The sequence below is a fragment of the Pistacia vera genome, unplaced genomic scaffold (assembly GCF_008641045.1).
Source record: "Pistacia vera cultivar Batoury unplaced genomic scaffold, PisVer_v2 Contig17, whole genome shotgun sequence".
NCBI lineage: Eukaryota > Viridiplantae > Streptophyta > Magnoliopsida > Sapindales > Anacardiaceae > Pistacia > Pistacia vera.
Window position 1 is genome coordinate 170,100 of NW_022195789.1, and position 126,143 is coordinate 296,242.

The following is a 126,143-nucleotide window of genomic DNA, read 5'->3' on the forward strand; positions in this document are numbered from 1 at the left end:
AATATCAGCTTCTTCAACAATCTCCTCACCACTCTCGGATTCTTCCTCTTCACTCTCTTCTTCTTGGACAACCTCTTCAATCTCTTGTATCTCTTTGAGGGACATTACCCTCTTGTTGGGACAATTGGCTTGGAAGTGTCCGTAGCCATGACACTTAAAACATTTCTTGTCCTTCAAATCCCCTTGAGTGCCTCCTTGAGCCACAAATTTTGGTTTCTCCTTAGGTGCTTCATTCACTCTTTCCTTGCCCTTATCTTTGTTGTTGTTGACATAGGATTTGGAATAAGATGGGGATCCTTTGTAGGAGTTGTTGCCCTTGAAATACGGTTTTGGTGCTGAAAGTTTTAGACTTTGGAGTTGCTTCTCAACCTTGTTGGCTAACTTGCATACATCCCCCAAGGAATGATAAGGTTGCAATTCCACTTTGTGAGCTATTTCCCTTTGTAAACCTCCCAAAAACCAAGTGATGGTTTGCTCCTTTTCCTCCGGAACATCACTCCTCATCATAAAGCCCTCAAACTCCCTTATATACTCCTCTACTTTCCTATCCCCTGGCTTAAGATTATCCAAGCTCATGTAGAGATCTTGCTTGTAATTTTCGGGCAAGAACCTCTTTCTCAACATTCTCTTCAATTTATCCCATGACCTTACTCTAGTCTTTCCCTCTTTCTCTCTTTTTTTTCTAGTGTTTTCCCACCATAAGGAAGCATATCCCTTGAACTTCAGAATAGCTACGTATACCTTACATTTCTTCTCATCCGTATACCCCTTCAACTCAAACACTCTCTCAATATCACTTAGCCAATCTAGGAAAGCATTAGGGTCTAGGCTACCTTCAAATTCAGGCAAGTCTATTTTGATACGCCTATTGTCATCAATTCTTCTCCTCTTAGGAGCCTCGGATCCACTAGAGGATGCACTACTATCTCTTAAATCTTCCATATACAGGGGAGTCTTAATTATGATTCTTTGACGGTAATGCGGTCGACCTTCCCGTTGGGGCGGTTGTGGGGATTCCTCAAAGGTGGGTTTTGGTTGGGATAGATTAGCAATGTCCTCAGACATACTAACCATCAACTCCATCATACTGGACATGTTCTTTTTAACATCATCAAGTTCTTCTTGTGTAACGCCCCACTTGAGGTACGTTGTTATTGTTTCCTCTTTCGCCCTTAATCGAGTTGGTTGTTGTTATATTTGTTTGTTTGAGTGTTATTTGATTGTTGCCCTGAATTTTGGTTGAAAATAGAAGAATTTGAGTGTACCAAGCTTCGCCNATCAATTCTTCTCCTCCTAGGAGCCTCGGATCCACTAGAGGATGCACTACTATCTCTTAAATCTTCCATATACAGTGGAGTCTGAATTATGGTTCTTTGACGGTAATGTGGTCGACCTTCTCGTTTGACCGTTGTAAGGATTCCTCAAAGGTGGTTTTTGGTTGGGATAGATTAACAATGTCCTCAGACATGCTAACCATCAACTCCATCATACTGGACATGTTCTTCTTAACATCATCAAGTTCTTCTTGTATTTTCAGGTTGGCACACTTCCATGGGGGTTGGGGTGAAGTTGGGGAGGAAATGCTCTTGTTTGCCATGAAAATTGGGTGAAATTTAGCTACTGTGAACAGTATCTTCGGATAAACAGCGTCACTGTGGAATAGTGGGAAATGTTATTTAAGATGTGAAGGATGAGAGGATGAAATTTGTACAAATTGGTTTTAGGAAAAATGGTATTCTGTGAATAGTAACATGTGAATAGTAAACTATGAATAGTGATGTGGGATTAGGCTAGGAAATGGTGTTTAAATATATGGTTAGTGTTTAGGGTTTTTGGTTGAAATGGGATTGGTTTTAGTTGAATTTGGATGGGATTGGTTAGGTTTGGATGAGTGGGTGGTTAGGGTTGGTGTTTAGAATAGTGTTCAATGAAAGAGAAAAAAAAATATGCACAATGGATGACAATTGTTTGGCTTGGCCGAACTACACACACACTCAACACTTCCTTAATTATTTATTTATTTATTTTTTGTTGATCAATCAATACCCCAATCTTCACAAATTCAATCCTCAACCTTAGCTTTGACACCAAATGATATGAATTCTTACAACCAGAATACATACACTACCTTATTTCAACCAATTCTAACTCCACTTAGGCTAGGATTTCTTCCAACTCTTTATGACCATTCGGCTAACACTCTCCATACATACACACAACCATTCAGACAACTTAGAACAACTCCTTATATCAAACTCCAATCAACACAAAGGTACTCATGTTCAAATGCACCACAAACGGATTCATACACACCATGCAAAACAAAATCCGGAAATGAGTTAAATTGAAGCAAAAGGAAAACAACTTACAAAAAAGATGACCAAGGAATCAATCAAGCCTAAAGGAAACTCCACCAGCTTGATAGACACTCCACCACCAAGTTTGGCCGAACTTGGGTAAAGGAAAACAAGAGAAAACAATTCTCAAGGCAAAGTACTATTCACTTCAATATTCAATCTCTTTTACAAAAATGATCAAGTGACCTTTAAATAGGCTTTACAAAAATTAAGGGATTTACCCTAGCAAATATTACATGATGGAAACATTAAAATATTATATGAAAATTAATAACAATAAGTCTCCACCATACAAGTCAAAAGCAAGCCATACCCATTTAATGTCATGGACAACCTTTTCCTAATTTAAGGACCTATGTCCTTAATAACAATTTTAGGGATTTTCCTCCAAAATTTGAATCAAATGACATCCAAAACTTGGGCTTGGGCCAAGGTAACTTGTTCCCACTTGTTGTTCACATTTTTGGCCACATAATAGGGCTTGAGCTATGCCTTGGAACCTTAAGACCTCTTGGACAATTTTGTGAGCTTCCTTGAGTGTTTGGGTTGCTTGGGCTGAATGTTGTTCTTCATGTTATCCTTGAGTCTTCATTGAAATCCGTAGCATTTGTGATGAGCATGATGGGCTTGGATTCTCATTAGGTTTTCAAGATGTTACTTTGTAGATTTCAGCTCTAAACAACAAGTTTGATCAAACCTGACAACAAAACCAACATTCCGGTAAATCATCTTCAGATTTGACTGGGCAACGAGGATCGACTTCTGAGAGTTTTTTTCCCAAGTCTTTTCGTTTAGAAGTTCTTCATTTTGATGGCACGGATCCGCATGCCTGGAGGTTTAAAGCCGAGCAATCCTTTAATTACCATAATATCCCTATCGAACGCATGACGATCTCTTCCTTCCACATGGAGGGGCCAGCTCTCTCCTGGTATCGCTGGATGCATTCCATTGGGCAGATTCGGTCTTGGCATTCTTTCTTATAGGATTCAGATGTTCGTTTTGGGCCTTCGAAATTTGTGGATTACCAAGCGCAGTTGGCGAAACTTACTCAAGAGGTTCTGTAGTGGCTTATCAAACAGAATTTGAGGAACTCTCTAATCAAGTTTTTGGCCTTCCAAGTACGTTCCTTCTAAGTTGCTTTGTATTAGGGGTTAAACCAAAAATCTGAAGAAGGGTGCAATCCTTCCGGCCTTACACCCTCAACCATGCCATAAGTCTTGCACGCTTGCAAGAGGACAAGCTATAGGATTCAAACCTATACTTGCAATCTGTCGGGCCACAATCTTGCTATCCTAGTAAATCAACTCCTAATGTTCCTTCAGCGCAGCAAGCCCTTTTGCCAATTCCAAACCAATTGGATTCCTTGCCTGTTAAGCGACCCACGGCAGCACAGATGCAAGAGCGGCGTAACAAAGGTTTGTGCTATAATTGCGATGAGCGCTTTCAACTTGGGCATCGCTACAGGGCCAAGTTCTTTCTCGTGCTAATGGAGGAGGATGATGAGCACGAGGATGAGTTGGGATAACTACTGTTGATGGTGTCATACCTTGCAACCTTGAGGACAAGGTGGAGTCGAAGGGGGAGGCAATGTTAGGATTATTTTAGAATTAGGATAATTATGTTAAGTCTTTTATAATTATGCTATTATTTTATTGGGATAGAATTAGGATTATCTTATTATCCTTATATAATTATGATAGAATATCTTATTAGATTTGAATTAGACAATTAGAGTCATTTTGTGAGTCATTTGGAATCAAGTGTAAGGCTATTTAATAGCCTAAATCTCAATTGTAATTATCAATGAAGAATTTTGTCAATCAATCTCTCTATCTTTTTTTCTTAGAGGTATTTGTTCCTCATATAAACATATCATATCCCAAACCCTATCAAGTACATACATTCAATGTCATGGAAGATTGAGGATTTCGAGAACAATAGACTAAATTTTCTATATAACTACAAAACGAATCTTAATGAATGAGTATATAACACAGGAAGATGATATACTTGTCTTACCCAAGACGCCATCACCACCTTCTTATCAGCTTCTCCGAAGAATGACAAGGGCAAGAGAAAGTTTTTCCGGGGACCTGAACAACCATATTTGGACTTCATCACTTTCTTTAAGCTCATTCCGAACTTTAACATTATTCCATTCTGTTATCAACACATACGAACTATTCCATTTCGCCATAACTATTACACAAACTTCAAGTGAAGGGTTAGTAAAAAACACTTTCAACCTGCCTTCTTTCTCAATAATCTCCTTTCTTCTAGAGTCAAGAACTCTTGCTCTACTTGATTCACAGGAATGGACAACCTGTTTTTAACATCCCAAGAGTACAAAAATTTATGTATTAGCCGCTTAATTTCAGTACCATTCCGCTTCTTTTCGATATATTCCTTCAAACTTTTCAGGATATCAATCAAGTTGACTTCTCCTTTCAACTCTTCTTCTGCTGATAAATTCCATGCTCTTCATTGTCGAAAACTCTCCAGCTTTTCATGGCATCACCAAGAAGTTTCCCAACCTTTTGAGGTGAAAGCCCAACACTGGACAAATTCCTGAAGCATTCTTGTTTTTTTTCCTTCATCAAGTTTCAAGAACCCATTACTCTTGACAAGCGATTGCTTCTTCTGCTTCTTCTTCTTCTTCATCAAGTGATCTTCTTTCAATTTCAAAGAAGTCAAACCTGCAACCACCAATAAAACTTGAAAATTGGTCCAATTTGGATCAATGTTGATGCCTCTTTCCTCGAAATCTTTTGTACTAGGCAATGATTTATCTTCTACCTTCCCTCCCATCTTCTGTAGGTTTCTTTCTTTTTCTTTTTCTTTTTTCTATTCAAGAGATGGAATAAAGATGAACAAAAGTTGGTTTATATTTTGGAAGGCTAGGTCATCTCTTATTTCAAGCAAATTATACTTAATTATAAAACGAATTTGTATCCTTTTCAACTGCCAAATTCAGCAGTCTGATTGGTTGAGTTTAACCTGCCCATATCCATGGATGAAAGAAATCCACCATAATTTCATGAACACGATATACAAGAGTACACAACACCATAAACCCGGTACATAAAATAGAAAGGAAACATCCTAGTTTCTAACCACGCTCAACCCAGAACCTAGAGCTAAAACAACCATAGTTTCTAAGACACTTTACCCATGGTGTTTAATAATCCTTACATCAAATACCCAATATTCTCACATTCTCTCATAACCTTGAATTGGTTATCACCCCTATATTTATAGGTAGTATATGAGATATTTTGTTCTTAATAGGATTCATATTTCAATTCCTAATTGGACTCTCATAATTCTATTCCTATTTAGAATTGTATTCTTTACTAAAGAGTTTTCCTAACAAGATACAATTTTATATGGGAACAAATAGGAAAACGAGCTACAATATCCCAACTATCTATGGATTAAAAGAGCTTATTTAACTGAAAGTCATTATATATATAAAAAAAATAAAAAAATAAAAATTGTTGGAATGTTGTTTAGTTTTCATTCAGAGAGAGTTTGGTCTGAAAAGATAATTCAATATTTTGACATTGTTTTGCATTACGTCGACAGTAAGACATTTTCTTAACTAGATAACCAACAATTTTTTTCTATAAAAAAAAATTAATTAGAAACTTTTTTTTTTTTTTATCAAGAAATTAGTACAGTATAATCTCTTTAAAAGTTTAAAAAAAGAATGCATTATTGTAACTCCGGATAATAAAGTATCATGGTTGAAAAAGGGCAAAATAATAAAACAATCATTAGGTGAATAAGAATGGTGTTAAGAATTCAATTTTCAAAACTCAGGGGTGATAAAGGAAATATTCTCCATTCAAAAAGCCTTCGTTTCAAGTTAAATAACTCCAGGATTCAATATAAATACAATCCTTATGTTGTCTGGATATATATTGTCTTCAAACTCCCCAAAACTAAATATATATTACTTCACCTGAGAAAATTGCTTAGATTTTAGTTCTTAAACATCCTTCACTCGTTGCTATTCATGGGTTTCTTGAGAAAGTTTAGAAATCTCTTCTTCTAGAAAGATTTCACTATGGAGGCTGCGGATTCTATAAAGGCTTCAAAGCTTGGGCAGCGTCAGCAAATTCCTGGGTTTGTTCTCCTATGAGCTTTTCTTAAGTAAAGAAAAATTAGTTTCGTGTTGTTACTTGTTCTAAAAGTAACCATGAAGAGGTACAATTTCATCAAAGAAATTGGCAGTGGAGCTTTTAGAAGCGTATGGAAAGCTATCAATAAGCAATCTGGAGAAGTTTTGGTGATCAAATCATTGAAGAAAAGGTATCATTCCTGGGAGGAATGCAAGAATTTGAGGGAAGTGAAGTCACTGCAGAAACTTAATCATCTTAACATTGTGAAGCTCAAAGAACTTGTGAAGGAAAACCATGTTGTATATTTTGTGTTTGAGTTCATGGATTGCAACTGTTATGCCAAAAATCTGAAAACAAACTATAACAAACACACAAGAATTAAATAAACAAGAACACAAACACCAAGATTTACCGTGTTTCACTTGCTCAAGATTTGAGCAAGCTACATCCACATTGAGCTCCGGAAGTGGGAGTTCGCTGTACTACTATTAATATTGAATCAACAATTACAACCCTATTCAAGAAAACGCCCAAGATCTCCCTCTGTCAACCTGAAAACAACCCGTAACCTGACCCTAGAGAGACTCTACATGGAATCCCTAGAAGAAGAGTTATCATGCCCTTCACCGAATGATTAACACCCAATCACTCAAGAGTCACTAAAGTTACAACACAATTTCATATCAATTTTTCAAACCCTAATCAGAGAACACAACAACTACAAAGAATGCTTCGAAAGAGAGAATTAGGGTGAACTGAAATTTTTTCTTCCCTTTTGTATTGTTGACCCATAAAGTGATCTCCAACCATTCGATTGAAGTTGGATCTATGGTCGGGATCCAACTCAAAATTGACCCAAACGACAACGTTCCACTAATCTCCCATACGGTGGCGTTTCGAGAATTACTTCAACAATCTCCACCTTGAATGCTTGAAACTCCTCTAGTGCAGTAAGCCCAAACCAGATCCCTCATAGCTCCTGCCCCCCACTACTTACTTCACGAACAATAAGTCTAAGCAGTGCTTGAACTTGGCAGGGGAGATAATCTTTGTTCCCATATTAGCAGGATTATCTTCAGTGGAAACTTTCCTCAAGTCAATCACTCCTTGAATGACTAAGTCCCTTACAAAATGAAAGCAAACATCTACTTGCTTTGTCTTTTCATAATAAATTGGATTCTTGCTTAAGCGTATTGCACTTTGGCTATCAGAGTATATGATTACCTTCCCTTCTGTCAAATTTGATTCAGCTAATAAACCTTACAGCCAAAGGGCTTCTTTGAACACATCGGCAATGGCAATATACTCAGCTTCAGTCAATGAGAGTGCCACTATACACTAAAGCTGAGACTTCCAACTTATATAATTTCCACCAAGAGTGAAGTAATACGAAGTAGTTGACTTTCAGTATCCTTGTCATCTAAAAAATCCGAATCTACAAAGCCAACCAAGTCAAGTGAAGCATGCCTTTCACAAAACTCTAACCTGACATTCAAAGAACTGTTAATATACCTTAACACCCACTTTAGGGCAGCCTAGTATTCACTGCCAGGGTTAGCCATAAATCAACTCGACAGGGAAATGGAAAAAGATAGATACGGTCCAGTGTTTATCATCTCATACATCAGAGATCCAACTACATTAGCATATGGGACATATTCCATTTTTATTAATTCTGCTTCAGTTTTTGGGCATTGACCCTTATTTAGCACAAAATGGTTTGCAAGAGGCATAAAAACCAGTTTGGAATCTGCCATTCCAAACTTTGATACCAATTTACTAAGGTATGATTGTTGACTAACTTTCAGCTCATATTTGCTCCTGTTTCTAGTTATAACCATTCCTAGAATCTTCTTGGCGTTTCCTAAGTCTTTTTAATGTCAAATTCAGCCTTGAGTATGCCCTTTAGTTCAAGTATCTTTGACTTAGACTTACTAACTAGCAACATATCATCCACATACAATAGTAGATATATAGGCATGTTCTCATTCAAAGTAAAGTGAAAACAACTATCATATCTACTCCTAGTAAACCCTATGCTTAGAATGAAAACAACTATCATATCTACTCCTAGTAAACCCTATGTTTAGAATGAAAGTGTCAAACCTTTTGTACCACAACCTAGGAGACTTTTTCAGCGCATATAAGGACTTTTGCAAGAGGCAAACATGGTCAGGTACTCTATAGTCTACAAAGTCTATTGGTTAGCACATGTAAATTTTCTCTTCTAAATTTCCATGCAAGAAGGTAGTGGTCAAATCCATTTGTTCTAACTCTAGGTTATGATGGGCTACTATGGAAAACATTAGTCTAATGGTCTTGTACTTTACTACGAGGAAAAAGACTTCATTGAAGTATATCCCCTCACGTTGGGTGTACCTCTCAGCCACTAACCTAGCTTTGCACCTAGGCAGGTCAGTAGCTAAAACACCATATTTTATCTTAAACAACCATTTACACTGGATCAACTTCTGGTCCTTTGGTTTAGGAACCAAGGACCAGGTTCTGTTTACCTCAAGTGAGCCCATTTCCTATTCCATTGCTTCTTTCAACTTTGTCCTTCTCCTAGAACTCATAGCTTCCTCATATGAGTCAGGTTCTGTCCTTTGCACCTCGATCCTTACAAGTAAGGCTATAAAAATTAGTTCAACATATGAAAATCTGGCAGGGGGCCTTACCTCTCTCCTTATTATGTCCCTTGCAAGTTGATAATGCCCCAGTTCATCATGTTGTGGTTCATGTGCATCTACTATAGCTTCTTCATCTTCTAATTCAGGACCCTTGGGTCTTGGTTGAGTTTCAAGGACATGTTCACCTTCAAGTTGGTGTGGTTCAACCTGCTGTACCATAGGCTCCACCTCAATTTTGTGTAGCCTCAATGGAGTGGTTTGAATTTTCAGAAGTATTGTGGCTGCCTTCATCATGGTTAATAAACTTCATTAAACACCACATCCCTACTTATGATGATTTTTACCCGTGGTGACTCTTTATCCCAAAGTTTATATCCTTTAATCCCTTCTTGATTGTGGACTTAGGCTCTAACTTCCCTCCTTCTGTGTGTGCATAGGCTGTACACCCAAACACTCTTATGTGACTAAGATCAGGCCTTCTCCCAACCCACACCTCTTCGAGGCATTTGAAACCTATAGCTGTGGATGGACTTCTGTTTATCAGGTAGGTTGCAGTGGCCAAGGTGTAATAGCCACTACTACTCAAAAGCTTATAATGAAATATATAAAAAATATAACATAAAGAAATTGGGCCCAAATTTTTCTTTTATTAAACATATATACATACTCTTTACAAACATACACATTTTTACACAAAATGTATAACGTGTACAAAAGTCATCAAAAACATAAGGGACAGTGTAACCACTCCTTCTCGAATGCTGGTGTCCATCCGACTGTGTCCTCACCTAGGTCCTGCAAAACATAGGAAAACAACGGGGTGAGCACTAAAATATGCTAAGTAAGTAAATCCTCTACTCATGCTAGCCCCGTAACTCTCTCTCTCTAATTCTTTCCTTACAACTCCTCGTTCAGTTTCCCTTCGTACTTCTCTTTCTCTTCCCTTAGGACTCTTTCTCATAACTCTTCATAAATCACACCCCATCTTACCGGGGGCACGGCGGGACTCACTCCCACTCTACGTGACCTCTACTCTTCTAGCCGATCGACTCGGTTATGCATGGATTCGGAACCCTTGGCCATGTGCGTCTATAATCTCTCTCTCGGGTACTCGGTATAGCCCTCATCCACATGCACTCTCACGGGCTACACCACTTCTCTATCTGAGACTCATGCCGCTCTCTCAATGCGGCGTACATGCGGGAATACTCTACCCATTACTCACGGGTTCCCCATCGCACAACCTACTCTATTCTCTTTCTCTTAACTCTTAAAGTAGCTTATACTCACATTCTCTACTATATCCAAGCTACATCTTACTGCTTAAGTGCATAAACAATGTGTGTAGAACTAGCTCATGCTCACTAATGCACCAATGAAATGCCAACTACAAGATTTCCTCAACCGTTATTCTGCACAGGTCCACTGAAAAGACCTAACTTTCGTTATACACCTCTGATTGCTACGGTTCTGTGCCTCGGTTCAAAGCTTAGAAACAGGGCTACAACTTCTATGTTTTGATCTCAGCCCAGTTCAAACCGTAGTATTTCAAAAATCACTTAAAAACTACGGCAGTGACAGGGCAGATTTCACTTAGGCATTTCTTCAAACAACTTATGTGCATATAAACACTCTACTAAAATTACTACTAAACTTCATTCTCTAGCCATCCAAAATGGGGAAAAACTCCCTCAAATACACATAATCTCTATCAAGCAAGCACTTCTAAAAGATTACACACATCTCCCAAACTTCATCTCAAACTTCCATTTCTCATCACACATCAACAACACTTCTCATACATGGAATCTATCCAACACTACAAAAATAGCTACTCATCAATTCAATTTCTCATTGTTATACTACATACTGATCATGCATACATCTCTACACAAAAAGCTTGTTTAAAACTCAAGTTGGTTGGATTTACTTACCTTGTCAAGATGACTTCTTTAGCACCTTTCCTTCCCTTTGTGGTCTTGTCTCTTCTCTACAACTCAAAACAACCACAAGAACAGCAATAACCCAATAGAACTTCACTATATTTATAAGAAAACTCACATCTAAAGCATGAATCCTTACTTTAGGATCTTTAGATGAAATCTCTACCAAAACCCCTCTTAATCCCTTAGAAATCTTGGAAGATTGGATGGAGAAATTGAGAGAAAATGCAAATGGAAGAGGCGGTGGAGTGAAGAAAATAAGGGTTTTCTCTACACTTTACTCTTTTTATTTCATAATATAGCTTCATTTCCCATTTTGCCCTTGCTCTTCCTGAAAATTCCATCTATATCCTTTGATCTTTACCAATACACCCCCATCAACACAATCTCTACTAATTTCCTTTCATTTTACTCCCCACTTTTCCTACTAATTAGGGGTAGAATGGTCATTGTGCCCTAAAAGAAGAATTCTCTAGAAAACTCAAGAAACTTTGTCTTAGACTCGTCGCCGCGGCGAAGCATTTTTCCGCCTCGGAGAAACAGGGCAGAACCTACCCGTAGTCAACCCCTCCTCCTCCCGCGGCGAAGCTTAGTCTTCGCCCCGGCGAAGATTGGATTTCCAACTTCCCCAAAACTCAACCAATTTCAAGGCAACAATTCAACCACTCAACATACAAACTCAATTAAAGTTGAAACAATAAACTTTTAACTAATACATCAAAAACTTAAATACGATACCTCAAGTGGATATATACAATTCTCCCCCCCTTAAAGAATTTCTGTCCCCGAAATTCACACGAATAACTTCGGGTATCTCTCCTGCATTCTTGTTCCGTCTCCCATGTGGCTTCCTCTACTTTGTATTCCTCCAAAGGACCTTCACTAATGGAATACTCTTGTTCCGAAGCTCTTTAATCTTCCATCTAAACCTGTACAGGGCGCTCCTCATACACAAGATTCTCTACAAGATCGCCTTCTTCTACTCAAGATGTAGAGGTTCGCTTACATACTTTTGCAGCATTGACCATGGAAGACATCATGCACCTTGTCCATATGAGGTGGTAGTGCTAACCTGTAGCAACTTTCCCAATTCGTTGCAATACTTCAAATGGACCAATATACTTGGTGCTAACTTCCCTTTGTTCCCGAAGCGCATTACTCGCTTATAAGGGGAAACTTTCAAAAATACCTTGTCACCCACTTGGAACTCCACTTCTTTCTCTTTAAGTCGACATAACTCTTCTGTCTATCTTGGGCTTGCTTCATTCTGTTTCGGATTAATCTTACATCCTCTATCATTTTCTGCGTCATTTCTGGCCCAAGAGCTGTACTCAACTCACTCCTTTCGCCAATCTCATCCCAATGTAGTGGAGATACATCGTCTACCATACAAAGCCTCGTAAGGCGCCATCTTTATTGTAGACTGATAACTATTGTTGTAGGCAAACTCCACTAAAGGTAACATTTCATGCCATACATTCTGTAATCCATCCAGCAAGCTTCAACTGTCCTCAAGCACCTGATTCATTCTCTCTGTTTGGCCATCTGTCTGAGGATGATAGGCTGTACTGAATGCCAAACGGGTACCCAAATTTCTCTGCAAACTAGTCCAAAAAGCTGAAACAAATCTCGAATCTCTGTCTACTATTGTCTTGGGCACACCGTGTATCTGACATCTCTTTGACGTAGATCGGAGCCACTGTCTGAGTGGTACTTTCCTTTACTGGAAGGAAATGGCAGACTTAGTTAATCTATCCACAATCACCTAATAGCATTATACCTCTCTGAACTCTAGGGAGACCTGTGATAAAATCCATCGAAATACTTTCCCATTTCCATTCTGGAATACTAAGTGGATGAAGCAACCCTGATGGCCTTTGTTGTTCGCTTTAACCTGTTGACAATCAAACATTTGCTACAAACCCTGCAATGTCCTTCTTCAACCTGGCCACCAGTAACCCTTCTTTACATCTTGATACACTTGGTTGCTCCGATGAGCAGTGTATGGTGTCTCATGAGCCTCGGTAAGTATTTCTCTTCAACTCATCATTTTGAGGAATACACAACCGATTCCTGAAATAAGAACACCATCCTTTAAGTGGAACTCCATTACCTTGCCCTCATGCACTTGTGAACTATTCTCTGACACCACTCATCGGCGCCACTTGTTTATCTCTAATTTCCTCCGTAAAGTAGACTGAACCTCTAATCTGGCAATCCTTCCCGGTATCACTTCAATCTGCTCCTTACACAACTCTTCTATCAATTCTTTCTGCATAGTAAGCCGGGACAAATAAGCTTTCCTGCTCAAGGCATCGGCTACTACGTTGGCTTTCCCCAGTTGATACTTAATTCACACTCATAATCCTTAACCAGCTCTAACCCCCTTCTCTTTCTCATATTCAACTCCTTTTGAGTGAAGAAGTACTTTAAACTCTGTTGATCGTAGATATTACTCTTGGCACCATAAAGATAATGCCTCCAAATCTTTAAAGCGAAGACCACGGCTGCCAACTCTAAATCATGCGTAGGGTATCTCGTCTCATACTTTTTCAATTGCCGAGAGGCATATGCTATTACCCTACCTAACTGCATCAACCACGCACCAAGTCCTTGCAAAGAGGCATCCGTATAAATATCATAATCCACACCCTCCTAAGGCAACACTAACACTTGACTGTTGTTAACCTCTTCTTTAACTCTTGAAACAGTCCTCCAACTTCTGACCATAAAAAAGGGTCTTCTGTTTGGTAAGAGCTGTCAATGGTTAGCACCTGGGCAAACCCTTCAACAAAATCGTCTGTAGTAACCTGCCAGGCCTAAAAACTTCGGACCTCTTTTACTGTCTTCGGCCTCTACCATTCAAGGATTGCTTTTATCTTACTCGGTCTACTGAATCCCATCCTTCGACACAGTATGGCCCAGAAATACCACTTGATCGGCCAAAACTCACACTTCGAAATTTAGCATCACAACTGCCTTCTCTCAACCGTTGCAACACTATTCTCAAATGTTCCTCATGCTCTTCTCTCGACTTAGAATAAACCAGGATATCATCTATGAAAACCACTATAAATTGATCCAAACAATCATGAAATACCCGGTTCATCAAGTCCATAACGCTGGGGCATTAGTCAAACCAAATGGCATCACTACAAACTCATAATGCCCATACGTGTACGAAAAGCAGTCTAGCTACATCCTGCTCAGCCACTCTTACTTGATGGTACCCTGACCTCAAATCAATCTTGGAGAACACTGCCGCTCCCTCACCTGATCAAATAAATCATCTATTCGTAGCGGGTACTTATTCTTCACTGTCACCTTATTCATTCTCTGTAATCAATACCCACCGCATGATCCATCTTTCCTTCACAAACAATGGGGGCTCCCAGGGAGAATGACTCGGTCGGATAAAACCTTTGTCTAAAAGTTCCTGGAGTTGTTTTCTTTTAACTTGAAGCTCTGCTGGGGCCATTCGATAAGGGCTTTAGATATAGGTGCTGTTCCTGGTGCAAGTTCAATGCTAAACTCAACCTCCCTTTCCGCGGCAAACTTGGTAAGTCTTCCGAAACACATCTAAAAATTCTTGAACTATCGGCACCCTCTGAATTTCTGACTGTGGAACATCACCACTCTGTACTACATGAGCAATGTATCCAAACACCCCTTTCTCAACATCTTTCTCCTGCCTTACATACTAATCAACATACTCAACCGATGGCCCTCTCCAAAACTAAACTTATCTCCATTATCGAGATTAAATCTCGCTTTCTTTTTTCCGACAATCAATTCTACTCCATTCCTCCCTAGGAAATCCATACCCAAAATTACATCAAAGTCGGGCATATCGAAGACTATTAGTCAACTACCAACCTCGACCATGGATCACTACAGACTCTCCTATCAACATCTCTTGAGTCAACACACTAATCCATCAGGCAACTATATCTTAATGGGCTGACTCACTTTAACAGGTTTCAAGTTTAATCTCTCTATCATTCCATGAAAATAAAAGAATGATGGCCTCCAGAATCAATCAAAGCATATAAGAAACAGCATGAAATAACAACTGACCAGTTACGCTGATTGACTGGCCTCGGCCTCACCCTGTGCCACTGTAAAAACCCTGGCATTTGTACCTCTAGGTCTGAGCCTCGGGGGAGGGGAGCTTTACAATCTCTCCACATATGCCCTGGCTGTCGGCACTTGTACACCACATTCTGATCCCTCAAACACTCCCCTGGATGGTTCCTCCCACACTTAGCACAAGGGGGAAACCCTTCTGTTCTGGGCCTCTTAAACTGCCGATCTCTCATATTCTTCCTTGGCTGAACTCTTCTTGGCCCTTACCTCTCTGTTCTTTGTGACATCTACTCTCTCCCTCTGTAAGGTGGTGGATGCTCACTAGGTACTGTCAGAGCCAACCCTTCTGCGATATACTTGTTCACATAGATCTCTCCCTAAAGCCCGTGCTAGGCTTCACGTAGGTATGAGGGGCTCACTCCTGTCATTACATCTCGGGCAATATCTGACCTCAACCCTTGCACAAACTTGTCTCTCCTTAATCCGGTGTATACACTATCCGGGTGCAAAGCGAGCAAGGAGTTGAATCTTACATAATACTCCTTCACCGTACTAGTCCCCTGCCTCAAGTGAATAAACTCTTGAACTTTCTCATGTCCTCGATCCTCTGTTCGATACTCAGCCTCAAACAACCTTCTAAATTCCTCCCAGGTCATCGAGCTATGTCATGGTCTCCTCCATTAATTCCCACCATATCCGGGCATCTCCCTTAAACAAAAAACTAGCATATCTGATCCTCTCTCTATCATTCAGGGGAAACAATGCCGCCGTCCGCTCTAACCTTAAACCATTCCTCTGCCTCTAGCGGTCCCTTGTACCCTTAAATGCTGGCGGCTGGTGCTGATTTACAACCCCTAAATCGGATCACCCCGATCTGACTGGCTGAGGTACCGGTCCTTCTCGCTCTTGTCTCAGAGACGGTACTCTATTGGAATCTCGGTTCTCTCCTGAACTACTCTCCCCTGACTCTCGCTCTAAAACCTGTTGTACAATGGCTCGAATCCTCGTCTCATACAGGTAGGGGGAGTCAATTCTGGTGGGTTGGAGGATTCTCCCTCATGCATCACACTCTTACCCTTCCTTCTGTTACTACGCCTCATCTACAAAACAACCATACTTGATCAATTCAAAAGAACACTTAAAGTAAGGAAAGAATTAACTCACACAGTCGGCTATCGGACGTCGTAGCGAGAAGAATGGCACACTGTCAAATCCCAAAATCTCGGCTCTGATACCAAAATGTAATAGCCACTACTACTCAAAGCTTATAATGAATATATAAAAAAATATAACATAAATTGGGCCCAAATTTTTCTTTTATTAACATATAACATACTCTTTACAACATACACATTTTTACACAAAATGTATAACGTGTACAAAAGTCATCAAAAACATAAGGGACAGTGTAACCACTCCTTCTCGAACGCTGCGTCCATCCGACTGTGTCCTCACCTAGGTCCTGCAAAACATAGGAAAACAACGGTGAGCACTAAAATAATGCTCAGTAAGTAATCCTCTACTCATGCTAGCCCCGTAACTCTCTCTCTCTAATTCTTTCCTTACACTCCTCGTTCAGTTTCTCCTTCGTACTTCTCTTTCTCTTCCTCTTAGGACTCTTTCTCATAACTCTTTCATAAATCACGACCCCATCTTACCGGGGGCACGGCGGGGGACTCACTCCCACTCTACGTGACCTCTACTCATTCTAGCCGATCGGACTCGGTTATGCATGGATCGGAACCCTTGGCCATGTGGTCTATAATCTCTCTCTCGTACTCGGTATAGCCCTCATCCACATGCACTCTCACGGGCTACACCACTTCTCTATCTGAGACTCATCCGCTCTCTCAAGCGGCGTACATCGGGAATACTCTACCCATTACTCACGGTTCCCCATCGCACAACCTACTCTATTCTCTTTCTCTTAACTCTTAAAGTAGCTTATACTCACATCTCATACTATCTCAGCTACATCTTACTGCTTAAGTGCATAAACATTGTGTAGAACTAGCTCATGCTCACTAACTCACCAATGAAATGCCAACTACAAGATTTCCTCAACCGTTATTCTGCACAGGTCACACTGAAAAGCATAACTTTCGTTATAACCCTCTGATTGCTACGGTTCTATCTCGGTTCAAAGCTTAGACCAGGGCTACAACTTCTATGTTTTGATCTCAGCCCAGTTCAAACCGTAAGATGTCCAAAAATCACTTAGAAGCTACGGCAGTGACAGGCAGATTTCACTTAGGCATTTCTTCAAACAACTTATTGCATATAAACACTCTACTAAAATTACTACTAACTTCATTCCTAGCCATCCAAAATGGGGAAAAACTCCCTCAAATACACATAATCTCTATCAAGCAGCACTTCTAAAAAGATTACACAACATCTCTCAAACTTCATCTCAAACTTCCATTTCTCATCACACATCAACAACACTTCTCATACATGGAATCTGTCCAACACACTACAAAATAGCTACTCATCTCAATTCAATTTCTCATTGATTATACTACATACTGATCATGCATACATCTCTACACAAAAAGCTTGTTTAAAACTCAAGTTGGTTGGATTTACTTACCTTGTGCAAAGATGACTTCTTTAGCACCTTTCCTTCCCTTGTGGTCTTGTCTCTTCCTACAACTCAAAACAACCACAAGAACAGCAATAACCCAATAAGACTTCACTATATTTTAAGAAAGCTCCATCTTAAAGCATGAATCCTTACCTTGATGCTTTAGATGAAATCTCTACTCAAAACCCCTCTAAATCCCTTAGAAATCTTGGAAGATTGATAGAAATTGAGAGAAAATGGGCAAATGGAAGAGCGGTGGAGTGAAGAAATAGGGTTTTCTCTACACTTACTCTTTTTAGTTCATATTATAAGCTTCATTTCCCATTTTGCCCTTGCTCTTCCTTGAAAATTCCATCTATATCCTTGGATTCTTTACCAATACACCCCCATCTAAACACAATCTCTACAATTTCCTTTCATTTAACTCCCCACTTTTCCTACTAATTAGGGTAGAATGGTCATTGTGCCCCAAAAGAAGAATTCTCTAGAAAACTCAAGAAACTTGTCTTAGACTCGTCGCCCGCGGCGAAGCATTTTCGTCGCCTCGGCGAAACAGGGTAGCAACCTACCCGTAGTGCAACCCCTCCTCCTCGCCGCGGCGAAGCTTAGTCTTCGCCCCGGCGAAGATTGGATTTCCAACTTCACCAAAACTCAACCAATTTCAAGGCAACAATTCAACCAACTCAACATACAAACTCAATTAAAGTTGAAACAATAAACTTTTAACTAATACATCAAAAACTTAAATACGTACCTCAAGTGGGATATTACACAAGGCCTCTCCCCAAAAGGTATTTGGCAACCCTAATGTGAATAATAAGCATCTTACCTTTTCTAGGAGGGTCCTATTCATCCTCTTAGCAACCCTACTTTACTGAAGTGTTTTTCTTATTGTTCTATGCCTTAGAATGCCTTGCTCACTGCAAAATCTATCAAATTCACAATTGCAGAACTCTAGGCCATTGTTAGTTCTTAAGGCTTTCACTCTCTTTTCTAACTAATTATCTACAAGTAACTTCCACTCCCTAAACTTGGACAGGGCTTGATCCTTAGTTCTTAGAAGGTAGACCCACACCTTTCTATTGTAATCATCCACAATAGACATAAAATAGTTGTTCCCCCCATGGAACCTGACCTTTTCAGGCCCCCACTATTAGTGTATGCCCTAGGAACCAATCATGTTGTCGGTTTCAGGGCATTATATCTTGTAAATGCTCTTTTGAGAATGGAAGAAAGAGTTTTGTTTTCACATGTTGTTTACTGCTCCATTTATACTATTTATAATGCATGTGAAATGTATGGATGATACGGATCTTTAGAAGATCAAATCATCGAAGCATTCCTTATGTAAGTAATGTTAATTGGGAAATAACATTTCGTAGTAGACATGTTGAATGCCTCAATTGAATATTATGTGATGGTATTAGTGTAGGTGATTATAAGAGGTATATCACTAAGGCATTAGCATGGATAAAAGGTTGGTGAATTGTTTATCGAATATGACCGATTACTATGAATCACATGGACATTTAGAATGTGGTCAATGATACATCGTAGGATCGTACTAGTGTACCACTAATCATTAGACCTGAGACATCATGGTTGGACTTGACATAGGATGCATATGATTCATATGGTGTATATACATGAGACTAGTCATGTCTTGTGTAAGAATCCGGTTTGATCATATATTATTCATGTGCGAGGACAAGTGATGGTCAAGATGGGATCCATTGACTCGAAATAGTTTGGTCCTGAGTTCCCAGACGAATGTCAATAAACATTGGGAAAAGGAAATCTCTGGCCAGAGTAAAAAATAGTCATATGAAAAGGAGTTTCATGATAACACATTCTATTGTATTGATTGACAATTTGGATAAACATTAAGTTAAGGGTTTTGACATACCATGAACCTATACTTAATCGAGATTAGATGACGAAGGGATTTTACTACATAAAACGTACGATCGGGAAAAAAGGTTTATTGGAGTTTAACTTCATTGTGGCTTAGTGCCTATGGAGCATTGCTAGATACCTACCATGATCGGAGGGAGTTTTATCATAAAGAGTTATCACGAAACATATCAGATTGTGATATTGGGCCCATGGCTAGGTTACATTGAATCTAAGTGGTCACACCTAAAAAACAAGTATGAGAAGAGAGAGTAATACATATCATTAAAGGTTAACGATACTCAGATGTAAACGTGTGTATCCGAATTTATGTATTGGCGAGAAATGATCACTCATGGAAGCTAGTACTTTCCAAGCGTAATAAGTTAATTTGTTCATTATTGGATTAGCTTCAATTATGGACTAAAATATATTATTGAATTGAATTCAGTAATGAGTCAAATATTAAATGGGATTATTTTATATGCCTTGATTATAAATTTGTTTAAATCAAGGATTTAATATTAAGAAGTTAATATTAAATTGAAATTATTTCAAGGACCTAGGATCAATAACAATTTAATATTAAGAGTTAACATTTAATTGAAATTAGTTCAAAGACTTGAAAACAATATTAAATCTGTATTAAGTGTTAATAGAGGATTCATATTAATTCAAGGACTTGAGAAAAATTTCAAATTATTGCAAAATCGTCCTTATATATATAAATAAGTGATATTCCCAAATTTAATCTAATTTTTCATTTTGATTGAAAATCTCTGTCTTGAGCTCTCATGGCCGGCTTTCTCTTCGTCATCTTGGGGTGGACTTTACTTTGAGGATTCTTATTAAATTTGTTGAAGATCTTGAACTCCTTTTCAAGTTACAAAAGTTGTAAAGCATAAAAGGTAACAATTTCACCCCTTTAGTTTCAATAACATGTCATATGACCTTATACCATGTTTTACACCAATTTTACCCTTTCTAAGCATGAATTCTTTCACCTACATATCAGAATGGAGACACTCAAGGCAACTAGTGGCTAGGTGAGTTCTCTTTGGGAAGCCCACCTTATGTTGCTTACCTAAAACACAATTCTCGCAGAATTCTAGGGTGGAAACAAACTCTTTACCAAACATTCCCTAGTTACTTAGAATATTTAACCCTTTTTGGCCCATATGGCCCATTCTAAGGTACCATTTTTTAGTAATTGATAGGTTTCAGCAGACTAAGGCAGTATGAAACAATCTGAATAGAAATCACCACATAGGATATATAACCCATTTCTTTTCCCCCTTTCAGAATCAGGTTTTGGTTTCTATACACATTCAGCCACCCATTTTCAACCCTATAGCAAAACCTACTTCATCTAAGGTTCCTAATGAGATAATGTTCCCCTTGAGTTCAGGGATGAACCTAACTTTAGTCAGTTTTATCAATTTCCCCCCACTAAGCTTGAGTGTTATACTACCTATACCTTTTACTCTACAAGCATTGTTATTCCCCATAAACACAATCTCATTTTCATAGTCTTCAAAATCCTGAAACCATTATCTATTTGGGCTCATATGGAATGATCACCCTAAGTCTAATACCCACTCTCTAGCACTGTCTGATATAGACACAGTAAGGACCTCTGGTTCTTCTACTAGGCTTTTAGTGGAGGAAAGATTACTCTCTATATTGCTCTACTTTTGTTTCTTAAGCTACTCAAAATAGTTCTTTTTTAGGTGACCAGTTTTGTTATAGAAGAAACATTTTCTAGATTCAGACTTTTGTTAATTATTCCCTTTACCCTTTTTCTTGTTTTTGGACCCCTAACTAAATTGGTTTCCCTTTGCTAGTTGGCTAGTTTTAGGTTTACCCCTAAAAAATTGGTTGTTACCATTTCATTTATGCACTTTGAATTCTAGTTCCCTAGCTTTAAGTCCTACTACTATTAAGTCAAAACTAGGGACAATACCGGAATACTGTAGAGCATTCTTGACTACTTGGTAGTCTTCTATTAATGAATTTAGTAATATCATGGCAAGACTAGTTTCCCTTAATTCTTGATCGGTTCCCTTTAGAATGACAATCATTTTCAAAAATTCGTCTAGGTTTTCCTCTATGGTCTTATTGTTGTCTATCTTATAAGAAAATAGGGCACATTTAAGGAAAGCTAAGTTGGGAGCAGATTGAAGAGCTTACCCCACAACCCTAGAGAGGTTTCGATTCCATCAACCTTCCTCAGTACACTATCTGAGAGATTCATCACGATCAAATTATAAGCTTCTTCGTCAATCTCCTCCTTCTTCTTTAGTTTCTCTTCAAACCACTTCTTGGGATCCTTTTCCAGCGTGAGGCTGTCTTTATTATGGGAAAGAAGGGCCTTCATCTTCTTCTTCCAGCTCCCGAAGTCAATCTTCCATCATATTGGGTGATCTCCATTCGAGTGGTAGCATTTGTCATAGTGTACTGTTTAGGTTTGGTGTAGTGAATTGACAAACTCAAGAACATAGGATTGTTCTTGAATTTCAAGATTCGAACATAACCTTAAATTTCTCCCCTTCGTCTAATCGACACTAATTCACTCAGATTTAGACTCCTAATTAGATCAAGAAACCCTAGAATTGAGAAGCCCCAAATTTTGACAACCCTGAAAACACTAGAATTTTTCAGATCCAATTTCCAGAACCTGATTTCCCCAAAAAATTTGTTACCAATCACTCTGATTCCACTGTTATTCCAAAATTCAGAAAACAAACTATAACAAACACACAAGAATCAAAGAAACAATCACACAAACACCAAGATTTACCGTAGTTCACTTACTCAAGATTTGAGCGAACTACGTCCACGTTGAGCTCTGGAAATGGGGAGCTCGTTGCATGACAATTAATATTGAATCAACAATTGCAGCCCTATTCAAGAGCACGCTCAAGATCTCCCTCTCTCAACTTGAAAACAACCTGTAACCTGACCTTAGAGAGACTTCACCTGGAATCCCTAGAAGAAGAATTATCACGCCCTTCACCGAATGATTAACACTGAATCACTCAAGAATCACTGAATTTACAACACAATTTCAGATCAATTTTTCAAACCCTAATCAGAGAACACAACAACTACAGAGAAGGCTTTGAAAGAGAGAATTGGGGTGAACTAAAAGTTTTTCTCCCCTTTTATATCGTTGACCCGTTGAGTGATCTCCAGGCGTTGGATTGAAGTTGGATCTATGGTCTGGATCCAACTCAAAACTGACCCAAACAACAACGTTCCATTAATCTCCAATACGGTGACGTTTCGAGCATTCACTTCAACAGTAACCTTTATGAACTAATGAAAGACAGAAAGAATCTCTTCTCTGAAGCTGAAGTTCGAAGGTTGTGTTTTCAAGTTTTCCAAGGTCTGCATTACTTACACCAAAATGGATATTTCCACCGGGACCTGAAGCCTGAGAACTTGCTTGTTCTAAAAGATGTGATCAAGATTGCTGATTTTGGTCTTGTAAGGGAGATTGATTCATGTCCACCGTACACGATTATTTCTCGACACGCTGGTATCAGCCCTAGAGTTGTGGCTTCACTCACAGTTTTATAGCTCTAAAGTTGATATGTGGTGCAGGTGGGCTATAGGTTCACGATTCACACTTAGTCCTCCTTTCCGGGGCTAATGAGGAGATAATTACCAAATATCAGTGTGATAGGGAGTTCTATGAGATTCTTTGGCGATGGACTTTATCCAGTGAGGACTATTAACTACCGATTTCCAGAGTTAACTGTTTTGAATCTCACTGTGTGCTACCTTCGGTGAGTAAAGAAGCTGTCAGCCTTATCGAATCACTTTGTTCCTGGATCCTTGCACGAGGCCAACTGCTGCAGGGCCTTGCGCATCCTTCTTCCAGAGATGCTTTTATGTTCCCGCCGCCTCTTGTTGGAGAGCGTTGATTGGAGAATGTATTATTTGCCTTCGGAAGAGCTGGATGATCCTTTCACTAGTGGTGTGCAACACAGTTGAAAAGACTAATCAGATTCAAGATGCTGATAAGAATGATAACTTCGTGGACAGATGTGCCAGACAGAAATACTCATTAACAATTAAGAACAACCTTAAGAGTTCCGGATATGGTTGATGAAGTGCAAACATGGCTACTGCTTCTCCCTGGTCGTTCGGCCAGCTGAATTTGCCTGAGTTGAGGACTGGAAACTTGTTTCTCTGCGGCCACAGTGGCAGAACTTGATACCGAAAAGTTGTAGATGAAAAGAGATGCCTCTTTTGGAAGGCAAGCATTTCATATTACTTTTATAATGATATACAAGTAAAAAATGTCAACCTCTTTAAACAAACATTTTTTTTTTTTTTTTTTCCCATTGGAATACTTTAGGGTAATTACAATAAAATTTGGTATAATCTAAACACACAAAGGTTCCATTAAAAGCGCATAGCTTTGTTTAATTGCCCGCACAAGTCACTATCTAGTTAAAACAATCCCATTTCAAATATTAATGGGCAACTACTGAATTAGAAAGAATAAAGTAACCTTTTTTTTTTGGGGGGGGGGGTGGGTGGGGGAGGGGGATGGAGGGGATTTCTTTGTACAGCTTTCTTGTGAAGAAGATACCTATTTTCAAAACATAAAAATTCTGATTGGTTTAGGGTTTATACTTGAGTAGCAACAGAACCCACATTATCTTTTTTTATAATTTTGGCCAAACAAAAACAATTCTAAAGAAGCTGCAACAGATATACTATACGTATACATTGCAATGTTGCTAATTCAACACAAGAAAAACAGCTCTTCCATCTAATGTTTGGAGTCTGTCATCGAAAAAACCCTCTCTCCAATATTGCATTCTCACTCTAATACAATAATAAATCTGTAAATTCTCACCAGAAAAAGCTCATGAATACTGGAAAAGTATAATCTCTCTGATTTCAGGAATAACTCTCCTCCAACTCGAACCAATAAGGCTCAGGCTCATGCTCATGCCCATTCTCATTCTCTGACTGTGATATCAGAATTTGCTTTTCAGGAAAGGTAAAGTAATCACCATCTGTTATATCGCAGTAAACCTCTTCCGCAAGCAATTCAAATGAGCCTCTGCTTCTTCCTCTGCCTCATCCCTCAGACTGTGGTATGAGAATAAGATTTTCAAAAAAGGTGGAGTAATCGTCATCTGTAACTTCTTCTCCAAGTAATTGCGGTGGTGTGGTGCTTCACATTCAGACTGAGCCTACCTTCATTCTCATTAACACATTGCATGGGAATGTACTGGGTTCTCTCACCCTTGAGCGTTTGGAGAGCTGCTTCTCAACCTTTCCTTCTTTGGAGTTGCACATTCTCTTTTTATTATCTTCACAACCGCGTCTTCATCGTTTTCGTTCTTCCGAATTCTACAGACAACAAACTCATCATGCCCAATTAGTTTTTTATTACATTATCCAACCCGCATGGTGTTCCGAGTCTTTATTCTCATATCGCCCCTTTTCCTGGACCCAATTTTCATGTGTGTTTCTTCATCTTTATTTCTGTTGCTCCATCTTCCCCTTGCCATGTTTCCGAGACCCCCCCTCCTGCATTTTTGAACCCTTCTTGGATTTTTTCTTTAATGGGGTGAAAAAGTAGAGGATCTTGAGTACGCAATTTGGGTCCTCCCATACATTTCCCAAATTTGCCAGGGTTCTAGAGTGCCATAGAGGTCACATTCTGGAACGATATCACAGGGAAAATAAATTATGTACCTTGTTGTAGGTATAGAAGCCATCATTCGGCATCCGAAGGAACGACCTATAGCCAGGGGAGAGTTTACGACATGATTGCAGAGGAGGTAACGTTAGTGAATCACAAAGCTTAGAAACTCTTGGAGAGAAATTAAGAGATTGGGGGAGTGGAAATAAGGGAATGGGCGGGACAGAGGCAGAGGCGTTTATACTATTTTGAGTAGGCTCCTACAGAGCCGTTGGAGGAATATATTTTCTTTATTTTTCGGATTTATTTTTGAATTTAAAATCTATAATTAGCACCAAAAATAGAGGGTATTTTGGGTATATTCCGTACTAGGGACGGGCAGCCAGTTGGAAGGATTAAATTAATTATTTTTATTTGTTTGAATTTTAAATCAATAAATAAAGTATGAGGGATTTTGGGTATCTGTGGGTGTTGCTTCTTCTGCATTAGTGGTTAGAATCCTGCATTTAACTCTGGGCTTTGTTCTAATTTGATTTTTTATTAAATTATACTGCTTGTTTTCTGGTTGAAATTTCTTTCCTGTCAATTATTTTCCAACTTTAAAGGATGAGAGGTTCTGATGAATGTGGCAATTTCTGGAATAAATATTGATATTGGTGTTTATTTGCAGGAAAGCAACAGCAGATAAACCTACAAAGTGGAGCGATGTGCATCAAGAATGATGGTAATATTCCCTGTTAAACTTAAATGAGTGGATTTTGTTCAGAGCGTAATCAATTAAGGACGGCAGAATTCTTGTTACTGGTGCAGGGAATCTCTGGTTTGTTGATTGCTCACCTACCATTGAGTGTCACATATAATGCATATTTTGGATGATATATTACATTGTTATTACTCTAAAAGACAGAATTTTGATGGGCATTGTTTTTATATTTTTCCTATTTCTATTTGTACAAGTCAACTGTTGCTTTAGCATAATATAAATTGGACTGCTATGGACCTAAAAATTAGGGGAAGGCCTAAAGGTACATTCACTACTCAGCGTCCTACACATTTAAAAATGAAACAATACATTGAAGCTATGTCAAGTGCTGCCATAACAGATGGGAGCTCTACGGTTTTCTGTACTGATTATATTGGTTTCATTTGCGGGTTATGCTGTGATCTTTTATGGAAGATTTTTCCTATTCATGATATTTCTGCCATGTTCATAAACATTTTTTACAAGTTAAATGATGCCATTTTAACCATCATTTATTGAGCTAGTATTGTATTTTGAGAGCAAAAAGGTGGAGAGGCATATTGTTCTGGTATTTTGATTTCCTCCATTGATTGAGTTTTCTTTCTGGGTTTTAGATGTTAAGCAAACACACATTTTTCTGAAAATAAGGTCTCTACAAATTTCTGTATCTGAATTTCACTCAGTCATGTTTCTAGGGATTTTTTGAATGGATGGATGAAGGCAGAATGGGGGAGAAAAGAAAAGTGATTAATTTTGACTTGGTTCACCGTTTTTTTAGCTTTACTATTTGCTCTTTGGCTGCCATAATTATGGGGGTGAATAAGCAGACTAAGGTTGTTTCAATCAGGCTCTTCACCAATAAGCCTCCTGCAAATTTTTCTGATTGCTAAGTGGCAGTTCCAGTTTGCCTTCCCATGAGTTCATTAATTTGCAGAGTTATTGGACTGATTGGAAATCATTTAAACTTTGTTTTTTCGAGTAGAGTTATTGGACTGATTTTGTCTTAAAAGCTATGGATCTCTCTCCTTTTAAGTGGCACATTGATAATTTTGGAGACGGTGTGTGTTCTCTTTTTATTTATCTTTATCTATTTTCTACGCTTTTTAATACCTTTTTCCCTTTTTTATTTTTTTTATTTTAACACTTGTGGAGTTTTGGTCATTTGCAGGGTGAATTGACAACTTTGGATAATATTGAAGAAAGTATGGATTTCTAGAAAGTTCATGTCAATTTATGAAGCTAGATCTTCTACCAATTTGTTCTTCTTTTTGCAATCACCGTATGCCAATACAATTCTTAAGCTTTGAGAATTGAGATATTTGATTCATTTTATTTGCTTATATATATGTTAACGCAAAAATGTTGAAGTTTATGTTTCTCCTACTGAGTTTAGTTTCATAATTTGGTGAAAAGGATGCTGGAAAAGAACATATTTTTGTGTGGATCTTACAGAATACCTGTATTGAATTTGCATATGAGCAGTATGTTTTTGCTTTTATACATTCGTCATGATTTCACAGTATCACCTTCTTATGATTTTTCTGCCTTACTTTTTAATTAACAGATTATTTGCTAGCACTAGAATTCATCACCTTTCTCCACATGGACTTGGTAAGTTAAATAGTTTATTATAACGTAACATACTATTTAATTAACAGATTATTATGTTGCCGTTGGGAAAAACAATTATATGGAGTCATTAAGCGGGCTATATCTCATCTGTTTGTGTTGTTTCTTATTTGGGTATGGAAACTAATGAGGATGTGCTGACGAAGGTGCATTAACATAAAATATAGAGTGATTTATGTCATTCAACTCGATCTATTATTCCCTATTTGAAGTTTTGTCAATCTTGTAACATTTTTTCTATTTGTGTGTCTCAATTTCATATCCTGTTAAAGAGGCCAACAAGGCGATAGATGTTGAAAACATAGAGCATGTTACTGAGTGATCGAAAGGTGTTAGTTGAGAAGATGAGTGAGAAGTGGAATGTCCAAAGCTCTAAACATCAAGTAAATGTTTCAAAAAATTTGGTACTTAGAAACATGACAAAGCAGCCAAAGGTCAGACATCACCATGTGAAATGTGTCATACTTTATTGGTGGTGTATTCCAGAGGAAATGCTTCCAAGCCTGATTCATTGAAAGAAGGCATTAACACAAGCATTGTTTTAAAACCCATCCTGGCCCAACCAGTTGAATCGAGACTCGGCGCCTTCACCAAGTTGGGTTGTAAATGTTCCTATTTATTCAAAACCCTAGAAATTAGGACTTCAATCCATGAACAATTGAAGGCTTGAATGTTAGGGTTTTTTAAGAGAAACTGTCAATGAGTGCAATTGTGGCAACTGAGTCAATTTTTGGTGAGTGAATCGATCGAAAATCGCAAAACAATGTTGCCTAAAAAATCCTATTGTTGTTAGCGATTGGAGAGGTGAACGAAGGAGGGGTGAGATGGGTTTTGGTTAGGAGACTAAGAGGAGCGTTTTCGTGGTTAATGGGAAGTGTTGTAGTAATCCAAAACAGGTCATATTCGTCAACGCCGACGGTGGTGTTTGGGGTGTTGTTGCAAGATTTCAAACATATAGGGACTTACATAATTTTTAGGGGCATTGTTGTTAGATTTAAAACCTTTGGACACCAGTTTGACCCGTCGGTCAAACGGGTCAACTTGAGACCACTGTTTTAAAAGTCAGATCAGACCGTTCAGTTCGACTGAACCCGATTTTAACTCCAATTTGGGTTAAAATAAAAACCAAAAATAATATAAAACCTGCTTTAGACCGGTAACAGACTAGATGAATAGTGTCAACCCATCGGTCCGACCGGCCCGGGGCTTAAACCGGTTCACTAACTAGCAAATCTAATCCCTAAAAAACCAATTCCAAACCTAATTTGCTTCATTTTGTTCTTCTCTCTCCAAACCGTAAACCGTAGCTTCCATCTTCATCTCCAAAGTGCAGCATCCACTTCATCATTACTTCGGTAATACCAACACCACGTGAGTAGGGAGAACAAACTAGGAAGGAGATCAAACTCATCAAGGTTAGTTTTTCTTTAAGTTCAAAGATTGGTAGAGTAACAAGCAAAGAAACAAACACGAGAACACCCATCCAACATCAATAGCTTTTTGGATTTTTCTTTGTGTTGGTGCCCGGGTCTGTTCCCCTCTTGGTTGAGAGTTTTTTGTTTGGGTCTATTGGTTGTATTGGCTTTTCCCCTCAGCTTCTTCTTCTTTTGCGTGTCTGGAGTCTTCAGTCATGCAGCTCTCTTCTCTGGATTCATGCAGTTGTGGTGCTGGTCTTTGCGTTTGTTGGGGGTTGCAATTCTTTGCGGATTTTTGCCCCGTAGTGCCGAGATTTGGGCGTTGTTCAGGGGTGCTGGAGTTTTCTCTGCTACGGCTCCCTGCTACTGGAAGTCTGCAGTTGTGGCTTTGGGATTCCTTCGGTTTGGAGTTGCAATCCTTTACTAGAGTTTGCTTTTGTGGCGCTGGTGTTGGGCTCTTTTTTGGGGGCTGTGTTGTTTGTGTGCAGCATGTGCATTTTTTTTTTTTTTTTTGTTCTTCTGAAGTCCTCCAAAGGTTTTGTGCTGCCATCTTTTTTATATAGACCTCTTTTGAGGTTAGTTTAGGTGGCTGTTTTGGATTGCAAATCTGTGCCTTTCTTCTTGTTTTTTCTTCTATTTAATTTAATTTCCTTAAGTTATATTGAATAATAAAAATGGGTTTAAAATTTCCAGTTCATCTTTTATTTCTGATCTAAGCATGATGTTAGTATGCTGATGTCATCGGTCTAACCAGTCGGTCCAACCAGTTGGACCGGTTGACACGTGACCCCGCATCTTACCGAGCCTCTTATCTGGTCGTTTTTTAAAACAGTGATCACAACTTAAAAAAATTGTCATAAGGAGAAACTAATATATGCATATAGTGTTAATTTTTAATGTCCTTGAGCTGAAGCCAAATCTTGAAAAGAGATAGAGTATAAATGTTTATCAAAGGTTAAGGCATAACCATATGCTAAACAAAACGAATAAAAAAACAAAGAAGATGAATTTACACAACTTTATAAAATTGAGGTTCTTAAAAATTAGGACACGCATGAATGAAAGCGATTCTAACTCTTAGTCTCACATTAATTTAAAATCCTAATATAACAAAAATCTCAATCCAATATATTTTTCAAATATCGATCCAAACTTTGAAACGGTAAGGGGCAATGTGGTCGTTTGCATATTTTGACCGACACTTAAGGTATTGGTCATTGTCAGTTCTATTCGGTCAAAAAGTCATATATCCAAATGATCGGCAATGACTAATACTCAAGCTATCAGTCACTGTTTGCATCACCGAATACAAGCTATCGATCAATTGAAGTGATGAAGTAAACTGATAATAGATATCAATCAATTGGATAATAGGTTTCGGTGACCGACACCTGCCATTTGGTCATTTATAGCAACCGATGCCCAGGTGCCAGTCACTTTCGGTCATTCAGAAAGCTTTCTGACTAACAGTGACTGATACCTAAGTATCAGTCACTTTCTACATAATGTATTTTGTTGGTTTTATTAGTGATGATATTCTATATTTTTTCGTCATTCAAGTTTAAGATGGTGTTTGTCAGCAAAGATTTGGTTACTTGTGTAGATGCCCACCACTGTCGGCAATAGTCACAAATAAATGCAGGCTTGAACTGTTTGAAGACATCAAGATGAAGTCAACTCCTACGCAATTACACTCGTTTGACCAAACATTGCCAAGTTGCTAGAAATGAGGAGAATACAATTTTCTAGGAAGTTATACCATAACATACTGCTTAGAGTTGAAATTTTGGAGAACCACCCAAAATTAAAGACCCATAATTAAAGAATGAAACACATGTGAAGTATTGTTACGATTATTTTAGAATTAGATAATTATGTTAAGTATTTTATTATTATATTTTATAATTATGTTAAGTCTTTAATAATTTTGCTATTATCTTATTATGATAGAATTAGGATTGTCTTATTATCCTTTTATAATTATGATAGAATATCTTATTAGATTTGAATCAGGCAATTAGAGTCCTTTTGGGAGTCATTTGGAGTCAAGTGTAAGACTATATAATAGCCTAAATCTAGATTGTGGTTATCAATGAAGAATTTTGTCAATTAATCTCTTTATCTCTTGTTCTTGGAGGTCTTTATTCCTCATATAAACAAGTCCTATCACAAACCCTATCATTGGTGCTCTCGTTCCCTAGTTATGGCTGAAGGCACTCGCTTGCATCTTTTGGATGAGCAGCTTGCTAAAATTACGACCCTACAATCTGCCCAGGCAGAGACTCTCATTTCTTTAACAAAGAAATTGGAAGTTTTGACAAGTGGTTTTCAAGATGTTACTTTGTAGATTTTAGCTCTAAACAACAAGTTTGATCAAACCTGACAGCAAAACCAACATTCCGGTGAATCATCTTCAGATTTGACTGGGCAACGGGGATCGACTTCTGAGAGTTTTTTTCCCAAGTCTTTTCATTCAGAAGTTCTTCGTTTTGATGGCACGGATCCGCATGCCTGGAGGTTTAAAGCCGAGCAATTCTTTGATTACCATAATATCCCTATCGAACGAATGACGATCTCTTCCTTCCACATGGAGGGGCCAGCTCTCTCCTGGTATCGCTGGATGCATTCCATTGGGCAGATTCATTCTTGGCATTCTTTCTTACATGATTTAGATTTTTGTTTTGGGCTTTCAGAATTTGTGGATTACCATGGACAGTTGGTGAAACTTACTCAAGCAAGTTCTGTAGTGGCTTATCAAACAGAATTTGAGGAACTCTCTAATCAAGTTTTTGGCCTTCCAAGTATGTTCCTTCTAAGTTGCTTTGTATTAAGGCTTAAACCAGAAATCCGAAGAGGAGTGTAATCCTTCCGGCCTCACGCCCTCAACCATGCCATAAGTCTTGCACGCTTGCAAGAGGACAAGCTGCAGGATGTACACCTATACTTGCAATCTGTTGGCCCTCAATCTTGCGATCCTAGTAAATCAACTCCTAATGTTCCTTCAGCGCAGCAAGCCCTTTTGCCAATTCCAAAACAATTGGATTCCTTGCCTGTTAAGCAACTCACGGTGGCACAGATGCAAGAATGGCGCCACAAAGGTTTGTGCTATAATTGCGATAAGCGCTTTCAACCTGGGCATTGCTACAGGGCCAAGTTCTTTCTCTTGCTGATGGAGGAGGATGACGAGCATGAGGATGAACCAAGATAACTGCTGTTGATGGTGTCATACCTTGCAACCTTGAGGACAAGGTTGAGTCGAAGGGGGAGGCAATGTTAGGATTATTTTAGAATTAGGATAATTATGTTAAGTCTTTTATAATTATGCTATTATTTTATTGGGATAGAATTAGGATTATCTTATTATCCTTATATAATTATGATAGAATATCTTATTAGATTTGAATTAGACAATTAGAGTCATTTTGTGAGTTATTTGGAATCAAGTGTAAGGCTATATAATAGCCTAAATCTAGATTGTAATTATCAATGAAGAATTTTGTCAATCAATCTCTCTATCTTTTTTTCTTAAGAGGTATTTGTTCCTCATATAAACATATCATATCCCAAACCCTATCAAGTACATACATTCAATGTCATGGAAGATTGAGGATTTCGAGAATAATAGACAAAATTTTCTATATAACTACAAACGAATCTTAATGAATGAGTATATAACACAGGAAGATGATATACTTGTCTTACCCAAGACGTCATCACCACCTTCGTATCAGCTTCTCCGAAGAATGACAAGGGCAAGAGAAAGTTTTTCCGGGGACCTGAACAACCATATTTGGACTTCATCACCTTCTTTAAACTCATTCCGAACTTTAACATTATTCCATTCTGTTATCAACACATATGAACTATTCCATTTCGCCATAACTATTACACAAACTTCAAGTGAAGGCTTAATAAAAAACACTTTCAACTTTCCTCCTTTCTGAATAATCTCCTTTCTTCTAGAGTCAAGAACTCTTGCTCTACCTGATTCACAGGAATGGACAACCTGTTTTTAACATCCCAAGGGTACAAAAATTTATGTATTAGCCGCTTCATTTCAGTACCATTCCGCTTCTTTTCGATATATTCCTTCAAACTTTCCGGGATATCAATCAAGTTGACTTCTCCTTTCAACTCTTCTTCTGCTGATAAATTCCATGCTCTTCATCATTGAAAACTCTCTAGCTTTTCATGGCATCACCGAGAAGTTTCCCAACCTTTTGAGGTGAAAGCCTAGCACTGGACAAATTCCTGAAGCATTCTTGTTTTTTTCCTTCATCAAGTTTCAAGAACCCATTACTCTTGACAGGCGACTGCTTCTTCTTCTGCTTCTTCTTCTTCTTCATCAAGTGATCTTCTTTCAATTTCAAAGAAGCCAAACCTGCAACCACCAATAAAACTTGAAAATTGGTCCAGTTTGGATCAATGTTGATGCCTCTTTCCTCGAAATCTTTTGTACTCGGCAATGATTTATCTTCTACCTTCCCTCCTATCTTCTGTAGGTTTCTTTCTTTTTCTTTTTCTTTTTTCTATTCCGGAGATGGAATAAAGATGAACAAAAGTTGGTTTATATTTTGGAAGGCTAGGTCATCTCTTATTTCAAGCCAATTATACTTAATTATAAAACGAATTAGTATCCTCTTAAACTACCAAATTCAGCAGTCTAATTGGTTGAGTTTAACCTGCCTACATCCACGGATGAGAGAAATCCACTATAGTTTCATGAACACGATATAGAAGAGTACACAACACCATAAACCCAGTGCATAAAATCAAAAGGAAACATCCTAGTTTCTAACCATGCTCAACCTAGAACCTAGAGCGAAAACAACCATAGTTTCTAAGACACTCTACTCATGGTGTTTAATAACCCTTACATCAAATACCCAATATTCTCACATTCTCTCATAACCTTGAATTGGTTATCACCCCTAATTTATAGGTAGTATATGAGATATTCTGTTCTTAATAGGATTCATATTTCAATTCCTAATTGGACTCTTATAATTCTATTCCTATTTAGAATTGTATTCTTTATTAAAGAGTTTTCCTAAAGAGATACAATTTTATATGGGAACAAATAGGAAAACGAGCTACAATATCCCAACTATCTATGGATTAAAGGAGCTTATTTAACTGGAACTCATTATATATATAAAAAAAAAAAAAAAATTGTTGTAATGTTGTTTAGTTTTCATTCAAAGAGAGTTTGGTTTGAAAAGATAAATCAATATTTTGACATTGTTTTGCATTAAGTCGACAGTAAGACATTTTCTTAACTAGATAACCAACAATTTTTTTCTATAAAAAAAATTAATTAGAAACTTTTTTTTTATCAAGAAATTAGTACAATATAATCTCTTTAAAAGTTTAAAAAAAGAAAAAATTATGCATTATTGTAACTCCGGATAATAAAGTATCATGGTTGAAAAAGGGCAAAATAATAAAACAATCATTAGTTGAATAAGAATGGTGTTAAGAATTCAATTTTCAAAACTCAGGGGTGATAAAGGAAATATTCTCCATTCAAAAAGCCTTCGTTTCAAGTTAAATAACTCCAGGATTCAATATAAATACAATCCTTATGTTGTCTAGATATATATTGTCTTCAAACTCCCCAAAACTAAATATATATTACTTCACCTGAGAAAATTGCTTAGATTTTAGTTCTTAAACATCCTTCTCTCGTTGCTATTCATGGGTTTCTTGAGAAAGTTTAGAAATCTCTTCTTCTAGAAAGATTTCACTATGGAGGCTGCGGATTCTATAAAGGCTTCAAAGCTTGGGCAGCGTCAGCAAATTCCTAGGTTTGTTCTCCTATGAGCTTTTCTTGAGTAAAGAAAAATCTGTTTCGTGTTGTTACTTGTTCTAAAAGTAACCATGGAGAGGTACAATTTCATAAAAGAAATTGGCAGTGGAACTTTTAGAAGCGTATGGAAAGCTATCAATAAGCAATCTGGAGAAGTTTTGGCGATCAAATCATTGAAGAAAAGGTATCATTCCTGGGAGGAATGCAAGAATTTGAGGAAAGTGAAGTCACTACGGAAACTTAATCATCTGAACATTGTGAAGCTCAAAGAACTTGTGAAGGAAAACGATGTTGTATACTTTGTGTTTGAGTTCATGAATTGTAACTGTTAAGCCAAAAATCTGAAAACAAACTATAACAAACACACAAGAATTAAATAAAAAAGCACACAAACACCAAGATTTACCCTAGTTCACTTGCTGACGATTTGAGCAAGCTACATCCACGTTGAGCTCCGGAAGTGGGGAGCTCGCTGCACTACTACTAATATTGAATCAACAATTACAACCCTATTCAAGAAAACGCCCAAGATCTCCCTCTGTCAACCTGAAAACAACCCGTAACCTGACCCTAGAGAGACTCTACCTGGAATCCCTAGAAGAAGAGTTATCATGCCCTTCATCGAATGATTAACACCCAATCACTCAAGAATCACTAAAGTTACAACACAATTTCATATCAATTTTTCAAACCCTAATCAGAGAACACAACAACTACAAAGAATGCTTCGAAGAGAGAATTGGGGTGAACTGAAATTTTTTCTTCCCTTTTATATCGTTGACCCATAGAGTGATCTCCAACCATTCGATCGAAGTTGGATCTATGGTCGGGATCCGGATCAAAACTGACCCAAACGACAACGTTCCACTAATCTCCCATACAGTGACGTTTCGAGCATTCACTTCAACAATCTCCACCCTGAATGCTTGAAACTCCTCTAGTACAGTAAGCCCCAACCAGATCCCTCATAGCTCTTGCCCCCCACTGCTTACTTCACGAACAAGAAGTCCAAGCAGTGCTTGAACTTGGCAGGGGAGAGAATCTTTGTTCCCATATCAGCAGGATTATCTTCAGTGGAAATTTTCCTCATGTCAATCACTCCTTGAATGACTAAGTCCCTTACAAAATGAAAGCAAACATCTACCTGCTTTGTCTTTTCATAATAAATTGGATTCTTGCTTAAGCGTATTGCGCCTTGACTGTCAGAGTATATGATTACCTTCCCCTCTGTCAGATTTGATTAAGCTAATAAACCTTGCAGCCAAAGGGCATCCTTGAACACATCGGCAATGGCAATATACTCAGCTTCAGTCAATGAGAGTGCCACTATAGGCTGAAGCTGAGACTTCCAGCTTATACAATTTCCACCAAGAGTGAAGTAATACGAAGTAGTTGACTTTCTAGTATCCTTGTCACCTACAAAATCCGAATCTACAAAGCCAACCAAGTCAAGTGAAGCATGCTTTTTACAAAACTCTAACCCAACATTCAAAGAACTGTTAATATACCTTAACACCCACTTTAAGGCAGCCTAGTTTTCATTGCCAGGGTTAGCCATAAATCAACTCAACAAAGAAATGGCAAAAGATAGATACGGTCCAATGCTTATCATCTCATACATCAAGGATCCAACTACATTAGCATAGGGGACATATTCCATTTTTATTAATTCTGCTTCAGTTTTTGGGCATTGACCCTTATTTAGCACAAAATGGTTTGCAAGAGGCATAAAAACCAGTTTGGAATCTGCCATTCCAAACTTTGATACCAATTTACTAAGGTATGATTGTTGACTAACTTTCAGCTCATATTTGCTCCTATTTCTAGTTATAATCATTCCTAGAATCTTCTTTGCGTTTCCTAAGTCTTTCATGTCAAATTCAGCCTTGAGTATGCCCTTTAGTTCAAGTATCTTTGACTTAGACTATCTAACTAGCAACATATCATCCACATACAATAGTAGATATATAGGCATGTTCTCATTCAAGGTAAAGTGAAAGCAACTATCATATCTACTCCTAGTAAACCTTATGCTTAGAATGAAAGTGTCAAACCTTTTGTACCACTGCCTAGGGGACTGTTTCAGCCCATATAAGGACTTATGCAAGAGGCAAACATGGTCAAGTACTCTATAGTCTACAAAGCCTACCGGTTAGCACATGTAAATTTTCTCTTCTAAATTTCCATGCAAGAAGGTAGTGGTCAAATCCATTTGTTCTAACTCTAGGTTATGATGGGCTACTATGGAAAACATTAGTTTAATGGTCTTGTACTTTACTACGAGGGAAAAGACTTCATTGAAGTATATCCCCTCACGTTGGGTGTACCCCTTAGCCACTAACCTAGCTTTGCACCTAGGTAGGTCAGTAGCCAAAACACCATATTTTATCTTAAACAACCATTTACACTGGATCAACTTCTGGTCCTTTGGTTTAGGAACCAAGGACTAGGTTTTGTTTACCTCAAGTGGCCTCATTTTCTCTTCCATTGTTTCCCTCAACTTTTTCCTTCTCCTGGAACTCATAGCTTCCTCATATGAGTCAGGTTCTGTCCTCTGCACCTCCATTCCTACAATTGAGGATATAAAAATTAGTTCAACATATGAAAATCTGGCAGGGGGCCTTACCTCTCTCCTTATTATGTCCCTTGCAAGTTGATAATGCCCCAGTTCATCATGTTGTGGTTCATGTGCATCTGCTATAGCTTCTTTATCTTCTAATTCAGGACCATTGGCTCTTGGTTGAGTTTCAAGGACATGTTCATCTTTAGGTTGGGGTGGTTCAACTTGCTGTACCATAGGCTCCACCTCAATTTTGTGTAATCTCAATGGAGTGGTTTGAATTTTCATCATGGTTAATAGACCTTCATTAAACACCACATCCCTACTTATGATGATTTTTACCCGTGGTGACTCTCTATCCCAAAGTCTATATCCTTTAATCCCTTCTTGATTGTGGACTTGGACTCTAACTTCCCTCCTACTGTGTGTGCATAGGCTGCACACCCAAACACTCTTAGGTGACTAAGATCAGGCCTTCTCCCAACCCACACCTCTTCGAGGCATTTGAAATCTATAGCTGTGGATGGACTTCTGTTTATCAGGTAGGCTGCAGTGGCCAAGGCCTCTCCCTAAAAGATATTTGGCAACCTTGAGGTGAATAATAAGCATCTTACCTTTTCTAGGAGGGTCCTATTCGTCCTCTTAGCAACCCCACTTTACTGATGAGTTTTTCTTATTGTTCTATGCCTTAGAATGCCTTGCTCACTACAAAATCTATCAAATTCAGCATCGTAGAACTCTAGGCCATTATTAGTTCTTAAGGCTTTCACTCTCTTTTCTAACTAATTATCTACAAGTAACTTCCACTCCCTAAACTTGGACAGGGCTTGATCCTTAGTTCTTAGAAGGTAGACCCACACCTTTCTATTGTAATCATCCACAATAGACATAAAATAGTTGTTTCCCCCATGGAACCTGACTTTTCAGGCCCCCACTGTTAGTGTATGCCCTAGGAACCAATCATGTTGTCGGTTTCAGGGCATTATATCTTGTAAATACTCTTTTGAGAATGGAAGAAAGAGTTTTGTTTTCACATGTTGTTTACTGCTCCATTTATACTATTTATAATGCATGTGAAATGTATGGATGATACGGATCTTTAGAAGATCAAATCATCGAAGCATTCCTTATGTAAGTAATGTTAATTGGGCAATAACATTTCATAGTAGACATGTTGAATGCCTCAATTGAATATCATGTGATGGTATTAGTGTGGATGATTATAAGAGGTATATCACTAAGGCATTAACATGGATAAAAGGTTGGTGAATTGTTTATCGAATATGACTGATTACTATGAATCACATGGACATTTAGAATGTGGTCAATGACACATCGTAGGATCGTACTAGTGTACCACTGATCGTTAGACCTGAAACATCATGGTTGGACTCGACATAGAATGCATATGATTCATATGTTGTATATACATGAGACTAGTCATGTCTTGTGTAAGAAGCCGGTTTGATCATATATTATTCATGTGCGAGGACAAGTGATGGTCAAGATGGGATTTGTTGACTCGAAATAGTTTGGTCCCGAGTTCCCAGGCGAATGTCAATAAACATTGGGAAAAGGAAATCTCTGACCAGAGTACAAAATAGTCATATGAAAAGGAGTTTCATGATAACACGTTCTATTGTATTGATTGACAATTTGGATAAAGATTAAGTTAAGGGTTTTGACATACCATGAACCTATACTTAATCGAGATTACACGACGAAGGGATTTTACTGCATAAAATGTACGATTGGGAAAAAAGGTTCATTGGAGTTTAACGTCATTGTGGCTTAAGGGCTATGGAGCATTGCTAGATGCTTACCATGATCGGTGGGAGTTTTTATCATAAAGAGTTATCATGAAACATATCGGATTGCGATATTGGGCCCATGGCTAGGTTATATTGAACCTAAGTGGTCACACCTAAAAAACAAGTATGAGAAGAGAGAGTAATACATATCATTAAAGGTTAATGATATTCAGATGTAAACTTGTGTATCCGAATTTATGTATTAGTGAGAAATGATTACTCATGGAAGTTAGCACTTTCCAAGCGTAATAAGTTAATTTGTTCATTATTGGATTAGATTCAATTATGGACTAAAATATATTATTGAATTGAATTCAGTAATGAGTCAAATATTAAATGAGATTATTTTATATGCCTTGATTATAAATTTGTTTAAATCAAGGATTTAATATTAAGAAGTTAATATTAAATTGAAATGATTTCAAGGACCTTGGATCAATAACGATTTAATATTAAGAGTTAACATTTAATTGAAATTAGTTCAAAGACTTGAAAACAATATTAAATTTGTATTAAGGGTTAATAGAAGATTCATATTAATTCAAGGACTTGAGAGCAATTTCAAATTATTGCAAAATGGTCCTTGTATATAAATAAGTGATATTCCCAAATTTAATCTAATTTTTCATTTTGATTGAAAATCTCTGTCTTGAGCTCTCAAGGCCGGCTCTCTTTTCTTCATCTTGGGGTGGACTTTACTTTGAGGATTCTCATTAAATTTGCTGAAGATCTTGAACTCCTTTTCAAGTTACAAAAGTTGTAAAGCATAAAAGGTAACAATTTCACCCCTTTAGTTTCAATAACATGTCATATGACCTTATACCATGTTTTACACCAATTTTACCCTTTCTAAGCATGAATTCTTTCACCCACAGATCAGAATGGAGATACTCAAAGCAACTAGTGGCTAGGTGAGTTCTCTTTGGGAAGCTCACCCTATGTTGCTTACCTAAAACACAATTCTCGCAGAATTCTAGGGTGGAAACAGACTCTTTACCAAACATTCCGTAGTTACTCAGAATATTTAACCCTTTTTGGCCTATATGGCCCATTCTAAGGTACCATTTTTTAGTAATTGACAGGTTTAAGCAGACTAAGGCAGTATTGAAACAATCTGAATAGAAATCATCACATAGGATATATAAGCCATTTCTTTTCCCCCTTTCAGAATCAGGTTTTGGTTTCTATATGCATTCAACCACCCATTTTCAGCCCTGTAGCAAAACCTATTTCATCTAAGGTTCCTAATGAGATAATGTTCCTCTTGAGTTCAGGGATGAACCTAACTTTAGTTTGTTTTATAAATTTCCCCCCACTAAGCTTGAGTATTATACTACCGATACCTTTTACTCTACAAGCATTGTTATTCCCCACAAACACAATCTCATTTTCATAGTCTTCAAAATCTTGAAACCATTATCTGTTTGGGTTCATATGGAATGATCACCCTAAGTCTAATACCCACTCTCTAGCACTGTCTGATATAGACACAGTAAGGACCTCTGGTTCTTCTACTAGGCTTTTAGTGGAGGAAAGATTACTCTCNGATAGTCTAGTGGAGGCTCACGCCCCACAGATGTTATGTGATGATGCAATTTATACTCTTATGAATCCATTTGTTGAAGAGATATCTAGCTTGAGTGTCGTGTCTGAGATTCAGGAGGTTAGTGCGTATATAGCTAGGTCGCCCACTCTAAAGCGTCGACCTTGGAACAGCAAGTATGAACCCTTACCATCTTTGTCTAAGACGACACAACTGAGGTCAATTAAGTCTCCACCAGTCTTAGAGTTGAAGGCTTTGCCTGATACTCTAAAGTATGTTTTCCTAGGACCCAACAAGACCTTACCCGTGATCATTGCCGCCAACTTAGATAGTGAGCAAGAGGAAAGATTAGTGGCGGTCTTGACAACACATAAGAAAGCAATCGGTTGGTCGGTAGCCGATTTGCGAGGGATTAGCCCTTCTTTGTGCATGCATCACATATTTTGTGAGGAGAATGCTAAACCGGTGCATGAAGCTCAAAGAAGGTTAAACCCGAACATGAAGGAGGTGGTGAAGAAAGAGGTGATCAAATGGCTTGATACGGGTATCATTTACCCTATATCCGACAGCCAATGGGTGAGTCCAACCCATGTTGTACCTAAGAAGAGTGGCCTCACCATTGTTGAAAATGAAAAAGTGAGCGAATTCCTACCCGTACTCCTACAGGATGGAGAGTTTGCATTGATTATAGGACGCTCAACCTAGCCACTAGGAAAGATCATTTTCCGCTCCCATTTATTTACCAAATCCTAGAAAAACTTACAGGGCAAGCTTTCTATTGTTTTCTGGATGGCTATTCCGGATATAACCAAGTACCAGTTGCCCCTGAAGACCAAGAAAAGACCACGTTTACATGTCCTTTTGGTACGTTTGCCTTTCGTTGCATGCCCTTCGGGTTGTGCAATGCACTGGCAACGTTTCAAAGGTGCATGTTATCGATATTTTCTGACATGGTGGGCATAGATCCAAGAATGGTGCAACAAAAGTTTGTGCTATAATTGCGATGAGCGCTTTCAACCTGGGCATCACTATAGGTCCAAGTTCTTTCTCTTGTTGATGGAGGAGGATGATGAGCAGGAGGATGAACCGGGATAATTGATGTTAATGGTGTCGTACCTTGCAACCTTGAGGACAAGGTTAAGCTGAAGGGAGAGGCAATGTTAGGATTATTTTAGAATTAGGATAATTATGTTAAGTCTTTTATAATTATGCTATTATCTTATTAGGATAGAATTAGGATTATCTTATTATCCTTTTATAATTATGATAGAATATCTTATTAGATTTGAATTAGGCAATTNGTTAATGTTTTCTTATAATATCTATTAGGGAGTAGACAATACCACTTTGCAGTTGGAAGTTTCCTAATTGTGTCTTGATAATTTAAGTTGTCTGAGTTTGTGGGATGATAATTCTGTCAAGAAACACCAACTTAAGTGAAGTCTTCAACTATGTAAGCAGAAGATTCTTGTTCCAATCAGAATGAGCAGGTATGTATAACCTTTTAGTTTCAGTTTAAGATGTATGAACTAAAATAATCTCCTAGTGCTCATTTTTGCCTAAAAAAGAAAATCCTCAATCTACAATTATTTGATTAATTCTACTATCTCTTCTTTGCTTGCTGATGATTTTTCAATTTTCAATATTTTTGAGTATACCTCTTCTTTAAACATTGGGCACTATATAGGTATTAAGTGAGTTTTCATAAACAATCTATGAAATCTATCTAAAGATTGTAATTTAAAACAATGGTCATTTATCCACAGTCAAATGAGAAAGAATGCTATATCCAAAATATTTGGTTTAGTTGCATTTTAACCCAAAGAGAAGTCATATAAAATTCTTGTTAATCTTCTTCCTTATTGTTTGAAATCATATTGCTTCTCTTTACATCATTTTTGTGGATACCTGGACACGTGAGATAACAAGATAGAGATCTTATCAAGAGTACTATAAACTATAAAATGGATCTGCAGCAACTGTTCATTCCCCTTCTAGTCCTATAATAATCTACATGCCTATTAAAGCTTCACATTCTACGCATGGAATCACTTCAGTATTGATAAATTCATAAAAGGTTATTGTGCAGATGAGAGGATCTTCTTCTATGCTAAGGGTGAGGTCTAGTTGACATATTTTAGATGTGGTCTGTTATTATTTACTGTTGTTTTAGGCCTGACATTGTTTTTATTTAATATTTTGGTCAGTGTGCTTGTGTGCTTGGTATATCCATATCACTAAGTTTTCATGGTTAGTTAGAACTTGGAAGAATGTTCTTGACTCCAAATTTTTTGATTGAGCTAGTGGGGGTTGAGTTGGCTGAGACAGTAAGGGAGTGGATATTGACTAGCATTAAGTCTGAGATAGTAAGGGAGTGGATATTGCGCTAGCATTGAGTTGACTCCAAATTTTTTGACTAAGACAGTAAGGAAGTGGATATTGCACTAGCATTGAGTCTTGTTACATGGTGCAAGAAATCTCTGGTTTGTTGATTGCTCACCTACCAATGAGTGTCATCATTATAATGTATATTTTGGATGATATATTACATTGTCATTACTCTAAAAGACAGAATTTTGATGGGGCATTGTTTTTCATTTGTTTCCTATTCCTATTTGTACAAAGTCAACTGTTGCTTTAAGCATAAATATAAATTGGACGTGCTATGGACCTAAAAATTTGGGGAAAAGGCCTAAAGGTACATTCACTACTCAGCGTCCTACACATTTTAAAAAATGAAACAATACATATGAAGCTATGTCAAAGTGCTGCCATAACAGATAGGGAGCTCTACGGTTTCTGTACTGATTAATATTGTTTCATTTGCAGGGTTATGCTGTGTATCTTTTATGGAAGATTTTTCTATTCAGGATATTTCTGCCGTGTTCAGAAACATTTTACACAAGTTAAATGTCGCAATTTTAACCATCATTTATTGTAGCTAGTATTGTATTTTGAGAGCAAAAATGGTGGAGGGGCATATTGTTCTGGTATTTTGATTTCCTCATTGATTGAATTTTCTTTCTGGGTTTTAGATGTGTAAAGCATAACACATTTTTTTTTAAAATAATGTCTCTACAATTTTCTGTGTTCCAAATTTCACTCAGTCATGGTTTCTAGGGATTTTTGAATGGATGGGATGAAGGGCAGAATAGGGAAGAAAAGAAGAGAGTGATTAATTTTGACTTGGTTATGAGGTTTTTGGCTTTACTATTTGCTCTTTGGCTGCCATAATTATGGGGGTGAATAAGCAGACTAAGGTTGTTTCTATCAGGCTCTTCACCAATAAGCCTCCTGCAAATTTTTTTTATTGCTAAGTGGCAGTTCCAGTTTGCCTTCCCATAAGTTCATTAATTTGCAGAGTTATTGGACTAACCGGAAATCAATTAAACTTTCTTTTTTCGAGTAGAGTTATTGGACTGATTTTGTCTTAGAAGCTATGGATCTCTCTCCTTCTAAGTGGCACATTGATAATTTTAGAGACGATGTGTGTTCTCTTTTTATTTTGATTTATCTATTTTCTACACTTTTTAATACCTTTTTCCCCTTTTTTTTTTTTTTTTAAAATTTAACACTTGTGGAGTTTTGGTCATTTGCAGGGTGAATTGACAACTTTGGATGATATGAAGAAAGTATGGATCTCTAGAAAGTTCATTTCAATTTATGACGCTAGGCTTTCTACCAACTTGTTCTTCTTTATGCAATCACTATATGCCAATACAATTCTTAAGCTTTGAGAATTGAGATATTTGATTCATTTTATTTGCTTATATATATGTTAACGCAAGAATGTTGAAGTTTATGTTTCCCCTACTGAGCTTAGTTTCATAATTTGGTGAGAAGGATGTTGGAAAAGAACATGTTTTTGTGTGAACCTTACAGAATACCCATATTGAATTTGCATATGAGAAGTATGTTTACATAGATAAGAAATTTAATATGTTATGTTTTTGCTTTTATACATTTGTCATGATTTCACAATATCACCATTTTATGATTTTTCTACCTTCCTTTTTAATTAACAGATTATTTGCTAGCTCTAGAATTCATCATCTTTCTCCACATGGACTTGGTAAGTTGAATAGTTTATTATAAAAGTATTTCCAAATGACTCTTTATATGACCTAAATTCTTTATTATAAAGAGTTAATCCATAAAAATAAGAGTCCAACAGACTTTTATTCTTTAAATATAAATTAAAGAGTGAGTTTGACTTTCAACATTTAGAGAGTCAAATTTCACTCTATCATAATTTTAAATAATAAATTGCAAGTTTCTATATTTTATTTGTGATTAATTTTTCCTATTAAGTTTCTTTCTTGAAAAAACATATTATCTCTTTTATAATTTAAAGAGTCTATTGGATTTGAATAAAAATTTTGTTCTTAATATTCAAAAATCGATGAAAATGTTCTTTATTTATATGAAAAATGCTCTTTAAAATTGAGAACACCATTTGAGATACTCTAACATTGCAAAGTTATGGTGCCCTCGGGAAAAACAATTATATGGAGTCATTAAGCAAGCTATATCTCATATGTTTGTGTTGTTTCTTATTCAGGTATGGAAACTAATGAGGATGTGCTGACGAAGGTGCATAACTAGAAAATCTAGATGAATTTATGTCCTTTCAACTCGATCTATTATTCCCCTATTTGAAGTTTTGTCAATCCTGTAACATTTTTTCTATTTGTGTGTCTCAATTTCATATCATGTTAAAGAGGCTGCACAGCGATAATATGTTGAAAACATAGAGCATGTTACTGAGTGATCAAAAGGTGTTAGCTGAGAGATAGTGAGAAGTGCATGTTACAGCTCAAAAATCAAGTAATGTTAAAAAAAATTTGGTACTTGAGTAGATCATATCACGAACCTTACGACACAAGCATGCCAAAGTCACCATGTAAATGTAATCATACTTTATTGATTGTATTCCATAGGAAATGCTTCCAAGCCTTTTTCATTGAAATAAGGCATTAACACGACACATTATTTTACAACCCGTCCTGCCCCAATCGGACTCGGAACCTTCACCAGGACTTGTGCTTGTAAATGTTCCTGTTTATTCAAAACCCTAAAAATAGGACATCAATCCATGACAATTGATGATTGAATGTAGTTGTTTGAAGAGAATTATCGGTGAGTGTACTGTGGCACTGGCGTGATTTTTGGTGAAGTGAATCGATCGAAATCGCAAACAAATGTTCCCAAGAAAAATCCTTTTGTTGTCGGATCGTGGGGAGGTGAACTGGGAGGGGGAGATGAGTTTTGGTCAAGGAGGCTAAGGGAGCGTTTTTTCGAGGTGATGGGAGTGCTTGTCGTCGGAAATAGCTCTATTTGTCGAGCCAGACAGTGTCTTTGGGTGTTTTTGCAAGATTTCAAACATATAGGACTTACAGTAAATTTTTAGAGGGCATTTTGTGTAGATTAAAACCTTTGGACAACGTATTGATCCGGGAATGTCCAAACTGGTCAAACCAAGACCTACACCCATCAAATGTCAACCCAACCGGCCACTTTGCTAGTTTCACCTCGGTTGGGGTTTTAAAACATTGAATACAAAGATAAATGTAAAAAGTATGTTACTATTGAAAGCTTTCTGGTATTTGAAAGGTTCCAAAATAGTTGAACAAATGATGATATTCTATATGCTCCCAAAACTATGATAACTGTATTTGATTAGGACTTTTTTTTCTCTTAGATTTATGAGGTATCCTCATTTCCCACCTTTGGAATCTGCCTAATCCTCGAGACTAAACAAAACACCTAGTACTGCATGATCACTTTCTATAAAAGCTTAATTGACAGTTTGTTTGTGTGGACACCCTGGCTAGACTAATTCGAAAACAAGGTTCACCAGTCGTGTGTTTATTTTTTTGAACGTGACACCAAACGCCGGGATGAATTCCCGATGCAGGTAGGGCGGGTGATCGAGATGCGGTAGGGTCTCTTTTAAAATGTAAAAACTTAAATTAGTTTATTCTCTTTTTTTTCTCTTACTCTTGTTGATAATAGGTCAGAGATTGGCCTAAAACAATATTTTCTTTAAAGATTTATTATATGAATTCGCGTTTCTTTTCAAATTTATTTGTATGACGTTAATCACTACAAGGAAGACTATTTGATGTCGAGAAATTTAAACAATCATCGGCTCATGTAACCAACGTACTCTATGACCTACTGTCGAATACAATTATCATATTTATGTTCCAATCAATGTCCATTCTATCCCGACTCGAACACCAACTATGCTGTCCCGTTCTGAAAACAACAGTAATACTGACCGCATTAAGAATGTAAGGTACCTTCTTTTCACTTTGCCCAACATCATGGGGCATCAAAAAACCATTGTGTCATAGCGGAAAACTAAATATAGGCATTTCATATTTGTGTTATCTTTATGAGTCAATTGATTGAAAGCCAGTCTTGAAAAGATGTACAGAGTCTTGTATGCATGTTTAATCAGAGGTTACTACGACATAACCATTGCTACACAAAGATACGATGAACAAACAAAGAAGGAGAATTTACACAACTTCTACAACTAAAGCTTCTTAAAATCAAACAACAAGCATGAATTAAAAGCTATTCTAATAGTCTCTTAGGTCTCACAATTAATTTAAACTCCTAATAGACAAAATGCCCAACCTTCAATAACTTTTGTCAAATCTCTGATCCAAACTTTACAAACCTAAGGGGCAATGTGGTCGTCTCAATTTTGGTGATGGACACTTACGGTATTGTCATGGTTTGGTGCCGTCACATTTTACTGCGAAAAGATCCTCTATCCAAATTATTGAAAGACTAGTACTCACGCTACGAGTCCACATGTTCCTAGTCCATGCCGAACGACAATCCTATCGATCAAGTGAAGTGATGAAGAATTAAACTGACCGAATAATGATTTGATCAATTGGATATAGGTATCATTGATCGACACCCTGCCATTTTGTCATTTATATTGACCGTCTAAGTCTGTCGACCATCTTTCGAATGCATTTGGCAGAGAGCTCTTTTCCTAACACGAACCAAACCTAAGGATCGGCACTTTCTCATAATGTATTTTGTTGGTTTATTAGTAAGATATCTATATTCTATAATTTTTCGTCATTTCAGTTTTTAAGATGGTGTCTATCAGCAAAGTATTGGTTACTTTTGTGAATGCCCACCACTGTACAGTGCAACATAGTCATCAAATAATGCGGGCTTGAATTGTTTTGAAGACTCCACGACGATTTACTCCTACACCATTCACCACTTTGTTCAGTTTTCCAAACATTGGCCAAGTTGCTAAGAAATGAGGAGAACACTTACAATGTCTCCCCCAGAAGTTATACCATAATACTCCCGCTTTAGGAGTTTAAAATTTTTGGTAGAACACACCCAATTGTGCCCAAAATTAAAGACCGCAAATTAATGATGAGCCTCAGGTGAGTACTGTTAGGAATTCTTTTAGAATTAGGAATAATTTATGTTAAGTATTTCATATTATTTCTTTTATAATATTTAAATCTTTAATAATGTTACTTATTTATCTATAGAATAAGAATTAAGGATCTAATCCTTATTACTCCTTTTATAATTATGATAGAATATCTTATTAGATTTGAATTAGGCAATTAGAGTCCTTTTGAGAGTCATTTGGAATCAAGCTTAAGGCTATATAATAGCCCAAATCTAGATTGTAATTATCAATGAAGAATTTTGTCAATTAATCTCTCTATCTCTTGTTCTTAGAGATCTTTATTCCTCATATAAACAGATCTTATCCCAAACCCTATCAAGTTCATATAGTCAATGTCATGGAAGATTGAGGATTAAGAGAATAATAGACTAAATTTTATATATAACTACAAATGAATCTTAATGAATGAGTATATGATACCAAGGCCAGCTCAAAGGGTAGGCAGGTGAGGCATCTGCCTAGGGCCCCCAAAAAAATAGGGCAAAAAAGGGCCAAATTTTTTATAAATTTTTTTTTTTTTTGAATATATTACAAAAATAAAAATAGTATATAATTTCTTATCTAGGACAATCCAAGGGGCTCCTCCAAAAAATGAAAGGCCCAAATTTATTATAAACGTTTTTACATATATTCCCACCCAAAGTTTGACGAAATAGTAAGTTTATACCTCTAGTTTCATATATTCTAATTCACACCCCTAAATTAACACATTGAATTTCTTTTAACAATGAAAGGCTAAAATGGTCATTTACATATCTCAAATTACTCACCTCTATTTCAATCCCAAAATTCGGCATACACATAAATCATCTCCACTCCTCTTCTACCGCCGGCCGTTCGAAGCTGATTCCGGTTGATTTTCTCACCAAAATCGACTGGAACCATCACTTTATCATTTTCTAAGTGTTTTCCCAGCCTTAATAGCCCTCAATTTGACCAATTTTTTACGAATCTCGCAACTAGCTCCACCGCGTACAATAGCCATTTCAAGCCTTTTCGGCATGTACCTGACATCGTTGGCCTTCCCTAACACCACCATCTTCCTCCCTTCAGCCTTCTAACCAAAACCCCTTTCATACCTCATCTGTTTACTCTGCCATAGTTGGCCACCGATACCTTTTGGGCCATGACTTCTCCAGTCTTTTCTGGTCAATCCTAACATTGGAAATCACCCATTTCACCACCCATCACTTCTCCAGCATCTGCTCTCCAAATCCCCCCACCAACCTAACCTCGTTAGCCCGCTGGTCAATGTCCACCTCTCCTAGTGATTTTGCATCTCAAAAGGCAAGAAAATATATTAGAAATAATTTTTTTAATATATGCTTATATTATTAGAAGGCCCCCAAAGTAACTTTTGCCTAGGGTCACAAATGTTCTTGAGACGATCTTGTTTCTGTATTCTAAATTTCACTCAGTCATGGTTTTTAGGGATTTTTGAATGGATGGGATGAAGGGTAGAATAGGGAAGAAAAGAAGAGTGATTATTTTGACTTGGTTCTAAGGTTTTTGGCTTTACTATTTGCTCTTTGGTTGCCATAATTATGGGGGTGAATAAGCAGACTATGGTTGTTTCAATCAGGCTCTTCACCAATAAGCCTCCTGCAAATTTTTTTGATTGCTAAGTGGCAGTTACAGTTTGCCTTCCCATAAATTCATTAATTTGCAGAGTTATTGGACTAATGGAAAATCAATTAAACTTTCTTTTTTTGAGTAAAGTTATTGGACTGGTTTTGTCTTAGAAGCTATGGATCTCTCTCCTTTTAAGTGGCACATTGATAATTTTAGAGACGGTGTGTGTTCTCTTTTTATTTACATTTATCTATTTTCTACGCTTTTTAATACCTTTTCCCTTTTTTTTTTTTTTTTTTTTTTAACACTTGTGGAGTTTTGGTCATTTGCAGGGTGAATTGACAACTTTGGATGATATGAAGAAAGTATGGATTTCTAGAAAGTTCATTTCAATTTATGAAGCTAGGCCTTCTACCAACTTGTTCTTCTTTATGCAATCATTGTATGCCAAAACAATTATTAAGCTTTGAGAATTGAGATAGTTGATTCATTTTATTTGCTTATATATATGTTAACGCGAGAATGTTGAAGTTCACATTTCTCCTACTGAGTTTAGTTTCATAATTTGGTGAGAAGGATGCTGGAAAAGAACATTTTTTTGTGTGGATGTTACAGAATACCCGTATTGAATTTGCATATGAGAAGTATGTTTACATAGATAAGAAATTTAATCTGTTATGTTTTTGCTTTTATACATTCGTCATGATTTCACAGTATCACCTTCTTATGATTTTTCTGGCTTCCTTTTTAATCAACAGATTATTTGCTAGCACTAGAATTCATCACCTTTCTCCACATGGACTTGGTAAGTTAAATAGTTTAGTATGACATAGCAAACTTATGTTGCCCTTGGGAAAAACAATTATGTGGAGTCATTAAGCGAGCTATATCTCATCTGTTTGTGTTGTTTCTTATTCCAGTATGGAAACTAATGAGGATGCGCTGACGAAGGTGCATTAACAGAAAATATAGAGTGATTTATGTCATTCAACTCGATCTATTATTCCCTATTTGAAGTTTTGTCAATCCTGTAACATTTTTTCTATTTGTGTGTCTCAATTTCATATCCTGTTAAAGAGGCTAGCAAGGCGATAGATGTTGAAAACATAGAGCATGTTACTGAGTGATCAAAAGGTGTTAGCTGAGAAGATGAGTGAGAAGTGGAATGTCTAAAGCTCAAAACATCAAGTAAATGTTTAAAAAAATTTGGTACTTCGAAACATTACGAAGCAGCCAAAGTCACCATGTTAAATGTTACATACTTAATTGGAGGTGTATTCCATAGGAAATGCTTCCAAGCCTGTTTCATTGAAATAAGGCATTAACACAAGCACTATTTTAAAACCCGTCTCGGCCCAATCGGGACTCGGAACCTTCACCAGGTTGGGCTGTAAATGTTCCTGTTTATTCAAAACCCTAAAAAATAGGACATCAATCCATGAACAATTGATGATTTGAATGTTAGGGTTTTTGAAGAGAAATTATCGGTGAGTGTAATGGTGGCAACGGCGTTGATTTTTGGTGAGTGAATCGATCGAAAATCGCAAAACAATGTTGCCAGAAAAATCCTGTTGTTGTCGGTGATTGGGGAGGTGAACGGGGGAGGGGGGAGATGAGTTTTGGTCAAGAGGCTAAGGGGAGCGTTTTCGAGGTGATGGGAGTCTTTGTCGTCGTTGGAAACAGGCTCTATTTGTCGACGCCGACAGTGGCATTTGGGTGTTTTTACAAGATTTCAAACATATAAAGACTTACAGTAATTTTTAGGGGCATTTTTGTTAGATTTAAAACCTTTGGACAACAGTTTGATCGGTCGGTCAAACTGGTCAACCAAGACCTAGCCACACCAATCAAATTGGTCAACCCAAGACCCGGCCACTTTGCTAGGTTTCACCTCGAGTTGGGTTTTAAAACATTGAATACAAGATTAAATGTAAGAAAAGTATGTTACTATTGAAAGGACTTTCTGGTATTTGAAAGGTTCCAAAATAGTTGAACAAATGATGATATTCTGATTGCTCCAAAAACTATACTGTATTTGATTGGACTTTTTTTTCTTAGATTTATGAGGTATCCTCATTCCCACATTGGAATCTGCCTAATCCTCGGGACTACAAAACACCCTACTGCATACCTTCTATAAAAGCTTAAATGACATTTTTGTGTGGAAACTAGGCTAGATAATTCGGAAAAGAAAGGTTAACATGTGTTTATTTTTTGAACTGACCAAACTGGGATGAGATTCCCGATGCATCGGGACTTTGATCTCAAAGAAAAACTTAATTAATTTATCCTTTTATGTTCTTCTCTGTTGATAATAGGGCAGAGATTGCTAAAACAATATTTTCTTTAAAAGTTATTATATGAATTCCTTTCTGTAATAAATTAATTTGTATAAGTTATCACTACAAGGAATATGATTTATTGAGATGTAACAATCATCGTGGCTCATGTAAACCAACGCTATGACACACTTCAATAAATTATCATATTATGTCCATCAATGTCATCTTATTCCGACGTCGAACAAATGCGTCAGTTCTGAAAAACGTAATACTGACGCATTAAGTTGAAGGTACCTTTTCAATTTGCCAACATCATGGGGCAAAAAAAAATTTGTCATAAGGAGAAACTAATATATGCATATATGTGTTAATCTTTATTGTCATTGAGTTGAAGCCAAGTCTTGAAAAGAGACAGAGTATAGATGTTTATCAGAGGTTACGACATAACCATATGCTAAACAAGACGAATGAAAAAACAAAGAAGATGAATTTACACAACTTTATAAAACTAAGCTTCTTAAAAATCAAGACACACATGAATTAAAGCAATTCTAACTCTTAGTCTCACATTAATTTAAAATCCTAATATAACAAAAATCTCAACCCAATATATTTTTCAAATATCGATCCAAACTTTGAAACGATAAGGGGCAATGTGGTCGTCTGCATATTTTGAACGACACTTAAGGTATTGGTCATTGTCGGTTCTATTCGGTCAAAAAGTCATCTATCCAAATGATCGACAATGACTGATACTCAAGCTATCAGTCACTGTTTGCATCATCGAATACAAGCTATCGATCAATTGAAGTGATGAAGTAAACTGATCGATAATAGATATCGATCAATTGGATAATAGGTATCGACCGACACCTGCCATTTGGTCATTTATAGTGACCGATGCCTAGGTGCCAGTCACTTTCAGTCATTTGGACAGAGAGCTTTCTGACTAACAGTGACCGATACCCAAGTATCAGTCACTTTTTACATAATGTATTTTTGTTGTTTTATTAGTAATGTTATCTGATATTCTATAATTTTTCGTCATTCAGGTTTAAGATGGTGTTTGTCAACAAAAATTTGGTTACTTTTGTGGATGCCCACCACTGTCGACAATAGTCACAAATAAATGCGGGCTTGAATTGTTTGAAGACATCAAGACGAAGTTAACTCCTACGCAGTTACACTTGTTCAGCCAAACATTGCCAAGTTGCTAGAAATGAGGAGAATGCAATTTTCCAAGAAGTTATACCATAACATACTGCTTAGAATTGAAAATTTTGGAGAACCACCCAAATTGTGCCCAAAATTAAAGAATGAAACATAGGTGAAGTATTGTTAGGATTATTTTAGGAATAGGATAATTATTTTAAGTCTTTTATTAGTATCTTTTATAATTATGTTAAGTCTTTAATAATTATGCTATTATCTTATTAGGATAGAATTAGGATTATCTTATTATCCTTTTATAATTATGATAGAATATCTTATTAGACTTNGATAAGGGGCAATGTGGTCGTCTGCATATTTTGATTGACACTTAAGGTATTGGTCATGGTTGGTTGTATTTGATCGAAAAGTCATCTATCCAAATGATTGACAATGACTAATACTCAAGCTATCAGTCACTGTTTGCATGACTGAATACAAGCTATCGATCAATTGAAGTGATGAAGTAAACTGACCGATAATAGATATTGATCAATTGGATAATAGGTATCAGTGATCGACACCTGCCATTTGGTCATTTATAGTGACCGATGCCTAGGTGTCGACCACTTTCGATCATTTGGACAGAGAGCTCTTTGACTAACAGGAACCAATACCTAAGTATCAGTCACTTTCTACATAATGTATTTTGTTGGTTTAATTAGTAATGATATCTGATATTCTATAATTTTTCGTCATTCAGGTTTAAGATGGTGTCTATCAGCAAAGATTTGGTTACTTTTGTAGATGCCCACCACTGTCGGCAATAGTCACAAATAAATGCGGGCTTGAATTGTTTGAAGACATCAAGACGAAGTTAACTCCTACACAGTCACACTTGTTCAGCCAAACATTGCCAAGTTGCTAGAAATGAGGAGAACACAATTTTCCAGGAAGTTATACCATAACATACCGCTTAGAGTTGAAAATTTTGGAGAACCACCCAAATTGTGCCCAAAATTAAAGACCAAAATTAAGAATGAGACTCAGGTGAAGTACTGTTAGGATTATTTTAGAATTAGGATAATTATGTTAAGTATTTTATTATTATCTTTTATAATTATGTTAAATCTTTAATAATTATGTTATTATCTTATTAGAATAGAATTAGGATTATCTTATTATCCTTTTATAATTATGATAGAATATCTTATTAGATTTGAATTAGGCAATTAGAGTCCTTTTGGGAGACATTAGGAGTCAAGTGTAAGGCTATATAATAGCCTAAATCTAGAGTGTAGTTATCAATGAAGAATTTTGTCAATTGATCTCTCTATCTCTTGTTCTTAGAGGTCTCTGTTCCTCATATAAACGGATCCTATCCCAAACCCTATCATTGGTGCTCTCGTTCTCTAGTTATGGCTGAAGGTACTCGCTTGCGTCTTTTGGATGAGCAGGTTGCTAAAATTATGGCCCTACAATTTGCCCAGGCAGAGACTTTCACTTCTTTAATAAAGAAATTGGAAGTTTTGACAAATGGTTTTCAAGATGTTACTTTGTAGATTTCAGCTCTAAACAATGAGTTTGATCAAACCTGCCAGCAAAACCATCATTCCGATGAATCCTCTTCAAATTTGACTGGGCAACGTGGATCGACTTCCGAGAGTTTTTTTCCCAAGTCCTTCTGCTTAGAAGTCCCTCGTTTTGATGTCACGGATCCGTGTGGCTGGAGGTTTAAAGCCAAGCAATTCTTTGATTACCATAATATCCCTACCAAGCACCGGTTATTAATCTCTTCCTTCCACATGGATGGGCCAAGTCTCTCCTAGTATCGCTAGATGCATTCCAATGGGAAGATTCATTCTTCGCATTCTTTCTTGCGGGATATAGATGTTCATTTTGGGCCTTCAGAATTTGTGCATTACCAAGGGCAGTTGGCGAAACTTACTCAAGCAGGTTCTGTAGTCGCTTATCAAATAGAATTTGAGGAACTCTCTAATCAAGTTTTTTCCATTCCAGGTACGTTCCTTCTAAGTTGCTTTGTATTAAGGCTCAAACCAGAAATCCGAAGAGAGGTGCAGTCCTGCCGACCTTACACCCTCAACCATGCCATGAATCTTGCTCGCTTGCAAGAGGACAAGCTGCAGGATCTACACCTATACTTGCAATCTGTCGGCCCCCAATCTTGCGATCCTAGTAAATCAACTCCTAATGTTCCTTCAGTGCAGCAAGCCCTTTTGCCAATTCCAAACCAATCGAATTCCTTGTCTGTTAAGCAACTCACGGTGGCATAGATCCAAGAACGGTGCAACAAAGGTTTGTGCTATAATTGCGATGAGCGCTTTCAACCTGGGCATCACTATAGGGCCAAGTTCTTTCTCTTGTTGTTGGAGGAGGATGATGAGCACGAGGATGAACCGGGATAATTGATGTTAATGGTGTCGTACTGTTAGAGTCATGAAAATGACTCTATTTTGGTGATAAAAATACCCCATGTGTGATTAAATTGAAGTATATTGAGATAATTAAAGAATTTATGAATTTATTCACGAAAATCGCTTCCTAATATTTTTCTTATGAATTTAACGTGTTTGGAATGATTTTGGAAAGTATATGAGTTGATATTAGGTTGTGGTTTATGGATTAAGGGTGATTTTGTCTCATTTATGCTGTTTAGGGGGTAAAATGTCATGTTTTAAGGGGCTGATTTTGTCACTTTTTAATTGTGCAGGGACTAAACTGAAATTTTGCAATATGTGGTATAAAAGAAAAACTGCAGATCGCGTCAAAGGGGGGACTGTTCATCTTCACTTTTCCGGCGACGCTTCATCTTCCATTCCGGCGACCTCCGGCGACGCTTCATCTTCCTCGACCCCAGATCATCATCCCGTCAAAGCCACGGCAAACCACCACGGCAAACCACCACCGAGAACCACCACGCCGCGACGCTTCGTCTTCCACCGCGACTCTTCGTCTTCCCGGCCAGTTTTGGCCATTTTCCGGTGACGTTCCAGCTCCCCAAGGGTAGATCTCACTTCCCCACAGCCGGATCTACACTTCCCTAGCTTCAGCCGCCGCGAAAACCGCCGGAATCCGTGATTTAGCCGCCGCGACTCTTCATCTTCCAGGCCAGATCCTGCTCATTTCCGGCGACTTCTCACCTCCCCGGGACCTGATCTGAACTCCCCATCACCAGAGCTTTCCATCGGTACCTTCGGATCCCATTTCCGCCACCGTTTTCCGGAGACCCGCCGGAAAATTAACGTTTTCCGGCGAACCGCGGCTGTTCGTATTCCGGGCTGTCCGTTGGTCGTTTTCGCCCCTTTTTCGCACCATATCGCTGTCGGTTACCTCCTCTCCGCCATGGTCAGCTCCGTTTCCACCGTTTCGGCCTCCGTCATCACCACCATGAGCGGCTAAGCTCCCGGTTGTCTGTTACGGCATAGGCGAGATCGGGATTGACTCCACGACTCTCCTCATCAGCTCTCGACTAGTTGGATGAGCCCGATTATAGGACATTTGGTAGTATTGTGCTTCGGATTATATTTGTTTTCGTTTCATGATTGATTTCGATACTTTAATATGATTTGGGCATAACTTGTGATGAATATTGTTGTCCATTGTGATTTAATATTTTCATAGAACTTGCTGAATGATAAACGTTGGTTTGGAATAATTAAATGATGAATATTGCTTACATTACTTCGCATCGATTGTAATTGAGTTGTGTTTGGATTTAATTTAATTTCTACTATTGTTGCGTTTATTGTGAAGTTGGTTGATTGGATATTACGTGTTGACAGATTGTATTTGTTAATCGCGTACCAACTAGTGGTATTGCCTTGTAGCGTTTATCGACGTTCAATGATAGTCTTTAACCAATCGAACTTGAGTGATCGGGTGAGACAGGATAGATTATACCTAGAGTGTCGGGAAACCATTTCATTGATTTACCTTGCCTTGTAGGTTTAGGGGATCGTAGAGGGTGGAGGAGAATTGTGTGAGTCGGTCTCGTGTCGAACCAAAACCGTAACGGCAACATTTTTATTATAAAGTTTTTATTAGTTTTAATTGCACTATTTCATTATTTGCATTTAGTCTATTTAGTTTCATTAATCCATTGCCAATTTCATTTCCGCTACTTAAAATACATTAGGTTGTTAGTCTTGCTCCCTGTGGATTCGATCCTGCTTACCGCTACTACGGTATTTAGGTTTAATTTTTAGACTGTGACGATCGGTCTAACAAAATTTTGGCGCCGTTGCCGGGGAGCAACGTGCTTTTGACTTTGTGTGTTTGGGTAGTTATTAGTTTTTATTCTAGGTTTATTTTAGTCTTTGTTGTTTTGTTGTTTTGTTTGTGTTATTTTCTTTCTTGTGATTATTTGTTTGGGTGAATTGTTTAATATTTGTGTCCCGTTTAGTTTGTCTCTTTGCATTTTTAGTTAATTATTTTCTTTTTAGGTTGTTTGCGTAATTTCATTTTTACTTTGTTTTATTTTATTTTCATTGGAATAGTTTCATTTGTGTTTGTTTTTGTTTTGCAGGAAAATTGCAATTGGGAAAACGCTTCAGCGTGTCGTGAGCATTGAAGATCCTGCACATCCCGATTGTGAAATTCTCTTAACCTTTGATTTTTCTTTTATTCCTAGGATTTAATTTTTGTCCTTAGTATTAAATTCTTTTAGGTTGCATTGATAAATTTAGTTTTGATTAAACATTTTGTTGTGGGAAATTTCATTGAGTATAGTTTCGTTAGATTTTAGATTTGTTTTAGTTTTGTTTCGTGTGCTTAGTAAAATTTGTTTCTTAGGTTTTGCATTTAGTTTATTTTCTTTGACATTGTTGCTGCGTTGCTTGTTGAGCCTTTTGTGTGTTTGGTTGATGAATGCAAACTAGAAGGTCTTTTAACGAAGAGTTATTACCTTTGAATCTTGAAATTGAACGCACTTGTAAGAAGAATAGAAAACAAGCACGTAGGATGGCTGACCAGGATGAACCCGCACATGTGCCCCTTAGCCAACATTTCGCACCCACCACCTACACTTCAGCCTCATGTATCCATATCCCCAATGTCCAGACACAGCACTATGAGATCAAAACTAGTGTCATCCAATTGTTGCCAAATTATTATGGGAATTTAAATGAGGAGCCATACAAACACTTAGATGAATTTTTAGAGGTTTGCTCCACAGTTAGACTTCAACATGTGAATGAAGATGTCGTGCGCTTAATTTTGTTCCCATTTTCACTTAAGGATCGAGCCAAACAGTGGCTCAATTCTTTGGCAGCAGGGTCCATTACCTCTTGGACCCAAATGCAACAAGGATTCCTAAAAAAGTATTATCCCATTGGTAAAACCAACAGCATACGACGAGTCATTACTAGTTTTGCTCAACTTGATGGCGAGGAATTTTATGAGAGTTGGGAACGTTTGAAGGAAATGCTTAGGAAGTGTCCCCATCACGCAGTCCCTAGGTGGCAATTAGTTCGTAGTTTTTATGACGGACTGACCGAGAGGAATAGGAATATGGCAGACGCCTCTTGTGGAGGAACATTTATGCACAAGGATGAGAATGAGTTATGGCAACTCTTCGAGACCTTAAGTGAAAATTCAATGCACCACATTTCTGCGTCTAGAATGCCTATCTCAGAACAGCCATCCAAGAAGGGTGGCGTGTATGAGGTGTCACAGTTAGATGACATTAGTTCCAAGTTAAAGGTGTTGGCCCACCGATTTGACCAGTTTCTATCTATACAAGGGCAATCCTCTACACAATCATCTCAGAAGGCAAACTATGATGTTTTTGCCATGCACTCCACTCTTGACCATCCGGTTGAGGAACCTGCCCCTGACTCTTTTGAGGAGCAAGTGCAAGTTGCACAAGGCTTCCAGAGACGGAGCGATCCGTACTCGAACACATACAATTCTGGGTGGCTACGCCACCCTAATTTTTCATGGAAGCCACAACCACCTTAGAATGTCCCTAATAATATGCCATACAGGAACAATCCTTCCAATCAGCAAGGCAATTATAGGGAGCAACCTTCAATCCAACCACCCATCCAACCTAGGTTCCCACCTCCCGTTCAGTAGCCTACTCCAGTGTCGTTCACTAATCAATGATGCTCAAATGCTCCAAACCATGCAGGAACAAACAGCTGGCATGAATGCTAGTTCCAGGATTTAGAGCAGATACCCAAGCTTCTACATTCCATTCCCCAATCCTTAGTAAGCTAGAGACACCATATTGGTCAAATGAGCCGAAGCAGTCATAGGAGGGAACAAGGCCAATTGCCTAGTCAGTCATAGGTAACCTAGTGGTTCTTCTCAGCAGAGAGGGTTTTATGAACAGCTAAGCCGTGATAACTCTTCGGAGCGGCTGAGAGCTAATTAGGCTAAAGGGAAGTAAATCTAGGGTAGAGAAGAGGAAAGTCTAGGTAGGGACCAAGCCAAGAGAGTGAGATGGGCCTCTTGTAAGTCAAGTGTTCAAAGATCGGTAAGGTAAAAAGTTGGAGAATGAACCATCCCCTGCATCATACATACCGAGAGCATATTTCCTCAGTGCTTAGAGCCCAAATGTTCCCACTACTAGGAAAGCGCTAGGATGGATGAAATGATTGAGTTGTTTACGCAGGTGCAAATAACATTCCACTCTTGATGCCATTAAGCAAGTACCTGCGTATGCCAAATTCCTCAAAGACTTGTGCAACGCAAAAGAGGAAAATGAAATCTCACACACCTAAAACTGTACATTTACAGAAAATGTAGTGCGGTTGTCTCAAACCGCATCCCCCGAAGTTGAAGGATCCTGGAGCTCCTATTATTTCTGTGTGATAGGTAATATCACGATTTGATAGAGCACTCTTAGACTTAGGGGCGAGCGTTGAAATTATTACCCCTTCCGTGTATGAACAGTTTAACTTAGGTGAGCTCCAGTCGACTGAAGTCATACTCAGTTAGCTGACGAGGTCTCAAAATGCTAGGGGCCTAAGTGAGGACGTGTTAGTTAAGGTTGAGGATTATATTTCCTGTGATTTTCTTGTCTTAGACATGGAGTATACAGCAGCGGAAGTATGCCACCAATTATTTAGGGAGACCTTTTCTAGCAACGGCAAATGCTTACATTAACTGTAGATCAGGAGAGATGGAAGTGTCTTTTGGGAATAGGAAACTGAGACTAAATGTGTTTAATGCTGGTTTAGGACGATGCGTGAGGATGATAACGAGTGTTCATGGTTGATGCTATGATAGTCTAGTGGACGGCTCACGCCCACAGATGTTATGTGATGATGCAATTTACTCTTATGAAATCCATTTGTGAAGAGATATCTAGCTTGAGTGTCGTAGTCTGAGATTCAGGAGTTAGTGCGTATATAGCTAGGTCGCCCACTCTAAAGCGTCGACCTGGAAACAGCAAGTATGAACCCTTACCATCTTGTCTAAGACGACACAACTGAGGTCAATTAAGTCTCCACCAGTCTTAGAGTTGAAGGCTTTGCCTGATACTCTAAAGTTGTTTTTAGGACCCAACAAGACCTTCCGTGAATCAATTGGCCGCCAACCATTAGATAGGAGCAAGAGGAAAGATTAGTGCGGTCTTGACAACACCTAAGAAAGTCATCGGTTGGTCGGTAGCCGATTTGCGAGGTATTAGCCCTTCTTTGTGCATGCATCACATATTTGTGAGGAGAATGCTAAACCGGTGCAGAAGCTCAAAGAAGTTAAACCCGAACATAAGGAGTGGTGAGAGAAGAGTGATCAAATGGCTTGATACGGGTATCATTTACCCTATATCCGACAGCCATGGGTGAGTCCAACCCATGTTGTACCTAAGAAGAGTGGCCTCACCATTGTTGAAAATGAAAAAGTGAGCGAATTCCACCCGTACTCCTACAGGATGGAGAGTTTGCATTGATTATGACGCTCAACCTAGCCACTAGGAAAGACCTTTTCCGCTCCCATTTATTTACCAAATCCTAGAAAAACTTACAGGGCAAGCTTCTATTGTTTCTGGATGGCTATTCCGATATACACCAAGTACCAGTTGCCCGAAGACCAAGAAGACCACGTTACATGTCCTTTTGGTACGTTTGCCTTTCGTTGCATGCCCTTCTGGTGTGCAATGCAGGCAACGTTCAAAGGTGCATGTTATCGATATTTTCTGACATGGTGGGCATAGATCCAGAATGGTGAACAAAAGTTTGTGCTATAATTGCGATGGACGCTTTCAACCTGGGCATCACTATAGGTCCAAGTTCTTTCTCTTGTTGATGAGGAGGATGATGAGCAGAGAGATAACCCGATCATTGATGTTAATGGTGTCGTACCTTGCAACCTTGAGGACAAGGTTAAGCTGAAGGAGAGGCAATGTTAGGATTATTTTAGAATTAGGATAATTATGTTAAGTCTTTTATAATTTAGCTATTATCTATTAGGATAGAATTAGGATTATCTATTATCCTTTTATAATTATGATAGAATATCTTATTAGATTGAATTAGGCATTAGAGTCCTTTGAAGTCATTTGGAATCAAGCTTAAGGCTATATACTAGCCCAAATCGATTGTAATTTATCAATGAAGAATTTTGTCAATTATCTCTCTATCTCTTGTTCTTAGAGATCTTTATTCCTCATATAAACAGCCTTATCCCAAACCCTATCAAGTCATATAGTCTGTCATGGAAGATTGAGGATTAAGAGAATAATAGACTAAATTTTATATATCTACAAATTCTTAATGAATGAGTATATGATACCAAGGCCACTCAAGGGTAGGCAGTGTGAGGCATCTGCCTAGGGCCCCCAAAAAAATAGGGCAAAAAAGGGCCAAATTTTTATAAATTTTTTTTTTTTTTTGAATATTTACAAAATAAAAATAGTATATAATTTCTTATCTAGGACAATCCAAGGGGACTCCCAAAAAATGAAAGGCCCAAATTTATTATAAACGTTTTTACATATATCCCACCCAAAGTTTACGAATAGTAAGTTTATAACCCTAGTTTCATATATTCTATCACACCCCTAATTACCACTTGAATTTCTTTTAAAATGAAAGGCTAAAATGGTCATTTACATATCTCAAATTACTCACCTCTATTTCAATCCCAAAATTCGGCATACACATAAATCATCTCCACTCTCTCTACCGCCCGGCCGTTCGAAGCTGATTCCGGTTGATTTTCTCACAAAATCGACTGGAACCATCACTTTATCATTTCAAGTGGTTTCCCAGCTTAAAGCCCTCAATTTGACAATTTTTTACGAATCTCGCAACTAGACTCCACCGCTACAATAGCCATTTCAAGCCTTTTCGGCATTACCTGACATCGTTGGCCTTCCTAACACCACCATCTTCCTCCTTCAGCCTTCTAACCAAAACCCCTTTCAACCTCATCTGTTACTCTGCCATAGTTGGCCACGATACCTTTTGGGCCATACTTCTCAGTCTTTTGGGTCAATCCAACATTGGAAATCACCCATTCACCCACCTCACTTCTCCAGCATCTGCTCTCCAAATCCCCACCACACTAACCCTTAGCCCGCTGGTCAATGTCCACCTCTCCTAGTGATTTTGCATCTCAAAAGGCAAGAATATATTAGAAATAATTTTTTAATATATGCTTTATTATTAGAAGGCCCCCAAAGTAACTTTGCTAGGTCACAATGTTCTGAGACGATCTTGTTTCTGTATTCAATTTCACTCAGTCATGGTTTTTAGGGATTTTTGATGGATGGGATGAAGGGTAGAATAGGGAAAGAAAAGAAGAGTGTTATTTTACTTGGTTCTAAGTTTTTGGCTTTACTATTTGCTCTTTTGTTCCATAATTATGGGGGTGTAAAGCAGACTATGGTTGTTTCAATCAGGCTCTTCACCAATAAGCCTCCTGCAAATTTTTTTGATTGCTAAGTGGCAGTTACAGTTTGCCTTCCATAAATTCATTAATTTGCAGAGTTATTGGACTAATGGAAAACTCAATTAAACTTTCTTTTTTTGAGTAAAGTTATGGACTGGTTTTGTCTTAGAAGCTATGATCTCTCTCCTTTTAAGTGGCACATTGATAATTTTAGAGACGGTGTGTGTTTCTCTTTTATTTACATTTATCTATTTTCTACGCTTTTAATACCTTTTCCCTTTTTTTTTTTTTTTTTTTTTTTTACACTTGTAGTTTGTCATTTGCAGGGTGAATTGACAACTTTGGATGATATGAAGAAAGTATGTATTTCTAGAAAGTTCATTTCAATTTATGAAGCTAGGCCTTCTACAATTGTTCTTCTTATGCAATCATGTATGCCACAATTATTAGCTTTGAGAATGAGATAGTTGATTCATTTTATTTGCTTATATATAGTTTAACGCGGAATGGTTGAAGTTCACATTTCTCCTACTGAGTTAGTTTCATAATTTGTTGAAAGATGCTGGAAAAGAACATTTTTTGTGGTGGATGTTCAGAATACCCGTATTGAATTTGCATATGAGAAGTTGTTTACATAGATAAGAAATTTAATCTGTTTGTTTTTGCTTTTATACTTCGTCATGATTTCACAGTATCACCTTCTTATATTTTTCTGGCTTCCTTTTTTAATCAACAGATTATTGCTAGCACTAGAATTCTCAGCACCTTTCTCACATGGATTGGTAAGTTAAATAGTTGAGTATGAATAGCAAACTTATGTTGCCCTTGGGAAAAACATTATGTGAGTCATTAAGCAGCTATACCATCTGTTTGTGTTGTTTCTTATTCCAGTATGGAAACTAATGATGATGCGCTGACGAAGGTGCATTAACAGAAAATATAGACGGATTTATGTCATTCAACTCGATCTATTATTCCCATTTGAAGTTTTGTCAATCCTGTAACATTTTTTTCTATTTGTGTGTCTCAATGTCATATCATTGTTAAAGGCCAGCAAGGCGTGATGTTTAAACTAGAGCATGTTCTAATGATCGAAAGGTGTTAGTTGAGAAGATGAGTGAGACGTGGAATTGTCCAAATCTCAAGCATCAAGTAATTTTCAAAATATTTGGTACTTCGAAACATAACAAAGCAGCCAAAGGTCATACGTCACCATGTGAAATGTGTCATACTTTATTGGAGGTTGTATTCCACAGAAAGTTTCCAAGCCTAATCATTTAAATAAGGCATTAACACAAGCACTGTTTTAAAACCCATCCTGCCCAACCATTTGAACCAAAACCCAGCACTTCACTAGCCGGGTTGTAAATTTCCTATTTATTCAAAACCCTAGAATTAGTACTTCAATCCATGAACAATTGAAGGCTTGAATGTTAGGGTTTTTTAAGAGAAACTGTCAATGAGTACAATGGTGGCAACTGCGTCATATTTCGGTGAGTGAATCGATCGAAAATCGCAAAACAATGTTGCCAGAAAAATCCTATTGTTGCGCGATTGGGGAGGTGAACGAGGGAGGGGTGAGATGGGTTTTGTCAGGAGACGGAGAGAAGTGTTTTCGTGGTGATGGAAGTGTGTGTCAACAAAATAGGGCCCTATTTGTCGACACCGAAATGGTGTTTGGGGTGTTTTTGCAAGATTCAAACATAGGGACTTACAGTAATTTTTACGAGTATTTGTGTTAGATTTAAAACCTTTGGACACTAGTTGACCCGTCGATAAAACCGGTCACCTTAAGACTCGTGCCACTTTGCAAGTTTCAGCCGGGTTGGGTTTTAAAACATTGAATACTAATTAATGTAAGGAAAGTATGTACTACTGAAAGGACTTTCTGGTATTTGAAAGGTTCCAAAATAGTTGAACAAATGATGATATTCATATTGCTCCAAAAACTATACTGCATTTGATTGACTTTTTTTTTTTCTCTTAGATATATGAGGTATCCTCTTTCCCACCTTTGGAATCTCCTAATCCTAGGGCCACGGAACACGCTACAACCATACCCCCTATATAAGCTTAAATGAAATTTTCTATGGAAACTAGGCTAGATAATTCAAAAAAGAAAGGTTAACACGTGTTTACTTTTTGAACTGACCAAACTTGGATGAGATTTCAGATGCATCAAGACTTTGATCTCAAAGAAAAAATTATTAGTTTATCTTTTTATGGTCTTCTTTGTTGATAATAGGGCAGAGATTGCTAAAACACTATTTCTTACAATTTTATATGAATTTTTATTAATAAATTGATTGTTAGTTATCACTACTAGGAATATAATTTATTGTGGACGCAACAATCGTCGCGGCTCATGTACACCAGCTATGACACACTTCAATTATTATCGTATTGTGTGCATCGTCATCCATTCGACGTTCGAACAAATGTTGTCAGTTCGGAAAAATGTAATACCTGATGCATTAAGTGAAAGTACCTTCTCAATTGTCCAACACACCGCAAAAAACTTCATAAGGGGAAACTAATATATGCATATAGTGTTAATCTTTATGTCCTTGAGTTGAAGTCCAAGTCTGAAAATAACAGAGTATCAGATGTTTATCAGAGTTACGACATAACCATTGCTAAACAAAAAAAATAAAAAACAAGAAGATATTTACACAACTTTATAAAATGAGCTTCTTAAAATCAGGACACCGTGAATTAAAGCGATTCTAACTCTTAGTCTCACATTAATTTAAAATCTCATATAACAAAAATCTCAACCCAATAATTTTTCAAATATCGATCCAACTTTGAAACGATAAGGCAATGTGGTCGTCTGCATATTTGACCGACACTTAAGGTATTGGTCATTGTCGGTTCTATTCGGTCAAAAGTCATCTATCCAAATGATCGACAATGACTGATACTCAAGCTATCAGTCACTGTTTGCATCATCGAATACAAGCTATCGATCAATTGAAGTGATTGAAGTAAACTGATCGATATAGATATCGATCAATTGGATAATAGTTCGACCGACCACCTGCCATTTGGTCATTTATAGTGACCGATGCCTAGGTGCCAGTCACTTTCAGTCTTTTGGACAGAGAGCTTTCTGACTAACAGTGACCGATACCAGTAATCAGTCACTTTTACATATGTATTTTTGTTGTTTTTTAGTAATGTTACTGTATATTCTATAATTTTCGTCATTCAGGTTAAGATGGTTTGTCACAAAAATTTGGTTACTTTTGTGGTTGCCCACCACTGTCGACAATAGTCACAAATAAATGCGGGCTTGAATTGTTTGAAGACATCAAGACGAAGTTAATCTCTACGCAGTTACACTTGTTCACCAAACATTGCCAAGTTGCTAGAAATGAGGAGAATGCAATTTTCCAAGAAGTTTATAACCATAACATACTGTCTTAGAGGTGAAAATTTTGGAGAACACCCATTGTGCCCAAAATTAAGAATGAAACATAGGTGAAGTATTGTTAGATTATTTTAGAATAGGATATTATTTAAGTCTTTTATTAGTATCTTTAACTATTAGGTAGTCTTTAATATTATGGCTATTAGCTATTAGGATAGAATTAGGATTATCTTATTAATCCTTTTTATAATTATGATAGAATATCTTATTAGACTTGAATTAGGCAATTAGAGTCCTTTTGGGAGTCATTTGGAGTCAAGTGTAAGGCTATCTAATAGCCTAAATCTAGATTGTGGTTATCAATGAAGAATTTTGTCAATTAATCTCTCTATCTCTTGTTCTTGGAGGTCTCTATTCCTCATATAAACAAATCTTATCCCAAACCCTATCATTGGTGCTCTCGTTCTCTAGTTATGGTTGAAGGCACTTGCTTGCGTCTTTTGGATGAGTAGCTTGCTAAAATTACAACCCTACAATCTGCCTAGGCAGAGACTCTCACTTCTTTAACAGAGAAATTGGAAGTTTTGACAAGTGGTTTCAAGATGTTACTTTGCAGATTTCAACTCTAAACAACAAGTTTGATCAAACCTGCCAACAAAACCAACATTCTGGTGAATCATCTTCAGATTTCACTGGGCAACGAGGATCGACTTCTAAGAGTTTTTTTCCCAAGTCTTTCCGTTTAGAAGTTCCTCGTTTTGATGGCACAGATCCACGTGGCTGGAGGTTTAATATCCCTACTGAACGATTGACGATCTCTTCCTTCCACATGGAGGGGCCAGCTCTCTCTTAGTATCGCTGGATGCATTCCAATGGGCAGACTCGTTCTTGGTATTCTTTCTTACAGGATTTAGATGCTCATTTTGGGCCTTCGAAATTTGTGGATTACCAAGGGCAGTTGGCGAAACTTACTCAAGCAAGTTCTGTAGTTGCTTATCAAACAGAATTTGAGGAACTCTCTAATCAAGTTTTTGGCCTTCCAGGTACGCTCCTTCTAAGTTGCTTTGTATCAGGGTTCAAACAAGAAATCTAAAGGGAGGTGTAGTCCTTCCGGCTTCACACCCTCAACCATGCCATGAGTCTTGCCTGCTTGCAAGAGGACAAGCTATAGGATCTACACCTGTATTTGCAATCTACCGGCCCCCAATCTTGCAATCCTTGTAAATCAACTCCTAATGTTCCATTAGCGTAGCAAGCCCTTTTCCAATTCCAAACCAATCAGATTCCTTGCCTGTTAAGTGACTCATGGCAGCACAGATGAAAGAACGGCGCAACAGAGGTTTGTGCTATAATTGCGATGAGTGCTTTCAACCTAGGTATCATTGTAGGGCCAAGTTCTTTCTCTTACTGATGGAGGAGGATGATGACCACAAGGATGAACCGGGATAACTGCTGTTGATGGTGCCATACCTTGCAAGCATAAAAGGGAGGCAATGTTAAGATTATTTTAGAATTAGGATAATTATGTTAAGTCTTTTATCATTATCTTTTATAATTATGTTAAGTCTTTTATAATTATGCTATTATCTTATTGGAATAGAATTAGGATTATCTTGTTATCCTTTTATAATTATGATAGAATATCTTATTAGATTTGAATTAGGTAATCAGAGTCCTTTTGGGAGTCATTTGCAATCAAGCGTAAGGCTATATAATAGCCTTAATCTAGATTGTAGTTATCAATGAAGAATTTTGTCAATTAATCTTTCTATCTCTTATTCTTAGAGGTCTTTGTTCCTCATATAAAAAGATCATATCCCAAACCCTATCAAGTACATACAGTCAATGGCATGGAAGATTGAGGATTTCGAGAATAATAGACTAAATTTTCTATATAACTACAAATGAATCTTAATGAATGAGTATATAACACGTTAAGATGATATATTTGTCTTACCCAAGACGTCATCACCACCTTCTTATCAGCTTCTCTAAAGAATGACAAGGGCAAGAGGAAGCTTTTCCGGCGACCTGAACAACCATACTTGGACTTCATGACCTTCTTTAAGCTCATTCCAAACTTTAACATTGTTCCATTCTATTATCAGCGCATACGAACTATTCCATTTCGCCAAAACTATTTCACAAACTTCAAGTGAAGGCTTAATAAAAAACACTTTCAGCCTGCCTCCTTTCTGATAATCTCCTTTTCTTCTAGAGTCAAGAACTCTTGCTCTACCAGATTCATTGGAATGGACAACAAGTTTTGATAAACATTAGAAGTACAAAGATTTCTATATTAGCCGCTTAATTTCAGTACCATTCCGCTTCTTTTCGATATATTCCTTCAAACTTTCCGGGATATCAATCAAGTTGACTTCTCCTTTCAACTCTTTTTCTGCTGATAAATTCCATGCTCTTCGTCGTCGAAAACTCCTTAGCTTTTCATGGCATCACCGAGAAGTTTCCCAACCTTTTGAGGCGAAAGCCTAGCGCTAGAATTCTCTTCTTTCATAGGGTTCTTGAGACCCTTTTCTTTGGGAAATCTTGCTTTCTTTCCATCATAAGCCATACAAATTCCTGAAGCATTCTTGCTTTTGCCTTTATCAAGTTTTAAGAACCCATTACTCTTGACAGGCAGCTGCTTCTTCTTCTTCAAGTGATCTTCTTTCAATTTCAAAGAAGCCAAACCTGCAACCACCAATAAAGCTTGAAAATTGGTCCAGTTTGGATAAATGTTGATGCCTCTTTCCTCGAAATCTTTTGTACTCGACAATGATTTATCTTCTTCCTTCCCTTCTATCTTCTGTAGGTTTCTTTCTTTTCCTTTTTCTTTTTTCTATTCCGGAGATGGAATAATGATGAACAAAAGCTGGTTTATATTTTGGAAGGCTAGGTCATCTCTTATTTCAAGGCAATTATACTTAATTATAAAACGAATTAGTATCTTCTTCAACTGCCAAATTCAATAGTCTGATTGGTTGAGCTTAACACGCCTACATCCACGGATGAGAGAAATCCACTATAGTTTCATGAACACGATATACAAGAGTACACAACACCATAAACCCATTACATAAAATAGAGCGGAAACATCCTAGTTTCTAACCACGCTCAACCCAGAACCCAGAGCAGAAACAACCCTAGTTTCTAAGACACTTTACCCATGGTGTTTAATAACCCTTACATCAAATACCAAGTGTTCTCACATTCTCTCATTCTCTCATAACCTTGAATTGGTTCTCTTCCCTATATTTATAGGTAGTATATGCGATATTCTATTCCTAATATAATTCACATTTAAATTCCTAATATAACTCTTATAATTCTATTCCTATTTAGAATTGTATTCTTTACTAAAGAGTTTTCCTAAAAAGATACAATTTAACATGGGAACAAATAGGAAAACGAGCCACAATATCCCAACTATCTATGGATTAGAAAAGCTTATTTAACTGAAACTCATTATATATTAAAAAAAAAAATTATTGTAATGTTGTTTAGTTTTAATTCAGAAAGAGTTTGGTTTGAAAAGATAATTCAATATTTCAACATTGTTTTGCACTACATCGAAAAACTGATCGGTAAGACATTTTCATAACTAGATAACCAACAATTTTTTTCTATAAAAAAATTAATTAGAAACTTTTTTTTATCAAGAAATTAGTACAGTATAATCTCTTTAAAAGTTTAAAAAAAGAAAAAATTATGCATTATTGTAACTCTGAATAATAAAATATCATGTTTGAAAAAGGGCAAAATAATAAAACAATCATTAGTTGAATAAGAATGGTGTTAAGAAGTCAATTTTCAAAACTCAGGGGTGATAAATGAAATATTCTCTAATAAAAAAACCTTCGTTTCAAGTTAAATAACTCCATGATTCAATATAAATACAATCCTTATGTTGTTCAAATATATACTGTCTTTGAACTCCCCAAAACTAAATACTATATATTACTTCACCTTAGAAAATTGCTTAGATTTTAGTTCTCAAACATCCTTCTCTCGTTGCTGTTTATGGGTTTCTCGAGAAAGTTTAGAAATCTCTTCTTCCGGGAAAGATTTCACTATGGAGGCTGTGGATTCTATAAAGGCTTCAGTGCTTGAACAGTGTCAAAAAATTATTGGGTTTGTTCTCCTGTGAGCTTTTCTTGAGTAAAGAAAATTTTTTTTCGTGTTGTTACTTGTTCTAGAAGTAACCATGGAGAGGTAAAATTTCATCAAAGAAATTGGCAGTGGAGCTTTCAAGGGCATATGGAAAGTTGTCAACAAGTAGTCTGGAGAAGTTATGGTGATCAAAGTGTTGAAGAAGAGGTATCATTCCTAGGAGGAATGCAAGAATTTGAGGGAAGTGAAGTCACTGCGGAAACTTAATCATCCAAACATTGTGAAGCTCAAAGAACTGGTGAAGGAAAACGATGTTGTATACTTTGTGTTTGAGTTCATGGATTGTAACTATTATGCCAAAAATCCAAAAACAAATTGTAATAAACACACAAGAATCAAAGAAACAAGCACACAAACACCAAGATTTACCATGGTTCACTTGCTCAAGATTTGAGCAAGCTACATCCATGTTGAGCTCCGGAAGTGGGGAGCTCGTTGCACTACTATTAATATTGAATCAACAATTATAGCCGGATTCAAGAAAACGTCAAGATCTCCCTTTGTCAACCTGAAAACAACCCGTAACCTGACCCTAGAGAGACTATACCTGGAATCCCTAGAAAAAGATTTATCACGCCCTTCACTGAATGATTAACACCTAATCACTCAAGAATCACTCAAGTTATAACAAGATTTCAGATCAATTTTTCAAACCCTAATCAAAGAACACAACAACTACAGAGAATGCTTTGAAAGAGAGAATTAGGGTGAACTGAAATTTTTTCTTCCCTTTTATATCGTTGACCCGTAGAGTGATCTCCAGCTGTTGGATTGAAGTTAGATCTATGGTCAGGATCGAACTCAAAACTGATCCAAACAACAACGTTCCACTAATCTCCAATACAGTGATGTTTAGAGCATTCACTTCAACAATCTCCACCTTGAATGCTTGAAACTCCTCTAGTGCAGCAAGCCCAAATCAGATCCCTCATAGCTCCTGCCCCTCACAGCTTACTTCACGAACAATAAGTCCAATCAGTGCTTGAACTTGGCAGTGGAGACAATCTTTTTTCCCATATCAGTAGGATTATCTTCAGTGGAAAATTTCCTCAAATCAATCACTCCTTGAGTGACTAAGTCCCTTACAAAATGAAAGCGAACATCTACGTGCTTTGTCTTTTCGTGATAAATTAGATTCTTGCTTAAGTAGATTGCGCTTTGGCTGTCAGAGTATATGATTACCTTCCTCTTGGTCAGATTTGATTTAGCTAATAAACCTTGCAGCCAAAGGGCTTCCTTGAACACATCGGCAAGGGAAATAAACTTAGCTTCAGTCGATGAGAGTGCCACTACAGGCTGAAGCTAAGACTTCCAACTTATACAATTTCCACCGAGAGTGAAGTAATACAAAGTAGTTAACTTTCTAGTATCTTTGTCACCTGCAAAATCCGAATCTACAAAGCCAACCAAGTCAAGTGAAGCATGCCTTTTACAAAACTCTAACCCAACATTGAAAGAACTGTTAATATACCTTAACACCCACTTTAGGGCAACCCAGTGTTCACTGCCAAGGTTAGCCATAAATCGACTCAACAGAGAAATGGCAAATGATAGATCCAGTCTAGTGCTTATCATTGCATATATCACATATCCAACTACATTAGCATAGGAGACAAATTCCATTTTTATTAATTTTGCTTCAGTTTTTCGGCATTGACCTTTATTTAGCACAAAATGGTTTGCAAGGGGCATAGAAACCAATTTGGAATCTTCCATTCCAAACTTTGATACCAGTTTACTAAGGTATGATTGTTGACTAACTTTCAGCTCATATTTGCTCCTATTTCTAGTTATAACCATTCGTAGAATCTTCTTGGCATTTCCTAAGTCTTTCATGTCAAATTCAGCCTTGAGTTTGCCCTTTAGTTCAAGTATCTTTGACTTAGACTTACTAACTAGAAACATATCATCCACATACAATAATAGATATATAGACATGTTCTCATTCAAGTAAAGTAAAAACGGCTATCATATCTACTCCTAGTAAACCCTATGCTTAGAATGAAAGTGTTAAACCTTTTGTACCACTGCCTAGAGGACTTTTTAGCCTATATAAGGACTTATGTAAGAGGCAAACATGTTCAGGTACTCTATAGTCTATAAAGCCTATTGGTTGACACATGTAAGTTTTCTCTTCTAAATTTCCATGCAAGAAGGCAGTGGTCACATCTATTTGTTCTAACTCTAGGTTATGATGGGCAACTATAGAAAGCATTAGTCTAATGGTCTTGTACTTTACTACGGGGGAAAAGACTTCATTGAAGTCTATCCCCTCATGTTGGGTGTACCCCTTAGCCACTAACCTAACTTTGTACCTAGGTGGGTCAGTAGCTAAAACACCATCTTTTATCTTAAACAACCATTTACGTTGGATCAACTTCTCGTCCTTTGGTTTAAGAACCAATGACCAGGTTTTGTTTACCTCAAGTGACCTCATTTCCTCTTCCATTGGTGTCTTCCACTTGTCCTTCTCCTTGGAACTCATAGCTTCCTCATATGACTGAGGTTATGTCCTCTACACCTCTGTTCTTGCAAGTAAGACAATAAAAATTAGTTCAACATATGAAAATCTAGCAGGGGGCCTTACCTCTCTCCTTATTCAATCCCTTGCAAATTGATAATGCCCCAATTCATCATGTTTTGGTTCAGGTGCACCTGCTACAACTTCTTCATCTTCTAATTCAGGACCATTGGGTCTTGGTTGAGTTTCAAGGACCTCTTCATCTTCAGGTTAAGGTGGTTTAGCTTGCTATACCATAGGCTCCACCTCAATTTGTGTAGTCTTAGTGGAGTGGTTTGAATTTTCAAAGGTATTATGGTTGCCTGCATCATGGTTAATAGCCCTTCATTAAACACCACATCCCTACTTATAATGATTTTTACCCCTGGTGACTCTCTATCCCAAAGTCTATATCCTTAAGTCCTTTCTTGATGATGGACCTAGGCTCTAACTTCCCTCCTATTGTGTGTGCATAGGCTGCACACCCGAACACTCTTAGTTGACTAAGATCAGGCCTTCTCCCAGCCTACACCTCTTTGAGGCATTTGAAATCTATAGCTATGGATGGACTTCTGTTTATCAAGTAGGCTGTAATGGCCAGAGCCTTTCCCCAAAAGGTATTTGGCAGCCCTAAGATGAATAATTAGCATCCTACCTTTTCTAGGAGGGTCTTATTCATCCTCTTAGCAACCTTATTTTGCTAAGGAGTTTTTCTTACTGTTCTATGCCTTAGAATGCCTTGCTTACTGCAAAATCTATCAAATTCAGCATTCCAGAACTCTAGCCCATTGTCAGTTCTTAAGGCTTTCACTCTCTTTTCTAACTGATTCTCTACAAGTAACTTCCACTCCTTAAACTTGGATAGGGCTTGATCCTTAGTTCTTAAAAGGTAGACCCACGCCTTTCTATTGTAATCATCCATAATAGACATAAAATAGTTGTTCCCCCCATGGGACCTGGCCTTTTCAGGCCCCCAATATTAGTGTATGCCCTAGGAACCAATCGTGTTGTTGGTTTCAGGGTATTATATCTTGTAAATACTCTTTTGAGAATGGAAGAAAGAGTTCTATTTTCACATGTTGTTTATTGCTTCATTTATACAATTTATAATGCATGTGAAATGTCCGAATGATACGGATCTTTAGAAGATCAAATCATCGAAGCATTCCTTACTTAAGCAATGTTAATTGGGCAATAACATTGCATAGTAGGTATGTTGAATGCTTCTATTGAATATCATGTGATGGTATTACTGTGGGTGATTACAAGAGGTATATCACAAGGGCATTAGCATGGATAAAAGGTTGGTGAACTATTTATCGAAAATGACCGATTACGATGAATCACATGGACATTTAGAATGTGGTCAATGATACATTGTAGGATCATACTAGTGTACCATTGATCCTTAGACCTGAGACATCACGGTTGGACTCGACATAGGATGCATATGATTCATATGGTGTATATACACGAGACTAGTCATGTCTTGTGTAAGAAGCCAGTTTGATCATATGTTATTCATGTGCAAGAAAAAGTGATGGTTAAGATGGGATCCGTTGATTCGAAATAGTTTGGTCCCAAGTTCCCAGGCGAATGTCAATAAACATTGGAAAAATGAAATCTCTAGCCAGAGTACAAAATAGTCATAAGAAAAGGAGTTTCATGATGACACGTTCTATTGTATTGATTGACAATTTGGATAAAGATTAAGTTAAGGGTTTTGACATACCATGAACCTATACTTAATCGGGATTAGACGACAGAGGGATTTTACTACATAAAACATACGATCGGGAAAAAAGGTTCTTTGGAGTTTAACTTCATTGTGGCTTAGGGGTTATGGAGCAATTCTAGATGTCTACCATGATCGATGGGAGTTTTGATCATAAAGAGTTATAACGAAACATATCGGACTGCGATATTGGGCCCACGGCTAGGTTACATTGAACCTAAGTGGTCACACCTAAAAAACAAGTATGAGAAAAGAGAGTAATACATATCGTTAAAGGTTAACGATATTTAGATGTAAACGTGTGTATCCAAATTTATGTATTGGTGAGAAATGATTACTCATGGAAGCTAGCACTTACCAAGGGTAATAAGGTAATTTGTTCATTATTGGATTAGATTCAATTATGGACTAAAATATATTATTGAATTGAATTCAGTAATGAGTCAAATGTTAAATGGGATTATTTTATATGCCTTGATTATAAATTTGTTTAAATCAAGGATTAATATTAAATTGAAATTGTTTCAAGGACCTAGGATCAATAATGATTTAATATTAAGAGTTGATATTAAATTGAAATTAGTTCAAAGACTTGAAACAATATTAAATTTGTATTAAGTGTTAATATATAGGATTCATATTAATTCAAGGACTTGAGAACAATTTCAAATTATTGCAAAATGGTCCTTGTATATAAATAAGTGCTATTCCCAAATTTAATCTAATTTTTCATTTTGATTGAAAATCTCTGTCTTGAGCTCTCATGGTCGGCTCTCTCTTCTTCATCTTGGGGTGGACTTTACTTTGAGGATTTTCATCAAATTTGTTGAAGATCTTGAACTCCTTTCCAAGTTACAAAAGTTATAAAGCATAAAAGGTAACAATTTCACCCTTTTAGTTTCAATAACATGTCATATGACCTTATACCATGTTTTACACCAATTTTACCCTTTCTAAGTATGAATTCTTTCATCCACAAATCAAAATGGAGATACTTAAGGCAGCTAGTGGCTAGGTGAGTTCCCTTTGGGAAGCTCACCCTATGTTGCTTACCTAAAACACAATTCTCACAGAATTATAAGGTGGAAACAGACTCTTTACCAGACATTCCCTAGTTACGCAGAATATTTAACCCTTTCTGGCTCATATCGCCCATTCTAAGGTGCCATTTTTTAGTAACTGATAGGTTTAAGGAGACTAAGGCAGTATTGAAACAATCTGAACAGAAATCACCATATAGGATATATAACCCATTCCTTTTTTCCTCTTTCGAAATTAGGTTTGGTTTCTATAAACATTTAGCCACCCATTTTCAGCCCTATAGCAACAACCTGTTTCATCTAAGGTTCCTAACGAGATAAGATTCCTCTTGAGTTCAGGGATGAATCTAACTTTAGTCAGTTTTATCAATTTCTCCCCTCTAAGCCTAAGTGTTATACTACCTATGCCTTTTACTCTACAAGCATGGTTATTCCCCATAAACACGATCTCATTTTCATAGTCTTCAAAATCCTGAAACCATTCTCTGTTTGGGTTCATATGGAATGAGCACCCTGAGTCTAATACCCACTTTCTAGCACTGTTTGATATAGACACTGTAAGGACCTTTGGTTCTTCTTCTAGGCTTTTAGTGGAGGCAAGATTACTCTTTGTATTGCTATGTTTTTGTTTCTTAAGCCACTCAAAACAATTCTTTTTCAGGTGACCAGTTTTGTTACAGAAGAAACATTTTCTAGATTCAGACTTTTGTTTATTATTCCATTTACCCTTTTTCTTGTTTCTGAACCCCTGACTAAATTGGTTTCACTTTGCTAGTTGGCTAGTTTCAAGTTTACCCCTAACAAATAGGTTGCTACTAGAGGTGGGATAATTCGACTAACCGAACCAGTTATTCGGTTCAAGCAAAAAGCTAAACCAAAACCGAACAGGTTATATGCATAAACCGAAGTTGAACCGAACCGAATATCCGATTCGGTTAACCGGTTTTGAACTGATTTTCCAATTCAACCCTAAATTCTGCATTTTTTACATCTCAATCCCAAAATTCAAATATCTGTAATTTCTTGTACTTTTTTTTTTTTTTTTTTTGGGTATTGTTGTTTTATTCTTTGTGTGAAAAACACATTAAATTATCTATTTTCAAATGCTGAATCCAGAATATGAAATAAAAATTATACATTACTGATTACTCATTAATAAAAACATTAGCATAAAAAGTGAAAACATTTGCAAATTACAATTGGATCTCTAAAATAAAAAAAGTCTTCCAACAATCTTAAAACGCCCCTAACTTCAACATTCATATCTGAAGACTTTTTCAACCTGCAGCTGAATAAGAAGCAAAAGCAAAATAATGTCAACAATTCAGCATTATAATAATAAGAAATAATGATCAAAATTTCAGCATTATAATTATCAACAATTCAAGTTAAACTAATTAAATCAGCATACTAAACTAATTAATTAAACCAGCATACAAAATTGTTGATAACTTCACAATTGCACACAAAACAAACCATTTAATCATCAATGACAATATATATCAGCATACTAAACTAATTAATCAAACCAGCATACATCATAAGTAGGTAGCTCGTTCACATAATCAGTTCCTTCTTCATGCATATAATCAATTAATTAACATCACTTTTCAACAGGCAGTTTACATGTTCCACTTCTAAAAGGAATCTAGACACAACACAACATCATAACAAATGATATCTTCCATGCTTAGAAAAAACCAGTAGCAAAAAAAAACATTCGGGCTTTTTATCAAACATCTTCTATGCTTTTTTAAACTCTCCTCTTGCAACAACTCTCTACCTTTTTCATACCCACACAACATAACATCATAACAAATGACACCTTTCGCATGATCACCGCAACCATACTCGCACAGATTTAAAAAAAAAAAAAAAAAAAAAAAAACACGCATGGCCATCAGAAGTTCAGAACCAACAAAACAAAAGCTCTATTTTAATTAACATGATCAGCTCAAATGAATCTCAATAAGTTGACAGCACCCATAACAAATGAATTAAAAGAAGAAATGGGCTAAATCAGAGATTCAAATCAGGTCACAACTTACCTTGCTGAATCGTTCGCTGATCATTCGTGGAGTTGTGATCGACGATCGTGGGGGTCACTGTTGTCGTCGTTCGCCGAAGAGAAAGGTTACGGTGATGAGAAAGGTTAACTGATTCAGTAGGGATGGTGGATGGATGGGTGGTGGCGGTGAAGCGTTTAGTGTAAAATGAAAACTCTATTTTAGAATTTTATATTGAATATATACTTATGGCTTTCTAGCCTAAAAACCGGTTTTATATTTCGGTTTCGGTTAACCGGTTTGGGAATTCTCTTAAACCGAAAACCGAACCGGTTAGACAGCTTTTTATTTTGTCCAAACCGGAACCGAACCGATTTAAAAAAAAAAAAACCGAAAATTGGTTTGGTTTCGGTTTGGTTCGATTTTCAGATTTTTTGTCCCACCCCTAGTTGCTACCATTTTGTTTCTATACTTTCAATTCTAGTTCCATAACTTTAAGTCTTACTACTATTAAGTCAAAACTAGGGACAGTATCAAAGTACTACAAAGCATTCTTGACTATTGGGTAGTCTTTTATTAATGAATAGAAAATAATACAGCCACCGACGGTAGTGCACCGAATTTGTGCGCCGAATGACGTGACAAAATCTTGACCGTTGATTAATTTTAACTTAATATTAATCAACGTTCAGGATTTTGTCACGTCATTCGGTGCACAAATTCGGTGTACTACCGTCGGTAACTCTAGCATTACTCTTAATGAATTTAGTAATATCATGACAATATTGGTTTCCCCCAATTTTTGATCAGTTCCCTTTAGAATGAGGGTCATTTTCAAAAATTCGTCTAAGTTTTCCTCTATGGTCTTATTGTTGTCCATCCTATAAGAAAATAGGGCACCTTTAAGGAAAGCTAAGTTGAGAGCAGATTGGAGAGCATATAGAGATTCGAGCTTACCCCACAACCCTAAAGAGGTTTCGATTCCATCAACCTTCCTCAGTACGATGTCTAAGAGGTTCATCATGATCAGATTATAAGCTTCTTCGTCAATCTTCTCCTTCTTCTTTAGTTTCTCTTCAAACCACTTCTTGGGATTCTTTCCCAGCGCGAGGCCGACTTTATTATGGGAAAGAAGAGCCTTCATCTTCTTCTTCCAGCTCCCGAAGTCGATCAATTTTTCAAACCCTAATCAGAGAACACAACAACTACAGAGAATGCTTCGCAGGAGAAAATTGGGGTGAACTGAAATTTCTTCTTCCTTTTTATATCGTTGACCCGTAGAGTGATCTCCAGGCATTGGATTGAAGTTGGATCTATAGTCAAGATCCAACTCAAAACTGACCCAAACGACAACGTTCCACTAATCTCCAATACGGTGAAGTTTCGAGCATTCACTTCAACGATAACCTTTATGAACTAATGAAAGAGAAAGAATCTCTGAAGCTGAAGCTGAAGTTCGAAGGTTGTGTTTTCAAGTTTTCCAGGGTCTGAATTACTTATACCAGAATGGATATTTCCACCGGGACCTGAAGCCTGAGAACTTGCTTGTTCTGAAATATGTGATCAAGATTGCTGATTTTGGTCTTGTAAGGGAGATTGATTCATGTCCACTGTACACTGAGTATGTCTCGACGCGCTGGTATCGAGCCCAGGAGGTGTTGCTTCACTCACAGTTTTATAGCTCTAAAGTTGATATGTGGGCAATGGGAGCTATAATGGTTGAGCTATTCACACTTACGTCTCTTTCCGGGGGCTAATGAGGGAGATGAAATGTACAATATATGCAGTGTGATAGGGAGAGTTCTACTGGGGATTTTTGGGCTGATGGACTTTATCGAGTGAGGTCTATTAACTACCGATTTCCAGAGTTAACTGGTTTGAATGTCTCTGTGTTGCTACCTTCGGTGAGTAAAGAAGCTGTCAGCCTTATCGAATCACTTTGTTCCTGGGATCTTTGCAAGAGGCCAACTGCTGCAGAGGCCTTGCAGCATCCTTTGCTCCAGAGATGCTTTTATGTTCCGCCACCTCTTTGTTGGACAGCAGTTGATAGGAGAATGTATTATTTGCCTTCTCAAGAGCTGGATGATCCTTTTACTAGTGGTGTGCAACACAAGTTGAAAAAGACTAATCAGATTCAAGATGCTGATAAGAATGATAACTTCGTGAACAGATGAGCCAAACAACAGAAATACTCCATTAACAATTGTAGAACAACACTTTAGAGTTCATTCATTCAAAACATAAAAGTTATTGATTGCTTTAGGGTTTATACTGAAGTAACAACAAAACCAACATTATCTTTTTTATTAATTTTGCCAAACAAAATACAATTCTAGAGAAGCTGAAACAGATATAACTATACGTATACATTGCAAATGATAGCTAATTCTAACACAAGAACAAACAGCTCTTCCATCTAATTTTTTGGAATCTGTCGTATCAGAAAAACCCTCTTCTCCAATAATAAATCTGCAAAATTCTCTCCAGGAAAAAGCTCACCAATACTGGAAGAGTAAAAATTTCTGATTTCAGGAATAAACTCTCCTCCAACTCCAACCGATAGAGGCTCAGGTTCATGCTCATGCCCATTCTCATTCTCAAACTGTGATATCAGAACTTGCTTTTCAAGGAAGGTAAAGTAATCATCATCTGTTATATCATCATTAACCTCTTCAGTAAGTAATTCAGAATGAGCCTCTGCTTCTGCCTCTGCCTCATGCTCAGACTGTGGTATGAGAATAAGATTTTCAAAAAAGCTAGAGTAATCGTCATCTGTAACTTCTTCTCCAAGTAATTGCGGTGGTGAAGGTGCTTCACATTCAGACTGAGCCTCACCCTCATTCTCATCCACACATTGCAATTGTGAATGCACTGGGTTCTCTTCAACCCTTGAGCATTTGGAGAGATGCTTCTCAACCTTTCCTTCTTTGGAGTTGCACTTTCTCTTTCTTTTCTTCACAACCGCGTCTTCATCACTTTCATTCTTCCGAATTCTACAGACAACAAACACATCATGCCCAATTAGTTTATACTCATGCATTATCCAACCCGCATGGTGTTCCGAGCCTTTATTCTCATATCGGAACCTTTTCCTGGACCCAATTTTCATGTGGGTAATTTCATCTTTTATTTCTGTTTCTCCATCTTCCCCCTTCCACGTTCCAGAACCGACCCTCCTGCAAATCTTTGAACCCTTCTTGGATATTTTCTTTAATGGGGTGAAAAAGTAGAGATCTTGCTTACACAATTTGGGGCCTTCATACATTTCCCAAATTTGCCAGGGTTCTAGAATGCCATAGAGGTCACATTCTAGAACGCTATCACAGGGAAAAGGTAAATTATGTACCCTGTTGTAGAGATAGAAGCCAATCAATTCAGCATCAGAAGGAACGAACCTATAGCCAGGAGGAAGAGTTAGCGACATGATTGCAGAGGAGGTAAACGTTAGAGAAAATCTTGGAGAGAAATAAAGAGATTGGGGGGAATTTGGAAATAAGGGAATGGGCGGGACAGAGGCAGAGGCAGTTATATACTAGTTTGAGTCGGCTCCTAAAAGAGCCGTTGGAGGAATATTATTTTCTTTATTTACTTATTTTCGGATTTATTTTTGAATTTAAAATCTATAATTTAGCACCAAAAATATGAGGGTATTTTGGGTATAGTTCCTACTAGGGGGGCGGGCAGCCAATTGGAAGGATTTAAATTATTATTTAATTAGTAAAAAAATTTTAAATCAATAATTTAACTGAAGAAAATATAAGGGATTTTGGCCTTTGGGTATCTGGGTGTTGCATTCTTCTGGTATTAGTGGTTAGAATCCTGATATTTAAACTCTGGGCCTTGTTCTAATTTGAAATTTATTTTCCTGTCAATTATTTTGCAACTTTGAGGAGATGAGAGGTCTTGATGATTGTGGACAATTTTTGGGATAAATATTGATATTGGTGCTTGAAACAGCAAACTTTGTTTTGCAGATAAGACCTACAAAGTGAAGCAATGTGCATCTAGAATGATGGTAAATATTCCTTGTTGGATCTATTGGTAAGTATTGTTTCTGGGATGTGATGTTCTTTGTTTTAATTTGATTTTTTTTTTTTTTTTTTACAGCCCGTTATTTGGTTTAAATTTTAATGAAATTTCTTTTCAGGTAAATGATGTTGGTACATTGTATTTGCAGGCAAGGGCAACAAGTGTCTACGAAAATAAATTGAATGTATTAGTATTGTATTTTGAGAGCAAAAATGGTGGAAAAGCATCTTGTCCTTGTAATTTGGTTTCCTCATAGATTGAATATTTCTTTTTCTGGGTTTTAGATTTGTAAAGCAGAAGACCATTTTTTGAAAATAATGTCAGCTAGTCTTTAAGTTTCTAAATCATTTAAGAAGAGTACTTGTGCTTACTTTGACCTTACTGCTGGAGTTCATATGACTGGTGCATATTCTCTGCTCCAATTTTTTTTCATTACAACAATATATCAAGGTACTACTGTATCGTTACCACTTTTCTTTGTGAGATTATATCAATTTGTTCGTAATCGTTAGTGTTTCCTTATAATATCTATTAGCGAGTAGACAATACCACTTTGCTGCTGGAAGTTTCCTAATTGTGTCTTGATAATTTAAGCTGTCTGAGTTTGTGGGATGATAATTCTGTCAAGAAACACCAACTTAAGTGAAGTCTTCAACCATGTAAGCAGAAGATTCTTGTTCCAATCAGAATGAGCAGGGTATGTATAACTTTTTATTTTCAGTTTAAGATGTATGAACTAAAATAATCTACTAGTGCTCATTTTTGCTTAAAAAAAAAAAAGAAAATTCTGAAACTAAAATTATATGATTAATTCTATTACCTCTTCTTTGCTTGCTGATGATTTTTCAATTTTCAATATTTTTTGAGTATACCTCTTCTTTAAACATTGGGCACTCTATAGATATTGAGTAATTTTTCATAAACAATCTGTGAAATCTGTTTAATGATTGTTATTCTAAAAAACGATCATTTACCCACCATCAAATGAGAAAGAATGCTATATCCAAACTATTTGGTTTAGTTGCATTTTAACCTTTATTGAAGTCATATAAAATTCATGTTAATCTTCTTCCTTATTGTTGGAAATCATATTGCTTCTCTTTACATTATTTTTGTGGATACCTGGACAAGTGAGGTAACAAGATAGAGATCTTATCAAGACTATTATAAACTATAAAATGGATCTGCAGCAACTGCACATTCCCCTTCCAGTCCTATACTAATCTAAATGACTTTGAAAGCTTCACATTCTTCTCATGGAACCACTTCATGTATTGATAAATTCATAAAAGGCTCTTGTGCAGATGAGATGATCTTCTTCTATGCTAAGGGTGAGATCTAGTTGACATATTTTAGAAGTGTTCTGATATTATTTACTGTTGTTTTAGGTCTGATATTGTTTTTATTTAATATTTTGGTCAGTATGCTTGTGTGCTTGGTATATCCATATCACTAAGTTTTCATGGCTAGTTAGAACTTGGAAGAATGTTCTTGACTCCCAATTTTTCGATTGAGCTAGTGGGAGTTGAGTTGCAGACTGAGACAATAAGGGAGTGGATACTACGCCAGTTTGTTGATTGCTCACCAACCAGTGAGTGTCATCATTATAATGTATATTTTCAATGATATGTTACATTGTCATTACTCTAAAAGACAGAATCTGATGGGCTATTGATTTTCATTTGTTTCCTGTTCCATATTTGTACAAAGTCAACTGTTGCCCTTAGCACAAATACAAATTGGATGTGCTATGGACCTAAAAATTACGGGGAAAAGCCTAAAGGTACATTCACTACTCAGCGTCCTACACATTTTAAAAATGAAACAATACATATGAATCTATGTCAGAGTGCTGCCATAACATATGGTAGCTCTACTGTTCATTTCTGTACTGATTATATTGTTCTTTTGCAGAGGTTATGCCGTGTATCTTTTATGGAAATTTTTCTATCAGGATATTTCTGCCGTGTTCAGAAACATTTTATACATGTAAAATGTTGCGATTTTAACCATCATTTAGTAGCTAGTATTGTATTTAGAGCAAAAAATGGTGGAGAGGCATAATGTTCTGTATTTGATTTCCTCATTGATGAATTTTCCTTTGGGTTTTTAGATGTGTAAAGCATAACACATTTTTCTGTGAAATAATGTCACTAAAACTTTCTGTATTCGAATTTCACTCAGTCATGGTTTCTAGGGATATTTGAATTGATGGGATGAGCGGGCAGACTGGGAAGAAAAGAAGAAGCGTGACTAATTTTGACCTTGGTTCGGGTTTTGGCTTTACATTTGCTCTTTGGCGGCCATAATTATTGGGTGAATTATCCATACTAGGTGTTCAGTCCAGCTCTTCACCAATAAGCCTCCCACAAATTTTTGATTGCGAGTGTCAGTTCCAGTTTGCCTTCCTGAGTTCATTAATTTGCGGAGTTATTGGATGATTTTGTCTTAGAAGCTATGGATCTCTCTCCTTCAAGGGCACATTGATATTTTGAGACGGTGTGTGTTCTCTTTTATTACATTTATCTATTTTCTACGCTTTTTTAATCTTTTTCCTCTTTTTTTTTTTAAATTTAACACTTGTGGAGTTTTGGTCATTTGCAGGGGATTGAACCAACTTTGGTATGATATGAGAAGCAGGATCTCTAGAAAATCATTTCAATTTATAAAGTTAGGCCTTCGACCAACTTGTTTTTCTTTAGCAATCACTGTGCCAATACCATTCTTAAGCTTTGAGATTGAGATATTTGATTCATTTCTCATATTCGCTATATATATGTAACGAGGATGGTGAAGTTTTATGTTTCTCTATTGAGTTTTATTCATAATTGGTGAGAAGGAGCTAGAACTAAGAAACATGTTTTTGTGTGGATCTTACAGAAACCGTATTGAATTTGCATATGAGAAGTATTTTTACATAGATAAGAAATTTAATCTGTTATGTTTTTGCTTTGTATACATTCGTCATGATTCACAGTATCACCTTCTTATGATTTCTGCCCTTCCTTTACAATTAAGCATATTTTTGCTAGCACTAGAATTCATCATCTTTCTCCACCTGGACTTGGTAGTTAAATAGTTATTAGTATAACTAGCAATCTTATGTGCCCTTGGGAAAACAATATATGGAGCCATTAAGCAAGCTATATCTCATCTGTTTGTGTTGTTTCTTATTGGTTGTGGGAAACTAATGCGGATGCGCTGACAAGGTGCATTAAAACATATAGTGTGATGATGTCATTCAACTCACTTTATTTCCTATTTAATGTTCTGTCAATCTTGTAACATTTTTTCTATTTGTCACTAGAGGGGAAAAGCACCCGCCCCCAAACCACCGCCCCGACCCGACCCGGCTCGTGGCAGGTTGCTGATAATGGCGGGTCGGTCCTGACCCCGGTAACATGGCGGTCCGGGTTAGGCCCATCAATGTTTGGGAATTGGCGGGTCCAACCCGGACTCAACCCCTAACCCTTAGATTGGGCCGGTGTACCTGCTTTTGCTTTTTTTTTGTTTATTTTTGTTTAAGTTATGTTTAAATTACTTTTTCAAAGTAAAACTTAACAATTTTAAAATGAAGTAAATGAATGTTTTGAGTTATTGTTAGATTTCTTTTCAAATATCAATGATGCTAAATTAAATTTTTTTTTTTTTTGTAACTCATTCCATAATGTTAATACAATTTTAAATATTGTAATATCTTAAGACATAATCAACCATTTATTCCATTATAAAAAATACAATAAGACATTACTAATATTATTGATCTCGTTAAAAACCCCTCACAAGAAAACCCCAGAGGACAAAAACTGGCAAAGAACAATTAAAGTGCAATAATTGACAATTCCTTACAAAGTCTAGCAATTTACCAATTACCAAACAACTCGAAACTGTGGAGTGGTTTCACTAGTGACTGCTCCCATCCTCGCATCATCTCTTCTACACAATTGATAATTTATTCCTATTAACAACTCATCGTAGACAACCCTCGTAGGACCTTTGATGGGCCGCAACACCGTTCCCAACTCGAGACATGTGAGACTTCAAATCATTTGGGTCGTGAACAGTTTAGCCGCTCTTTCATAAACCTTCTTTCCTTTGCACAAATGTTTGTTCGGATGAGACGGTTGAGACAGGAACAGCTGAAAACAGCAGGCCAGTCTGCTAATACCAAAAAAACAGTTTCTGGCTCCTCCTAATTCAAGATAGGAACAAAGGTTGCTCTCTGTGTGGATCTACTGTAACATCTGGGTCATTGCAAATATTGTTCGAAGCCTTTCTACTCCCTTGTGACTGCATGGCACAGACTAGTCTACTTAGATTGTTGTTTTGTTGGTGAGCTTTCTGAAGACGGAGGTTGCGCTCCCTCCAGCCCTCTCGTCATTACTGGGGTCCTCCAGCTTCAGCCCTATACACATGACACCCCAAGAGTAGACAGTATCTTCATTTGTTCTGTCTACGAGCAGCTCTCCGTTAGATGGTTTTCGCCTCTTTGTCGGGTTTCACATACCTGTTTTCATACTGTAAAATTCATACTTCGAAAAAACTGTATTTTACCTTCCTATTTGATGGATATACCCATTCTTGTCTATTGGTACAATTTTCACAATTGACAATTGTCACTAAACCATTTCTAATTATTACTGAATTTTTTCGGATAATTACGCTACACTAGACCAGTAAAGGAAAAGGAATTAGAGCTTTCCCAATATCTTTAAACAAACAAAAACAAACATTGCCTTATTGTGCATTTAAATAAATCTACAGGTTCTTTGTTTTTTATAATAACCTCAAATTTTTTATAATTGTATGGTATACCATCATGGACTAGTAGGATAATTACACCAGAAGTGAGTCTAAGTGTCGTTATATTTGGTAAAATTTTGATTAAGCAAAATAATGAATACTTTAGCTATTTGCCACATCATTTCTCTACACAATAATGTTAGGACCTCTATTTATTTTCTACAAAATTCAACTATCTCTTGATACGGGATAACATGAATTAAGCCCTTTAAATAAGTACTTATTCCATCCATAACAGACCATTCTTACTATCAACAAGTTCTAGGAAACCATTTTGTTTATCAAACGGCTTGGAAATTCGCATTTCTTTTATGTCACTATAGGTATCCAAGCTAAACAGCTAATCTATTAATTTCCCCCCCCCCCCCCGTTATTTTTTAATTTGTTTTTCATACCACTTCTGCACAATATAATAAATTATCAATGGTTGCATTGCACACATCGTTGGTTGACAAACTTCAAATGCTTCATATATAAAGGCCTAATCGTATCTTTGACAAAATTATATGATAATTCGTTTTCTATTAGACTTACATTATCTACAGTACTTATCACTTATAACTTAAAAATACCTCACACTATCTTCTAAATTCACAATTTTATTAACTTGTTCGACCACTATGATCACACCATCATTATCAATCCTAATAACCGATTTATAAATTTACATTCTTATCAAATCAATGACGAGTCCACAAATATAATTTGGCGTTTAGCTCTACACCCAAAATCGGCACGTTAGAGCCACACCTAACATGAAAGTGAGTATTTGTATTTTTAATTCTACTTTCATTTTTTAAACATTTTATTAAATATCTTCTAGTCTGCAGTTTTAGAACTAACTTTTAAAATCCTGAAAAAAAAGAATTTTGAACACATTCTTTCAAATATTTAGTCTTCGCCAATGTAATAGGTTGTATCAGTTGCAGCATATATAAAGCTAACTTGTCCCTATATACATCAGAATTATAACGCCAATTAGTACCCATATTAGTTATTTGAGTTTGATTGCTTTCTCTATTCCATGTTGGAATATGTTATTACATGCATTTTTAGTACTAGTACAATTAACCTGAACTCAGCTTTATAATATTTCTACTATTGCATCTCTTTCTTGACTTGAACGTCATTTTATGTCTCGTAAACTTGTCGAAATGCCCCAAACGTCTGATGTGTGTCTGTCTTCGCTTTCGACGGCGTGATTGATCCCGCCTCAGGTTGAGAGGAAGCTGGACGAGCACGACGATACGAGGATGACTCTAGAACCACCGGGAGCTGTTGGAATTCGAGGTCATTATTTTGGGTTTATCAGATTCTGAGAATGGGGAAAAGCTAGACTATTTGAATCTCCTTACATTTATGTTAGTAAAATCAGCGGGACTAGATTACTAGGAATAGTAGTTTCCTTCAGCTTGTAATTGATGGAGAGAACTATCTCTCCATTGTAGTGGAAAAAAAAAATTGATGTAGAAGAAATAAAAATTAAAGAAAGAGAATTGGAATATGGAAATTGGAAAACTGGAAATATGAATTAAAAATTGCAAAAACTAATAAAAATTAAAATACGAGCAAATTGATAACAAAAAGATTAAGAGAATAAATGAAAAATTGAGAGATTAGAGATTAGAGAATATGAGAGAATGAGAGAATTTTAGTTGTGAGAAAAATGTGAGAGTTTAGGCCAATTTATAGGAAAAAATGGGAAAGAAAAATGACGAAAAGGACCCTTCCAACGGCTATATTTCAAAGGTAAAGGGGCAATTTGAAAAATAAAATAAATTTTTTTATTTTTTTTAAATTTTTTTCGGCCAACCCGGAGAGTTTAGGCCAATTTATAGGAAAAAATGGGAAAGAAAAATGATGAAAAGGACCCCTCCAACGGCTATAAAACGGCTATATTTCAAGGGTAAATGAGTAATTTGAAAAATAAAATAAAATTTTTTATTTTTTTCGGCCAACCCGGAGGGTTGACGGGTCTCTTGCAAAAGAGACAAAATAGCAACCCGCCGGGTTGCGGGTTGCCAATGTGCAACCCGGCCCGCTCGGGGGTTGCTGTCGGGTTAGGATCAACCCAGACCGCCATCTTGGCGATCCGGGTTCAACCCGCTTCTTTACGGGCCGAGTTAGGGTTGACCCGCCTAACCCGGCCCAAATGTTCCACCTCTATTTGTGTGTCTCAATTTCATATCCTGTTAAAAAGGCCAGCAAGGCGATAGATGTTGAAAACATAGAGCATGTTACTGAGTGATCGAAAGGTGTTAGTTGAGAAGATGAGTGAGAAGTGGAATGTCCAAAGCTCAAAACATCAACTTAAGTGAAGTCTTCAACTATGTAAGCAAAAGATTCTTGTTCCAATCAGAATGAGCAAGTATGTATAACTTTTTATTTTCTGTTAGGATCCCACATTGAAAGGGAAAAATGATGGGCATGTGGGTTATAAAGGCTTGGACACCCTCCCTTGACAAGCCGGATTTCCAAGAAGAGTTCTACCCAAGCCCATGAAAGACCCATGGCCCAACCCAAAATTGTTGAGTTATTGGAGTGGGTTCCTATCACAATATTAATCAGTACAGAAACCATAGAGCTCTCTATCTGTTATGGCAGTACTTTGACATAGCTTCATATGTATTGTTTCATTCTTTCAAATGTGTAGGACGCTGAGTAGTGAATGTACCTTTAGGCCTTTTCCCCTAATTTTTAGGTCCATAGCACATCCAATTTTTATTTGTGCTAAGGGCAACAGTTGACTTTGTACAAATAGGAACAAGAAACAAATGAAAATCAATGGCCTATCGAAATTCTATCTTTTAGAGTAATGACAATGTAATATATCATTGAAAATATACATTTTAATGATGACACTCACTGGTTGGTGAGCAATCAACAAACCGGTGCAGTATCCACTCCCTTACTGTCTCAGTCTGCAACTCAACTCCCACTAGCTCAGTCAAAAAAATTGGAGTCAAGAACATTCTTCCAAGTTCTAACTAGCCATGAAAACTTAGTGATATGGATATACCAAGCACACAAGCATACTGACCAAAATATTAAATAAAAACAATATCAGACTTAAAACAACAGTAAATAATAACAGAGCACGTCTAAAATATGTCAACTAGATCTCACCCTTAGCATAGAAGAAGATCATCTCATCTGCACAAGAACCTTTTATGAATTTATCACTACATGAAGTGGTTCCACGAGTAGAATGTGAAGCTTTAAAAGGCATGTAGATTAGTATAGGATTGGAAGGGGAATGTACAGTTGCTGCAGATCCATTTTATAGTTTATAATAGTCTTGATAAGATCTCTATCTTGTTACCTCACTTGTCGAGGTATCCACAAAAATAATGTAAGGAGAAGCAATATGATTTCCAACAATAAGGAAGAAGATTAACAAGAATTTTATATGACTTCAATAAAGGTTAAAATGCAACTAAACCAAATAGTTTGGATATTGCATTCTTTCTCAATTGATTGTGGGTAAATGTTCGTTTTTTAGAATTACAATCTTTAAACAGATTTCACATATTGTTTATGAAAAATTACTCAATTTCTATAGAGTGCCCAATGTTTAAAGAAGAGGTATACTCAAAAATATTGAAAATTGAAAAATCATCAACAAGCAAAGAAGAGGTAATAGAATTAATCACACAATTTTAATTTCAGATTCTTTTTTTTAGCAAAAATGAGCACTAGTAGATTATTTTAGTTCATACATCTTAAACTGGAACTATTAGGATCCCACACTAAAAGGGAAAATGGTGGGCATGTAGGTTATAAAGGCTTGGGCACCATCCCTTGACAAACCGGTTTTCCAAGGAGAGTTCTACCCAAGCCCATAAAAGACCCATGGCCCAGCCCAAATTGTTGAGTTATTAGAGAGGGTTCCTATCAATTGGTATCAAAGCATGATCCTACGCCTATGTGGCAGTGCACGCATGGCAGGCTGACCTTGGGCTCGAGCTGCTACCCCAAGAAAGGGCATAGAGGCCTGAGGGAAAGGGGATCTGCGTAGTCACCCAAGGGGTAAAAAGGCTAACGAGGGTAAAGAGGCCTACATGGACGTCGGTTGCAGAAGCGTGGTGGAATGTTAGGTTCCCACATTGAAAGGGAAAATGGGTGGGCATGTGGGTTATAAAGGCTTGGGCACCCTCCCTTGGCAAGTCGGTTTTCCAAGGAAAGTTCTACCCAAGCCCATGAAAGACCCATGGCCCAACCCAAAATTGTTGAGTTATTGGAGTGGGTTCCTATCAATGTGGTGGAATGTTAGGATCCCACATTAAAAGGGAAAAAGGGTGGGCATGTGGGTTATAAAGGCTTAGGCACCCTCCCTTGGCAAGCCGGTTTTCCGAGGAGAGTTTTACCCAAGCCCATGAAAGACCCATGGCCCAGCTCCAAATTGTTAAGTTATTAGAGTGAGTTTCTATCGATTGGTATCAGAACATGATCCTGCGCCTATGTGACAGCGCACATGTGGCAGGCTGACCTTGGGCCCATGCTGCTACCCCGAGAAAGGGCATGGAGGCCCAAGGGAAAGGGGATCCGCGTAATCACTCAAGGGGTAAAGAGACCGACGTGGACATCAGTTACAGAAGCGTGGTGGAATGTTAGGATCCCACATTGAAAGGGAAAATGGTGGGCATGTGGGTTATAAAGGCTTAGGCACTCTCCCTTTACAAGCCGGTTTTCCAGGGAGAGTTCTACCCAAGCCCATGAAAGACCCATGGCCCAGCCCAAATTGTTGAGTTATTGGAGTGGGTCCCTATTATATTGTTTCTTTTGCAGAGTTATGCCATATATCTTTTATGGAAGATTTTTCTTTTCAGGATATTTCTGCCATGCTCAAAAACATTTTAAACAAGTTAAATGTTGCAATTTTAACCATCATTTACTGTAGCTGGTCCTTTAACAATCCTAATTATCTCTCTTCTTTTCTATGCTTACTCATCTCAAAATAGGTCGTTCCAGGAAGAAACCCTAGGCTTACCATCCCCTCTTACCACTTGTTCCCAATCTTTGGCACGAAATACTAGTATTGTATTTTGAGAGCAAAAATGGTGGAGAGGCATATTGTTCTGGTATTTTGAATTCCTCATTGATTGAATTGTCTTTCTGGGTTTTAGATGTGTAAAGCATAACACAATTTTCTGAAAGTAATGTCTTTACAACTTTCTATGTTCCGAATTCCACTCAGTCATGGTTTCTAGGGATTTTTGAATGTATGGGATGAAGGGCAGGATAGAGAAGAAAAGAAGACAGTGATTAATTTTTACTTGGTTCTGAGGTTTTCGGCTTTGCTATTTGCTAGTTGGCTGAAGCTAGGGCTCCGACCAACTTGTTCTTCTTTATGCAATCACTGTATGCAGATACAATTCTTAAGCTTTGAGAATAGAGATACTTTATTCATTTTATTTGTTTATATATATATCAACGCGAGAATGTTGAAGTTTTCGTTCTCCTCTACTGAGCTTAGTTTCATAATTTGGTGAGAAGGATGCTAGAAAAGAATATGTTTCTGTGTGGATTAAATTTGCATGTGAGAAATATGTTTACATATATAAGAAATCCAATCTGTTATGTTCTTGCTTTTATACATTCATCATGATTTCACAGTATCACGTCCTTATTGATTTTTCTGCCTCCCTGTTAATTAACAGATTATTTGCTAGCACTAGAATTCATCACCTTTCTCCACATGGACTTGGTAAGTTAAATAGTTTATCGCCCTTGGGAAATATATATATATATATTAAGCTAGCTACATCTCATATGTTCGTGTTGTTTCTTAAATCCAGGCATGGAAACTGATGAGGATATGCTGAAGAAGGTGCATTAACAGAATATATAGAGTAATTTATGTCATTCAACTTGATCTATCACTCTCTATTTGAAGTTTTGTCAATCCTGTAACATTTTTTTCTATTTGTGTGCTTCAATTTCATTTCCTGTTAAAGAGGCCAGCAAGGCGATAGATGTTGAAAACATTTAGTTGATGAATTTTTTTCATAAAGGATTACAAGAAATGGGGCGTTTGGTTGGAGGTAATAGAAAATTACTGGAGTTATGTCATCTTATATTCTTTGATTATCATGTTTAGTTGTCAAGTAATATAAGATTCCGGTAATCTTGTATTACCAATAGTTGTTACTGTTGGTAATATTAGAGGTAATCTGATTACCTCCATTTTCTTAGATATTGTAAGAGTACCAAGGTAATCTTATTTTTGTTATAATTATATCCCTTATTAATAAAAATTTTGGACAATAATGCCCCTATTTTAAAATAAATTTACATTAATATACCATTTCAATTTTACCCTTGTTTAATTAAGTTTTTGGACAATAATACCCTTATATTTAAAACAAACTACAAACCACCACTACCACCCAGCCACCATCGCCGGTAGTGGGCCAACCACCATGGACCGCCACCAGAAAGTCACCGAAGTCCCTAAAAATGATCGAGATTCGCTAGGAGGCTTCGGGAGGCTTTGATATAGCCGTTTCTAGCCATATTGATGGCCGAAAATGGTCATATCAGACCAGATCCCTTGCCATTAGCAGCCAGATCTGGGCAAGATTTGGCTGTTAACTGCTAGATCTGGTTGATAATGGCCAAGGTTCTGGCCGAAAATGGCCATAATAGATCTAGCCTGATATGGCCGTTTTCGATGATCAATGTGGCCAAAAATGACCATATCGGAGCCTCGTGGTCACGGTGAGTTACTCACGGCGACTTTCGAAGACTTCCGGCGGTGGTTTAAGGTGGCGGTAGGGGATGGGGGTGATTTTTTCATAAATTAAAGTTTTATATAAGCAAGAGTGTTTTAGTTAAATCTGAAATATTGGGGGTTTAAAGAAATTATTCAAAAATTAATATAAAAATAATATTATATTAATATATAAAAAGAGGGCAATTTAGTAATTTAAATAACATAGTTACCAATTTATTCTTCCTAGCCAAACATATTAATATAACATACCCACCAACGAACCAAACACATTTTCCTAAAGATTTTCAGTAATTTTCAAGGTAATATAAAATTCTCGTAATCCAACATTCCCAGTAATCCAATATTCTTTGAACCAAACGCTCCTAAAGAATAATTTGAATGTGCTTGTTTTCTAAAGCTCTAAGGATTCAAGTCCAAAAACCTTGTCATTTCTCAATTAAATAGATTTAGCTTATCCTCATATGTAAAAGAATGTAAAGAAGAATTTAAAAGAAGAATTAACTAAAATCTCCTCCGTCACACGACTATGGAATGTCGGCCTGTCCCTCTTAAAAATCTAAAACACTAGTAGATGTTGAACATGGTTGATGACACATTTATAATATATGTCATAAGATGTTAATCTTNTTAGTTTTTCTTTAAGTTCAAAGATTGGTAGAGTAACAAGCAAAGAAACAAACACCAGAACACCCATCCAACATCAATAGCTTTTTGGATTTTTCTTTGTGCCGGTGCCCGAGTCTGTTCCCCTATTGGTTGAGAGTTTTTTGTTTGGGTCTATTGGTTGTATTGGCTTTTCCCCTCAGCTTCTTCTTCTTTTGCGTGTCAAGAGTCTTCAGGTATGTAGCTCTCTTCTCTGGATTCATGCAGTTGTGGTGCTGGTCTTTGCGTTTGTTGGGGGTTGCAATTCTTTGAGGATTTTTGCCTTTGTAGTGTCAAGATTTGGGCGTTTTTCAAGGGTGCTGGAGTCTTCTCTGCTGCGGCTCTCTGCTACTGGAAGTCTGTAGTTGTGGCTTTGGGATTCCTTCGGTTTGGAGTTGCAATCCTTTACTAGAGTTTGCTTTTGTGGCGCTGGTGTTGGGCTCTTTTTTGGGGGGGGTGTTGTTTGTGTACAGCATGTGCAGTTTTTTTTTTTGTTCTTCTGAAGTCCTTCAAAGGTTTTGTGCTGCCATCTTTTTTATATAGACCTCTTCTAAGTTAGTTTAGGTGGCTGTTTTGGATTGCAAATCTGTGCCTTTCTTCTTGTTTTTTCTTCTATTTAATTTAATTTCCTTACGTTATATTGAATAATAAAAATGAGTTTAAAATTTCTAGTTCATCTTTTATTTCTGATCTAAGCATGATGTCAGTATGCTGATGACATCGGTCTAACCAATCGGTCCAATCGATTAGACTGGTTGACCCATGACCCCGCATCTTACCGAGCCTCTTATCTGGTCGGTTTTTAAAACAGTGAACACAACACAAAAAATTTTTCGTAAGGAGAAACTAATATATGCATATAGTGTTAATTTTTAATGTCCTTGAGTTGAAGCCAAGTCTTGAAAAGAGACAGAGTATAGATGTTTATCAGAGGTTACGGCATAACCATATGCTAAACAAAACAAATAAAAAAACAAAGAAGATGAATTTACACAACTTTATAAAATTGAGGTTCTTAAAAATCAGGACACGCATGAATTAAAGCGAATCTAACTCTTAGTCTCACATTAATTTAAAATCCTAATATATCAAAAATCTCAACCCAATATATTTTTCAAATATCGATCCAAACTTTGAAACGATAAGGGGCAATGTGGTCGTCTGCATATTTTGACCGACACTTAAGGTATTGGTCATTGTCAGTTCTATTCGGTCAGAAAGTCATATATCCAAAAGATCGACAATGACTGATACTCAAGCTATCAGTCACTGTTTGCATCACCGAATACAAGCTATCGATCAATTGAAGTGATGAAGTAAACTGATCGATAATAGATATCGATCAATTGGATAATAGGTATCGGTGACTGACACCTGCCATTTGGTCATTTATAGCGATCGATGCCTAGGTGCCAGTTACTTTTAATCATTTGGACAGAGAGCTTTTTGACTAACAGTGACTGATACCTAAGTATCAGTCACTTTCTAAAGTACCAGTCACTTTCTACATAATGTATTTTGTTGGTTTTATTAGTGATGATATTCTATATTTTTTAGTCATTCAAGTTTAAGATGGTGTTTGTCAGCAAAGATTTGGTTACTTTTGTAGATGCCCACCACTGTCGGCAATAGTCACAAATAAATGTGGGCTTGAATTGTTTGAAGACATCAAGAAGAAGTTAACTCCTACGCAATTACACTCGTTTGGCCAAACATTGCCAAGTTGCTAGAAATGAGGAGAATACAATTTTCTAGGAAGTTATACCATAACATATTGCTTAGAGTTGAAAAATTTGGAGAACCACCCAAAATTAAAGACCCATAATTAAAGAATGAAACACATGTGAAGTATTGTTATGATTATTTTAGAATTAGATAACTATGTTAAGTAGTTTATTATGATCTCCTATAATTATGTTAAGTCTTTAATAATTTTGCTATTATCTTATTATGATAGAATTAGGATTGTCTTATTATCCTTTTATAATTATGATAGAATATCTTATTAGATTTGAATCAGGTAATTAGAGTCTTTTTGGGAGTCATTTGGAGTCAAGTGTATGACTATATAATAGCCTAAATCTAGATTGTGGTTATCAATGAAGAATTTTGTCAATTAATCTTTCTATCTCTTGTTCTTGGAGGTCTCTATTCCTCATATAAACAAGTCCTATCACAAACCCTATCATTGGTGCTCTCGTTCCCTAGTTATGGCTGAAGGCACTCGCTTGCGTATTTTGGATGAGCAACTTGCTAAAATTACGACCCTACAATCTGCCCAGGCAGAAACTCTCACTTCTTTAACAAAGAAATTGGAAGTTTTGACAAGTGGTTTTGATATGAATTCTTACAACCACAATACATACACTACCTTATTTCAACCAATTCTAACTCCACTTAGGCTAGGATTTCTTCCAACTCTTTATGACCATTCGGCTAACACTCTCCATAGATACACACAACCATTTAGACAACTTAGAACAACTCCTTATATCAAACTCCAATCAACACAAAAGTACTCATGTTCAAATACACCGCAAACGGATTCATACACACCATGCAAAACAAAATCCGGAAATGAGTTAAATTGAAGCAAAAGGAAAACAACTTACAAAAAAGATGACCAAGGAATCAATCAAGCCTAAAGGAAACTCCACCACCAAGTTTGGCCAAACTTGGGTAAAGGAAAACAAGAGAAAACAATTCTCAAGGCAAAGTACTATTCACTTCAATATTCAATCTCCTTTACAAAATTGATCAAGTGGCCTTTAAATAGGCTTTACAAAAATTAAGGGATTTACCCTAGCAAATATTACATGATGGAAACATTAAAATATTACATGAAAATTAATAAACAATAAGTCTCCACCATACAAGTCAAAAGCAAGCCATACCCATTTAATGTCATGGACAACCTTTCCCTAATTTAAGGACCTATGTCCTTAATAACAATTTTAGGGATTTTCCTCCAAAATTTGAATCAAATGACATCCAAAACTTGGGCTTGGGCCAAGGTAACTTGTTCCCACTTGTTGTTCATGTTTTTGGCCACAAAATAGGGCTTAAGCTATGCCTTGGAACCTTAAGACCTCTTGGACAATTTTGTGAGCTTCCTTGAGTGTTTGGGTTGCTTGGGCTGAATGCTGTTCTTCATGTTGTCCTTGATCTTCATTGAAATCCCTAGCATTTGTGATGAGCATGATGGGCTTGGATTCTCATCATCCTCCTCGGGTTGAGAAGGATTTGTCTTCAAATCCGAAAGTATGCCATCTTCTAAGTATGGAGACAAGTCCCTAATGTTGAAAGTAGCTGAAACATTGCCAAATTCAGAGGGTAAATCAATTTTATATGCATTATCCCCAACTCTCTTAAGGACTTCAAAGGGACCATCGGCCCTAGGTGCCAATTTGCTTTTCCTCTCGGAAGGAAATCTCTCCTTGTCAAATGAACCCATACAAGATCACCCGGTTGGAAAATGGTGGGTTTCCTATGTTTGTTGGCTTTCTTTCTATAGGCCTGATTGGATTTGGCTATTGGGCCCTAATTGTTTCATGTAGCTCTTCATGGACTTGGCCTTCTCCTTAGCATCAAGGCTCAATTGGATATCAAGGGGTAGGATACTAAGTTCTTGGGAGTGATAGGTTAAGGCCTAAAGAACTCAAAAGGAGAATGTTAGTGGTGCACTAGGGGACCTATTATAGGCAAATTCGGTTCTAACTTGTTGTCCTATCTCTCATACTCTTGCTCACCAAGTTTCTAGGATGGTTCCTAGGGTTCTATTGGTGACTTCGGTTTGACCATCAGTTTGGGGGTGATGGGAAGCTACACAAAAGTTGGGTACCCAATCACTCCGCAAAGACCTCCAAAAAATGGCTAAGAAATTTTTGTATCCCTATCCGACACTATCCCTTGGTACACCAGGTAACCTCACAATTTCTTTGAAGAATAATTCAGCCACATGTGATGCATCATTGGTTTGTTACATGCAATGCAATGTGCCTCTAGAGAATCTATCACAACAACCATTATGAAATCTTTACCTTGGGTTCTCGGCAATGCCACAATGAAATCCATGCTCAAGTCTTCCCATGGTTGGTATGGAATGGGCAATGGAGTGTACATCCCTGGCTTGAAATGGTCTTAGCTCTATGACATACCCCACACTTGCCACTATGGATTGGACATCCCTAATCATCTTAGGCCAAAAGAAATGATCCTTAAGAATCTCCAAGATTTGGTAACCCCAAATGACCCGCAAGCCCCCTTCCATGCACCTCTCTCACAGTAATTTTCTAAAACTCCCTTGAGGTACGCACAACCGTTTCCTTTAACAAAAATCCCTCTTGAACACATAATCCTCAAGCTCCCCCTTAACACTTAGCCATAATTTCAGCCATTTGTTCATCTTCTTGTATGCTCCCTCATCGTGCTAACCCAAGTACTCTACTGCATCCAATGGAAAGGATGGAGTACCTCCTTGACAATGCATCCGTAACTACATTAGTACTCTCCTTGCTTGTACTTTGCTACAAATGAAAGGATTGAAGAAACTAACCCTTCGGCATCCTTGAGTTCACTTGTTGCCCATTGATAACTGAGAGCTTGATGATCCGAATGCAACAAAAATTGTTTAGCCTCAATAATGACTCCAATGATCTAAGGCTCTAATAATGGCATAGAACTCTTTACCATAAGTGCTATATCTCTTTCTAGAATCATTGAGTTTCTCACTAAAATATGCTAATGGCCTTTTATCTTGAGTAAGGACTGCCCCTATTCCAACTCCACTAGCATCACACTCCACTTCAAACACCTTAGAAAAATCGGGTAAAGCTGGAATGGTTGCTTCACAAACCTTCTTTTAATCATTTAAAATGCCTCTTTGCCCTCTGTCCCCTCAAAATTCACCTTTTTTAAGCGCTCAGTGACTGGTGACATTAGGGTACTAAAGTGGGTACAAATCTCCTATAAAATAGGCTAAACCATGAAAGCTTCTTCTTCATTAATGGTCTTGGTTCGGGCCACTTCTAATTGCTTCAACCTTTAATTGATCAACCATAATTCCCTCTCCCAAAACTACATAGCCTAAGAAGCTACCCTCTCCATGAAAAACTCACTTTTCTCCATCTTAGCATATAATTTTTGTTTTCTCCAATACTTCAAACACTGCCTAAGATGGTTTTTATGCTCATCTTCATTATGACTATACACTAATATATCCATCAAATAACAACAACAAATCTGCCCAAAAAAGGTCTAAGTACCTCATCATCAACCTCATGAAGGTGCTGGTGCATTGGAGAGGCCGAAAGGCATGACCATCCACTCAAAAAGCCCTCCATTGTTTTGAAGGTGTTTTCCCTCACCCCTTCTCTCATTCGGTTTGATGGTATCCACTCTGCAAGCGATCTTGGAGAAAATGCAAGAGCCATGCAACTTATCAAACATTTCATCAAGCCTCAGTATGGGATACCTATACTTGATAGTAATGTTGTTGATAGCCCTATATCCACACACATACGAAACTCCCATCCTTTTTCGTACCAAGAGGGCTGGAACCGAACAAGACTCATGCTCTCCCTCACATACCCTTGACTCATTGCTCATCCACTTGCCTTTGCAACTCCTTGGACTCTTTTGATTGCATCTATAGCTGGTTTGTTCGATACGGTGCCCCAGGTAAATCAATATGATGTTCTATTCCCCTTAGAGGTGGCAGCCCGGGTGGTAACTCATTAGGGAAAACATCTCCATACTCATGTAGTAAAGGTTGACTAGGGATGGGGTGTACTTGCATCAACTTCTCTTCTCTCGGCAATAAGCAAGGCTAGGATGGGTTTCTGTTTGGTGACGACCTTTTCTATTTGGTTTCCATTGAGGAAGGTTCTTTTGTGAGGTTCGATTTTGGTTGGTGTAGTGTGTGGAAAGTGTTTGATGGGTGGCAAAGGGCTTAAGGTGATGGTTTTCTTGTTGAGCCTAAAGTGTAAGTGTTCTTCTCCCCATCATGGACAACTTCCCTATCATATTGCCAGGCCTACTAGCAACAAATTCCAAGCGTCCATGGTATTACATCACACACACTTCATCCACATATCTCTTACCTATGGAAAAGGGAACTACTACTTTTTGGTAACATTAAGGTGCTCCCATTGCTTACCATTGCAATTTGTAAGGTTGCTACGGTTTTGGGTAGGAAGCTTCAATTTTCAACAAGGTGTGGAAGCTACATTAGTACAACTCCCACTATCAACAATGACCTGGCAAAACGGGTGGGTGGGTCGGGTACGGGCCGGTTAAAACGGGTAGGGTAAAACTTACGGGTCTTATACGGGTGGATATATACGGGTCCAATATTTTGGACCCGTGCCCTACCCTATACGGGTTGGGTGGACCCGCGGGTGACCGTTTTTTCTCTCTCCAGCTTTCGATTTGACAGTTTCACCCTAACAGTTTTCAATTATGACATTACACCCCCAAAATTCCTACAGTTTTAATTTTTTACATTACACCCCCTAAATCAACTACTCTAATTCAATTCAATTAGAATATAAACAATATGAACCAAAAAACACTAACACATAACAAACAATAACATATAATACAACCTACAAATACCAACCAAAACAACAAATACAAAATCACTATACACAATTCAACACATAAACAAACCAAATAAGTCAATAAACTATAAATACCAATTAAAATAACAAATCATAATCCATATTCAACAAAAAATTCTTAAGACAGCATGTTCATTCCACGTGGGCGTGATAGAGTCTCTTGATTCCACGGTTTCGAGATCAGTCAATGGCACATCAAGATCATCATCCGAATCATCTTTCACCTATTATCTACAAAACAATGATCACTACAAATATTAATAATGTAAATATATAAAATATACGAATTTATTAACATGTTACCTTCAAACTCATATCCATATAGCCAAGTTCGGTGCATATCAAAGATTCAGCATTTTTGGGTCAAGTGAGCTTCGATATTTGGTTGAGCACTTTACTACCAATACTAAAAGCGGACTATGAGGCAACATATGTTATTGTTATTGCCATGATATCATGGCCATCATGGTAAGTACCGGTAACGATCACGTTATTCTTCCAATGATCGGGATATCCAGATTCTATTTGACGCGATCAAACCTCTCTTCCAAATAAGATCTAACTCGGATTTCTTAGTGGAAATGAAAACACTCTCATAGCTGTCAAAATCCTACATCATTTAAACAGTAAGTGTCAAAAGTTAAAATAAACAATAAACAATCCTTTATTTCATAAGAATTTAAAACTAAAAATTATAGTGACTTACAGAAGAATGATCTACACGCCTACTAGAAGTAGAACTACTCCAGGAGAAACAACTGAAGGTGAGGCAGGAACTTCTTTACAACATTAGCCTCGTAAGCTTGAAAAAGCTTTTGCAAGTTATTCTTAACAGTCTCCAACTTCAGTACGCAGTATTTGAATCTAAACTTTGTTGTGAAAGCATACTCCACAAACTGAAACTTGAGACGTGGGTCAAGAATAGTTGTCAATCGTCAACACAAAAACTATAAGAATCCCAATATTTGTAAATTTTGGGATCATTTGTTTTGCCATGCTCTTAACAACTTCATCTCACTCGTACTCTCTTCAATTAAACCAATTGAATTTCCCACACACATTTCAAGTACAAGTTTGCTGTAGGATATTTAGAACCTGAGAATAAAGTCGTAATATCATTAATGGTTCCAAAAACTTGCATATCCCTTCCCCCCTATCCATCTTCATTTGATGGACAAAATTATAACTAGGATCTATTGTTGACAAAGCCACACACGGGACGAAATATTAACACTGTATCAAGCATTAAAAATGTCGAATTCATCTAGTGGAAACATCCAATCTCAACCCCATTGAGCTTTTCACTCCCATTTGTACAGCAAGTTTCTCCAAACTTGATTCTCCTAGCCTCAGTTGCTTTAATATATTTCACACTATCTCGAATCTTATTCAAAGCAACACTAGCAGCTCTTAACCCTTCTTGAACAATAAGATTCAAGATATGTGCAGAACATCGCACATGGAAAATTCACCTTTACATAACAAGCATTCTGCACACAAAGCTGGTTCCTCAAGATGTCCTCCATCCTATCATTACTACTGCATTATCCAAAGTAATTGAAAAAATTTCTTTTCAATACCCCACTCTTGCAAGAAATTCATGATATTTTCTGCCAAACACCCCTGAGTGTGGGAGGAATATGACAGAAGTTCAATATTTTATTCTGTAACTCCCAATCCTCATCTATATAATGAGCTGTCAAAGAAATATATCCTCAGTTGTACCAGAAGTCCAAACATCAGAAGTTAAGCATATTTCTACTTGTCAGCCTCCCTAATTCAAAAGCTTAGTTTTTTTTCATCCTTTCAAATATTTTAAGCAATCCGCCTTAGCGGTGTTCCTAGAATAATGCACAAGCTCATTACACACATATGAAAACTCTCCTAGTTCCTTGATTCTCCACATATGAATATGGATAGTTTGTTGACTAATTGATAAGAGCCATATATTCACGAAAAGTCTCTTGACTAATCTTTCTACTTTGCAATCTATGATTATGATCAATCATAATTGCCCTACATCATGGTTGGCACGTTTTGGACAATTCGTATATGACGCTTCATATTTTTAGTCCCATGTGTGGCACTACCAATGCATAAGATTTACTGCATGCCTTACACCTAGTCCTTTCAGTGTTATTCTCAACATATATCTCAATAATCCAAACTTCTGATGTTTTACGTTTATTTCTAGAACTAGTTGTGAATACTAGAACTAGAGGAGGTGGCATTACCCTAGAAGCATCGTCACTTGCTCTCCACGTTAACCATATCTGTATCTATGTTTCTGATCCGCCATGTCAATGCTTGAGACTACAAAAATATATAATAATATATATATATATATATATATATATATATAATATATATATAGAATATATTTAGGTCTCTCACACACACTCAAAGGATAATACAATAAAATAAGAAACAAACATCAGATTTAGTGTTGATTTCATATTCATTTAATCACTGTACTTATAACCAATTTATCTTTTCATTTTGGTTTAATTATGCTTGATTTCCGGATTTGCAGGAGAGGGAATGGTAGTTGAAAGTTATTGTTGTTTAATTATAACTGTCATAATTTCAGGATCTTTTCACCATTATTAAAACACTTGCTAGATCTATTATCCTATATAGATTAACTATATATAATTGATGATTAACTGATATAGATAACTATATATAAATTGATGTATTAATATATATTTTCTTCTTTGTATAAATTGGTCTTTTCATAATAGTTCTATGTAGCAATTATGCATAGTGAGTTATTTATAGATTGATTAATGTAAATTAGATACACATGTTGATCTAATATATATTACATGGTCAAAGAAAATGAAGTTGGTGTCATATTATTAATGTAGACAGCCTTCTTAATACCCTTTTAAAAGCGTTCATTTTATATATATTTTTTTTTGTTGCTACTATATCTATCTACTATGATGGAATTCTAAATTAATCACATGGCACCTCATGTGCAATTTTCCAAATTGCTTATCACCAATTCTCCTTTCATCCTCTTTTAAATATTTTTAATCTTTATTAAAAAAATATATATTAATGTATTGACATTATTTTGGTTGCACCACTAAAATGAATTGAATGTTAAAATATAGAAATAGAAGTGAAGGTGTTGTTTGCAAAGAAAAACATATATGCATGAATGATGAATCATTAAAAATGTCAAAGTAGCATGATTCATAGGCCCCATGAACAAAACTTGCAGGAACATCGTTTAATTTCTATTTATTGAGAAGTCCCAGCAAGATTCACCCTTAAAGCCAATCTAAAAAAAGGCAAAAATACATACAGAAATAAATAAATAAAATAATATTTTTTATTGTCTAACTAACAAGATCGACATCTATTACATCATACATACATGATACATCCCTCGCTCAGGATTTAGATACAAGGAGAAGTAAGCAAACTACAAAATACCCATCTATTACATTATACATACTGTATACCCTTACAAACACTAATGCTCATGATATTCAAAGATGAAAATTAAACTAAAACTAATTAAACAAAGCAAACTCAAATACCTCTTAAATAAGAAATTCCGAAATCGGTAACGAGTTTGAATTTGTAACCTTCAGCTTAGAAAGCCCTGAAAAAGGTGGAAAATTAGAGGTTAATAAATTTCCGTTTAGGGGAAAAGCAGCATTTATACAAGTCAATTTGGTGTGGCATAAATTAAACACAAAGAATGCCAAATTGAATAGCTGAAAGATGTTAAATACAAAGGGAAACTTTGCTTTACAAGTATTGATGCTGTTTTTTGCGTTAAAATGAGCAACTGACAGAATTCTAGTTTTACAGGATTTTGTTACAAGGGGTGAATCATATCTGTATGTTGTCTAAATATATAGCATTTCTATGTTTTAATGATACTTTTGTTAATAATTATCTACTAAACTTGTATAAGTTTATAGACATTTCTTCGTTGGAAGTTTGAAGATGAACAGAGTATATTTCTAATGTTCAAATTTATGATAACGGTGTCAAAGAGACTAGGGAAATGTGGTTACATTAAATGAACACATCAAACAGCAGCAAAACTAAAACCCATAGATAACATAAGAATTACTTCACTGACAACCTAACATCATACTACGCTAAATCAGTAATCTACAATTTCTTCTGAAGTAAAATTCAATAACGAGGTTTGTTTGTATGGTTTTCATTACTTTTTCTAAGTCAATTTTATTCGGTAAAAATTCATTCACTTCCCAAAAAAAAAAATAAAAAAAAAAATAATCGAAAAGGATTGTTTTTTTGAAGAAACCTGTTTTGGCCGAACTTCGCTTCTGATCTCTCTCTGAGCCTCTATTTCGTTACCGAAGTGACGAAGTACGATATTATCGAAGAAGACTGATGAGGCGATGACTGAAGTGATGAGAGACTGATGACGAAGTGACGATGCGGCCGCGATCTGAGACTGAGAGATCACAGATGAGATGTTCAGATGACAGTGAGACTGTGAGAGGGAGGCGTGACCGTGATTCGTGATGAGTCTGATGACTGATGAGATGCGTGAGAGGGAGACGTGAGAGGGAGGCGTGACTGCGTGAGTGTGAACTGTGACTTTGTGAGAGGGATTCGTGATGACTATGACTCTGTGAGAGGGAGGCGTGAGAGGGAGGCGTGAGAGGGAGGCGTCAGGCGTGAGAGGGAGGCGTCAGGCGTGATTCGTGAACTGTGAAGTTTGTGATAAAAAATAAAAGATTTTAGGGATTCATTCAGTTCAAAAATCAAAACAGAATAGATACGGGTGCCCGCGGGTGCCCACGGGTTCACCCGTATGACCCGTAATTTATTGGACCAGGTACGGGTATGGGTCACACAAAAATGGGTTTAATTTATTGAACCCATACCCTATATTTTTTACCCAGGTACGGACCGACCCGCAGGTCCATACCCGTTTTGCCAGGTCTAATCAACAATAACCGAACATACCTTCCCTTTGATGGTGCAACAGGTTTGGAACAAATTTCCCCTTTGTTCTTCGGTAGAGTCAACTTGTGCATGCAAAACCTTTTTCAAAATCAATGCATCACCAACATTAGATTCTTCAACAATCTCCTCACCACTCTCAGATCCTTCCTCTTCACTCTTTTCTTCTTGGACAGCCTCTTTGATCTCTTGTATCTCTTTGAGGGACATTACCCTCTTGTTGGGACCATAGCCATGACACTTAAAACATTTCTTGTCCTTCAAATCCCCTCGAGTGCCTCCTTAAGCCACAAATTTTGGTTTCTCCTTAGGTGCTTCATTCACTCTTTCTTTGCCCTTGTCTTTGTTGTTGTTGACATAAGGTTTGGAATAAGATGGGGATCCTTTGTAGGAGTTGCTGCCCTTGAAATACGGTTTTGGTGCTAAAAGTTTCAGACTTTGGAGTTGCCTTTCAACCTTGTTGGCTAACTTGCATACATCCCCTAAGGAATGATAAGGTTGCAATTCCACTTTGTGAGCTATTTCTCTTTGTAAACCTCCCAAAAACCAAGTGATGGTTTGCTCCTTTTCCTCCGGAATATCACTCCTCATCATAAGGCCCTCAAACTCCCTTATATACTCCTCTACTTTCCTATCCCCTGGCTTAAGATTATACAAGCTCATGTAGAGATCTTGCTTGTAATTGTCGGGCAAGAACCTTTTTTTCAACATTCTCTTNTGGTTAGTGGTAGCACTAGGGGACCTATTATAGGCAAATTCGGCATGGGCTAACTTGTTGTCCTAATCTCTCAGACTCTTGCTCACCAAGGTTCTAAGGATGGTTCCTAGGGTTCTATTGGTGACTTCGGTTTGACCATCAGTTTGGGGGTGATGGGAAGTGCTAAACAAAAGTTTGGTACCCAATCTACTCCGCAAAGACCTCCAAAAATGGCTAAGAAATTTTGTATCCCTATCCGACACTATGCTCCTTGGTACACCATGTAACCTCACAATTTCTTTGAAGAATAATTCAGCCACATGTGATGCATCATTGGTTTTGTTACATGCAATGCAATGTGCCATCTTAGAGAATCTATCAACAACAACCATTATGAAATCTTTACCTTTGGGTTCTCGGCAATGCCACAATGAAATCCATGCTCAAGTCTTCCCATGGTTGGTTAGGAATGGGCAATGGAGTGTACATCCCAGGCTTGAAATGACTCTTAGCACTATGACAAACCCCACACATTGCCACTATGGATTGGACATCCCTAATCATCTTAGGCCAAAAGAAATGATCCTTAAGAATCTCCAAGATTTTGGTAACCCCAAATGACCCGCAAGCCCCCTTCCATGCACCTCTCTCACAAGTAATTTTCTAAAACTCCCTTGAGGTACGCACAACCGGTTTCCTTTAAACAAAAATCCCTCTTGAACCACATAATCCTCAAAGCTCCCCCTTGAACACTTAGCCATAATTTCAGCCATTTGTTCATCTTCTTTGTAATGCTCCCTCATCGTGCTAAACCCAAGTACTCTTGCATCCAAAATGGAAAGGATGGAGTACCTCCTTGACAATGCATCCGTAACTACATTAGTACTTCCTTGCTTGTACTTTGCTACAAATGAAAAGGATTGAAGAAACTCAACCCATTCGGCATGCCTTGAGTTCAACTTATGTTGCCCATTGATAAACTTGAGAGCTTGATGATCCGAATGCAACAAAAATTGTTTAGGCCTCAAATAATGACTCCAATGATCTAAGGCTCTAATAATGGCATAGAACTCTTTACCATAAGTGCTATATCTCTTTCTAGAATCATTGAGTTTCTCACTAAAATATGCTAATGGCCTTTTATCTTGAGTAAGGACTGCCCCTATTCCAACTCCACTAGCATCACACTCCACTTCAAACACCTTAGAAAAATCGGGTAAAGCTGGAATGGTTGCTTCACAAAGCTTCTTTTTAATCATTTAAAATGCATCTTTTGCCCCTCTTGTCCACTCAAAATTCACCTTTTTTAAGCGCTCAGTGACTGGTGACATTAGGGTACTAAAGTTGGGTACAAATCTCCTATAAAATAGGCTAAACATGAGGCTAAACCATGAAAGCTTCTTACTTCATTAATGGTCTTAGGTTCGGGCCAACTTCTAATTGCTTCAACCTTTAATTGATCAACCATAATTCCCTCTCCCAAAACTACATAGCCTAAGAAGACTACCCTCTCCATAAAAAACTCACATTTCTCCATCTTAGCATATAATTTTTGTTTTCTCAATACTTCAAACACTTGCCTAAGATGGTTTTTATGCTCATCTTCATTATGACTATACACTAATATATCATCAAAATAAACAACAACAAATCTGCCCAAAAAAGGTCTAAGTACCTCATTCATCAACCTCATGAAGGTGCTTGGTGCATTGGAGAGGCCGAAAGGCATGACCATCCACTCAAAAAGCCCTCCATTGGTTTTGAAGGTTGTTTTCCACTCATCCCCTTCTCTCATTCGGATTTGATGGTATCCACTCTGCAAGTCGATCTTGGAGAAAATGCAAGAGCCATGCAACTTATCAAACATGTCATCAAGCCTCAGTATGGGATACCTATACTTGATAGTAATGTTGTTGATAGCCCTATTATCCACACACATACGAAAACTCCCATCCTTTTTCGGTACCAAGAGGGCTGGAACCGAACAAGGACTCATGCTCTCCCTCACATACCCTTGACTCATTAGCTCATCCACTTGCCTTTGCAACTCCTTGGACTCTTTTGGATTGCATCTATAGGCTGGTTTGTTCGGTAACGGTGCCCCAGGTAGCAAATCAATATGATGTTCTATTCCCCTTAGAGGTGGCAGCCCGGGTGGTAACTCATTAGGGAAAACATCTCCATACTCATGTAGTAAAGGTTGGACTAGGGGATGGGGTGTACTTGCATCAACTTCTCTTCTCTCGGCAATANGGTAGCAAATCAATATGATGTTCTATTCCCCTTAAAGGTGGCAGCCCGGGTGGTAACTCATTAGGGAAAACATCTTCATACTCATGTAGTAAAGGTTGGACTAGGGGATGCGGTATACTTGCATCAACTTCTCTTCTCTCGGTAATAAGCAAGGCTAGGATGGGTTTGTGTTTGGTGATGGCCTTTTCTATTTGATTGCCATTGAGGAATAGGTTCTTTTGTCAGGTTTCGGTTTTGGTTGGGGTAGGTGTGGAAAGTGTTTGATGGGGTGGCAAAAGGCTTAAGGTGATGGTTTTCTTGTTGAGCCTAAAAGTGTAAGTGTTCTTCCTCCCATCATGGATAACTTCCCTATCATATTGCCAAGGCCTTCCTAGCAACAAATTACAAGCATCCATTGGTATTACATCACACAACACTTTATCCACATATCTCTTACCTATGGAAAATGGGATTTCTACTTGTTTGGTAACATTAAGGGTGCTTCCATTGCTCAACCATTGTAATTTGTAAGGGTGGCTACGATTTTGGGTAGGAAGGTTCAATTTTTCAACAAGGGTGGTGGAAGCTACATTAGTACAACTCCCATTATCAACAATAACCGAACATACCTTCCCTTTGATGGTGCAACGGGTTTGGAACAAATTTCCCCTTTGTTCTTCGGAAGAGTCAACTTGTGCATGCAAAACCCTTTTCAAAATCAATGCATCACCAACATCAGCTTCTTCAACAATCTCCTCACCACTCTCGAATTCTTCCTCTTCACTCTCTTCTTCTTGGACAGCCTCTTCGATCTCTTGTATCTCTTTGAGGGACATTATCCTCTTGTTGGGACAATTTGCTTGGAAATGTCCATAACTATGACACTTAAAACATTTCTTATCCTTCAAATCACCTCGAGTGCCTCCTTAAGCCACAAATTTTGGTTTCTCCTTAGGTGCTTCATTCACTCTTTCCCTGCCCTTGTCTTTGTTGTTGTTGACATAAGGTTTGGAATAAGATGGGGATCCTTTGTTGGAGTTGCTACCCTTGAAATACGGTTTTGGTGCTAAAAGTTTCAAACTTTGGAGTTGCTTCTCAACCTTGTTGGCTAACTTGCATACATCCCCTAAGGAATGATAAGGTTACAATTCCACTTTGTGAGCTATTTCTCTTTGTAAACCTCCCAAAAACCGAGTGATGGTTTGCTCTTTTTCCTCCGGAATATCACTCCTCATCATAAGGCCCTCAAACTCCCTTATATACTCCTCTACTTTCCTATCCCCTTGCTTAAGATTATACAAGCTCATGTAGAGATCTTGCTTGTAATTGTCGGGCAAGAACCTCTTTTTCAACATTCTTTTCAATTTATCCCATGACCTTACTCTAGTCTTCCCCTCTCTTTCTCTTTTTTTTTTTAGTGTTTTCCCACCACAAGGAAGCATATCCCTTAAACTTCAGAATAGCTACCTTACATTTCTTCTCATCCGTATACCCCTTAAACTCAAACACTCTCTCAATATCACTCAGCCAATCTAGGAAAGCATTAGGGTCTAGGCTACCTTCAAATTCCGGCAAGTCTATTTTGATACCCCTATCGTCATCAATTCTTCTCCTCCTCCTAGGAGCCTCGGATCCACTAGAGGATTCACTACTATCTCTTAAATCTTCCATATACAGTGGGGTCTGAATTATGGTTCTTTGACGGTAATGCGGTCGACCTTCCCGTTTGGGCGGTTGTAGGGATTCCTCAAAGGTGGGCTTTGGTTGGGATAGATTAGCAATGTCCTTAGACATGCTAACCATCAACTCCATCATCCTGGACATGTTTTTCTTAACATCATCAAGTTCTTCTTGTATTTTCAGGTTGGCACACTCCCATGGGGGTGGGGGTGAACTTGGGGAGGAAGTGCTCTTGCTTGCCATGGAAATGGGGTGAATTTTAGCCACTGTGAACAGTAACTTCGGATGAACAGTGTCACTGTGGAATAGTAGGAAATGTTATTTAAGGTGTGAAGGATGAGAGGATGAAATTTGGTTTTAGGAAAATGGTATTCTATGAATAGTGTTTTGTGAATAGTGTTTTGTGAATAGTAATGTGGGATTAGGCTAAGAAATGGTGTTTAGGTATATGGTTAGTGTTTAGGATTTTTTATTGAAATGGGATTTGTTTTAGTTGAATTTGGGTGAGATTGGTTAGGTTTGGATGAGGTGTCAAGTGGGTGGTTATGGTTAGTGTTTGGAATAGTGTTCAATAAAAGAGAAAAAAAAATGTACAATGGATGGCAATTGTTTGGCTTGGCCGAACTATACGCACACTCAACACTTCCTTAGAAAGTTTTTTTTCTTTTTGATCAATCACAACTCCAATCTTCACAAATTCAAGCCTCAACCATAGCTCTGGTACCAAATGATATGAATTCTTGCAACCACAATTCATACACCACCCTAATTCAACCAATTCTAACTCCACCTAGGTTAGGATTTCTTCCAATTCTTTAAGACCATTCGGCTAACATTCTCCATACACACACACAACCATTAAGACAACTTAGAATAACTCCTTATATCAAACTCCAATCAACACAAAGGCAGTCATGTTCAAATACACCACAAACGGACTCATACACACCATGCAAAACAAAATCCGGAAAAGAGTTAAATTGAAACAAAAGGAAAGCAACTTACAAAAGAGAGGACCAAGGGATCAATCAAGCCTAAAGGAAACTCCACCAGCTTGATAGACACTCCACCATCAAGTTTGGCCAAACTTGGGTAAAGGAAAACAAGACAAAACAATTCTCAAGACAAAAGTACTATTCACTTCAATATTCAATCTCCTTTACAAAAATGATCAAGTGGCTTTTAAATAGGCTTTACAAAAATTATGGGATTTACCTTAACAAATATTACATGATGGAAACATTAAAATATTACATGAAAATTAATAAACAATAGGTCTCCACCATACAAGTCAAAAGTAAGTCATACCCATTTAATGTCATAGACAACCTTTTCCTAATTTAAGGACCTATATCCTTAATAATAATTTTAGGGATTTTCCTCCAAAATTTGAATCAAATGACACCCAAAACTTGGGCTTGGGCCAAGGTAACTTGTTCCCACTTGTTGTTCACGTTTTGGGCCACAAAATAGGGCTTGAGCTATGCCTTGGACCCTTAAGACCTCTTGAACAATTTTGTGAGCTTCCTTGAGTGNTTTAAGGACCCTTGTCCTTAACAACAATTTTTAGGGTTTTTCCTCCAAAATTTGAATCAAATGACACCCAAAACTTGGGCTTGGGCCAATGAAACTTGCTCCCACTTCTTGTTCACGGTTTTGGTCATAAATTTGGGCTTGAGCCGTGCCTTGGAACCTTAAGACCTCTTGGACAATTTTGTGAACTTCCTTGAGTGTTTGGGATGCTTGGGCCGAATGTTGATCTTCATGTTGTCCTTGAGTCTTCATTGAAATCCCTAGCATTTGTGATGGGCATGATGGGCTAGGATTCTCATCATACGACCTCAGCAAATTTAATTACACGGTGAGATTACCAAAATACCCTTTTGCCTAAAAAGAAGAAAATGCCATTCTCATAAACTGGTTCTTAAATTATCTTCTATGTGTGTGATCCGTAGGCTCCTTATCATACCGGTAGTGTGTAGTATCACGATTAACACTAATTAATTGTCTCACTACACACAGACCAAGATTGACCCCTAGCAAGGCATCATGGCTACCCGATAGATTCGGATTCAGCGAAGCAGCTACCTGTCAACGATATGGTTACCATACAATCCAATCTTTTCATCATCTGTTATCTCAAAGAGACCGAGGCATAGAAATAGTGTCAACCTCAATTATTCTTGATATGTATGTATTCACTTACTGGACCAATGACCTGAATTATAAACTGGATAGAGTAATAACTCAATCCCAGTGTGGCCACAGTTTTAGAGTCATTGCCATTTACTGAATTGCGCTGTGAGACAACTTGCCCCTGTACCCGGGAGTGATGAATCCTCTATCGATCCACCATAGTCTTGATATACTCCTTGATGTAGCCAATCACTACCGTATTGATAGCTCTAAATAGAATTGCGTTGGGCTAGTGTCAAACTGCACCAATCGGTGCACAAGGCGCTCCAGTGATCTCAAGTATAAGGATCACATGCACCACAATTCTTTAGAGGATTTATTCCATAAACACTAGGCTTACCATCAATATGAAATCCACTAGTGGGTTAGTCCAGTGAACTTGCCTACAGTAAGTACCCATGTGTTGCTCCAGGTTGTCACCAAACAAACTTGACAAGTGAGATAAGTCACTCCCTTTCGACAAGGTCGTTCAACACTATGATAGCCTTACCGTATTATCTGTGCCCTTACTTTAGAACAATACTGGGGCTATAAACGTTTCTAGAATTGCCACCGTACGTGCTCATAGGGTTTTCACTATTAAGATTTGAAACACTTGATACCCTCATCACGGTTCTACCATTCTAAGGACATATATCAATAAATACAATTGATTTACGTGATATAGAATAAAATGCCTTTTATTGATCAATGAACATTATTACAAAGAGTCAATTCTACAATAATTGATTGGCTCTAGGGCATCTACACTATTAGGTACCAACCCAAACCGCCCTTATGTCCAAACAACCCCATTCAGATATTTTTATTTTTATTTTAATTATTATTATTTCAATTAAATTAAATTAATATACATATAAATATATTAACATTTAACAATAACAATAATTCACTTAAATATATGCATATACATATTTAAATATAATCTCACTCATTTAATTTTAATATCAAATTAAATAGAGACAACAGCCTCGGCAAATTTAATTGCATTGTGAGATTACCAAAATACCCTTTCACCTAATAAGTCAAAAACGCCCTTTACACAGTTTGATACATAAATTATCTCTTATGTGTGTGACCCGTAGGCTCCTCATCATACCGGTAGTGCATAGTATTACGATTAATACCAATTAATCGCCTCACTACACATACCAAGATTGGCCCCTAGCAAGGCATCATGGCCACCTGATAGATTTGGATTCAATGACATAGCTACCAATCAACCATATGGTTACCGTACAATTCAATCCTTTCATCGTCTGTTATCTCTTTGAGACCGGGGCACAGAAAAAGTGTCAACCTTAATTACTCTCGATATGTATGTATTCAGTTACTGGACCAATGACTGGAATTATAAACTGGATTGAGCAACAACTCAATCCCACTGTGGCCACAGCGTTAGTGTCATTGCCATTTACTTAATTGCACTGTGAGATAACTTATCCCATACCCGGGAGTGATGAATCCTCTGTCGATCCACCATAGTCTTGATACACTCCTTGATACAGCTAATCACTACTGTATTGACAACTCTGAATAGAACTGCGTTGGGCCAATGTCAAACTATACCAATCAGTGCACAAGGCACTCTGGTGATCTCAAGTCTTAGGATTAGAGGATTTGTTCCATAGGCACTTGGGTTACCATCCATACGGAATCCTCTGGTTGGTTAGTCTAGTGAACTTGCCTACAGCAAACACCCATGTGTTACACCAAGTTGTCACCAAACAAACTTGACAAGTTAGATCAGTCACTGCCTTTTGATAGGGTCGTTCAACACTATGATAGCCTTACCGTATTATCTGTGCCCTTACTTCAGAACAATACTGGGGCTACAAACGTGTCTAGAATTACCATCGTATGTGCTCATAGGGTTCTCACTATCAAGGTTTGAAACACTTGATACCCTCGTCACAGTTCTACCATTCTAAGGACATATATCAATACATACAATATGATTTACGTGATATAGAATAAAATGCCTTTTATTGATCAATGAACATTATTACAAAGAGTCAATTCTACAATAATTGATTGCCTCTAGGGCATCTACTCTAATAGGTACCAACCCAAACAACCCTTATGTTCAAACAACCCCATTCATATATTTTTATGTTTATTTTAATTATTATTATTTCAATTAAATTCAATTAATATACATAAAAATATATTAACGTTTAACAATAACAATAATTCATTTAAATATATGCGTATACATATTTAAATATAATCTCACTCATTTAATTTTAATATCAAATTAAATAAAGACAAGAACCTCAGCAAATTTAATTACATTGTGAGATTATCAGAATACCCTTTCGTCTAATAAGCCGAAACCGCCCTTTACACAGTTTGATACATAATTTATCTCCTATGTGTGTGACCCGTAGGCTCCTCATCATACCGGTAGTGTGTAGTATCGTGATTAATACCAATTAATAGTCCCACCACACATAGACCAAGATTGGCCCCTAGCAAGGCATCATGGCCACCTGATAGATTTGGATTCAATGAAGTAGCTACCGATCAACCATATGGTTACTGTACAATTCAATCCTTTCATCATCTGTTATCTCTTCGAGACCGTGACACAGAAAAAGTGTCAACCTTAGTTACTCTCGATATGTATGTATTAAGTTACTGGACCAATGACAGGAATTGTAAACTGGATTGAGCAACAACTCAATCTCACTATGGCCACAGCTTTAGTGTCATTGTCATTTACTTAATTGCACTGTGAGATAACTGTAACGCCCCACTTGAGGTACGTAGTTATTGTTTCCTCTTTCACCCTCATTTGAGTTATTTTTGGTAATATTGTTTGATAGTTATTAGTATGAGTGTTGTGTGGTTAATTGCCTTGAAATGGGTTAAAAATAGAAGAAGTGTAGTATGCCGAGCTTCGCCGGGGCGAAGAAGAATCTTCGCCGCGGCGAAGATGTGTTGAAACCACCGGAAACTCTCTGGACGGTTTCACCGCGGCGACAGAAGTTTCTTCGCCGCGGCGACAGGCCGATTAAAATGTTGCTCAAGTTTTAGATATTTTCTTCCCTAAGGGCAATTTGACCATTCTACCCCTAATTAGCAGGAAAAGTGGGGAGTTAATTGTAAGGATTTTTCATGGAGAATATGTTGATATGGGGGTGAGTTTGTAATGAATCAAAGGATATAGATGGAATTCCCAAAGAAGAGTAAGGGCAAAATGGGAATGCTTTGGTATAAATTTCATTAAAAGGAATTAAGAGTTAGCAAACCCCTCATTCTTCTTCTNTGGGGCTACAAACGTTTCTAGAATTGCCACTGTATGTGCTCATAAGGTTCTCACTATCAAGATTTGAAACACTTGATACCCTCATCACGGTTCTACCATTCTAAGGACATATATCAATACATACAATATGATTTACGTGATATACAATAAAATGCCTTTTTATTGATCAATGAACATTATTACAAAGAGTCAATTCTACAATAATTGATTGGCTCTAAGGCACCTACTCAAACATCCATATGAACTATGGAGTGGGTGAAAGCCCAACTTGGCTTATCTAAGGATTTGGGGTTGCGAAGCTTATGTCAAGAAATTGTCTTCGAACAAGCTAGACCCGAAATCTAACAAATTTATATTTGTGGGGTATCCTAAGGAGACCAAAGGATACTATTTCAACCATCCAAAAGAGCAGAAAAATTTTTGTTGCTCGTACTAGTGTCTTCTTAGAGAAAGAATTTATCCTAAGAGATACTAGTGGGCGAAAATTAGAACTCGATGAAGTTCTAGAACCACAAGATACATTAGACCATGGACGGGAAGATGTGCCATAAAAAGTGGTTGAACATCGTGATGAGGTTACTCTACTATTTGTGGATCAAAGTGAACCACCTCAAGTAGCACATAAGTTACGTAGGCCTAGAAGAGTACGTCATAAGCCCGAGAGATATGGTTTTCTCGTGACTTAACATGGCATATTGGTCTACGAAAACAACAAACCTATGACCTATGATTACGCTATATCGGATCTAGATTCTGTTAAATGGCTTAAGGCCATGAAATCTAAGATGGACTCCATGTACCAAAACCAAGTATGGTCTCTGGTGGATCCACCTAAAGGGGTAAAACCCATGTGGTGTAAATGGGTCTTAAAGAAGAAGACTGACATGGATGGAATTGTGCATACCTATAAGGCATGATTGGTTGCCAAAGGTTTCAAACAAATTCATGGTAATAACCATGAAGAAACCTTTTCGCCGATTGCCATGTTTAAGTCCATCTAGATTATGCTTGCAATTGCTGCATATCAAAACTATGAAATTTGACAGATAGATGTCAAAACTACTTTCCTAAATGGAAACCTTGAAGAGGATGTGTATATGACACAACCTGATGGTTTCATTCTTGATGGACAAGTTGACAAGATATGAAGTTGTAGAGGTCCATTTATGAATTCAAGCAAGCTTCAAGGAGCTGGAACATTCATTTTGATGAAGCTGTAAAAGAATTCAGTTTCATTAAGAATGAAGATAAGCCCTATGTTTACAAGAGTGTAAGTAGGAGCGTAATGGCATTCTTGGTGTTGTATGTAAGTGACATACTTCTTATCGGGAATGATGTACCAAACTTGCAGTCGAGAAAGACCTGGTTATCCAAGTGCTTCTCCATGAAAGACTTAGGAGAAACAGCCTACATCCTCATAATAAAGATCTATTATGATATATCCCATAGGTTGCTTGGCCTAAGTCAGAGTACATACATTGACAAGGTATTGAAGAGATTCAGTATGGAAGAATCCAAGAAGGGATTTCTTCTGATGTCACATGGTGTCTATCTCTCTAAAGATATCTATCCTAAAACACACGATGAGATAGATAGAATGAAGAGGATCCCATATGCGTTAGCAATTGGATCCATCATGTATGCCATGTTGTATACTCGAATTGATGTCTCATGTGCATTAAGCACTTGTAGTAGATATCAATTAGATCTAAGTAAGGGACATTGGATAGCTATCAAGAACATCCTTAAGTACCTGAAAAGGACTAAGGATATGTTATTGGTTTTTGGAGGGAAAGATGAGCTCACTGTAAGAGGATATAGTGATGCTAGTTTTCAAATGGATAAAGATGCTTTTCGATTGCAATCTAGGTTTGTATTTTGCCTCAATAGAGTTGTAGTGAGTTGGAAGAGCTTAAAGTAAAGTACTATAGTGGATTTTGCAATTGATGCTAAGTATATCACATTATCTAATGCAGCCGTGGAGGTGGTTTGGATCAAGAAGTTCATTACTAAACTTGATGTGGTTCCGAGAATTGCTGATCTAGTAAAGATCTGCCATGGCAACAAGGGCCATTGCTATGGCTAAGGAACCACAATCTCACCATTGATCTAAACACATACTTAGTTGATTCAATATAATCTAAGAAATTGATCAAAAAAGGGATGTGCAGATTTGCAAAATACCTACTAACCCATTGTTGAAGTTTCTGTTGCCACAGAAACAAGATGGGCACTTATGGTCATTTGGTATTAAATATATGAATGATTGGCTATCATGCAAGTGGGAGATTGTTAGAGTAGGTGTCCTACAGCCAATCAATTATTGTAAAATTGACTTTTTGTACTAATGTTTATTTATCAATAAGAGGCATTTTCTACTATATTGTGTAAATCATAATTGTATGTATTGATATATGTCCTTAGGATAGTAGAACCGTGAAGAGGGTATCAAGTGTTTCAAATCTTGAGAGTGAGAACCCTATGATAAATATAGTGGCCTTTCTAGAAATGTCCATAGCCCTAGTATTATTCTGACCAAGGACACAAATAATACAATAAGACTATCATAGTGTTAAACGACCCTATTGTAAGGTAGTGACTGATCTCACTTGTCAAGGTTATTTGCTGACAACCTGGTGTAACACATGAGTGCTTGCTATAGGCAAGTTCACTAGATAGACCCACTAGAGGATTCCATATCGATGGTAACCTTAGTGTCTATGGAATAAATCCTCTAACAGATGGTGGTGCATGTGATCCTTAGATTTGAGATCACTAGAGTGCCTTGTGCACTAATTGGTGTAGTTTGACACTAGCCTAACATAGTTCTGTTCAAAGCTATTAGAACGGTGATGATTAGCTACATCAAAAAGTGTGTCAAGATTATGGTGGATTGACAAAGGATTCATCACTCCTAGGTACGGGAGAAGTTATCTCACTAAGCAATTCAGTAAATAGCAATGACACTAAATATGTGGCCACAGTGGGATTGAGTTATTGATAGTGATTAATCAGAGATATCTAGAGAAAGAGCTGCCAACGAGGGTATTAAACTGAACCTTGTATGGTTTTGATTTAATTTTATATTGATTATCATGTTGAAATCATGATCTTGGGTAAAAGGGATTGTGCCATGGCAAGAATTTTTTTTTTTTTTTTTTTTATAATTCCGCGCTTGCCACAACACAGTTCCTTTACACTTCAAGTTTGATGACAAACTTCTAGATCCAAATCGCCTTTTTGGCTGTGATGAGAATGCAAAATATCATATTTACCCCCCTTAATGTTTAGGCTTTTATACGTATTTGTTGCCTAAATGTACTCATTATNTGCCACAACACGGTTCCTTCAAGAAGATGTAAAGTTAATCCGAGAGAGAATGAAATTGGTCAAAGACAGATAGAAAAGCTATGCAGACCTAAAAAGAAAGGATATAGAGTTTCAAGTAGGAGACAAAGTGTTTTTGAAAATCTCTCCTTATAAGAGGGTGATGAGGTTTGGGAGAAAAGGGAAGCTTGCTCCTAGATATATCAGTCCATATGAGGTAATAGAGAAAGTGGGCAAAGTAGCTTACAGACTTGCCTTACCAGCCAGCATGGACTGGATCTATAATGTTTTCCATGTTTCCTTATTGCGAAAGTATGTTAGTGATCCTTCGCATAGACTACAAGCAAATGAAATGGAGTTAAAGATGAACTAATTTATGAAGAATGTCCATTTTAGGTTTTGGATAGAAGAATAAAAGAGCTTTGAAATAAGAATGCACCACTTGTTAAAATACTATGGAGGAATCATAATGTAGAAGAAATGACATGGGAAGTTGAGCAAGATATGAGGGAAAGATATCCAAACCTTTTCAACTGAATTTTGAGGGTGAAATTCTTATAAGAGGAGGATTGTAAACCCCACGTCATTATGTCGATGCCCTAAGGTATGAAATTCTACCCTTACAAGTAATTTTGTTTTCTGAATGGAAGGGTAAAATGGTCATTTTGCATGCATTTCGAGATGTGGCCGTTATAAAGTGTAAGGGTGATGTCATAGAAGAGAAATCAGGGTAGAATGGTCATAAAGTACATTGATAGGGTTAAATGGCTTAAACAGTAACAAATAGTATAATGGTCTTTTCACACAAACCCACACACTACAAGAAAAACTAAATTCTGCAACCAATTTTTTAGCAACTAACCAGAATTAGTTGCAAAAAGGCTACATTTACCAACTAAATTGCCATTGGTCAGGCAAAGAGCAACTCAATTTCGGGGTCCACATGTTCCAACTTTTGGCGTCTAAAGTTAATGTTCTACGACTATTTTGTTAGTTGCAGAACAAGTTGCTTTAGTGACTAATAAATTTAGTTGCAATTTTTGGTGGGCCATTTTTCCCTCCATAATTTGACAATTTGCATCTAAAATATTTTATTTTGCATCTACATTATTGGTTACAAAAAAACATTTTTTTGCAACTACTCGTTAGCCTAGTTAGTAAATACGGGTACGGCAAAAAAAGGGTACGGAAATTTTACAAGTATAATACGGCAAATGGTGAAAAATACCTTTATAAAAATTTGGCCATAAAATTCAGATACGGGAAAAATACGGTACGGGTATATACGGGTTTAATACGGTGCATTGTCAATAATACGTTTTGAAAAATACAGCAATGTCAATCTTAGTTTTAACACTTTTATGGACTACCTGGTTAAAATTAATATAACATTTCAAATGCAAAGTATTCAATTAACCAATAACACAAATACATAATACATAACTGATATTCAAATTATAGTCTCCAGACTCAAACACAATATTTAGCCAAGATTCAACTATAGTCTCAAATCAAACACAGTTATAACAAAACCAGTTGTTTACAAAAATTACAAATACACACTGCAGTCAGTTTACAAAAATTACAAATGTATCATGTATATTAAATTTTCTCCCTCCTTTCTCTTCTCTTTCATTTTCTCGTTCTTTTCAAAACTTTCTTCTCTCTTTCTTCTGTAAGTTTCTTCTCTTCTTTCTCTTTGTTTTCTCCACCTTCTCTTCACTTCCTTCTTAAACCTTCATCTCTTTTGTATAAACTTATGTCTATTTTGTTTCTCTTCCCTTCTCTTCTCTCCCTCTTCTTCTGTCTTATGGAAATTTGTTTGTTGGAGTCGGTTGTGGGAGTTGATAGCTTGTTTGCTGGAGTTGATTGTTGTGTGTTGATTGTGGGAATTGATTGCTTGTGGAAATTTGTGTTAGTTTATCGACTGTTTTGGGTTTCTGATTTGAGCGAAGAAGAGGAGGTTTTGCGAACTGTTTTAATTTTTAGTAAAAAAACCCACTAAAACGACGTCATTTTGGGGGTGAGATTTTGTTTTTTTTTTTTTTTTTTTCAATAGTTCGCAAATAGTTCATGAATTATTCGCAAATAATTCACGAATTATACAGGAAGCCTTATTATACGCGAATTATACGACGGATTTTACAAAATATGTATACGTGCGTTTTATACGCAAATTTTACGACTATCCGTGCAATTCACATATAATACACGTTTTTACTAACTAGGCCCGTTAGTAGCTAAATTAGTTACAATTAATTAAGAATGTATTAGTAACTATTATGAGTAGTTACAGAACAATTAAATTACCAAAATATCCCATATTTGGGCAATAATTGCAAGGGCCCCAAGGCATTTTTAGTAATAAATGTTTGTGTTCATATTAACAATGGTTGCAAAAAATTATATACAGCAACGAAATTCGGTTTAGTTGCCAATTTAAATTGAAAAATTCATCTTCCCCCAAAATTATTTGTTCTCACCAGACTTGTAACTATAGCTAATTCTTTCTTGACTAAAAATTTAGTTGCAAATTGATTTGTTTGCAAAATATAATTATATTTAAAAATTAAAAAACTAATACAAGCCTTACTTTTTAAAGTTATTTATAGAAAACTTTAACCTATATAAAGCAAGCCTTTCCCCAAATTCCCAATCTTCTCCATGCAAATCCCTACCTATTTCCCCAAATTCCTAATCTCATAACCTTACCTACCTTTTCTCTTCTCCACGCAAATCCCTCCCTGTTTCCCCAAATTCCCAATTTCTTCTCCACGCAAATCCCTGGCAATTACCCCAATAGAAGAAGTTTCAGTTGGTGCTCATTTGATGGATTGATGGACCACGTCAGACTTGGTATGTATTGTGTTAGGAAACTGGTAATGTACAATATTTATAGGTGATTTTGAGAAAGATCATGTTTCTCCTCATACCGTTTTCTTGTTTACAGTAATTTATGTTGTTAATTAGTAAATTACGTTTTTATATTTGATGGAATAGATTTGATTTCTGATGGAAAACCCACCCTGTTTTGACAAAATATTTGAACGAAAAATCAAAGGTTTCTTCAGAGATGGAAATGGAGAAAGTGGTATTAGAGATTGAAGAGCTGCTCAAGACTATCGTGCGCAGAGTGGTTAAGGATAAGCTCAATGAGTGTTCACCCGATACCGACATCACCGTCAACAAAGACTCCCTTCTCGCTTTCTCCGAAAGTGCCTGTATCTTTATCCACTACCTCTCCGCCACGTAAGCAATAACCAACCATCTCATGGTTTCAATTCACCCATTTAGAGTTTTTATATTTACTTCTTAGGTGAATCTTGGATATTTTGAAATTTTATCGCAAAAATTTAATTTTTTCTTCAAAAGTTTGATGATTGGAAGGTTTGTCAAGTGGGTATTGGTTAAATTAAGTTAACTGCTTGGGATTTGATGACTATATGGAAGCTCTTATGTGGTTTTTGTAGCATGACGTTGGTGTTTTTAGTACAAAGTTTTTGTTAAGAGAATTTGGGTATGAATTTTTGTTGTGAGCTAGTGTTTATTGTAATGCCCTACTTGAGGTACGTAGTTAAGATTTTTTGTATTGCTTAAATGTTCTTTGATTCAGCTTTAATTGAGTTGGTTAAGTGTTTGCCTTGAAATTGATTAAGATTTGAGGAATTTTGGAGTTGCAGACATCGTTGGGGCGAAGAGGTGTTACAACCATGGTGTAGCTATTGTAAGTTTTCACCAGGGCGAAGAGTCAGCTGAGTTTGACTTTTAAGTTTTAGACATTTTCTTCCCTAAGGGCAATTTGACCATTCTACCCCTAATTAGGAGGAAAAGTGGGGAGTAAAATGTAAGGAAATTTCATGGAGAATATGTTGGTATGGGGGTGTGATTGTAATGAATCAAAGGATATAGATGGATTTTCCAAGGAAGAGTAAGGGCAAAATGGGAATGCTTGCGCATAAGTTGAGTTAAAAGGATTTAAGTCATTGCAAACCCTTCATTCTTCTTCTCCGCCGCCATTCTCCTTTCCTACTTCCTCTCAATTCCTCTTTCATTAGTTCAAGGATTTATTGAGGTCTTTTTGGAGTGATTGGGGTAGAAAATCAAGCTAAGGCATCCTAAGGTAAGGATTCTTGCTTTGGATGTGAGGTTTGTGTGTATATTTGTATATTAAGTTGTATGGTTCATTGTTTAAAGTAGAGAAAAGTCGCAAGCAAGAGGAAAAGAAAGTAGTGAGAGTTCTCCATTACAAGGTAAGTAAATCCCCACCCAAGTTAAGCTTTGAGAACTTTTTTAGTAGAGATTTAATAGCAATTATGTATGTTAATGCATGTTATATGCTATGAAATTGAGATTAATTACCCATGTTGTGATTGAATACACTCATTTGAGAGAAGTGTTGATTGTGTTAGAAGATGTAGTTGAGATGAGGTTTGGAAGGTTTTGAGTAAACCTTTTTAGAAGTGTTATTCCTGGCAGGAATTATAGCTATGTGAGGGGGTTTTCTCCCATTTGGGATGGTTAGAGAAAGAAATAGAGCTATTGTTATAGTATAGTCTTTATATGCACTTGAGTTGTTTGATGAAATGCCTAAGAGAGGTTTGAGTATGAATAATAAGCCTAAATACTTGCAATTTTGCATGTTGGCATCTCATAAGTGCATTAGTGGAGATGAACCATCCATATACCTTAATTGTGCATTAAGGTGTGACTTAAGAAAGAGTAGAAAACTTTGTGAATGAACTACTATAAGAGTAGAAAGAATAAGAAGTGCTAGGGGTAGGTGCTTTGTGATCTCCACCAGATAGTTATGAAAACGGGTAGGTGCTTTGTGACCTCCACCCAATAGTTATGAGAAAAAGGGTTGATGCTTTGTGATCTCCACCCGATAGTTATGAGAAACGGGTTGATGCTTTGTGATCTCCACCTGATAGTTACGAAAGATGGGTTGATGCTTTGTGATCTTCACCTGAAAGTCACGAAGCGTGGGTTGGCGCTATGTGAACTCACCCGGTCGTGCCTCTGGCAAGATGAGGCCATGACTTATAGCAGAGGTTAATAAAAAGAAAGCTGTGTGAAAGAGAAACAGAAACAAAAATAGTGTAAGGAAAGAATTAAGAGAAATAGTTATGGGGATAGACAAGTAGAGGACTTACTTACTAAGCATTATTTTATGCTCGCCCAGTTATTTTTCCTTTGTGGTTGCAGGATCTAGGTGATGTTGCAGTTGGTTGGACGTCGGCAAGCGAGGAGCAATAGCCACACTGTCTCCTGTTTTGAATGGCATTTTGTAAATGATACTCTTTTGTACAAAGAATGTATATACATAATACAAGACAAATTTTTGGGCCCATTTACTTTTATTATTCTACATGTATTTTATTAGTATACAGCAGTTATTACATTTTTGGTGTCAGAGCAAAGATTTTGGGAGTGGACAGTGTACTATTCTCATCGCCACGACGTCCGCTAGCCGACTATGTGAGTTAATTATTTCCTCACTCTAATTGTTTCTCAAGTTGATTAATGTGATTGTTTTGTAGATGAGGCGTAGTTATCGAAAGCGTGGTAAGGGTGTGGTGAATGAAGGAGAACCTTCTAACCCACCAGAGCCTACGCCCCCTCCCTTGGATGAAGCTAGGGTTCAGGGAATCATACAACAAGTTATGGCAGAAACCCAAGGGAGAGTTTTAACCCACGTGTAGGTACCACCGACTCCTAATGTCTAAAGAGGACAACCGGTACCTCCCCTAGTACAGAATAGAGTTGAACCGATTTACGGTCTTTCTAGTCAACATCAACCCTCAGAGTTTAAGGGTAATATGGATCCAGTAACAGCAAAAGAATGGTTTAGGTCCATAGAACGTACCACAGGTTTATTTCCCATGACAGACTGGGAGAAGATCCGACATGCGAGTTTCTTGTTTCGGGGTAATGCCCGAATTTAGTGGGAATTAATGGAAGAAACCCATGATATGGCAACGATGACTTGGGAAGAGTTCAAGCAAGAGTTTGAGGCCGAGTATAGATCAGAGGACCAAGTTCATGAGAAGGTCCAAGAATTTATTAGCTTACAGCAAGGATCAGGTACCGTGAAGGAGTACTTAGTGAAATTCAACTCTCTTGCAAGGTTTGCACCCGGAATAGTTAGTACTCCAGCATTGAGAAGAGATAAGTTTGTGCACAGGTTGAAACCGGAGATAGCTCGGGATATAATGACTAGTTCTGATCCCCCTCGAACTTATAGCGAGGCCTTGAGGCGGGCAATGAAGGAGGAGATTTTTGAGAATAAAATTCTCCCAGTAGGTTCCTTGACAGAAGGACCAAGTGAGCCATCTTCTGCCCTGCAGAGAGAGAAACAGGAAGGTGTGAAAGGCAAAGAAATGAAGAATCAGAAGAAGAAGTTTCAATTTAGACAGAATATAAGAGAGTGGAAGAATAAGCGGCCTCAGACGGAAGGGTTTCCTCTTTGCCCTAAATGTGGGAGGAACCACCTAGGAGAATATCTGAGGGACCAAAGAGTGTGTTATAGGTGCCAACAGCCAAGGCACATGATGAGAGATTGTAAAGCTTCACTTCCACCAACCGCACAGAGTTCTGGAGGTACTACGAATGCCAGGATGTTTACAGTGGCACAGCGTGAAGCAGAGGCCAGTCCATCAGTTGTTACTGGTCATTTATTATTTCATTCAGTTCGTTTATATGCTTTAATTGATTCAGGAGCCACTCATTCCTTCATATCGTATGGGATGATTGAGAGGTTAGGTTTGAAACCTATTAGAGTGACTCAACCCATTAAGATAGAGTTACTTGATGGGGTTAATGTTCTGACGCAAGAGATGTTGTCAGGAGAGTCTGTGGTGATCCAGGGTAGAGATTTAACAGTGGATCTAATAGTTTTTGATATGCCTGACTTTGATGTGATTTTGGGCATGGATTTCCCAAGGAGGTCTGGAGTAGAGATTGACTGTCGGAAAAAGAAAGCGAGATTCAAT

General features: G+C 37.2%; 1 protein-coding gene, 1 long non-coding RNA gene and 2 pseudogenes across 2 annotated transcripts; 3 read left to right on the forward strand and 1 right to left on the reverse strand.

The window, feature by feature from the left end:
* The first annotated feature begins 6,558 nt into the window (after window positions 1-6,558).
* LOC116125721 lies at window positions 6,559-23,734 on the forward strand (annotated as a pseudogene).
* Window positions 23,735-34,957: 11,223 nt separating this feature from the next.
* Window positions 34,958-80,127, forward strand: LOC116125722 (annotated as a pseudogene).
* Window positions 80,128-80,369: 242 nt separating this feature from the next.
* LOC116125723 (NAC domain-containing protein 68-like) lies at window positions 80,370-81,377 on the reverse strand. The gene has a single exon (XM_031411441.1). It carries the CDS (start codon window positions 81,375-81,377, stop codon window positions 80,370-80,372), a length of 1,008 nt encoding a protein of 335 aa, XP_031267301.1.
* A 326-nt stretch (window positions 81,378-81,703) lies between these two features.
* LOC116125724 lies at window positions 81,704-82,674 on the forward strand. Its single transcript, XR_004127375.1, has 3 exons — window positions 81,704-81,763; window positions 81,928-81,994; window positions 82,131-82,674. It is a non-coding gene; the product is annotated as an uncharacterized LOC116125724 (long non-coding RNA).
* Window positions 82,675-126,143: the final 43,469 nt, after the last annotated feature.

What these genes read in the sequence shown, in the direction of transcription:
- LOC116125723 (XM_031411441.1), bottom strand. Translation starts at nt 81,377, where the DNA reads ATGTCGCTAACTCTTCCTCCTGGCTATAGGTTCGTTCCTTCTGATGCT.